Consider the following 128,358-nt stretch of genomic DNA (forward strand, 5'->3'; position numbering starts at 1 on the left):
AGTTTTGCTGGGCAAGGTCTTTCTCCTCCTGGAAAAGCAAACAGCAGTCCTGAGTTGGGGGAAAGGCTGACAGGGCCCAGGTGGCACACAGGGCTCTCTGCACATCTTTCCTCTGGGCCTCTTGCGAGCTGGCAAGACTTGCCCATTGACAATACAGGGGACAGCAGCAGTGGCAGCAACAGTGACAAGGGACATGTTCTCTTAGCACACACAGTCCCTGCCACAGCCCCAAGGAAGGTGCTTATAAGCCTCAGCCAGGAGCCCCATAGCAGAGCTGTGGTATGCCAGCTGCATCCTCCACACCCTGCAAAGGGTGGGAGCAGCTGAGGGAACCCGTCTCCATTCCCAGTCACTCCACAACATAATGTGGCCTGAAGACAGGAGCATCTCCAAGTCTCCTGCCTACTCACCTGAGCAGCACAAACCACAGGATCCCTGCAGACAACAGAACCAGGACCAGCAACACCACCACTACTGTGACTGCTGACCCAGGCCAAGTGCCCGGAGGCTGTCCTGCAAGTAACACACAGCCAGGAGTGGGTGCCACAGTCTGGACCATGCACCATCAATGGCCCCAACCTTGGCACTGGGTGTGTGCATGTGTGCAGACGCATTTGTCCAGGCTCTGCTGGCCCAGCTGCTGCAGGGACAGATAGCAAGGCACAGTACCGCCCTGCCTTTACATCTGCTAGGCAGGGCAAGGCAGGCACTGGAGCACAGGCATTTGCCCCGTCTGTCTTATAGAACCAGGCAGTCTGGAAGACTGCTTAACCAGCCTGTGCACAGCAAGAGGATGCACAGGCCCAGGCTCAGCAGCCCTACTGCTGTCTGACCTTGATCCTCAGGTGCTCCTAACTGCCAGGATGGGTATCACCTTGTTCAGTGGAATTGTAGAGGGGACAGCTCTGTTCTCATATGCACAAGCAGGGGTGGAAGAGATGCATCACCTCTGGGGATCAGATGATGCAGCTCTTCGAAGCAGGACTCACCCAGCCCATGACCCACTGCTGAGTCAGGGATCTCAGGGTGACCATGCTCCATGCCTCTGCCCAGTGAGAGCAGAGCAGATGTATACACCTCTCTGGAAGATGCTCCAGGCTCAGAGCTTTCTCACAGGGAGGCCACCTTGTCCAGACCCAGAGTAGAACAACTATTACCAGTGGCAGAGTTTAGAAATTCCAGCACTGCCTCAGCACCAGCACCAGCCGCTGTGAGGCCCTGCACTGTCACTCTGTATTTCCTTCCATATGTCAGATGAGATGGTGTGTACGAAGTGACAGACTGGTTCACCAACACCTGCTTGAATCCGAGCAAGACGCCATCATCCGCTCTCTGGGCTGTGATGTTCAGCTAGAGGAAGGAGAGTGAGCTAGTGGGGAGCAGCACCAAACTCCTGCTCCTGCAATAGGCAGCTCTGCAGAGAGCTGCTGCTGCTGCTGGCTGGGGACAGAAGGGAACTTGACCCCACCAGAAACACCATCGATGTAGAGCCGGTCTGCTCTGGGCGAGAAGAGCTCACAGCTCTTCTCAGGCTGCCTGCACAGAGCTCCAGGCAGGGGAGTGCCTGGCAAGGTAAGTGGGACCATGGGCAATTTATGGTCCCCTGGTACCTGGTATCCGATGATCTCCCCTTTGCAGGAGGGCAGAGCCTTCCACCTGAGGGACCCTGTTCTGCTATCTAGCCACAGCTTCTCTGGTTTGTCTGGTACTGGAAGCACAGGAGGATGGAGTCACGCATGAGGCCAGCAAGGATTTGTCCACCACAAAGGCTCCATGTGTCACAGCAATGGGAACAACAATGGTGTGGTGAGGAGGGGAAGAGTGAGCAGGGCACATGCCCTGCTCCCAGACCTGGAGCAGGCCCTCTCCCAGAGCCACACTGGCTCTGAGCAGCTCTGATCCCAGGACCATCACTGAAGGGAGCAGATGCTGGGCTGAGCTGCCAGCTGGAGGGGACATTTACGTTTCATGTAGGCAGACACTTACCTGTTTCCTTTGTCCTGCGAAGCTGTGTGTACAAGATTGCACTGGGCGGCAGATAGATGGTTACAGTGTAGACAGTGAAGGGCTGCAGAGGGGGGCAGGTAAATGTTCCCTTTGGGCCACTTAGCCTCTCCTCTCCCCTCACTTCCTTAGCCTCACAGGAAGAGGAGGGTGGTTCTCCCAGACGGCATCTGGCCCAAATGCCCTGGCAGGCATCAGGGAGCTTGCAAGTCCAGTTCAGTTTGATGGTGGTGCTGGAAATCTCCAAGGTATTAGAGACAACATGGAAGAACTCTGTGAAGGAAATATTGCCAATGGGTCAGTCTCTTCCCCTTACAGCCTTGCAGCCAACCTCCATCATATGATTATATGATCCACACTGTTCCCCATCTCGCCTTTTCCCAGCACAGTGTGAATGAGGTTATCTCAACATCTCCCAGACAACACTCAGGCATTGCCTGTACCTGTCCTCTGATCCTGGACCTTTCCCAGGGGTACTCTGGGTGCTGCAATGACTGTGGGGGCTGAAAGTAAGGACTTGTGACCCCTCTGCAAGGGCCAGCCTGGGGCTTGCAACTGATCTGGTGTCTGGTCCCTTTCATAGCAGCAGTAACTCAGCCAACAAACTCAGCAGCCAGAGCAGAGCCCAGCCCTCCTGTTCCTAGGCCACCATGCTCTTCTCCAGGCAGACCCATCTGCCTAGTCTGGGCAAGCTGCCTGCTACCTTATGGACAGTGGTGAGTATTTATTCCTTGTGACACTCTGCAGGGTGCCCCACCTCCAACAGCATGAACACAAACCTGGGATGCAGCAGCAGCAGCAGTTTTCTCCGGAATGAACGCGCATGCTGTGCTCTGACCACCCAAAGCACAGGGCACTAAGGCTGTGGGACACATGCAGCACTGCTCTTCCTGCCTGGGAAGAACAGCCTGAGAGCACTGGGCAAGTGCTCACTTACCCACACAGGTCAAGTTCCTCTCCATAGGGTGCCAGCGACTTGTAGCATTCCTCACAAGCCAGATACTGCTTGGAATTGTGGAGCCTTCTCTTGGGTTCAGCTTCACACATTTGATGTCCATTGGGGGAGGCCAGTAACCCTCAGGGCATTTCATCTCCACCACTTCATTTGGACTGAAGGCCTCTTTTTTCTGGTCAAAGATAAACCTGGGATCCAATTCAGGTTTCTTGCAATTCTCTGCACCAACAAGATGGGAGGTGTTAGCAGAGCAGAGGGTGGCCCCGCAGGGAATCCCAGTGGATGGAGTTGGGGGTTCCCCTTCTCTGGCACAGCAGGGTGAGGGATGGAGCTACAGAACACCATTACAGAGTAGTTCTCCCTCGACTTGTCATTGACAAGGGGGTGAGGTCAAGAAAAGCCCATACCACTTCTCCCAGGCCTCCTAGGAAAGGCCAGAAGAGCTAGAGCTCCAGGAAAGGAACTGAGAGCACTCACAAGGGGTTCACGCCATACCCAAAGCCTGCACAGAGGGTGATGGACCAGAATCTGACCCTGGTGCTCTCTTCATTGCTCACGGAGGAAGGACAACAGCACCCTGCGAAGGAAATAAAGCCTGGGCCCATAAGCTGGCTGCATGCAGCAGAGACTGGGAGGGGAGACCAGCACATGAGGGGGAAGCCAGGCCTTTGCCCTGCCTGCACAGGCTGAGAGGACACAGGGAGCAGAGTCCTGTGATCCCTCCCAGCCCTGACACAATTCTTTTGGCCATCTGTGCCACAGATGCCTGCCAGACCTACAGCACTGTAGCCCCCAGCTTCGCTGCACATACATCTGCCAGTGGCCCTCAGAGAGATCTGTCACCCATACACTTCCACTAGGAACCTCCCAGCCACCCATGAACTACAGTCTACAGCCCTGCATGCTGGGATCCATGCCCTAGCTTGTCCTGAGCAGCTCCAGCTACTGTCTCCCACTTTGATCTTAAAACCCCTTCCTGCTGGGATTCTCACGGACTGAGGCTGCCACCAGTCCCCTCCCCACCACAGCTCTCCTGAAGCCCCAGGGCAAGCACAGGACAGGCTCAGGGACTGCCTCCACACATATGTGTACCTGCAACACATACCATTTTCCAGGGCAGGCAAGGAGCCTGAAACCTCCTGTGCATGCACAGCCTGCCTTCCCCTTCTCAGGAAGGGCAGAACAGGGCAGCCAGGAGAGCTCTTGATGTCTCTCTTACCAAAACACTCCACACTGAAAGTGGGCTGAATGCTGATCCATTTGCCTCTGCTGTCCCTTCCATTCCAAGCTTCTCTGAGCACAGATTTCCCATTGCTAATGGACAAGAGTTTTCCTGTACATTTGACATGGGTGAAGGATGGCTGGAAACCCTCAGGGCAGCTCAGCATCACTTCTTCATTCTTCTTGTAATTCTCCTGGTCTGGTGCAAACTGGAGCCCTCGGCCCCATGGAGGTCTTTGGCATGTTTCTGGCAGAAGCAAAACTGGGGGTTAGCTAGGGTATGTGGCAGGGTATCAGCAATCCCCAGCAATCCCTCCAGCCCCTTAAGAACAAGGGAAGGTGACATGTCTTTCTGACCCACAGGCAAGTCACAAGAGATGGGGCTCCTTGTGAGTGAGTGTCAGCCAAGGCTAGGGCCTGCCCAGACAGGTGATGAATGAGGTTGTGCCAAAATTTAGTGGGGGGATGGTCTCAGGTATCAAAACCAGAGAGATCAGGGTAGCTCTGATCAGGCATCAGAAGTGCAACCCTGGCCACAGCAGTGATGATGGAAGCTCCAGGATGAATGAATGAGACAGGATTTGACTCCATGGTCATCCCCCTGTACTCAGCACTGATGAGGCCATACCTCAAGTATTGTGTTCAGTTCTGGGCCCCTCACTACAAGAAGGACACTGAGGTGCTGTAGCATGTCCAGAGAAGGGCAACGAGGCTGGTGAAGGGCCTGGAGCACATGGCTTGTGAGGAGTGTCTGAGGGAGATGGAGTTGTGCTGTGTTCTGTCTGGAGAAGAGGAGGATGAGTGGAGACCTCATTGCTCTCTACCACTGCCTGAAAGGAGGTTGGAGCTAGGAGCGGGGGAAGCCTCTTCTCCTTGATGACAAGTGACAGGACTAGAGGAAATGGTTCCCAGCTGCTCCAGGAGAGGTTTAGGCCAGGTGCTAGGAAATGCTTCACTGAAAGGGTTCTCAAATGTTGGAATGGTCTGCCCTGAGCAGTGGTAGTTACCATCCCTGGAGGTGTTCAAGCAGCATGTGGACCTGGTGCTTCGGGACATGGTTTAGTACTGACCCTTCAGTGCTGGGTTGAGGGGTGGACTGGATGACCTTTGAGGTCTCTTCCAACTGGATGCTTTCTGTGATTGTGTGTGAAAGGTACCTCCTGATGCCCTTCTTACCAATGCACACTATATTTTCCTCAACACGGATCCAGGCATCACTGCTTTTCCTCCCCAGCCACATATATGTGTTTAGAGATCCAGAATAATTCAGTGGCTGAGGTCCCTCTGCACATCTGACATCAGTGAAGGATGGCTGGAAACCCTTGTTGCAGCTCAGCGTCACTTCTTCATTCTTTTTGTAGTTCTCACGCTCTGGTGTCATCTGAAGTCTTGGGTCCCACCAAACAGGCCTCTGGCATGATCCTGTCAGAGGCAAAATTGGGTGGGGAGAATTTCTGGGAGGTCATGAGGGCTGGGACAGCTCTCTCCTCATGGATTTAACTACTCACCTTGACACACACAAGAGTCTCTCTACTCCCACCATATGTCCAGGCACTCATCATCAGTATCTCTATGTCTAGGACTCTCAAGCCTTCCCTGAGTTCCACCCACCCATGGTGGTGGCTGGACCCCATACTCTTCCCCACCTCATACTCAGGTGAGCACTGCAGCAGTGACAACCTCCTCCACCAGAGCTGCCCAAAGACATTTCTCAGGGGAACTAGCAGTGCAAAGTGCCAAAGCCTCAAGCAGAACCCCTTCAGTTATTGCTCCTCCTTACAGCCTCACAGCTGCAGGTGTCCCTGTGGAGGCAGGAGATACTGGAGGTTTAGGCTGTAGGTTAGGAGGAAGTTTTACACAGAGAGAGTGATTGCCCACTGGAATGGGCTGCCCGAGGAGGTGGTGGGGTCGCCGTCGCTGGGGGTGTGCAGGGCGAGGCTTGACAGGGTGCTTGGTTCCATGGTTTAGTTGATTGGGTGGTGTTGGATGATAGGTTGGACACGATGATCTTGAAGGTCTCTTCCAACCTGGTCTATTCTATTCTATTCTATTCTATTCTATTCTATTCTATTCTATTCTATTCTATTCTATTCTATTCTATTCTATTCTATTCTACTGGCCAGGAGGCTGTCCTGCCTCTGAACCATGTCTCAGGAGCACAGACCCCAGCAGCTGCCTGCAACAAGGTGCTGAGACAAAGGCTACCGGGCCAGGTGGAAAGTCAGGACATCCAGTTCTCCCATGTGTGGACTGTCACTCAGGTGGGGCTGAAGCATGAGTGCGTCATGGAGTGTCCGCGTGGTGGCCGGGGTGAGACTTGGCTGTTCAAGGTGTAGTTGCTCTGGTTTGGGGTAAACTGCAGCTTGGAGTCCCAGTCAGAGGGACATCCTCCTACATGCAAAGGACATGAGGGAGAGTCCTGCAGATCACTGGGCTCCATCGGTATCCTTGGGAGTGAGGAAACCCCATCCAGAGGGGTGCTGCCCTCTGCCCCTCCTCCCCCAGTTCAAGGGGGCTGGCAGACATGAGCATCTCCCAGGACAAGGCTCCAGACCTCAGGTTCATTAACCCTCTTTGCACCCTCAGGTGCAGTGCATGAAGGTTACCTGCAGACCCTCCTGTCCACCCACATGCTGCAGAAGGATCCCAGCCAATGGGATGCAACAGCCCAGTGGATGCTGCTGTCTCCTGGGACCTCTTCCCCAAAGACAGGAACTATGGGAGTACATCAGTCCCCATGAATCTCCCACTTGGTCTCACAAGGCATCTGCCAGCACCAATAGCCTGCCCTCAGACCTCCATCCACACATACATTCACAGATGTGGATACAAAGCTCATATCCTACTCCATGCACCCAGCCTTTTCCATGCATTTCACCCAAAATGAGCCTGCCTTCTCCTAGCCCAGTAAACACCCTCCAGAATTTCTCACCTCGTGCAAAATGAGACCAAGGCAGGCATCACAGTAAGAGAGGGTCTACCCTAATTTAGGAAGAGACACCTCTGTTTAGCTACAAGTGTCTCTACAGCTGCCCACTTCCTGCCAGCTAGCATTCATGGGGCCACACTTCCTTACACTAGAACAGGGCATCATCACACTTCCCTTATCTGGTAGCAGGTTTTCACGCCATCATCTCAAACTTGTACCATGTCCCTTCAACACAAATGACAGTGGCCACCACCCCATCCTCTGAGACCATTTGTGTTGTCCAGGTCTGGAGCCCTCAACACAGGAAGGACATGGACCTGATGGAGCAGGTCCAGAGGAGGGCCACAAAAATGATCAGGGGATTGGAGAACCTCTGCTGTGAGGACAGCCTGAGAGAGCTGGAGGTGTTCAGCCTGGAAAAGAGAAGACTCTGGGGAGACCTATTAGCAGCCTTCCAGTAGCTGAAGGGGGCCTACCAGAAGGATGGAGAGAGACTGTTAACAAAGGCCTGTGGTGATAGGACAAAGGGAAATAGCTTCAAACTAGAGAAGATCAGATTTAGATTGGATGTTAGGAACAAGTTCTTTACCATGAGCCTAGTGGAACACTGGAACATATTGTCCAGGGAGGTTGTTGGGGCCCTGTGTCTGGAGATATTGAAGATGAGGCTTGACAGAGCTCTGCTTACTGCAGAGGCGGGTTGGACTAGATGGCCTTTGGAGATCCTTTCTGACCCACACCATTCTATGATCCTACAATTCTATGATTCTGTGATTCTATTCCCCTGGAGCTGGATCCCTCACAGCACCCTCAGATTACACATTTCACTGTGACAGGAAAAAAAGCCTTGACACACCTGAAACCCTTGACTCAGTTCAAGCTTGAATTAGATATCCCTGTCATGCCCCTTCCCCCCTTCCCATCATTAAACCCCCTCAAAGCAGTAACCATGCCTTCTCACTAATGCACCAAAGTGACATGTAGGATCCTTCCCACCCTAGAAGACTCTGTGCTACCTGACTGCCATCAGCTATGCAACCAGGGGCACCAGGCAGTGGGGAGGAAATCCCTCTGCTGCAGGAAAATGAGCCATGCCTCAAAAAGCAGATTTCCACCTGTGGGGAGGAATGTGGTTTTTCCTGTTGATACTTGTCAGGAAACAGGTCCTGAAGGCTGGCTGTCACTGAGATGCTCTAGAGTATGAAAAACTAGGCAGAAACACCCTTACACTTAAGGAGCACAGGGGATGAAGTATGATCACAGGAGGCTGACAATGACCTGCCATGTAAAAGAGCAGAGTGGCAAGCATGTTGTGCTCCTAAGGGAATAAAGTAAGCAGGAAGAGCCAGGGATAAAACAGCTGGCAAACCCAAGGCAGTATAGGGGACATAGCAAGTGAGAGCAATGTGACCACGAGGCTGTCTTGAGCAGACCTCTGTGGGGAGAGGAAGGTGAAGAAAGGGCTCTATGCACTGTCAAAAAGTAACACAGAAACTGATCTAGAAAATCCACATCGATGATTCAGGTGTTCATGGCCCTCCCTGAACAGCAGTAACACAGGACACAAAGTGAAACAGGTACATATCCATGTCTGACATGATTTCTTGGTAACACTTGAAGAGCACCAACTGCAGCAAAAGCTCTTGCAAGGGTATGTCTTGGCACAAAAGTTTTCATTCCAGTGCAGGGAAAAGTAAGATCTGCTTGCACCTCTGCTGGGCTGCCCATAATCCACACTGACAACTTCTTTCAGTGCTGCAGATGCCAAAAGGACAGTAAAGGATAATCATCAGAACCTCAGTTCGGTGTCTCACAGCTTTTCTGCAGACACACAGAGTGAATGCCTCTACTGAGCCCATCTCTGCCTCCTCTAGCTGCAACCCCTCAGGCCAGGGAGGAAACAGTTGTGACTATTGGCAGCACTTGTCAGGGATGGGGAACAGTAGAAAGGGGCAGGAGTTGCTGCTGAGCCAAGGGGAATGGGCTTCATCCTACCCTGGACAATTGAGGGCTGACCACTGCTGGAAAGGCAGCATGCCTCCAGCCACCAGCAATGGGACACATAACTCACGGCCCTTCCAATTATATTGATAAGCCACTTCTGCTTTCATATGCCTGCAGAGAGGATAAGACACACTTCAGGTCCTCTAGACTCTGGTGCAAAGAGCAGCCACTCTTACTGCACCCCATGGGGACCTCAACAGGCACTGGCAAGTCCAGGAGCCCAGCACACAGCCTCTGTAGGAAAGACTACCCTCTCCACAGGAGAAAACAAGCAGACACCCAAGAGATCATTGACTCACATAATCATAGAACGGCTGGGGTCAGAAGGGACCTTAAAGATCATCTAGTTCCAAACCTCCAGCCATGAGGAGGGAAACCTCCCACTAGACCAGGTTGCTCCTGCCTTTGTGACATGTGGAAAGAACAGACCAATGTTAAATAACAATCCCACACAGCTACAGCTTCCTCAACCCCAGGAATAACAGCAGAGAGCAGGCATCCCATCTAACACAGGGACTCATCCCACAGCTCCCCAAATCTTTGCTGAACATCACCACCACCTTTCCCTGCAATAAGGATGCTGCCCAGACTGCCCCAGGAAGGCCACTACTGCTCTGATTGTCCTGGCTTCATCTGCCTGCCATGCAACAAGAAACAGCCACCTCCCCCTCCCAGAGTCATCATCCACTCCTCAAAGAAACACTTCAGCTCCTGTGCTCATGGAGACTGCCAGCACACCAAGGTCTCCTGCCCTCCATCTCCAAACAGAGCTTTGCTCCACCACAACCTGCAGATGCCCAAGTGTCTCAGAACTGATAAAAACACCAGCATCGGCCCTCTCCAGCCCAAACACTCTGGGTTGAATGGGGTAAAACCACTTAAAAAATAAGCAGGTGGAAGAGCAGACAAACCTTTTCTGTAAGAGAGGGGCACAACATGCTCTTACCTACTTTCTCTGCTTCCCTCTGATCCTTGGGATTAGGGTCCCTCTGTCCCCATGCAAGCAGCAGAGAAGTAAAGACCAGGAGAAAGGCCAGAGAGAGCCCTCGCAGGGCCATGCCGGTATGAAGTCCCTGGGCAGGACTCAGCCTGAGGCTCTCAGGAAAACCGTCTGTGTAACTCAGCACAGCAGAGGTGCAGACTCAGAAATGAAGTAGCCACATAGGGAAATGACATATGATAAAAGAAGCTTCCTCTTTGGAAGGAGCATGCCATCCACCACAGGGCTTCTCTTCACCCATCTGCCTGCAGGAAACAGATCCAGGCTTCATGGAGTCTCCTGGGTGCCTTGGTCCAGTCTTTTTGCTGGCTACCTCAGGTCTCTGCTCCCAGAAACAGCCTCAAAGTCTGCTCAGGTCTGCCTCACTCATCTCTCCCTCCAGCTCCAGTGCTAGACATATAGAAAAACATCCCTGGTCCATGTGTCCAATCCCACACCATGGGGCTCTCATCATGCATCACTTCTGTCTTGAAATCTACTTACTACCTTGAACTGACTCAGTTGCAACCACCTTGCTGTTAGACCACACCAACAGATCTTCCAGGGCTGACAAGCTCTTGAACCAGCTAGATATGGCTCATTCCCCTTCTCCTGCTCTGAGCTACACTTTCTCAATGATACAAAGTGCCTTGACATGGACAGTGCACAGAGTGCTGGGGATTTTCCTAGAGGTGGCTGGGAAAGACTTATTCCTACCCTTGGCTAGGTCCAGCAGGGTCTTAGGGTATGAGAGGGAATTCCCTGGATGTTCCTCATTTTGGCTGGATCACTCACACTGCTCCAGTCTCCTGTATCTGGAGGAAACACCACCAAGTTCTTCTCTCAGCCCCTTTCCAGCTCCACATTATTGTATGGCCTCAAGCTTCCACAAGTTTTCACTCCCTGTGCAGCTGAAGCTTCCCTGGGCAGGTCCTTATTCAAGTCTGTGATCCGTGTGGCCTCTCTTTCCATTTTCCTGGACAGAGGAGCATAAGTGCTCCATGGTAAAGGCCAATCGGTGTTTTAGGAACGGGTGCTGTCACCCAGTGTGCTCTTCAGTGTGATCCAGAGCTCCATGGCAGGTCCTTTCCTAGGAATTGCCATCCTCAGCACTGCAGGCCTTGGTGCATCTATCAGCATTACACCAGTAGAGCAGCAACACTGAGGGGCTTCTGAAAGCTACATACATAGAATACATACATAGAATAAACCAGGTTGGAAGAGACCTTCAAGATCATCGCATCCAACCCATCAACCAATCCAACACCACCGAAACAACTAACCCATGGCACCAAGCACCCCATCAAGTCTTCTCCTGAAAACCTCCAGTGATGGCGACTCCACCACCTCCCCAGGCAGCCCATCCCAATGTGCAATCACTCTTTCTGTATAGAACTTTTTCCTAACATCCAACCTGAACCTCCCCTGGCACAGCCTGAGACTGTGTCCTCTTGTTCTGGTAGTGGCTGCCTGGGAGAAGAGACTAACATCCGTCTGTCTACAACCTCCCTTCAGGTAGTTGTAGAGAGTAATAAGGTCACCCCTGAGTCTCCTCCAGGCTACAGGTCTCCTAATAGCCTTTCAGGAACATCAATACATCAAGTCCAGCTGTCTGACATATGCTTGCACTGAGGCTGGTGGTGTAAAGTCTTCTGCTACACCTGCAGCAAGAGGAGCAGCAGCACTGTCATGTCACACAGCTATCTCAATACATCTTAGATGCTTTCTAGTACAAATTTCCTACTACAGCACACAGTGGATGCTTACAGTTTTGTACATAAAGCCAGCCAGCCACATACCTTCTTCTCAGTGAGGCTGAGGCCCCAAGGCAGTTGATCTGACCATTGTAAACTGATTGATAGGCTGTTTCCTGAAGGTCCAGTTCAACAGTCAGTGAATTAATAGGGCTCAGACCTTAGGGCTGAAAAGAGAACAATCCAAACCACCTTCAATTTGCAACCAGTTTTACTTCTGATAAGGAAGAACACTGGAGACTCGAAACCACCCACAAAGCCACAACAACAACAACAAAAAGGAGAAGCAGCTGTGGCTTTTGAGGATCAGGCTTTGGAAAGTGCTGCTAATATATCCACCACATTCCACTACAGTAAAGTCTGTTCCTCTGTCAGACCTCACAAATAACGAAAATTGTGACTTATCCCATGCCTGTCCTTGAGGGATCCCAATGTGAGCTGTGAATCATCAGACGCAGCCATGGTGATGGGGGTGGGCAGACACCTTGCTAGGATGTCATCACACAGGTGGTGTGTTATGATCATAAGGAGGCTATTAATATTCAATAGGTGGAACAATTAATAAAAATATTAATAACTAAAAATTCCACAGGAAAATATTAATAAAACCTATTTACTGGTTCAAAATATTCGGCTGTGGAAGAGATACCTCACCAGCAGGAACATGCAACAGTTTAAACAACATGAGCAAAAATCCAGAAACAACAAACTAATTTAAACTGTAAAGAAAAAAAGAGAAGAGAGGGAAAGGAGAACCCCATCAGTGCCAGTGTGCAGAGGAATCCCTCCAGGATGACAACCTATTCATGATGCGTTTTCAGAGTCTGCCTTGGGCCCAGCAAAACATCCTGGAGGTCTGCAGGGAGCTGTGCTGGCCTGAGACAGGAGTGGCATTGGAGCAGCTTTGCTGTCATCACGTTGGCAGCAGCAGCTGGGGCAGAGTCTCCTTGTGGCACCAGCCATTCAAGTGTGATGCCTCTGCTCCCGGAGTGGCTTATTGAGCTGCCAGGTCTGCCCATGGCCTGGCTTCCCCCAGCAGCAGAGGTGTGGTGAGGAAACAGCCCAGTAGGGTGCAGGGATCCCATGAGAGCACTCCTGGGTGCTGGGCAGAACTATGGCACACCCTGGGCGCTGGCAGCCATCCCTCCTTCCCCTTTGTTCTTCTATAGCCACTTCTTTCCAGGGGAGGGAGCAGGACCTGCTGCCTGCTCTCCACGACGAGCATTTCCCCATCTTTCTGAGTCTATCCTCATCTGCCATGACCCTCTCCCCAGAAGACTGGAATCAAGCCAAGCAAGAATCTGTCCTGTTACCACCATTTTGATGTATGTCCACCTCCAGTGGCAGCCAGTCCATGGCCCCCACCCAGCCTGCCCAGGTCCATTTGGCCTTGTGCTGCAGTCTACACCTATCCTAAATATAGTCTTACTCCCTATCACACTCTGATTGCAGCCCTCTTCCATCTGGCTGCACACTTGCTGACCACCCAAAAAGGTATTTTTAGCACACAAAATTGGACATAAGCAGTTTACAGCTGGGACCAGGGTGGAGTAAGGCTGGAGGAATGTGGGATGCTGCATTTTGCTTTGAAGATATGCTCAGAAATGGAGTTTCCAGCTCTGACCTTCAAACAGTTTCACGTCTGACCCAACCATTCCTGCTCCTATCCCCATGGCTGTTTTGAGCACATCTGACTGTCATTGCTGGACAGGGAACCTAGCTAAGCCCAGGTGGTGGGGACTGTAAGATTTGGAGCATTGTCTCAGAACATACCAGCTTCTAGAACTGTAAGATTTGGAGCTTCATCTTACTAGCTTCTTTCCAAACCCCGCTACCTATAGGTGACACATTCAGGGGAGGCCCTCTGCACTAAGATCAGTACTTCAAAACCTGCTCTTTCTGCCAGAGTCCAGATTAATGGGGCAAGCAGGCTGTAGAGGCAGCAGGGGAATGAGGATGAATGCTGCTTCGCTCCTGACATGGAAAAAGTTATTGGGTGGCTCTGGAAGGAGGATGCCAGCCTTGCTTCAAGTTGTTTGGCGAGACAATGCCTGTGATGGTCCTTCGTTGTGAGAGCCCAGGCTACAGGACATCCACACAGATGTTCCTGAATGTTCCAAAATAAAGGTCTTGCTATGTATCATGATGTGGCTTAACATCCCAGGTGGTGGACTGGTTGTGACACACTTGGCTCACCCACAACCTGCAACACCAGGTCTCTCCTTGCTGTAATTACCCCAGGAGACCAGTTCATCCATTGTTGGTGCAATCAGCCTGTGACAGTTTTAAGCTGTCCCTTTAAGAAAGGTCAGCTACTGGAACACTCTAGCTGAATGTTTTGGTGTAAAAAGGTAAAACAAAGATCATTCTAAACAAATTTCATTGATAGATTGGTAGCAATGTAACTTTGTTTTAGTTTGTGCTGTCAGTCTCTGTCTGTTTGGAGTCTGAGTCTGAACAGCTGTTTTTCTGTGCTTGGCGCTGAACTTCAACTAAGGAGATAGGAGACCAATTCTTTTTCTTCCCTTAGCATACACTTTGAACTAACAGAGTTTCCTCTTAATAATTACTTTTCTCTCCCTAACCCTTTTTTGGGAAAAAAGGGAGGGAGGGGAAAAAGGGTTTTTTGGGGGGAGACCCTCTATCGAGAGGAGGGGCAGCCCCTCTATCAAGAGGAGGGGCGGCTTTTCTGTTACATTCTTCCCTGTATATCTCTGTATATACTGTAAACACTGTATATTGTGTATATATTCATCACATTTCATCCTGCTTGTCAAATATAGCTCTTTTCCATTTTGCTTCTGTGACTTAGTTAGCTGTGGTTTCTGTGTGTTGGGGGGGAGAGCTGAACTTCTCTCACTACCACACAGCCACTGTACAACAAGAACACAGCAGGGTGAGGTGATCAGGCACCCATGACACAGGTAGACAGAAATTAGGCCACAGTAATCAAAGGTGTTGTGGTGGCATGCAATGCTGCCTAAGAACAGGGCTCCAGCATGCAGGGCACACCAGGGTCAAAGCTCTGTACCATTCACCTTTAGCTGGAGCCAGCAGTGATCCTAGTTCAAGGCACCATAGCCACCACGCGTCCTGGCATCAGTATCATTTCTTTCTATTGCTGCTGGGCTGGGACCTTCAGTTTTGAATGTTTGCCACTAACACAGCTGGATTTTTTACCCACCATGGTGCATAAAGTTGATGTGTGTAGACAGCCCTGCTCCCTCACTCTGTTGAGATGTCTCTGCACAGAATACCAGCACACCTTCCTTTCCTTGCCCTTGTCTTTGTGGCAGACCCTGGGATACAATGTGTGGTGCCAGACCCATCCACATATAGCAGGCTGTAGTAAGATTTTTTTTGGCCCAGGCCCTATGGAGTGTGCTCATGCACTTCCTTGGTGGTCAGGGTACCCTGACTTCTGGGAGAGGGCAGGAGATGAGAAAGACTGGCAGCACTGTTTACAGAGCTTGCTAAACCTAATGAGATTTTCCACAAGCAGCAGAAGTAATGAAGAGCTGTGACTGAATAACTGCAAGCAGTGATATGACAGTGAGTTTCAAGATGAGCACTGCACAGCTGCCTTCCCTTTCCACACTGAGCCAGGCTCCAGCCTGTGCTGCCCCATCTAGCCCTGCCTGGACAGGGTCTGGATGGGGCATAAGGACAAAAAGACAAGAGAAAGGATTGGGAAGTGCCCCCAGTCAGGGAACTTCAAGTCTTGCTGGTACATGAAGAATTGACGCTCCACTTCCCAACCTCTCCAGCATCTGGACAGTCCATGTGTGGCTGTGGTATCTGTGACCTCCAGGCAAAAGGTTTGCATGGACATCCAGAGCCCAGCAACATCACTCTGCTCCCCTGGTACACAGAGGGGAATGTAGCAGCCACAGGACAGGCACATGGTTCAGCTCTGATCTCTGGACATGGCCTTGTCCATATTTCCTCCTGGGACTGGCCCTGTCTCACGATCTGCATTGAACCTGTCCTATTTAGCATAGGCCAAAACTGTGTCAGAGGACCAGCCAAGTGGTGTGGGTAGTAACAAGACAATGCTTAGATAGGAGTGGCCTGAGTGACCACTGACTTGAGAGTGGGGAGCCCCTTGCAGCACCTTCCTCTTGTTTAGTCATCTATGAAAGCAGGGCTCCACAGCCTTTGATTGGGAACTGGGGAGATCAGAAAGGACTGGGGCCATCTCTCTCACCCATTCTGCTGTGACCAACATGTTCCACATGTGCCCTTCCAGAACAAAAGCTCAGTGCTCACAGGAGAATCGTTCTTCAGTGTGATGCGTTGCTTTCCTCAGAAGGTTTTCCTTTTGTCAGCTTTGGGACTTGTAAGGCAGACATGTGAAGTCTGAGGATGTTAATTTATTAATGTAGGATCTCTGGGGTGGACTGTGGATGTGGGTTTGTTCTGTAAGGTCTTTGGCAGGCACTGATGAGTTATGCATATCCTCTCCCGGCTTTCCCTCCCCATTGCTGTGCTGTTTCTGAGCTTTGACCTGTGGGAATATCAAGCCATGCAGGTGAGGCCTCTTACCCAAAGCCACAGGCCAAGACCCACTGAGCACTCTCAGCCCTGTGTCTTGCCCTGCTCTCCTGAAGTTGATGCTGTGGGTCACAAGGCTGCTTCCACCAATTCGGCCAACTGAACCTGCTCTGACGTGGTCCTGCTCAGTCCACCATTGCAGCCACATCAGGTTATTGATGTCTCTGCTCCTGGCTCTTACCCAGCACTTAGAAGTGTTAAATCTCATGTCGTGGGACTCTGCCCATCTGTCCAGCCTGTCAAGGTCCCTCTGCAGAGCTCTCCTACCCTCTAACGGATCAAGACCTGCCCCCAGCTTAATAATGGACTCAATGCCCTCGTCCAGATCATCAATAAAGATAATGAACATGCTGCATGTCATATCACCATGGGTCACTGGTGGTGCAGACACAGCCAGAACATCCTTTCCTGCCCTCCCAGAATCTTTTTTTATCAACATTCTCAGTGTTTTCAAATTCACAGCCCCTAGGGTTTTCAGCAGACAACACAGCTGGGTTCAGACACCAGCTGCTCAGTATCCTCGCACCCTTTTGTGCACCTTGGCAAGGACACTAGAGCTTGTTTGAGGAGAAGCAGACCAGGGAGCTGATATCACTGTCCCCAACTAAAATATAGTAATGGGATGTGGATGCTGCCTCCATAGATGTCACAGTGCCAACACCCAAGCACAAGAATACATAGAATACATAGAATACATAGAATACATAGAATAAACCAGGTTGGAAGAGACCTTCAAGATCACCACGTCCAACCCATCAACCAATCCAACACCGCCCAAACAACTAACCCACGGCACCAAGCACCCCATCAAGTCTTCTGAAAACCTCCAGTGATGGCGACTCCACCACCTCCCCAGGCAGCCCATCCCAATGTGCAATCACTCTTTCTGTATAGAACTTTTTCCTAACATCCAGCCTGAACCTCCCCTGGCGCAGCCTGAGACTGTGTCCTCTTGTTCTGGTAGTGGCTGCCTGGGAGAAGAGACCAACATCCGTCTGTCTACAACCTCCCTTCAGGTAGTTGTAGAGAGTAATAAGGTCACCCCTGAGTCTCCTCTTCTCCAGGCTAAGCAACCCCAGCTCCCTCAGCCTCTCCTCGTAGGGCTTGTGTTCCAAACTCCTCACCAACTTTGTTGCTCTTCTCTGGACTCGTTCCAGCAAGTCAACCTCCTTCCTAAACTGAGGGGCCCAGAACTGGACACAGTACTCGAGGTGTGGCCTAACCAGTGCAGTGTACAGAGGCAGAATGACCTCCCTGCTCCTGCTGGCCACACTGTTCCTGATGCAGGCCAGGATGCCATTGGCCCTCTTAGCTGCCTGGGCACACTGCAGGCTCATGTTCAGTCTACCATCAACCAGCACCCCCAGGTCCCTCTCAGCCTGACTGCTCTCTAGCCACTCTGACCCCAGCCTGTAGCTCTGCATGGGGTTGCTGTGGCCAATGTGCAGAACCCGGCACTTGGATGTGTTAAATCTCATGCCGTTGGACTCTGCCCAACTGCCCAGCCTGTCGAGGTCCCTCTGCAGAGCCTCTCTACCCTCCAGCAGATCAACTCCTGCCCCCAGCTTGGTGTCGTCAGCAAATTTACTGATGATGGACTCAATGTCCTCGTCCAGATCATCAATAAAGATGTTAAAGAGCATGGGGCCCAGTACTGATCCCTGGGGCACACCACTAGTGACTGGCTGCCAGCTGGATGTGGCACCATTCACCACCACTCTCTGGGCTCGGCCCTCCAGCCAGTTCCTAACCCATCGCAGTGTGCTCCCATCCAAGCCATGGGCTGACAGCTTGGCCAGGAGTTTGCTATGGGGAACGGTGTCAAAGGCCTTGCTGAGGTCCAGGCAGACTACATCCACAGGCCTCCCCACATCCACCAGGTGGGTCACCTGATCATAGAAGGAGATCAGGTTGGTCAGGCAGGACCTGTCCTTCCTAAACCCATGCTGGCTGGGCCTGATCCCTTGGCCATCCTCTAAGTGTTGTGTGATTGCACTCAGGATGACCTGTTCCATAATCTTTCCTGGCACTGAGGTCAGGCTGACAGGCCTGTAATTCCCTGGCTCATCCAACCGGCCCTTCTTGTGGATGGGTACCACGTTGGCCAGCTTCCAGTCCTCTGGGATCTCTCCAGTGAGCCAGGACTGATGAAAAATCATGGAGAGTGGCTTGGCCAGCTCATCTGCCAGCTCTCTCAGCACCCTAGGATGGATCCCATCTGGTCCCATGGACTTTCGGGGTCTAAGCTGCTGAGGAGAGCTCCTATCACTTGCTCTTAGGACGCAGCGAGCAAATGCTGCCAGGTGCTGTGCTCACTCTGCTCATGGAAAAATAATAGCACAACCAATATGTGCACCCCTTCCACTGCAGACAGCTTTGCGCTGGCCTTGCAGGTGGAGTGTCAGAGAGGGAAGGAGGGCAGGAGCGTGCCTGCACAGCAGGGACCTTGTTGCAGCTGGGAGAGAGCTGCTGCAACTTGCAGCAATGGTGCTGGGCACTGAGGATGCAGAGCCCTGTGCTCACTGAGCTCAGTAATGCACAGTGTGGTGTGAGTTGTTTGCCTTATGCAGTCCTGCAGCGTCACCTGTGTTGTGTGCTGTTGGCCTCATGCCTAGGCTGCACATGAACCACTGGGGCTGGTACCTTCTCCCATGTACTCTGGATTCCTTACATTGACTGGGCCTCCTAGCAGGTTGTGGTGGGTTGAAGTTCTCCCCCAGCATTAACTGAGGTGTTGCGTAAAGCAAAACAGCCTAAAACAGCCTGACCCCCGCATCAGAACTTGTTCCCTTAAAAAAAGAGGAGGGTTACTGTTATTGGTGATTCCTTCCTGAGGGGAACAGAGGGCCCCATATGTTGGCCAGATCCTTCCTATAGGGAAGTATGCTGCCTCCCTGTGGCCCGGGTCAGAGATGTTATCAGAAGGCTGTCGAGCCTGGTACAGTCCTGATTATTATCCCTTGATAGTTATGCAGGTGGGGAGCGATGAGGTTGAAGCCAGAGGTCCAAAGGCAATCAAAAAGGACTTCAAGGCTCTGGGAAACTGTTAGAGGGGTCACAGGCACAGGTCATGTTTTCATCAATACCCTTAGTTGCAGGAAGGAATACTGAAAGGAACAGGACAGCAGGTGTCATTAACAAGTGGCTCAGAGGCTGGTGCCACCAACAGAATTTTGGGGTTTCGACCTTGGGTAACTTTCTGTGGCACCAGGCCCACTGGCAACAGATGGAGTACATCCGTCCCAGAGGAGGGGAAAGACCCCAGCACATGAGAACAGCCTGTCCCCCAGAGGGAAAAGGGTTCTAGGAAGGGAGTTGGCAGGACTCATTGACAGGGCTTTAAACTAGACTTGAAGGGGGAAGGGGCTGAAACCAGTCCCCCCAGACAGGAGTCTGAGGGTGGTAAGCTGGAGTCAGGGGTGAAACCAGCAGCCCAGCTGCAGTGCATGTACACTAATGCACACAGTATGGAAACAAGAGGAGCTGGAAGCCTTGTTACAGCATGAAAATCATCACAGTATCACCAAGGTTGGAAGAGACCTCAAAGATCATTGAGTCCAACCTGTCTCCACAGACCTCATGACTAGACCATGGCACCAAGTGCCATGTCCAATCCCCTCTTGAACATCTCCAGGGATGGTGACTCCACCACCTCCCTGGACAGCCCATTCCAATGACGAACGACTCGCTCAGTGAAGAACTTTCTCCTCACCTCGAGTCTAAACTTCCCCTGGTGCAGCTTGAGACTGTGTCCCCTTGTTCTGGTGCTGGTTGCTAGAGAGAAGAGACCAACCCCTTCCTGGGTACAACCACCTTTCAGGTAGTTGTAGAGAGCAATAAGGTCTCCCCTGAGCCTCCTCCTCTCCAGGCTAAACAATCCCAGCTCCCTCAGCCTCTCCTCACAGGGCTGTGCTCAAGGCCTCTCCACAGCCTTGTTGCCCTTCTCTGGACACGTTCAAGTGTCTTGGTGTCCTTCCTAAACTGAGGGGCCCAGAACTGGACACAGTAGTCAAGGTCTGGCCTAACCAATGCAGAGTATAGGGGCACAATGACTTCCCTGCTCCTGCTGGCCACACTATTCCTAATGCAGGCCAGGATGCCATTGGCCTTCTTGGCCACCTGGGCACACTGCTGGCTCATGTTTAAGCAGCTGTCAATCAGCACCCCCAGGTCCCTCTCTGTTTGGCATCACAGAAACGTGGTGGGATGACTCACATGACTGGAGCACTGTAATTGATGGCTACAGAGGGATATGGACATGCTGGAACGTGTCCAGAGAAAGGCCATAGGATGATCAGAGGGCTGGAGTACCTCTTCTATGAGGACAGACTGAAGGAGTTGGGGCTGTTCAGTCTGGAGAAGAGAAGGCTCCGAGGTGACCTAATTGTGGCCTTCCAGGATCTGAAGGGGGCCTAAAAGAAGGCTGGTGTGAGAAATTGTGTTGCCTTTAATATTTGGCTTTCGCAAGGACCCTGGGGTTCGGTCGTTGGGCTGATTGGTTCGTGATGGTCCGTATTGTGTGGGGCATTGGGAGAGAAAGGTGAGGCGCCAACAGGTCTAAAGACTGGCCAGGTCAAAAGTGCAGGTTTTGTCTCAGTCCTGATGGAGAGGGGTGGGAGCGTGCTGGGGAATGTACGTTTTAACTCGCTGTGTGCCCAGAGCTGTGTTGCCTTTATTTTATAATAAACTGGTTATAAATTTCAGCAGTGAGTTCGTTTCTCACACTGGGGAGTGACTTCTCAGGATCTCAGGTACAGATAGGACTAGGGGGAGTGGAGTGAAGCTGGAGGTGGGGAGATTCAGGCTGGAGGTGAGGAGGAAGTTGTTCAGCATGAGAGTGGTGAAGCCCTGGAATGGGTTGTCCAGGGAGATGGTTGAGGCCCTGTCCTTGGAAGTGTTTAAGCCCAGGCTGGATAAGGCTCTGGCCAGCCTGATCTAGAGTGGGGTGTCCCTGCCCATGGCAGGGGGGTTGGAACTAGATGATCCTTGTGGTCCCTTCCAACCCTGACTGATCGTGTGATTCTGTGTTCTCGTAGAAGGTGTGAGAGCCCATGGCAGGGTGTGTGAAACTAAATGATCCTTAAATTCCCTTCCAACGCATTCTATGATTCCATATGGGGGGATCAGACCTCCACACTCTTGGTCCGTCTGCCCATGGTGGTATGATGAAAAGGGCTCTGCAACTACAAGGCACATCCAGGCAGGGGCCTGGGGCAGGGGAGAACCTGCACAGGTGAGTGCGCTAGCATCTCAGGTCCCCGCAGCCAGGGCAGGCGCGTACAGAGGTGCCGGCTCGGCACCCACGGATCCTGCAAAGGGCATGCGGACACCGGAGATCCCGCCGGGGGGGGGAGGGGGGGGGCAGACGGGGCCTGGGAGGTTGCACCAGTCGGTCCCGCCGGCGGCGGATCCCAAGGAGTTAAGGGCTGGACCCGCCCCGGCCCCGCCCGCCGGTGCCGGAGCTCGGGGAGGCGGAGCGGCAGCGCCGGGGGGCGGGGGCCGCGGGGATAAGAGCCGCTGTGCCGCTACTAGCATCGCCCCGCGGCGAGGGAAAGGCGGCGGTGTTCCCGTTGCGGGAGTTGCGCGGCGGCCGGGGATGTGAATGGCACTGGGGGTGCTCGGCGGAGACCGACATGGAGCAAGAGGGGCTGCCGCGGAGGCCTTCGGAGGGCGAAGGGGAGGCGGCGGCGGCGGCAGGGGAGGCGGCGGAGCCCGGGCCCCAGCCGGGCAGCGGGCGGCGGCGGCCCTCCGCGTACCTGGCGGTCCGCAGCGCTGTCTCCTCCCTGTTCTACATCGATGACTTCTACTGCGAGAAGATCGGCGCCGGCTTCTTCTCCGAGGTCTACAAGGTATGCGGGGCAGGAGGCATTCCGCCGCGTTTGGGCATCCCCCAGGGACCGCGGTTCCTAGGCATGGCCTCGGTGGGGTGCGGGAGCAGCGTGCTGGTGTCTGGCCACCCATCCTCGGCATCTGTGGGGGGCGAAGCGAGGCGGTGCCGTGCGGGATTGCGGGGTGCCGGAGAGCCCCGCGCTTCTTGAGGTGTTGTTTCTCCACCCCTCTTGCGTACGGCGGGGAGGGGAGCGCCATTTCTGTTTACAGCCCGGGAAAGCGGAGCGCCCCGGAGCGCTGCTGCGGGGGGGGGGAGCGTCGGGACGGCGCTGGGGTGGCGAGCAACCCAGCCCCAAGGGCCCGTCAAAAGCCTGAAGACCCGGCGCCTGCCACACCCTAGGTGTGCCTTTTGCGGAGGATTCGGGCAGCGTTTCCAGCCGGTCAGAAGTGATTCCCGGCGCTGCTGTGCCTGCTCCAGCCTGCTCTGGACAGGTAGACTGTGCGGGGTGCCCCTCCAGAGCCTCATGAAGGTGACCGGGTGGGGGAGAGGGCTGTGATGCTGTAGAGCAGCGCTGGGGCTGGTCCGCGGCTGGAACCCTCGAGCTGCTTTTGTCCTTCAGTCTCTTTGGGACTGACAGAATGGGTGTGCCTCAGTGTGGCATGCACCCTGGTGAGGGGTGCATGAGTGCTGGTGGGAGGTTCAGCATCCCGACGACGCGGCGGAGGTGCACGGTGGCAGTACCCTGCCAGTCCGTGCAAATCCTACCAGAGCTGAGGCCACGGCAACCTCTCCCTGTCCAAGGGGAGGTGTTGTGCCCGTGTTGTTTTTCTTCCTCAGCACTGGTATCAAAACAGCATGCACATTCAAGGTGAATCGCAGAATTGCAGCGTGTTAGGGGCCGGCAGCGGTCTTGAAAGGTCTTCTAGTCCAACCGCCCTGCCTGAGCAGGATCACCTCTACCAGATCACACAGGAACACATTCAGACAGGTTTTGAGTATCTCCAGAGAGGGTTAAACTGTTCTTTTACACAAGATACTGGAGCAATGAAGAAAGGGATTTCTAATTGGGATGTCCATGATAGTTGAAACGGCCTGGGATTTTTTTTTTTTTTTTTGGTAACACTGTCACTTAAGGCACCACAAGGTTTTGTGCAAGAACTGCCCTTAAGCCATGTTTCTAGTAGCACTGCTTCCATCAAAGGGCAGCATTTGGCTAGGCAGGACCCCCATCACCTTCTACTGGGGGTCCTGCCTAGCCAAATGCTGCCCTTTGACCCCCACCACCTTCCACTGGGGGTCCTGGGGCAGCATTATGCTCTGTCCTCTGAAAGAGACTATCCTCCCACTTGCAGCCCAGCTAGGCATGCTCATTCCAGCAGGACCTGAGGTTTGTCTCATCCCTGTCACCGTTCCCCACTCAGCAGATACCAAGACCCAGTTTCTATGCAGCTGTAAGAGTAGTGTCCTGCAAGGGGCTGTAGTGGGTGTGCAGAAGGATCCCTCTGTGCTCCTTCCTGCCCTTGCAGTGCCCTGACCTCTCTGCTGGCCAGGTTTCTGCTATTGATTGCTGGCTTAGAGTGTGCAGCAGCACCTCAGAGCAGAGGGAAGCATTTAATAATGTCAGACATACACACAGCTCTTTAATAATGGATGCTCCTGTGTCTTGGCCAGGCCATGGTCTCTTCTTGCCTCACTCTTTTTGTTTTCCCAGTCCCTGCAGGAGCCACAGAATGTGCCTTCTTCCACCCATTGTTCCTATTCTTGTGGAGCCTCTTACATGTAGGATTTGGGGGACTGGCGGAGGCTGGGGGTGGGAGTTGGATCAGACAGCCAAGGCCAATGTGTGTGCATGCCAGAGAGGAGGCAAGGGCAGGAGGGGGCCAGATGGGGCTTTGTGCTCTTGTGGTGGGTTGAGTCCAAGAGCTCAGCAGGATGATGGGGCAAGCCTTGGATCTGAGCTGAGGTTTGGCTGTTTGCGCTTACAAGGAGGATGGAGTTTGGCAGGGCAGCACAGGACTTGTTTTCCTCCCACTTCCCTTGTTTCTGCTGTTGCTTTCCCTGGTTGTGAGCAATTGTAGGTACCTCCTTCCTGTGACTGCTAAGCCTCATTCCAGCCTTGGGGGACAAGGAGGGGACCTGGTTATTTCTGCCTCTATGCAGGTAGCTCAGCCCAAGTGTGCAGCTGAGCCAGGGCCAGGCAGGGTTCTGAGGTACCAGTTTGGGCATCTGACTCTCTTCCTAGCATTAAAGCCAAAGGGCACAGCGTGTCTGAGCCTTCATGTCCCAGGCTAGCAGTTGGGTTCAGCCTTGTCCTGCTCCAGCCAAACACTTCTCTTGGAAAGGCTGTCTGGGGCAAATGGGAGACATCAGTGGTGAGAAGCTGCCCCTTTGCCTGGGAGTTGTTCCTGGCTGATCCTGCTGTGCTACATAGTTGGGCTGTCTCTCTCAGGAATAGCTGGTTCCCATTGCCTTCTTTGTGCTGTTTCAGAGGCACCAGGCCCACCCCTTTTCTCAGGTATAACATTGCAGCAAGCCACTTCATGTCCAGCAGACTGAGCCATGTGTATTTATGCCAGACACTTTCTACCAGCCCTTCAACCACTGTTGCATCTCTTTTCCAGATCCTTCTTTTGCATGCCCATGTGCAGTTTGCAGCAGATGCAGGGGCTGCAGGCTTCATTGCTCCCTGGGGGCTGTATCCAGAGGTCTCCACTCATTCAGCTCCACACTTCATGCTCCTCTGTGACACATCCTTTCAGAAATGCTGCTTCCCAAGTTGCAGCCCATCACCCCATTTCCATGATGCCAGGGAGGGGGATTAACAATTCCCAGCACCGACAGAGCTCAGGAGAGGATTTTGGCACTGGTGCCACCTGCTCATCTCTGCCTTCTTCCCACCAACCTTTGAGACTTTGTATTTACTCCCAATTTACCAGTCCAACTAATGACATAACTCCCTCCCTCTTATCTGCTGCCCTTCATCAGTGGACCTTGCCTTGTTTTACAAAGGTGGGTGGAGTAGTGTGGTACAGATGGGGCATACTAAGGCTGGCAGGGAGGAAGTGAACTTGCCAGGGTCAGCCAGCTGTGGCCAGATGGGGAGTAACCCTGGCCCCAGTGTTGCCATTTGGGAGAGCCATGTGCTGGAAATGCATTGTTCTGATCAGCTGTGAACCTGCTGGCACCTCCTGCACTTTTGGAAGGTCTGGCACTGCCCTGGCTCCTGTTGTGCCCACAGTTCTGCTCCTGGGAGTACAGGAGGTAAGGGTTGCTGATGCTCAAGCATCAGGTCCTGCATGGCCTGCTCCTTTCACTTCCCTGGAGGAAGTCTATCTTTGATTTTGCTTTTTCCATGCTGTGAGCAGGTTTTCCAGTCCCACATAGTAGAAGACCTCTTAAGCTGCTGGGGTTCCCACTTCGTCGGCTTCCTCTCCTTCTTTCCCTGCTGGGCTCTTTGGGGTGAGGAGTGCAGGATGATGTCCCTGTTTGACTGTGCCTTGCCTGTGCTGGGGTAAGACGTGCACTACATGGGGCTATGTGTGAGCCTGTGCAAGGGGGCTGGATGGTCAGACTGCTGGGTGAGGAGGTTAGCAGGGGGAGCTTCACCCTGTGTCTAGACAGGAGCGCTGGCTGTGGGGAGGGAGCATGCTGTCTGCTTGCTCCAATTAGGATGCTCTTTAAATAAGACTCTAATTTCCTCTGCTAAAAGAGCTCAGATCCCTTGTGCCCAGGCTGGGGCCACAGCCAGCCCTTTCCCATCCCCCAGCCCCCTGTGCTGGCAACAGATGGGATGGGGACTGACATGCCACAGGACCCTGGCTCAACCATGGTAACCCCAGGAAGCACCCAGTGAAGGGCTGTGTGGGGTACTGGAGTGCACCAGCAAGAGACAATGGCTCACCTGGCTCCTGGGTGGTGGCCAACAGCTTATCCTCCCCCCACACCCCAGCACAACTGCTGGGTGCAACTGTCTGGCTGAGCTCAGCTCTTTGGAATGCACTGGGATTCCTGGGCACCATGCCAGTGCCCAGAGAGGCAAGGGGGGATGCAGTCCTGCTGCCCACTAGCTTCCCCAGATGGCATCATGGAAGGAAACCCTCTTAGCAAGAGTTTGCACCTCACTGGAGGGCTTGGCTTGTTCCCTTCTGTGCTACACTTGCTTCAAGAGAGCAAGCCAGCTACCCAGGGGCTCCTGCAGTCACAGAATTGTTTAGACTGGAAAATACCTTTAATATCGTAGAGTCTGTCTGTAAATCATCAGGTCCATGAAAGAAATCCCAGGGAAGGAGCTTTCACCAGATCTTCCCTTCTCAAGGCTGCCCCTCCTTCAGGATTAAAGCATTAGACTCCATGCAGCTGCACTCAGGCTTGACCCAGGCTACTGCAATGGCAGGAGGCTTTAGTATCCAGGAATTTAAGCCATGGGCTGCTTCCTGATGCAAGGACATTGTTGTTGATGGGCACCTGGCCAGCCCCACAGTGCATGCCCACTGGGCGCCAGCAATTTGCATGCTGCCCAGCATTCCCATCGTGGGTGCCTGGTGCCAAAGCCTCATTGCCCACAGCCATCCCAGCAGGGCCAAGCCTGCTGGTGCCATTGAGCTGGGTCCTGCCACCTTGCAGCTGTCAGTGCCAGCCAAACCAAGCTAGTCCTGCCAGCCCTGCATGGCACAGAAAGGGAATGCGGCACTGCTTTGCTGGGCAGCACTCAGTACCTGAGGCTTGGGAGTCCTGCTTGACTCATCTAGTCTCTGGCTTCCTTGGCCCTTGCCCTGCAAGGAGCTGGAGGGACTGTGGGAGACCCTGCCCACTCTGCTTTGGTCAGGGAGGTCCCTCCTTAGAGCCTTCACAAGCACCAAACCTGGCTATGCATTCCATCTCTGGTGCTGCTTCCAGCTGCCCCATGCACAGGGATTGGGTGGAAGGAAGGCAGCAAAGGTAGGGATGGGGTTGGGGGATGGCTCTTGCCCTGCTTGCTGGTGCAGGCATGGACAGGGAGCTCTAGGACACCAGGGTAGGGCTGGTAGTGGTGCCAAATGCTGCAGGGCAGTGATGGGACAGGCTGAGTAGGGTGATGGACACAGTGAGGACCTGAGGTGCCATTAGATAGGGTGCCCTGGATATACAGACAGGACAAGCCATGCTCTCCACAGGAGGGACTGTGCCATCACCCTGGGATGGACTTTCCCTGAGTTCAGATCTATCTGCTGCCCAGTGAGGAGGAGGGAGGGGGGAACCTCTCTGTGGCATGGTGAAGGGCCAGGGTGAGACACACTGACAGCTCTCTGAGATGTACCCTTCTTGCTTGTCCAAGGCCCATCCTGATCTCTGTTGCCACATGGCTCCTGCCTGTGGGTCCTGGGTGCTAGCTGGCTGACTGGAGAGGTGCCTGCAGGCAACTCCTGAATTACTTAGAATCTCTCCATGAACTCAGTGAGCTGAGTAGGGTGGTCTGGTGGTGCTAGGTTATTGCCTCTCATTTCCTCTGTGGCTGGTTTGGCTTTGGTGCATCCAGACATGTGGAAGAATATTTATAAAGCACTATTTTCATCCCCAGATCCTGTGATGGGGGGAGTTGCTGTGCATCCCCTGTGTATTGGGTGTTGGATGGGTCCCATCTTAGTGTGCACTCTGGGACAACTGTTCCCTGGAGTGATGCCAGCCATGGGATGGGAAGAGAGCCACAGTGTCCAGTATGCCAGCCATCCTGCATTGTGATGGGGAAAGGGCCAAACTGCAAGCAGGATCGGGGGTACTGGGGAACCTGCCTCCAGCCAGCCCCCCCAAGTTTTTCCTGAGGCAATCCCTGAGGTGGGGTGTGGGGCAGGTCAGGGGATGGCACCAGCACAGCAGCCTCAGCCAACATCGACTAAAAAGGAGAAGAGCAGAGAGCTGACAGCAACGCTGAGGAATGCCTGTGCCTCCATGCACAGCTCAGTGTGTGCAGAGGGGCAGCTTGAATCTACCAAATTGTGCCCCCCACCAGCTGCTGCTCCATGGAGGTCCTGTCACACCCTCAGTGCCTGCTCAGGAAGGGGCCCTCTGCATTGGTTCAGCCCTTCTGCCCAGCACAGGGCTGGGGGCAGGGTATGTCATCTCGTGTGCCTGGGGGCTGCAGGAGAGGGGTGTCTGTGCTTGGCCATGCTCCCAGCTGCTGTTCCTGGTGAGGGGCCAGGCCCTCAGCTTGCATGACAGTGTCAGGCTGGGACTAGCTAAATTTACAGCCTCATCCAAGTATTGTGCCCAGCCAGGCTGGGGTCATGTACTGGGGCAGCATTGGCCATCCCCCAGGGCTGGTTCGAGGCAGCAACCTGCCCCCTCCATCATGCTGGTAGGGTATGGCTAGGTGTTACTGATCAAAAGAAAGCCCTTCTTGGTGCACCTCACTGCTGCACCTGTCTGTATTTTCAGCATGCTGGGGACACAGCTTGCAGGAGCTGCCATTGTATCTCTAGGAGGGCTGGGCATGGGCACAATAAGCAGTGTGCCCTGGGGAGAATGTCATCAGCAGTGAGGCTCCTTTGGGTGATGCTAAGCTGGGAGAGTACCCCCTAGCCCTGGCATCCCTGGGATGTTTCATGCCTTGGGTGCATGGGGCGCTCAACTTCTGTCTCTGGGGCTGGGGTGGGTGCTGGGTGCAAGCTGGGGTCCAGAGGGGTTGCAGAAACATGTGGGGCTCATCTCCTGCAGGTACAGCACCGCCAGTCGGGGCAGATCATGGCACTGAAGATGAACAAGCTGGCCAGCAACCAGGGCAACATGCTGCGGGAAGTGCAGCTGATGAACCGCCTGTCACACCCCAACATCCTCAGGTAGGACCTGCCCCCACACTGTTGCATCAGAGCTGAATGAGCTCCTGGGACTAGCCCCCATTGTGACCACTCTCCTGTCCCCTCTGTCTTGCAGGTTCATAGGTGTGTGTGTTTACCAGGGACAGCTGCATGCACTGACAGAGGTAAGAGCAGGGTGGCAGACATGAGTCCTGAGGTACCTGCAGGCCTGGGGAGGGGTCAGTGATAGCTATGGGGGTGCTTCTTTGGCCTGTGGTGCATGTGCAGGGCGAGGTTTACTGAGGGGCTGTGCCATGGGGTTGTTGGAAGATGCACTGGGATGAGAGATAGAGATCCAGCCTTACGGGAGGGAGGGAGAGGGATGGCAGCAATACAATGGCCTGACTCTTCCCATCAGTACATCAATGGTGGAAACCTGGAGCAGCTGCTGGATAGCCCTGTTTCCCTCCCCTGGTCCCTGCGTGTCAAGTTGGCCTTCAACATAGCCCATGGCCTGTACTACCTGCACTCCAGGGGCATCTTCCACCGCGACCTCACCTCCAAGGTACTGGATGCTCCAAGGCATCCCATTGCCCTTGTTGTCCCTTTCCCATGTGGCTGCCCTGGGCATGTCTGGCTGGGGAACAGGAAGCTGCTCTGTGCTGGGGCACCTCAGGAGCAGTGGCCCATGCGGCAAGGTTGGTGTTCTTGGTGTGACAAGCATCCTCTTGTGCCCTCAGAACTGCTTGGTGCGCTGTGAGACCAATGGCTACACAGCTGTAGTGGGTGATTTTGGCTTGGCAGAGAAGATCCCTACTTACAGGTCTGTGGGCAGTATCCACCAGTCTGTCCTTATCCTTGGAGTGGGAGGTTTCCAGCCCACTTGGAGCAGGACCTGGGGAGGGCTGGACATTTGGAGTACATATATAAAGGGTTGGGGTGGGAGGTAGTGGTAATGGTCCTTTGCTGTGGGTACTCATGGAGCAGAGAGCACTTCTGGGGCTGGCTAAAAGGGGATGGGAAAGGGGATCATGACAGTGGGAGGAGATGAGTTTGTGGAGTGTGTGGAGGAAGGTTAGACTAGGAAGGGAGATTGAGATGGTGAGTTGGATGGGAGGTCAGACAGGGCACTGTGGGCAGCCCCTGATGTCCCACCATGTTCCCCAGCAAGGACAGCAAGAATGAGCCGCTGGCTGTGGTGGGCTCGCCATATTGGATGGCGCCTGAGGTGCTGCGAGGGGACTTCTACAACGAGAAGGTGAGGCTTTGTGACTGAGTGAGGCTTTATCCAGATGTGCACCACCAGCAATTTGCAGGAGTTGCAGCTCTGGGGGCATTTGGGCCCACAGAGGGAAGGAACTGGGTACCTGTCCCTTAGGTAGTGAGGTGGCAGGGCCCTAGTGTGGCTCCACAGGGAGGAGGGGAGCTGTGTGTTCACAGAAGGACGAGCACATCGCCTCGGGGCTGCAGTGCCCCAAATGACTGCCCGTTCTCTGCAGGCCGATGTGTTCGCATATGGCATTGTCCTGTGTGAGACCATTGCTCGCATCCCTGCTGACCCTGACTACCTGCCCCGCACTGAGGTAACTCCTTGGGATGGGGAGGGAGGGTGGCAGGCAGCAGCACTGGGGCTGGGACCACTTCACTAAATGAGGGGCAGAGCCCTTCCGTGCTAGGCAGAGCCTTGTCTTGGAGCTGCCTGACACCTCAGGGCAGGGGTGCTGTGTCCCAGATGCTGCCCAGGGAGGAGTGCTCTCGGTGCCAACAACCTGTCCTCAGAGACCATAGTCATCCTGGGCAAGAGGAGACTACTGGATTCAGGCAGAGAGCAAGAGAGATTTCTCTTTTAGCATCCTGCAGCTTTGTCTCAACATCGCTTAACCACAGAGTGCTCTTCACTGTGTCCCAGCCAGGCTGCTGCCAGGTCCACAGCCTGGGGTGGCACACAGTCTGGGGAGCAGGAACCAGGCCACCCTGGGCTGTGTGGTGCCCAGGGGACCCAACCTCACCATTCTTTCTTTCACTGGCACAGGATTTTGGTCTGGATGTCACCACATTCCGCACCATGGTGGAAATCGATTGCCCAATGACCTTCCTCCACCTTGCTTTCCATTGCTGCAGTGTGAGCCTCCCATCTCAGTCGAGGCAGGACAGGCAGCTGTGCCTGCACAGGGGGGAGAGGCAGGGAGCTGCCTTTGCAGGGCAGGGCTCCCGGGGGTGCTTGGGAGCCTGCAGTCCTGATAGGGAACTCCTTCTGCCCACAGGTAGATCCAACCTCACGCCCCTCGTTCCTGGAAATCACAAAGTGCCTGGAGGACATCCTGCAGCACCAGATGAACACTGAAAGAGCCAGGACTATCCTTTACAGTGGTGGGAGGAGCCCGTCCACGCCTGGGATGACAGACATACTCAGTGGTGTGTAGCTACTTTGGGGACAGGCCCTAGCAGGTTGCCAGGAGAGGGATGTCCACTAGCTGTGGGGAGAGGAGATGGATAGTATCAGGCCTGCAGGAGGGACCCAGTCACCTCTCAGGGTATGCCAGTGGGTTCTTCGGTGCCCAGCCCTCACAGCACCCCACACTGCGTGGTGGCAGCTGGTGACTGATTCCCATGCCTGTGCCCAGGGGCTGCCAGGATGCCAGATGGCCATGCCAGACACTCGCCCTTGCACGAGCTGGGGATGCAGCACCCGCAGCTGGACCAGACCATCTCCTGCAGCCACTGTGACACACCTCCCTTCAACTTACCCTCCCCGCTGCTGGAGCCTGACAGTGGGACCAGGATCAAGGAGGCATCACCCCGTGTCAACCCCTTCTCCCAGCGTGAGGACCTGAAGTGGGGGAAGATCAAGCTCTTTGACACACCAAGCAAGTCAGTCATGTCACTCACTTTCAACCTGCCAGCCCCTATCCTGTTCCAGTTCAACAGCCCCGTGTCACCTGACCCTGCCATGGAGGTGCAAAATGACTTCTCAGGCCCTGCTGCCAACCCCCACGAGAGCCATTCTCTGCCTGCCTCCCCGGAGGTGCTCCACCAGGAGACCCTGGAGCTGGTTATAGGGTCCCCTAATCTGACCAACAACTCCCAAACCCGTGTCCTCTTTCCTTGCCCAGCTGGGGGAGAAGCCTCTACCTTGAGCCCTAGGGCAGAGGAGCAGATGCAGTGTGGCTCTGGCACTTCCACGCTGTCACAGTCCCCTTCCTCAGACCTTGACAGAGTCTTCATCCACACAACATCCTCGGGCACCCAGGATTGGCAGCTAGAATCACACACCTCCAGTGTGTCGTTCAACAACAGCAGTGTGATAGCCAGCACCCCCCTGCACTGGGGCAGTGGCCTGCAGTACAGCTTCTCTGAGCTCTGCAGTATGTGCACATCAACAGCAGAGCAGACAGAGCATGGAGCCATGCTCTGCAGCTCCAGCAGTGCACTGGAGCAGGACAAGCTCCTGCCCTGTCCTTCTTGCTGCTTCAGTCCCTTCACTTTTGCCTCTGCCTGCCACGAGCCAGCACCCAGCCCACCCCACAACCAGAACCTCAACTGTGAGGCCAAGAGCCTTCTTTGCCAAGACCCAAGTGACCACTCAAAAGCCCTAGAGCTCGAGCTGGCAGAGTCTGGCCTGGAGCTACCAGAGCCTAGTCCTGAGGACCCCTAGAGAATGGGTCTTTGTCCAGCCACCTTTTGGCTCCCTCTCTAGCTGCAGCACTGGGTCTTGTCATTCACTCTGCTCTTGGTGGCTGCCTGTGGTCACAGTGCCCCAAGCCTTGGTCACCATGGTGCTGTCCAGGCACCTGGGCACTCTTCCCACGAGGATCATCCTCGGGGCTTTGTGGGGATCTTGCAGGGACTGTATGGGTCCCTGCCAGGGACTGAAATGCAATAACACTCCTTCCTTGAGCACACTCCAGCACTGCCCTGGGTGGTAGGGCTGGTCCCCTTCAGGGCACCCTGGGCTCAAACACTGGATGCAGGACCCCCTTTCTCCAAGGGCTCCCTCTTCTGTAATCTCTTGGAGAGGGGTGTGCAATGAGCCTGCTCACCTGGGATAATCCAGGCCCTCTGGTGGGGATGGGGAAAGAGTGTCAATGTGTGTTCATGTGTTTTGGAGGACCTTAGGGCGTCATGTATGTCTCTGTGCTTCCTCACAAGTGGGGGGAGCACAGCTGGTTCCTGACAATGGGGAGAGGCATGCAGGAGCCTAGGAGAGGGGTGATGTCCTTGGGAAAATACAGAGGGACGATTGGCAGTGCCAGAGTTGCCCCTGTCCACCCAATGTCAAGGGGCCCACCCTACCACCAGGGGGCAAGGAGCCAGTAGGCAGTGCAGCCAGAATACCCAGCCCCTGACAAGGGTGGGAACCAGCTTTCCTCCCTCCTGCACAACACACTGGTGAAGGCAGAACTCTTGTGCTTATTTAAAGTGTCAATAAAGACAATGTCCCACCAACAAAGGCTACCACTTCTGTCCCTTGACTGCGTCTCACACATGGAGGGGAGCCTGGCCCCAAAAGGATCCACAGGTGGGCTGGGGCCTTCTTGGGAGCCCCTGGGGAACTAAATGCCAGCCTGGTTCTCAGTCCAAAAAATGGTTTTGGTCGAATTCTCATTTATTATTTATATTCTTTAGGTTTGTGGCCTTAAGTCTGTGTGGTGGTAGACAAGAAAACAAAAAGCAGACAAGATGTGTCTCTTTATTGCTACGAAGTAGGTTCAACCAGCAAACAACTCACAGGACTGACACATGCCACTTCCAAAAAGCTTTTCCAGATAGCTTTAACACTTCTGCTCTTCAAGCCAACTGATTCACATAGCAATTAATCAACCATGTATGGCACACACAACTCTATAATAAGCTGAGAGTGTTTTCACTTGGCTAAACAGGACTTCCTCCGCTCTTGCCTGGCTGCATTAGGGCTCTTTTGCTGAATCTTCACATACACACACGTGGTAACTTTAGTCCTGATGACTTGTCTCACAAAACACCAGTCTGCTGCAAGTGCCAGAGCTGGTCTTTGCATGCCAGCATCTCAGCTCACTCTCTGGTGGGAATGTTGCATGGCTGCAGTGCTGTACATCAGGGCTTGCTTTGCTCTCTGACTGGGTCCAAGCTTCCCATGGCACTCCAGCCACTGTGGCCAGAAAAAGCCAGGGTACCCCAAGAAGCTAGGGGGAAAAGGTCACTGCCATGACCATCCCCAGCCTGCATGATGCTGAAGTGTAACTTGGTACCACTGGGGAAAACTTGGACAGCCCATGGGCAGGGGCCTGTGAGGGAGAAGGAGGTTGTTCACATGGATAGGACACCATGAGCAGGGGTGTAGCAAGGCTGAAGCAGAGGCGATGTGGGGTGCAGGTGCTGCAAGGGAAGGCAGAGTTTGAGAGTGAGGTTCTGCCCAGCCTCCAGTGCCTGCAGGAGGTCTGGGGTTTCCCCTGTCTTGGCCTTTTGCTGCACCACAGCTTGTGGGTGTTTCTTGAGCTAACGCAGAGTGAGGGCTCCCATGGCAGTAAAGGGATAGAGACAGGCTCCATCTAGAACAGGGAGGTGCCTGCATACCTCTCCCATTCCAAGGCAGGGGGTCAACATGGCCCACGCAGAGCTCCAGGCTCTCTGCAGTGACAGGCATAACCCACAGGCCCTGTCCCCAGTGCCCAGGGTTTGGCAGAGCCTGCCACGGGCACACTCACCACAGCGGTGCCGGAGCCAGTGGCAATCATCACATGAAAGGGGAAGATGGCCCTGCCACCTTCTCACAGATCCAGAGTTGCAGGTCATCAGGACTGGCACACTGGGCAGGTTTGATGTTCCCACGGCTTATTATGGCACAGGACCCATTTGACTTTGACTGCCATGGCCTGCATGGAGAAATGACACATCAGAGGCCTGCCAATACCCTGTCAACCACCCCACCAACCACCCCCTGCCAAGGCAGCCATGGCTGCTGACAGCTCTCTCTGGTACACTCACATGGGAGGAGGAGCTGAATGCTTCAAGCAAAGGGGATCCTCCAGTCTTCCCCTACTGATTTCACAGGCTGAAGTCTCAGCCAACACATCCCTGCCCTTAGAATCAGCAAATCATAGAATGGTTTTGGTTGGAAGGGATATTTAGAGGTCATCTAGTCCAAATCCCCCGTGCAGTCAGTAGGGACATCCATAACTAAACCAGGTTGCTCAGTTCCATCCAAATGGCCTTGAATGTTTCTGGAGATGAGGCTACCTTGGATGGGCTGAGAAACTCCACTGCAAAAGGTTTGCATTAATTGTGATGCTCCTTAGCCACCCCACTGCCTGAATCACAGCCTTGCTGCTCATGGGAACTCCATGCCTGCAATGTCTAGTGCTCCTCCCCAAGGGCACATGGATGGCCAGAGGAGCTGCCATGGGCTGTGGGGCCACATTGGGGTGCAACCCACACCATGGCAGGGCTAACATGGAGGGACAGGCAGCAGGCAGGGGATGGGTACCCAGCACCTGGCCATACAGTTCCTCCCCACTGCTCTCAGACACTGCAAAAGGAAGCAGCAGCAAGCTGGGGACAGGGTGCACATGTAGAGGAGGGGTCCAGGACCCTCTGTTGGTGGGAAGGCTTGATTTCCCTCACAGATAAACCATCAGGAATAGGGGGCATTCAAAGCATCAAATGCTTTGTCTAGATTCCAAATAAACTTGCAAATTCTTTTGTCCCCTCTTCACTGCCTCTTCCTTGTGCATGCCCCACATGCGTGTCCCCAGGTCCTAGCTTTACATTTGCATGGCCTCTCAGCATCTCATTACACCGCTGCACCCACCTCCCTGTGGCCTCAGCTGTTTCAATGCTCTTTGTTCCCAAGTGCTTGGGTCTGGGCCTGGCTGTTGGTAGGATTTCAAACACTTCCTAAAGCAGTGGTAGAAGAGAGATTCTCAGCAAGAAGCTGTGCTGCCAAGTACCTTTCATAAGGGGAACCATCCACCCAGAACCAGACGTCTGATCCTCCATCACTGTCTGGGTCTTCCTCCTCCAGCCAGTCATATTCATACCAGGAGTAGCTGCTCTTGTGCAGCCCGATCCAATATGGGATGTCTGCATTCCTCAGGAAGGTCTGTGGAAGAAGAGAAGGGGCCCTTTAGTGGCTTTTTCATGGTACCTATGTGCTGCAGTGTCTGCAGGGACTGGTCATTTCCCCAAGGAGCCCGTAGGGCTGGAGCTACATGGCTCAGGACAGCTGAGTAGCCCTGGTGCCCTGTTCCAGCTTGGGAAGCATCTAGCAGTGCCAGAGCTTCTCTTCCTCATGCCCACCCCCAGCCATGTGATCCAGAGATCAGCCTTGCACCCTCCAATATTTGGCTAGACCAGAGGCCTCCAGAGAGGTCCTGGCCTATCTGGGTAGCCAGGGGCTAGAAGCAACCGCAGCAACCTACAGGCACAGTCCAGCGACTCCAGGATTTGGTGACCAGGAGCTGAGAATATTTCTTCTCACATTCAACTCTGCTGTCCTCCCATGTCTTCTTTTCCAATGAGATGAAGAGGCACTTGCCCCTGTACAGCAGCCAGCCTGAAGGGCAGCAATCTGGAGGCAGGGGCACAGCTCAGGTGCTTGTTCAGCCACAGATACACTGGAGGGGGACCAGAAAGAGTCCCACATCTTCCCAGCAGACATTGCAGGCTCAGCCTCTGCTCCAGACACAGCTTTGGCCTTTGGACCACCCTGTCCCCACCATGTGGCCAAAACTCCAGCACTCGTGCCTTAGCACTGCACCTGCTGAGGGATGCCAGTCCCCTGAGGGACACAATCACTGGTCCACCATCTCCCTACCTATAGCTGTGCAGGAACGCAGGCTTGCCACAGTGCTCTCACTGTTGTTGAGCTTCTCCTGCACATCCTGCATGTCCTTCTCCATCTTCCCCAGGACCTCCATGACACGCCTCAGCTCAGTGTTCCGGTTCCCCAGCTCCAGCTGGCTACTGTTGCCCTCTCGCCATGCGCGCTGCAGCTCCGCTGTGGCCTGTGCCAGCTCCAGATGCATCCGCTCCAGGCTCTGCTCCCGTGCAATCAGCTCCTGTGAGAGGCGGCCCTGCTCGGCCACGTGCTCACGGGAGGCATCTTGCAGGCTGCGAGTGACCTGCCAGTCTGGGGAGGGAAGGGGTGAGCTGGGGCATGGAGACGGGACAGCTCTGCAAGGGGGACGTGGGACTGACCCTGCTCAGGGGTTAGGATAGGCAAGGCATAGCAGGGAAGTGTATGGTGAGTGTGCCTGGGCAGGATCTGGCAGGAAAGAAGACCAGGCCAAGGCAGGACAGGGTGTAGAAGCAGAGAGCAGGGCAGGGGCAGGAAGGGTGCAGGAGTACGACACTGGGCAACCCCTGGAAATAAAGGGAAAGGAGTAGAAAGGGCAAATGAGTTGGGGAAGATGGGGAGTGGGAAGCAAGGGAGGGAATCATGAAGTGTGAGTGATTCAGGCCACCTTGTAGCAGGCAGGGCAGAGGGATCCAGCCACAAGCAGTTGGTGTGTGAGCAAACCTCTATTCATCCCACCCTGTTCACCCCTGGCACTTCAGCTGCCTCCCTCTTCCCATGCTGCCCAGCCACCATCTACCCCAGAAGTGCCCACCCCTGCTTTGACTCACAGCAAGCTCCAAGGGCCACAGTGGTCACCAGCAGCAGCAGGCAGGTTGCTAGCAGCCCTAAAGGAATGCACCACCGCTGGGACCAGGACCCTGTAAGACACAGCCAACCACAGGCATCATCCTGTGAGCCTGGAAACTCCTGGCAGTCCTGAAATCTCCTGTCTGTATACAGTGGAGAGGTAGCATGATGGCACAGGTGGTACAGTGAGAATAGGAGCACCCTGAAACACCACTCACTACCCACACCAGGGCCTCCCTGGGTCCCCTGGGCTCCAGCTGGGCACTTACCTGGGCTGGGCTGGGGCTGGGCCCCATCCCCATCCTGCCCCGCCAGCTCCGGCTGTGTGTTCTCATAGGGACTCTCTGCATCATCCATGCCAAGGGCTGTTGGAGGAAGGCAGGGGAGAGCAGCTGAGTCCATGGAGCTAGTCATGGCAGGGGCAGTGCGTTGAGTCCCATGGGCTCTTACCTGCCTCCAGTGCCTGGCTGGCCATGCTCCGGCCCCCCATCACCTTGGCAAACCTCAGGTCAGCATAAACCATGTTCTGGGCCATGTGGGCAAGCACTTGGTAAGCCCTAGGTCCTGTTGGCTCCCACTGTGTTTCTGATAAGCGTTTCTGGGATGGTTCTGCTCCCCAGTGATTGTGGTGTCTCTCAGGGGTGCAAAGGAGAAGTGCAGACAAGACAGCATCTGCAGAAACAGACGTTTGCACTGAGCTGTAGCAGATGGGACCAGCAAGGCACAGATGCAGGGACCGGCACCCTCTCATTGGTCACATCACCACTGGCCCATCCCCTCCCATGCCCCAAAACTGCTCATAGTCCCACTGTCGTAGTTTGGGCTGGGTGCCCTCTGCTACAGGGGTGTTTCCTGTGTCCAGAAGTCCATCCCAGTGGGTGGACTCAGGAAATTAGGTATTTCTACCATAATCCCTTGCACCACTATAAATTTTGCGGTGGGGTCTGGCACTTCCTCTTTCCTTCCCTCTCTGAGACTTGGTAACTGGGGGAGAGATCTCCTGGCCATGGGCCTGATTGGGCCCAAGGCCACAGAGGGATGGGCAGTCTCAGATCTGGCCAGCTGAGACTAGCCCAGCAGAGGGAGGGGGAAGAAGGAGCCCTGGGGGTTTTGGATGCACCGTCAGGTGGGGTTTGGAGTCTTTCTGGGTTTACTTTGGTTTCTTTCTTGTCACCATGTTTCCTTTTGTGCACACTCACTGTTCTCTATTTAAACTCTCCACTACTTTTGCAATCCGTTTGCCTGAGTCGTTATTTCTGTCTGTGGTGGGGAGGGGATCTGCCCCAACCCATTACACCCACTCATCACATTACAGGGCCAGGGCAGCATAGCCTGAGGCAAGGGCACAGGGCTACAGGAGAGCAAGGCCAGTCTGGACACAGGAGCACATTGCCCTGGGGACAGCCATGTGGAGCTCTGCAGGTCTTCACATATACAGATTTCCCCTCCTAGCCTCTGGGAATGAGAATTTCCCCACAATATAGCTTGTACCACTGCCTCTTGTACTCTCCCTGGTCCCCTCCTAGATGACCCAAGCTTTGGGTCCTTTCCTAGATAACCCAAGCTCAAACCCAGGCCCCGCCCCAACTGCTGTGTAGAGAAATGACACCCACTTTGCCTTTGCTCCCCCAGACTACAGGCCCAGTACTCCCAGCCTCTGGTCCCAGCCTCCAGCCTCTCAGCATCTCACAGATCTCTACTACCCAGAGAAACGCAGGTTTCAGAAGAGGTGCGGAGTTGTGGACCAGTTGTGCACATCTGGACACAGCTGGTTCCTGGAACAGGACTGGAGATCTGGATTGCAAAGCCACTCTCAAACGTCTCTGCAAGAGTATGGTAAGTCCATCATCAAAATCAGTCACCTTCAAAGGAGACAGGAAGGAGGTTTGGAAAGCTTAGTGCAACCTCTTAGTCCTCCTTAGGGAGCAACCTCTACTCTGTCCCTAAGAAGACAGAGCATGTCCACATGGCCAAACATTGGTCCAGGCCCAGGGAGGACATGGTGGTATCTGTAGTGAGCCCACTGAGATTTACCAAGGGAACTGGTGCCTGTCCAGTCTGCCTGCCTGCTGTTGTGAGAGCACTGGGAAGGGGATGAGGGGAGAGAAATGATGGCTATTTATGATGACACCTCGATATCTGGGACATGATTCCCTGTGGTCTCCTTACTGGCAGAGTGAAGAACAAGAACCTGGGAGCAGAGCATAGAAAGAGAACGTGAATCCTGGCTAGGGCCAGGCCCAGAGCCACCAATTTTCAAGTAGAAGGTGGTCTCTCTCTCCCCTGCTACAGAGATTTAGGATGGCTCTCAGTAAGCTGAGCCCTGCAGCTCTGCCCAGTGAATCAACCCTAAGGCGCACAGCCCTGCTGCCACCCCAAGGGACCCTAAGCAGTTCTGGGGTGGGGAAAGAGACAGGATGGAGGTGCCAGGGCCAATAGCAGAGCACTGACCCTGTGGCTGTACTTTGCTGCTGTACCTCACAGCAAACTTCCTCTTCTGCAGAAACCAGCTGCACTTCTCCTTTGCAGCTGTGAGAGCAGGGCTGACTCCAGTGGAGCTGAAGCCATCAGAGCCATCCAGGCAGACCACGTAATGGAGCAGAAGGTGATCTACGCTGACCTGAAGTTTGCAGCAGGCCCCTTGCCCACCGCAAGCCCCTGCCCCACAGACTCTGATGAGAACGACAGCCCCTATGAGAATGTGCCAGTGGGGCCAGTGCCCGTGGCACCCAGCCCAGGTGAGAGCCAGCCACAGCCACCCGGTACACGGGGATGCCTCAGCTGTGGGTGGGCAATGGGTGGTGGCAGTGAGACTGCACGGTGATGGCCGTGAGCTCTCCTCTCTTGCAGGGCGCTGGCGCTGGTGCTGTCGTGTGCCCAGGGGGCTGCTGGCAGTCAGCCTGCTGCTCTTGCTGGTGGCCACCGTGTCCCTGGGGGCTTGCTGTGAGTTGAGACGGGGCTTGGGGGACAGTTGCGGGGAGTGGGTACTGGGAGTGGGATTGGAGCCGGGCAAGGGCTGGGCTTCTGGGGCATTGCCGTGGCCAGGGTGTGCCTGGAGCTTGTGGTCTGGGGCTGGCTGCTGCTTCCTGCTGCTTCCTCCTGCCTCCCTCCCACTGCCTTCTTCTTGCCTCTCACTGCATACCCACTGCCTCCCGCTGCCTTTCCATGGCATTCCCGTTGCATCCCACTGCCTTCCCACTGGCGTGCCATTTCCTCCCCATGCCCGTAGACGGTCATTCCCTTTCTCTTTGCTTTCCATTCATTCCCGCTGCCTCCCATTGCTTCCCCTGCCCTACCAGCTACTGCGGCTTCCTTTCCTTTCCCATCGGCACCTCCAGGACAGTCTCTGCCCACAGCCAGACGCTCTTGTCCCACTCTCAGTCGCAATGGCCACATCCTGAGCAGAGTCAGTCCCGTGCCCCTTGCCCAAGCCGTCCCATCCTCGTGCTTCAGCTCATCCAGCCTGTCCCCAGACTGGCAGGTCACTCGCAGGCTGCGGCACACCTCCCAGGAGAACGCGGCCGAGCGGGGCCACCTCTCACAGGAGCTGAGCATGCGGGAGCAGAGCCTGGAGCAGGCGCAGCTGGAGCTGGCGTGGACCAGAGCAGAGCTGCAGCGAGCCTGGCAGGAGGGCAACGGCAGCCAGCTGGAGCTGAGCAAACAGGATGCCGAGCTTGAGCGTGCCAGGCGGGAGCTGGCTGTGCTGGAGAGGCAGCTCAGGGCCAGCGAGAGCACCGTGAGCAGCCTGCGTGCCTGCGTGAACACAGGTAGGGCCGTGGCAGCGTGGGAGCTGAGGCAAAGATACTGCCAAGGGAGGCGCAGGGGCTGGCCCCAGCCAGGCTGGGCCCCCTAACCATCCGTGGGAGGGTGAGAGCCTGAGCTGTGCCCCTGCTCCTAGACTGCTGCCCCTCGGGCTGGGTGCTCTACCGGAGCAAGTGCCTCTTTGTCTCGATGGAGAAGAAGTCCTGGTGGGAGAGCTGCGATGACTGCAGAAAGAAATCCGCTCGGCTGCTGATCCAAGACAACTGGCCATCGTGGACGGTGCCGGTACAGAGCAGGGGGGCTCGTGGCACCTCGGGAGGGTGGGAGCGATGGTGGGGCTGTGCTGACCCTTGTGAGGCAAGCAGCAGTGGCTCCTGTGCAGGTGCCTGAGTTGCACCGTGAGCCCTGGGCGCCCTTCCTGGCAGTTTGTGTGGAGAAGCATGGCCAGCTCCAGGGCTCCAGGGCACCACGCAGGTGTTTGGCATAGGCTATATGGTGAACAGTCTCTCTCCCCCTCAGTATCTTCTGCAGGCATTGGGTGCCACATACTGGATTGGAGGAGATCAAAATCATCATGATGTAGCTGACAGGCTGAATATGAAGCCAAATAAAGAGTAAGTTTTTCCATCTTTGCCACTTGCACCTCACCCACCCTCATCAGCCATGTTTAGAGGGTGCTGAGCACTGTCTGGGCCTTGGTACTGATGCTTAGGCATTGGCAGTGCTCTAGTCTTCCTCCCCAGTCTAAGAGGCTCTCAGCCTATAACTCCTTGCGGGACACCATAGGGCTGACAGTGGGCTGGAAGCATGGTAGTGGTACCTCTCATGTGCTTCTGCCCTTCTAGGTGCACTCAGTCCATTTCTTGTCCTCTAATATACTCTGGGAAGAGATACTCCTTTGCCTGTACTTCCACTCTTCCATGGATCTGTGAGAAGTCCCCAAATCTGAGCAACTCAACTGAGACTCTCTTCCCTTTTCCGGCCAAGGGATGACCTCTGTGACTCCTCTCTACCACAGACCTGAGGGACAGGAGCTGGTAGTGCACTGCAAAGACACTCTTCTCCTCCTGCAAAACTCCATCCATGCAGCCCTTTGCCTCAGCCACATTGCAAAGTTCTGGGGATACTGGTTGGGAAAGAAGGTATCTGCACTTCAAAACATGGCTACTGGAAAAGACACTATTTTTGTCTTCCATACTCATGACCACACTTAGATGCCCAGACCCTGGCCTCTAGTGGTAGCTCCCATGACCCAGCGAAGGGTATCAAACCTTGCTCACCTCTGCTGCCTTCTGCTGAGGATGATTTGGGAGGTTCCTCTTGCACCTAGTGAAGCTGGTTATGATTGTGCCCTTTGTCTCACCAAACTGCCTCCTTTGGGGAAGCCTTTTGTTTTATTAGCTGTCCCACACCTCTCTCAGTGGCTGCTGCTGACCCTTATCCTTCCATTTCTCCTCCCTCCACCACCTATCCTGAGCCACAACCTGTCCCAAAGCTGATCTTTGTTATGCCAGTTGAAGAAGAGCCTGCCTTGATCCCAGGAAAATGATTGAGCATGTCTTCCTGGATATATAACAGTCAAGGTCAAGGGAGGAAATGCTGGTGGATGGGAAAAGCCAAGCAGGATTTACCAAGGGCAACTGATGCCTATCCAACCTGCTTGCTGCTTTGTGAACAGTGAACTGTGAATGATGGGAAAGTAATGGGGGCCATTTATCCTGAACCTTTGAGATCTGGAAACATGGTTTCCCATGGACTCCCTGCAGGCAGCGTGGGGGAGGTGTGACCAAGAGAAGAGAAGGTGGGTGTAGAGGTCTGCAGGTGGCTGTCAGCAATGCCCTCGTCCAGCTGGCAACATCCCTGCAGGGTCAATCCTACTTAATGGAATAGGGATGTCCTCAACCGGCTAGGTGGTAATACCAAACTGGGCAGTAGTAGGCATACTGCAGAGGAAAGAGTAGGGCACAAGGTAGGGTCAGTTGAGAGGTGGGGAGCCCAGCTGCAGTGCATGTACACCAATGCACGCAGCCTGGGCAATAAGCAAGAGGAGCTGGAGGTCCTAATCCACCAGGGCAACTATGATATAGTCGCCATCCCAGAAACATGGTGGGACAACAGGCACGATTGGAGTGCTACACTGGGGGGTTACAGGCTCTTTAGGAGGGCTAGGCGAGGGAGAAAAGGAGGAGGGGTGGCTTTGTATGTTAGGGAGACACTTTCTGCCTCAGAACTTGAGGTGGAAGATGAGGGAATTGAGAGCCTGTGGGTTAAAATCAGAGGGCAGCCCAACAAATCTGACATCCTGGTTGGAGTCTGTTACAGACCACCCAACCAGGATGAGGAGGTTGATGAATTATTCTACAAACAACTGAAGGCTGTCTCAAGATCATCAGATCTTGTCCTCGTGGGGGACTTCAAGCTGCCAGATATCTGCTGGGAACTCAATTCAGCAGAGAGAAGGCAGTCCAGAAGATTCCTGGAGCGGATGGACGACTGCTTCCTGACGCAGCTGTTAAGCGAGCCTACCAGGGGACAGGATCTGCTTGACTTGCTGCTCTCCAATAGGGAAGGGCTGGTGGGGGATGTGACCGTGGGAGGCTGCCTAGGGTGCAGTGACCACGAGATAGTGAAGTTTTCAATATGCAGGGAGATAGGGAGGAGCACCAACAGAACCTTCACCTTGGACTTCCAGAGGGCAAACTTCAGCCTCTTTAAGAAACTTATTTGTAAAGTTCCCTGGGTACCAACCCTCATGAACCAAGGGGTCCAGGAGGGTTGGACCTACTTCAAACAGGAGCTCTTGAAGGCACAGGAACTGGCGGTCCCCATGTGCCGAAAGATGAGCCGGCGGGGAAGGCGACCGGCCTGGATGAGCAAGCAGCTCCTGGAGGAGTTAAGGGGAAAAAAGAGGCTGTATCACCTTTGGAAGGAGGGGAAGGCTTCTCGAGGTATGTTCAAGGAAGTGGTCAGATTATGGAGGAATAAAATTAGAGAGGCAAAGGCCCAGTTGGAACTGAAACTGGCCACCTCTGTGAAAGACAATAAAAAGCAATTTTACAAATATATCAACACTAAAAAGAAGGGCAAGAAGAACCTGCACTCCTTACTGGACCTGGAGGGGAACGCGGCGACCAAAGACAAGGAAAAGGCTGAGGTCCTGAACGCCTTCTTTGCCTGGATGTTTAACAGCAAGGTAGGAGTCCAGGATGAGTAGCCTCCTGAGCTGGGTAATAGGGTTGGGGAGCAGTGTGATGCCCCGGAAATCCATGAGGAATTGGTTCGGGACCTGCTGAGCCACTTGGACACTCACAAGTCCGTGGGACCGGATGGGATCCATCCTAGGGTGCTGAGAGAGCTGGCAGATGAGCTGGCCAAGCCGCTCTCCATCATTTTCCTCCAGTCCTGGCTCACTGGAGAGGTCCCAGATGACTGGAAACTGGCCAATGTGGTCCCCATCCACAAGAAGGGACGGATGGAGGAACCTGGAAACTCCAGGCCAGTCAGCCTGACCTCAGTGCCAGGGAAAGTGATGGAGCAGATTATCCTGGCGGCAATAACTGCGCACCTGAAGGATGGCCAAGGGCTCAGGTCCAGCCAACATGGATTTAGGAAGGGCAGGTCCTGCCTCTCCAACCTGATCTCCTTCTATGATCAGGTGACCCGTCTGGTGGACGTGGGGAGGCCTGTGGATGTAGTCTACCTGGACTTCAGCAAGGCCTTTGACACCGTCCCCCACAGCAAACTCCTGGCCAAGCTGTCAGCCCGTGGCTTGGACAGCAGCACTCTGTGCTGGGTTAGGAACTGGCTGGAGGGCCAAGCCCAGAGAGTGGTGGTGAATGGTGCCACATCCGGCTGGCAGCCAGTCACCAGTGGTGTGCCCCAGGGATCAGTGCTGAGCCCCATGCTCTTTAACATCTTCATTGATGATATGGATGAGGGGATTGAGTCAGTCATCAGCAAGTTTGCAGATGACACCAAGTTGGGAACAGATGTTGGTCAGTTAGAGGGTAGAAAGGCTCTGCAGAGGGACCTCCACCAACTGGACAGATGGGCAGAGTCCAATGGGATGGCATTTAACAAGTCCAAGTGCCAGGTGCTGCACTTTGGCCACAGCAACCCCATGCAGAGCTACAGCCTGGGGTCAGAGTGGCTGGAGAACTGCCAAACAGAGAGGGACCTGGGGGAGCTGATTGACAGCTGCCTAAACATGAGCCAGCAGTGTGCCCAGGTGGCCAAGAGGGCCAATGGCATCCTGGCCTGCATTAGGAATAGTGTGGCCAGCAGGAGCAGGGAGGTCATTGTGCCCCTGGACTCTGCATTGGTTAGGCCGCACCTTGAGTCCTGTGTCCAGTTCTGGGCCCCTCAGTTTAAGAAGGACATTGAGACTCTTGAATGTGTCCAGAGAAGGGCAGCAAGGCTGGTGAGAGGCCTTGAGCACAGCCCTGTGAGGAGAGGCTGAGGGAGCTGGGATTGTTTAGCCTGGAGAGGAGGAGGATCAGGGGTGACCTCACTGCCCTCTACAACTACCTGAAAGGTGGTTGTAGCCAGGAAGGGGTTGGTCTCTTCTCCCAGGCAACCAGCACCAGAACAAGGGGACACAGTCTCAAGCTGTGCCAGGGGAGGTTTAGACTCGAGGTGAGGAGAAAGTTCTTCACTGAGCGAGTCGTTCATCACTGGAATGTGCTGTCCAGGGAGTTGGTGGAGTCACCATCCCTGGAGGTGTTCAAGGGGAGATTGGATGTGGCACTTGGTGCCATGGTCTAGCTGTGAGGTCTGTTGGGACAGATTGGACTTGATGATCCTTGGGGTCTCTTCCAACCTTAGTTATACTGTGATACTGTGTGATACTGGAGGGTAGGACCAGTTAGAGGAGGCTGGAGAAATGAGCTACTGGGAGCCTGCTGATGTTGGATAGGGGTAAGGGTGAGCCCTGCAGCTGGGAATGAAGGAGAAACTCCACATGTCAAGATGGGCAAGCAAGCAGCCATGCTGAACATGCCTGACAGTCCAGGTCTGGACAGGAGTCAGCAGCGTGTCCTTGCGGTGGCAGGGCCCAATGACACTGTGGGCAGCAACAGCTCAAGGCTCCAGGAATCCAAAGAGGTGGTTCTGCCACTTTACTCTGCTCTGGTGAGACCTCACCTGGAGTACTGCATCCAGCTCTGGAGCCCTCAACACAAGAAGGACATGGACCTGATGGAGTGGGTCCAGAAGAGGGCCATGAAAATGACCAAGGGTTTGGAGCATCTCTGCTACAAAGAAAGGCTGAGGGAGCTGGGGTTGATCAGCCTAGAAGAGGAGGCTCTGGAAAGACCTAATAGGGGGCCTACAAAAAGGATGGAGAGAGACTGTTTACAAAAGCCTGCAGTGATAGAACAAGAGGTAATGGCTTCAAACTAGAGAAAAGCAGATTTAGATTGGATATTAGGAACAAGTTCTTTACTGTGTGTTGCAGTTTGAGTTGGGTGCCCCCTTGGTGTGTTCACTTCCTGTGTCCAGAAGTCCAGCCCGGAGGGATGGACGCAGGAAATTGTGTGTATTTCCTACCATGATTCTTTGCACCACTATAAGATCCAGTGCGGGGTCTAGCACTTTCTCTTTTCTTCCTCCTCCGCCAGCCGGTAACTGGGGGAGATGTCTGCTGGCTTTGGGCTTGGCTAGGCCCAAGGCCACGGGGGGATGGGCAGTCTCAGGCCTGGCCAGCTGAGACTAGCCCAGCAGAGGGAGGGGGAAGAAGGAGCCTTGGGGGTCTCGGGTGTACCCGCAGGTGGGAATGGGATGCCTCTGGGTTTGCTTTGGGATCTTTCTTTGTCACTGCGCTTTGGGTTTTCTGTAACATTCACTGCTTTCTATTTAAACTTTCATCACTTTTGCAATCCGTTTGTCTGAGTGTTTTATTCCTGCCCGTGGTGGGGAGAGAGGGGGCTGCCTCAACCCAGCACATTCTTGGTAGCAGAGGATGGTTGTTGTGGGGAGGGGGTCTGCCTCAACCCGGCACATTCTTGGCGAGCCAGCCAGGAGAGGAGTTTGCTATTGTGTGCATTCTGCGGATCGGATTGCAAAGGACAAGAAAGTTTAAATTCAGTTCTGGGCGTCGTTCTGGTTTTCTGACAGTTGGGGCTCAAAGTGTTGTTGTTGGGGCGATGGTGTGAGTTCTTGTGGATTGCAGGGGGACACCTGGTGCGTGGCCGGTGGCACGGAGCCCCTCCTGCTATTTCAAGCAGGGGTGGCTCTTAACCATCGGAACTGGGACTTCGCTTAAGAATGCGGGACCTGCCCCTCCTCCACCTTTACTCTCTGCGGAGCGGCAGAAGCGGCGCGGGGTGAAGTGGGGGAAGGGGCAGCGGCGAGCAGATCAAAGTCAGGTCCGTTCTCGCTGCGGGGTAGGGCCAGCCACGGCAGAGCGGGCGAGCCCGGCTCCCGATACCCAAGGAGGGCCAATGGGAACTCGGTTCGAAAGCTGTTCTCAAGGGCCCTGGGGACGCGTTTATGGCTTTCTCTGGAGGAGCCGTTTGAATGCCCGAGGGGTGGAGGCGATTTTGATTCTGTACCGTGGCGGTAGAGGTGGCTGGAGCCCTGCTGTATGCTCGGGCTGCGGCAGCTGAGGGCCGAGCCCTGCGCTCGGAGCAGTGAACAGCAGCCCGGACCGTCCTGTCCGGACTGTGGCGGTGGCGGGTTCGGCCGTGCGCCCGGGGCGGCGACGGCGGCCCGGCCGTGCACTCGGGCTGCGGCGGGGCCAGCCTTGTTCTCTTCCCCGTTTTCAGACGAGTTCCGAAAATGGCGCCTAGCACCGGGCTCCACCTCCCTTCTTCTCAGCAGGTTGTGGAGCAGCCCCTCCCTCTCCCGGGGTGGGGCTGTGTACCTGTGGCATGCATCTGTGGAGCCTCGGGCTGCGGCTGAAAGTGGTCAGCACTGGGCTTGGGATAGGTCCGTGCAGTGGTGAGAGGCTCAGCGTGCTATTTTCCTGGAGGGGTGGAGAAGCAGCAGAGCTTGATTGTTCTGACTGGCTTGCCCCAGGGGTGGAAATATGCTGCTGAGTAAATACAGATGGGAATGAAGGTTTGCTTGAGAGGTTGTGAGGTTCTTTCCAGGTGACCAGGATGTCCAACAGATCCATGAAGACCTTGCACTGCAGAAGAGTGAACTCTGCATCGCGGGAGGTTCCATTAGATGAAAGGAGAAGGACTGGAATGGACTGACACTTGAGCCTGAATGAGAGACTGGTTGAGTGGACGCCCAGATGAAGATGTGGACTTCGCCAGACATGTCATCAGAAGATTTCTGATTTGATGATGTATTTAGGTGCAAAGATTATGGTATGAAATAAGGGGTGGCATGTTGCAGTTTGAGCTGGGTGCCCCCTGATGTGTTCACTTCCTGTGTCCAGAAGTCCAGCCCAGAGGGATGGACACAGGAAATTGTGTGTATTTCCTACCATAATTCCTTGCACCACTATAAGAGCCCAGCAGAGGGAGGGGGAAGAAGGAGCCCTGGGGGTCTCGGGTGTACCCGCAGGTGGGAATGGGATGCCTCTGGGTTTGCTTTGGGATCCCTTTGTCACTGCGCTTTGGGTTTTCTGTAACATTTCACTGCTTTCTATTTAAACTTTCATCACTTTTGCAATCCATTTGTCTGAGTGTTTTATTCCTGCCCGTGGTGGGGAGAGAGGGGGCTGCCTCAACCCAGCACATTCTTGGTAGCAGAGGATGGTTGTTGTGGGGAGGGGGTCTGCCTCTAAACCCACCACACTGTGAGGCTAGTGGAACACTGGAGCAGGTTGTCCAGGGAGGTGGTTTGGGCCCCATCCCTGCAGATATTCAAAGTGAGGCTTGACTCTGGGCAACCTGATCTAGTTGAGGATGTCCCTGCTTACTGCAGAAGGGGTTGACCTAGATGACCTTTGGAGGTCCCTTACAACCCAGACCATTCTACAATTCTATGACCTGTTCCTCTGTGGAGACCACTACATCTGGGCTTTGAGGACAAGCCAGACACAGCAAGTCCTTGTTTCACATGATAGCTGAGACTGCACAGGACCTCCTGCAATTCTGCCCCAGCCTCCCAGCCTCGCCATGGGCTGGCTTTGTATCTCTCCCAGGAGCTGCCCCCATCCAGCTTAGAGAAGTAGTCCACACCTCAGCCCTCTCTCTGAAGAAACATTGAGACACAGAGCGTGAGCACTGTTCCAGGACTCTCTCAGTCATCCTAGATGGGTCAGGGACAGGGCTCCCTCATCAGTCCCCCAGCAGCTAAGGTCTTGCCAGGGTCTTAGGGTTCTTTCCACTGTGGTGGCAGGAGTTTCCCCTTTCTCTTGTGTTCCCAAGACTTCTCAGCACTTCTTCCTATCCCCCACTGTCTTACAACTACTTGCTGAATCCCTGTTTCCACTCACAGTCTCACAGCTATTCATTGATCCACTTTTCCTTCCATAATCTTGGGGATCTTCACTGCACCCCCATTTCCCCCATGGTCTCAGGACTCTCTGATTCACCTTCCATAGTGTCAGGGTTCCCCAGTGCTTCCTCATTTCCTCCACAGTCTCAGAGCTCTTCACTGAGCCACTTTTCCTCCCATGATCTCAGGGTTCTTGCAGTCACCTCCCCCAGTATAGTGTCAGGGTTCTCTCATTCACCTCTCATGGTGTCAGGGTTCCCCAGCACTCCTCCATTTCACACATGGTCTCAGGGCTTCCCAGCAGTTTCTCACAAGCATGGCACTTCTTCTGCCTTTACCCTCCTCAGATAAGGCCACCCCAAACCCATGGGCAAGTGATGGAGGCAGGATAAAGTACAGGATGTGAGCTGTTATGTTGAGGGTAAAAGCAGTAAATCCACTTGACTCCCTGAAGATGACAGTCGGGGGACACCAATGGCACTACCTCCAAAGAGATGCAAATAGCACATCCTGCACCAGACTCTGGTGCCTTTGGCAACCTTCAGGGAGCACAGCAGGCAGGAACTGGCCTCCACAGGCAAATCCTGGGTCACTGCTATCTGCACTGGCTGGGGCACACGGGGACGCACAGTGGGACAGTATAAGGTGGTATAAGTGTATGTTTGAGTGACAAAGAGGGGAATAAGGTCTGTTTTCCATCCTTTCTCGGTGCTTTACAATGCAGTTAGGGCAAACCATGCACATGTGAGGGGATGTCAGGGTGCACCCTGAGTTCCTGCCCCCAGGTCACGGACTGGAGAGGAATGGCAGTTCAGTCAGTCCTTAAGCAGGTGAGGAAGGAGGGTCTCGACTGCACTGCTTAGCTTCGGGAGCTGCTCACAGATCCACTGGTTCTGTATCCAGCATTTTGAACTCTGAATTTTCCCCTTAGTTAATAGCCAACAATGTGTAGGATGATTGCACCTACAAAAGAAGTGCATCTCAGAGGAGCAGTGTCAGCATCTTCATGAAGGATGTGTCTTCTCACCAGTTTCAGTCTCCAGGCAGAGTGCCTGGCACTGGGACCAGCCTGAGGAAGGGCCAAATTCCTCCCCCCAGCCTCCTGCTCTGCCACTTAGATATGTGGCAGTGCACACTGCCGCATCTCCTCTCTCATTGAATAATAACCCTCTTTGCAAGGAGGCCTCACACGAGTGAAACAGCAGCTCCACAGCACGGCTAGACAAGTGCTCATGCCAAGGAGAAGGCCTGCATGCCATCGTGCCATACAATAGTCCTGTTTGTGTAAGAAGAAAACTTACCCTTTATTTGACTTTTTATTCAGCCTGTCAGCTATATCATGATGATTTTGATGTCCTTCTCCAATCCAATATGTGGCACCTACTGCCTGCAGAGAATAGAATAGAATAGAATAGAATAGAATAGAATAGAATAGAATAGAATAGAATAGAATAGAATAGAATAGAATAGAATAGAATAGAATAATTAACCAGGTTGGAAAAGACCTTCAAGCTCATCAACTCCACCCTATCATCCTACACCATCTAATCAACTAAACCATGGCACCAAGCATCCAATCCAGTCTCTTCTTAAACACCTCCAGTGATGGTGACTCCACCACCTCCTGGGCAGCCCATTCCAATGGCCAGTCATTCTCTCTATGAAGAATTTCTTCCTAACATTCAGCCTAAACCTCCCCTGGTGCAGCTTGAGACTGTGTCCTCTTGTTCTGTCACAGGTTGCCTGGGAGAAGAGACCAACCCCCACCTGGCTACAACCTCCCTTCAGGTACTTGTAAACACCAATAAGGTCTCCCCTGAGCCTCCTCCAGGCTAAGCAACCCCAGCTCCCTCAGCCTCTCCTCACAGGGCTGTGCTGCAAACCCCTCCCCAGTTTTGTTGCCCTTCACTGGACATGTTCCAGCAACTCAACATCTTTCCTAAACAGAGGGGCCCAGAACTGGACACAGTAATACTGAGGGGGAGAGAGACTGTTCACCATATAGCCTATGCCAAACACCTGCGTGGTGCCCTGGAGCCCTGGAGCTGGCCATGCTTCTCCACACAAACTGCCAGGAAGGGCGCCCAGGGCTCACGGTGCAACTCAGGCACCTGCACAGGAGCCACTGCTGCTTGCCTCACAAGGGTCAGCACAGCCCCACCATCGCTCCCACCCTCCCGAGGTGCCACGAGCCCCCCTGCTCTGTACCGGCACCGTCCACGATGGCCAGTTGTCTTGGATCAGCAGCCGAGCGGATTTCTTTCTGCAGTCATCGCAGCTCTCCCACCAGGACTTCTTCTCCATCGAGACAAAGAGGCACTTGCTCCGGTAGAGCACCCAGCCCGAGGGGCAGCAGTCTAGGAGCAGGGGCACAGCTCAGGCTCTCACCCTCCCACGGATGGTTAGGGGGCCCAGCCTGGCTGGGGCCAGCCCCTGCGCCTCCCTTGGCAGTATCTTTGCCTCAGCTCCCACGCTGCCACGGCCCTACCTGTGTTCACGCAGGCACGCAGGCTGCTCACGGTGCTCTCGCTGGCCCTGAGCTGCCTCTCCAGCACAGCCAGCTCCCGCCTGGCACGCTCAAGCTCGGCATCCTGTTTGCTCAGCTCCAGCTGGCTGCCGTTGCCCTCCTGCCAGGCTCGCTGCAGCTCTGCTCTGGTCCACGCCAGCTCCAGCTGCGCCTGCTCCAGGCTCTGCTCCCGCATGCTCAGCTCCTGTGAGAGGTGGCCCCGCTCGGCCGCGTTCTCCTGGGAGGTGTGCCGCAGCCTGCGAGTGACCTGCCAGTCTGGGGACAGGCTGGATGAGCTGAAGCACGAGGATGGGACGGCTTGGGCAAGGGGCAGGGGACTGACTCTGCTCAGGATGTGGCCATTGCGACTGAGAGTGGGACAAGAGCGTCTGGCTGTGGGCAGAGACTGTCCTGGAGGTGCCGATGGGAAAGGAAAGGAAGCCGCAGTAGCTGGTAGGGCAGGGGAAGCAATGGGAGGCAGCGGGAATGAATGGAAAGCAAAGAGAAAGGGAATGACCGTCTACGGGCATGGGGAGGAAATGGCACGCCAGTGGGAAGGCAGTGGGATGCAACGGGAATGCCATGGAAAGGCAGCGGGAGGCAGTGGGTATGCAGTGAGAGGCAAGAAGCAGGCAGTGGGAGGGAGGCAGGAGGAAGCAGCAGGAAGCAGCAGCCAGCCCCAGACCACAAGCTCCAGGCACACCCTGGCCACGGCAATGCCCCAGAAGCCCAGCCCTTGCCCGGCTCCAATCCCACTCCCAGTACCCACTCCCCGCAACTGTCCCCCAAGCCCCGTCTCAACTCACAGCAAGCCCCCAGGGACACGGTGGCCACCAGCAAGAGCAGCAGGCTGACTGCCAGCAGCCCCCTGGGCACACGACAGCACCAGCGCCAGCGCCCTGCAAGAGAGGAGAGCTCACGGCCATCACCGTGCAGTCTCACTGCCACCACCCATTGCCCACCCACAGCTGAGGCATCCCCGTGTACCGGGTGGCTGTGGCTGGGCTCTCACCTGGGCTGGGTGCCACGGGCACTGGCCCCACTGGCACATTCTCATAGGGGCTGTCGTTCTCATCAGAGTCTGTGGGGCAGGGGCTTGCGGTGGGCAAGGGGCCTGCTGCAAACTTCAGGTCAGCGTAGACCACATTCTGTGCCATGTGGGCAGGAGCTGCCCTGGGCACCAGCAGCAGCCTGATGACTCAGTCCTGTCTTGTTCTCTGCAGCCTGGTTTCAGGCTGTGTCCAAGACTGGGTGGGGTGCAGGCTTTCGCCTTGTGCAGAAAAGGGGAAGCAGCTGCGTCATTTGCAAATGTGGGTTTATTTCCAATAACCACCAGCTTTAGTGAGTGAGGGCACTTAACCAGGTCCCTGGCGTCAACTTGTTCTGCATCCCACTCCCCAGGCTGTGTAGAATGCAGAGAGCCCGTGGGTTCAGGCCACAGCATGGACATACTGCCCACTGCATACTGCATCACCTACTGCATACCACATACTGCATCACCTTCACCCTTCCAACCCCTGCTCTGAAGACAGAATGCAGTAACTGGGGAGGGCTTGGGTCTTCTGCATGTGCCAGAAGGGACTCCAAGTATGACCACAGCAGAGCTGTGTGAGGTCTGTATCAAAACCATGGCAGTCAAACCCCTCCATGCCAAGCCTCTGCAGAGAGTTAGGCTCTCACTCACCACTCAGCCTCAAAGTAAAATGAGGGCATTTACTGTGACCTTCTCAGAATGTGTAGGCACCAGGAGACAAGCTGCTGCCCAGTCCAAGCCCTCTGTGGGACCTGAGAGGCAAAGGGTCATCTCTCAACTGTCTCTTCTGAAAGCATAAATCCCAAGCACTCACCATGATCAGAAAGCCCAGATCTCCTCCACCCTGTCACCTGGCCATAAGGATGCTTGAGTCCATGCTGACTCCCAGTCACCCCATTCATTGCCACAGCAACTGCCATTTCACATCAGGCAGCAATGCAACTGAGTCAGTTATCTGGAGGATGCACCTCTACCCCACCACATTCATCCCCCAAAGCCAGCCACAACATCCAAATGCAAGTGTTTATTGGCAAAGTGCAGAGGTCTAGGGAGGTAAAGAGGTCTGAGAGAGGAGGCAGTGGCACCCAGAGATGGCCATGTATTGGGGTTGGGCAGGGAACAGGGTGATCGCACTGGCTGGAGGTCCTTGTGTTCATCAGGGCCCCACACAGATGTAGGTGGTGTTTCCCCAAAGGAGGGCAGGTGGTGAGGATGGGAGCCACTGCAGGGAGGTTGCTCTCTGCTGACAGACCCACCCAAGGGCTTCCCTGCACAGACCACCTGACAGTTCCAAGCCTGACATCCCGCCTCAGGCCAAGGAGCTGGTGGAGCGCTGGACTGGAAAAAGCCTGGAATGAGACAGTGGTCTGAAATGGGATGGGCAGAAAGGGCTGAGGTCATCCCATGTGCAGCTCCTCCAGCCATAGACCAAAGGCTGCACAGGGATGCTATGCAAGCAAAGCCTGCCCATGACTCCGTGGAGTCATGGAGCACTGTGCCCTGCTGCCCTCCCTCCAATTAGGACATAGGATCTAATCTGCCCTGCGCCCCACCTCTGCCTGTTTCACAGCAGGCCCCAGTTCCATCATTCATGTAGCATCCCCATATTCCTCCTGGCTGGGCTCAGCACCAGCTCCACCAGGCAACGCTTGGCAACCTGCTTTTGGCTTTTGGTTGCCCAGCCCAATCCCCAGGCAGGGTGCAAGCACCTGGGACAGGCCCCTGAAATCTTCCCTTCCCTAAAATGCATCAATAGAGCCTTAGGTAGACAAAAAGATGGCCAAAATGTGGAGCATATCCCTGCATGCTGGTGGGCTGTCTGTCTCCCTGTCACCACCCCAAACCCTGATGCTGGACCCTCAGCAGCCCTGGCTGAGGAAAAGTTGACAGTCTCACCCCTTTAGTGCAGTGCCATCCAGCCACTTCCAATCAGACCTGGAGCCATCCCACTTCAGCCCTGTGTGGACGACCTCCTTGTCTGCAGTACACACCAGGAAAGCCTAGTGCAGGAGAGAATCTACATAAGCCCCACTGGGGCACACCCAGCTCTAGACATGATGTTAATTACCTGTCTCCCTGCCTGGAGGTTTGGCTAGGCTTTGGGTATGTGGGCCAGAGCCAGGAAACTGAGATGATGCTAGTGATGGCTGGGTGACTGCTGAGGGACCTTGAGATGGTCACCAGTGCAGCCCAATATATGTGGGAAGTTGGATAGGCCAGGCTGGGAGCACTTACCAGGGTGGCATTGGCTCATATGGTGACCAGCTGTGCTTCTCTGGAGCAGCAGTCCTCTCTGCTCTGCTCCCAGCTCTTTTTGGCAGAGGAGAAGTAGTAGCACTGCCCCATATCCCAGAGCCAGATGGATGGGCAGAACTGGCATTGCCCTGCACACCAAAAGCCAGCCTGTGGGAACAGCTGGGACAGGGCAGACAGCAGCCCCTACCTCAAAAGACAGGAGGATGACAAGGGGCAGACAGGGTATGAACCAACCCACTGTCCTCCTACAGCTGCCTTGTGGAGAGGACATTCTACATGTTCTTACTCTGGAGCCCAGGTCACACTTCCCAGCCCCAGGCGTGATATGTTGTTTATACAAAGGTGCTGGCATCAGGCAGGTAGGGCAGCGGGGAGAACTCCAGGTTTGGGGGTGTGATACAAATATCACTTTCAAAGCACTGGCAATGCAGTCAAGAGCTTAGCTTCACCAGAAAGACTAGCTGAAAGAAACAGCCCAGTGCTTCCTGTCACACAACACTTGTGGCATGGTGTGCATGATGAGCTCTGCTGGCATCATCTCTTGCAAAGGAGTACCAGCAGTGTGGCCTGTTCAGCTGCAGTGGGGCAGCTCTTCATGCCATGAGAGTGAAGGAAGACTTGAATGGGGAGCATGTTCTGGAGTAAGGACAATTCCTGCCTTTTAAAAGGAGCAGCTAGGCCCTCTCCAAACCTCACCAGGTTCTCCTACCTTGCAGTGTCTGCTGCCCATAGCTGGGGTTTTCCTCCGTGTTCCAGGAACCATGGGTGCAGCTCACCTGTTGTCCTAAATCTACAGAAGAAGAGCACAGGAGTGTCTCCACCAACCATGCACTCCTGCTTCCAGAAGCACTCAGTGCTGTCTCCCATGGGACAGACCCATAGTCACAGATGAGGGTGTCCCTCCTTTAGGTGACCTGCTAGCCAAGCCCACCAAGGTCCTTGCTGTGCTTGGAAGCTCATTACACAACAGGCTTTTGGGGAAAGTGCTTCTGCTTTTCAGTTTGTGTCACTGCTCTCTCTTCTCTTCATTTTGCCACCACACAATGGAGTGGGGTGCCCCAGGACTGTCCCTGAGCCCATTCTGTCTCTCCACTTTCTTCTCTCAGCTAAGCATGTGAGGTCTTGCCTCATTAATTTTTTGCTTGCCCCAGAACCCACAATACCTTTAGCTTAAAGCAGGAAAGCCCAGCTCTATATGTGTGCCCTGTGATACCAACCCTGACCCAAAAACCACAGCCAAAGAGGTCCAAGACCAAGCAGGTACTCACAGTGGAAGATTAGTCCAAGGAGGAGGATTTGTGCCAGCAGCAGCAGCAGTGAGAGGAGAGTAAGGCCGAGGAGCTGACCTGGAGCTGAGAAAGGGAGTTAACCTGGGCCCTGCAGGCCTGGGGGGAACAGTGGCCCAGGAAAACCTGGGCAGGGTCTCAGGAGGCAGCAGTGGAATCCAGAAAAACTGCGGGCAAGTCTGTTTGCAGCACCTTGACCTTCCTAGAAGTTGTCTCCCTGCAGACAGTGCTTGGCACAGGGCAGGGAGAGCTGAGCAGCAGGTGCCTGTGTGCACTTGTGGCACTGAGTTCCAAAGAGCATCTTCTGCCCTTGAGCCCCTTCCTGCCCCCCACCATGAGAGCAGGCAGCAGGGGTCTGGAGAGGACCTGTTTGGGACAGGATACCCAGGGGAAGGAGGGCCAGAGCAATACCCTGCAGAGGTCGAGGTGCTGCAGGAGGGTAGGGGACCTGCCAGGAGAGCTGGGGGGCTAGGGGCAGAGAGCATCATGCCATTACCTGGTGGGGGGGGCAATACATGATGCCCTCTTCCATCCCTCCCTTGTTGTCTTGCTCTGTGCCCCACAGAGGAAGTGGGCCCCCCTTTGGCAGATGGGTGTGATGCAAAATGGAAAGTGTCAATTCTCAGCAGGGTCCCCAGGGGCACCACCTGGGCCACAACCCTGGGGAGTCACAGTACTGTCTGTGACTGAGGCAAGAAGGAGTCCTGGCAAGGCCAGGACCCAGATGTTCCTGGCATGAGGAATCCCTAAGCCCCAGCTTCAAGACAGCAGGTGGTGGGGATGGATGCCATCTTGGACACAGCTGGACTGAGCAGTAGTGTGGAGGCTGCTTCCCTGCCCTAAACCCTCAGTGCTCAGTAGATCTATGCCAGTGACTGTGCAGGGGATCTGGGCATTTTTGGGGAGCAGGACACAGGGCCCAGCACGTAGACCCTGGCTCTGCATTTTCAAAGCAGTGAGGCCACAGGGTGTTTGGTCAGATGTAGGTTTTGCTGCATTTTTCAATAGAATCACAGAATGCATCAGGTTGGAAAGGACCTTTTAGGTCATCTTGAACAACCCTCCTGCATTAAGGTCATCTTTAGATCAAGTTATTCAGGGCCCCATCAAGTCTAACCTTGAATGTCTCCAACGATGGGGGCTCCACATCTCTGGGCAACCTGTGAAGAACTTTCTCTGAATGTCCAACCTGAATCTACCTTGCTCTTGTTTACATTCTCATCCTACCACTACAAGCTCTTCTAAGCAGTCCCTCCCCAGCCTTCCTGTAGGTCCCCTTCTCCAGGCTGAACAGACAAAATTCTCCTCATAGGCGAGGTGTTCCAGCCCTCTGACCATATTTGTGGCTCTCTTCTGGACCTGCTCCAGCAGATCCATGTTCTTCGTGTGTTGAGAACTTCCAAACTCGACACACGAAGGCATGGGGCCGCACCTGCATCTCAACCCTGAAATGCAGGAGATGCTCTTTCTCTGCCCCAAGCTTCGAGGGCTGCCATGATGGCCATCCCTGCTCTGCCCTCGGGGATGGGGGGCAGAGTGCCCCAGCCTTCTCCTGGTCTTCCTGCCCACCGTCAGCCCTACGAGAGGGCAGGGTGGGCATTCCTGCGGGCAGACAACGACTCCTCTCCGCCGCACGGCGCAGAAAGGACTACGTTTCCCAGCGGCGCCTCCCGGGACTGCACATGCTCGGTGCGACCCTCGGCACCTCCCGGCGCGGCGAGACCGGTGTAGTGCAGGGGTGGTCCTGGTGCCGCCGCCGGTACGGCTCGCGGTGGCTGCCGGCCCTGCTCCCGCTTGAGCCCCCGGGGGCTTCCAGTGCAGCTCCCAGCGCAGTTTGCGGCAGTCCCGGCGCGGCGTGACAGATTCCCAGCGCGCCCTCGGAAGCAGCTGGCCGAGCCCCGGCGCTGATCCCTGCCCATCCCAGCCTCACAGCCGGCCCACGACTGACCTTTCCCCTGGCACCCCCAAGCATCATGCCCCGTGGGCGACCCTGGATGCAGGAGGAGGTTAGCAGCCTCCTGGCTCTGGTGGAGGGCTCGGGGGAGGCCACGCTGCTTATGGCCTCCACGTCGCGCCCCAACGAGGCTCTGTGGCAGGAAATCTCCCGGGGTCTGGCGGCTGCCGGCTACGGGCGCAGCGTGGCTCAGTGCCGCTCCAAGTGGAAGGCGCTCAAGCAGGCTTTCCACTCTGAGCGGGAGACACGCCGAAGGGCAGGACACCATTCGCCCCGCTTGCCCCCACACTACCGGGCCATGAAGAGCATCTGGAAGGCGGCTGGGCGGCCCGTCTTTGGCGAGCGCAGGATGCCAGGTAGGTGCCAGGGACATGCAGGTGGGCTTGGCACAGTGGCAGCATGTAGGATATTGGGGGAGCACTGGTTTTACATGGGCACTCAGAGCCTGTTGATGACCTCATTCTCTGCCTCTAGACCTGGTGAAGCAGCCACCCAGGAAGCGCAGATCAAGCCTTGCCACCTGTTCTCCATCGTCACCAGAGCCTCCAGGTACATGGGCTAGGACAGAGTGAGGCTTGTCCTGGCTGTGGGGTGGCAGGCAGCCCATGTCTCCTGGTTATTAAAGCCCTTTTCTTCACTCTCTTACCCTCCTGCAGAGCATGATGCTGGCGGGGACACCTCAGGCATGCTGCTCTCCCTGCTGCCGCAGGGTGTGAAGGATGAGCCAGAGAGACGTAAGTACTGGTCTGGCCCACTGCACTGGGCTGCACAGCCACGGCTCCAGCCCAGGACCATGCCAGAGTGATGGGAATGGAGGCCTTAGGGGTGCAGAGGGCCATCACAAGTGGCTCAGCAGGAATGTTTGCCTATGGGAGTGTTGGAACTTCTCTGCCCAGAGCCTTTGGCTCCCAACCAGTCCAAGAGAGTGAGAGGATGGGGATGTCTGGGATGGAGCAGGAGGGTCTCTCAGGCTCTGACCCAGCCTGAAGGCTTGGCAAGACCACTGCCCTACGGCCCAGGGGCCTCTCAGAGGCTGTGTGGCACTGCAGAGAGTGTGACTCCTCTCCCTTTGGCACATCCTGTCTGCCCCCTTCCTGAGTAGCACCATAAAGCTTCAGACAACTTAGGACTGGGTGTGAAGGCCAGAGGTGTCTGCAGCTGCCCTGCCCTGCAGCCCACCCAGGAGAGGATCCTGCAGCCTTCTCACTGTGCATGCTCCCTGGAGGTTTGGCACTCAGGTGATGCAGGATACGTCCCTGAGTCTGATTTGTGTGGGTACCCTGGCCAGCATCCCACACTGGGTAATTACCTTCTGTCTCCCTAAATTCCCCCTGCAGTTCCAAGTGGATGTGGGATTCTCCTTGACTTCCAGTCCTAATCTGTTGTGTAGCGTTGCTGTGTGCTGCTATGCCGCTGCTGCCTTCCAGCCCAGAGCTGGCTGCATTGCAGTGGTCGGTGAGTGACTCCTGCTTTTGTATCTAGCTCATTACATGCTTTGAGGCCGGGCAGGGTGCTGTGGAGCTGTGGCTAGGGCATGTCAGACTGCAGGGCTGGCCAGGGCAGGCCAGGCAGATTGCAGGCTGGTGGTGAGCTCCTGTCAAACAATGCATCTCTCCTTTCTGCTTTCTCACAGCACCCAATGGGGACCACATCGCTGGAGTGCCACCTCCTGCTGTTGTGCCATGTAAGGCTTTCCTTGCCCCACTCAGCTCAGTAAACCCCTTCAGCCCCACAAGCAGGGCCTGATACAGTTCCCATTGCAGACACTGCTGCTTCCCTCCCCTTCCTGGCCTGGGTGAGTACCAGGGCACTGTGTTTCTGCACGTCAGAGCAGAAAGTACCTGCAGCTCACAAGCTGTGTCTGCTTTCCTTCCAGGCTGTCACACTGCCTTGAAGCAGGAAAGGGATGAGCAAAAGCCTAGTAAGTACCTGCAACTTTGCGCAAGCCCCCCTGCTCTAGAGAACAGCTCTGTTCTGCCCTGCCCATGGGGGCAGAGGGCAGGGCCTCATACAGACCAGGCTCTCCCTGGGCTCTGCATCAGAGTCAGGCTGAACATGAGGCTTGGGTGGCTCCAGCACTCTGGTTGTTCCTGCCTTGCCAAACCATTGTGGCAGGTTTTCCTGGTGAAACGTCTCCAGGGATGGAAAGAGGAAACTATGTGCACCCAGAGGCCACTACAGCCTTGGGCTCCCCCAGGACAGCTGCCATAAATGAGTGTCTGGCAGCAGGTGAAGAAGCATCATACACAAGCCTGCATGGTGGGTCCTTTGTGCAGCAGCTTCCTAACATCCTCAGAGCCATGGTGGTGAAGGTTGCTGCCACTGACTCCTTCTCACTACAGGCTCTAGTGTGGCAGGCTTGCTGCAGAGTGTCCAGCAGCTCCTGGTGCAGATCCTGCAGACATCACGGCAGCAGCAGGCACTGCTGGAGAGCCTAGCCAGTGACACCATCTCCCATCTCCACGTCCTCTCCCACAGTCTGGAGCAGGTGGGAGAGACCCTGCACCAGCTCCTGCTCCATCCACAGATCCACCCCAGACCCTTTGGCCACTACAACCCCCACATGCCCATTTTCAAGGGTGGCACAAGGGTGACATGCTCTACTGGCACTCTTCACACCTCCCCTGATCACAAAGAGGATCCTCGGATGTCTCCTACCACCAGCTGCATACCTCTGTGAGTGCCAGCAGCCCCAGGGCCAACAGCTTTACTACACAGATTTGACAAATCCTTACAGCAGAGGCCCCAGGTATTTTGGAATTTTATAGAAGGAAGACATTTTAATAAAATTGCAAATAGCTTTTGTACCAGTGACGACAACTGACCAATTCTTTCCCCCTTTCTGGGAGATGTTCCCCTTCTCACTTTCGAGATGAGCAGAAGGGAAACTCAGCTACAGCCTCTGAGAAACTCCCAGGCCACACGCCACAACACAGGTGTTCTCTGCCCCAGCCCATTCAGCTGTGCCTGGGCCCAGCAAGACCTCAGTCTGGACAATGTGCTGCCAGGCTGTGGAGAGGAGCAGGGCTCTACTGGGGCTGAGGAGTGCAAGGAAGGCATCTTGCATCCTTCTTCAAGGGAAGGAGCCAGGGGAGGTGATGCTGGGCAGCACTGGGACTGGGGATGCAGCATGTGCTGCAGCCGTTGTTCCTTCATCACTTGGTCCTTGGTGGGTCATTTGCAGAAGGTGAGCCCGGTCAGTCGCAACTGGTGGTGAGGATTTGAAGCACACTGAGGTAAGCCTTCTCCTTTCAGAGCTGAGAACACAGATCACCATCAGGCAGCAATTGCTGCAGACGTGCTGTGGCAGATTTTGCTTGGCAAAGTCACTCTTGCATGCACCCCAGTCACCTCCACCAGGATACCCACATCTGCTGTGGGGCTGGGGCAGGCATGCTGACTGCTGCTAGAATCTCTCAGCTTCATCCAAGGCAAGATGTAAGCAGTGCTGCTTGGTGTAGGGCAAGTAGTCATCAGGACAGTTGTCTTGTGATGACACATACAACTTGCTGGGTGACATGCCAAATCTCCCAGGAGAAGAGGAACACCACACGGAGGCCAGTCCATGCCAGGTCAAGCCCAGCCAGGAAGATGGGCAAGCAGTCCAGACTGAAACAGTTACTACTCCTCTTAAGGATGCAGCAAGGCCAGTGCTGCTGAGATGCCAGGCACAACTGTCACGGTGTTTGCAATACACTTTCCTGTAGCTCCCCAGCAAGATGTCCCTGAACTCCTGCCCTTCCTGCTGCATGCAATGACACAGTGCTGCCTGCAATACGTGCCCCAGCAGAAGCACTGTCTACCAGCGTCTTGCCTGGGCACTTTATGTCCTCCAGATGTACCTCACTTGTGGCCGAGCCATGGAAAGAGGCCTGGGGCATGGTAAGCAAGGTGGTTGGGGGATGGCAGCTGTTGTGATGCTAGTGAGCAGCAACATCACAGCCCAGACAGCATCTGACAGAGGAGCGTGGAGGAGCAGTGCAGGAATAGCCCCTTAGGTCTTGACACAGCGAATTGGTCACAGACTCCAGTGTGATAATTGAAGACATTTATTTGGAGCATCTGAGGGCCTTATATACCTGCCTGAAAATATGTAACACACAGAAGTTACAAAGACCAGAGCTGTGTCAATTAGCTTATTCTAACGTTGACATAATATATGGGTAAAGATAACACTCTTTCTCCTACACTAGAGTAGGAAACATGCATTCCTTTCACTAGTCTAAATTGTTTCTACTTTCTAATATGCAAGGTCAAGACACAAACAGGGCAGTTGCCTCTTTCAGACAGACACCAGAAACGTTTCATTCTACATTTTCAGGCCCCAAAATACAACTCTTCTTTGTTTTGTCTTATCTCCTAAAAGGACCTTAGAAACTGCTGTTTGCAATCCCCACAGTCTCCTGTCCCACGCCAGCTGTGCACCCTGGGTCAGAGAGAAGGACTACGCCCGCGGGGACATGCTGGCCCCATGACACAATGGGTGGGGAACTGGAGCCCCTGTGGGGATGACTCACACAGGCACACACAAATCATCTGTGCTCGCAGGCAGTGATCAGAATGTAGCAGGCTGCTGGCCAGCAGCTCCAGCACCAGGAGCCATAGCTTCAAATGACTCTGTCCTGGCTTTTCTCTTCTGAGGCTGATCAAGTGGGTGAATGCAGCATTAAGGGGGTTATCTCTTCTTGAGCACCACTACTTGCAACTGGTGAAGCTGCAATGAGAGGACACATTTGGGCTGTGCTTCCCACTATCCTGCTGTGATCCTCATCATCTTGCCACACTCCCCACCACCTTTCCTTGCTCCGTGCCATCCTGCTGTGCTCCCCAGTGGAAGCTGCAGCCTACTCCCTCCAGTTCTAGAATCCCATAGTTCCTATTCAGCAAGCCCTGGGGTGGTGGAGTAGTGGGGCAGGTTATTTCCCCACACAGACAAGGGACAACTCCCTGGCAGGAGACGAAGTGCAGTGAGGAGTGCCCTGGGATGGGGGGGAGTGGGGAGCTGGCTGCAGAGGAGGGTGCAATTGCAGCAGGGCCTGCAGTAGTGTGCTCTGGGGGCTGCAGATCAGGGGTACATGGGTTAGCATTGGAGGTAAAGTAGGAGACAGCAGCATGTGGTACCAGGAACTGGAAGGGTTAGACCAAATGCACAGCAGTATCACAGTATCACAGTTGGAAGAGACCTCGAAGATCATAGAGTCCAACCTGTCACCACAGACCTCATGACTAGACCATGGCACCAAGTGCCACGTCCAAGCCCCTCTTGAACACCTCCCGAGACGGTGACTCCACCACCTCCCTGGGCAGCACATTCCAATGACGAATGATTTGCTCAGTGAAGAACTTAGTCCTCACCTTGAGCCTAAACTTCCCCTGGCAACAGGGGAACCCTGTTTCAGCAACAGGGTGCAGGGTAGGTGCAGAGGCCATGCAGTGAGGATGCAGCAGGGTGCAATGAGGGTGCAATGCAGTTCAGTGAGGTGTGTGGTAGGTTGAGAGAGGGCTTAGCTCTCCCTCCTCCACAGAGTAAGAAACCACAGCTAACTCAGTCGAAGAGCAAAAGCTATATATTTACAAGCATATATGGAAAGCAGGTTATATATAACACAATATATACAGGTATTTACAATATATACACAGAAATACACAGCAAAGAGAAATAACACAACAAAAATCCCTCCCTCGGGGAGGGATCCCCTCCTTGGAGCTCCCTCTCTCCCCCCCTACCTCCCTTTTTCCCCAAAAAGGGGGTTAGAGAGAGAGAAAGGCAAGTTACTAAGGAAAAGAGTTGTTAGTAAGCTTCAAAAGCCCATGCAGGATTAGTGTTTGCTTATCTGAAGGCCAACTCCAGCGGTTCGCAGAAGAAGCAGGCAGGGAGAACAGGCTGAAACCTCCAACTCCCCCAACTCCCAAACCAAACTGAACTGAGGAAAAAAACAAAATTTCTAACTGCTTCATAATCTAAAGCTGCATTTTTGTTTATCAACCAATGAAATTCGTTTAGAATATCAGAATGTTTTGGTTCTAGTACCGAAAACATTAGCCAGTGTGTTCCAGCAGTGTTTGTTCTTAAAGGCACAGCCTCAAACGACCACAGTCCACCCCTTTCTAAACAATTTCCTTGGCTGTTCGTACTGTCCATCCCATCCAGAACAATATTTACACTTTGTAAGTCAAGTTCATAGTCCATTCCGGCTATACTCAGATGTAGATGATTCAGAAGTCCAAGAAAATCCAAAATCAAGAAAATGGAAAACAGTTTGTCTCTCCACAGACGAAGCGAAGAAAAGGGAAACAGGGACTCAGGGACCCTCAGTTGACTCAGGGCTCTCAGGGTTCTCAGGGTTCGTGCACCGTAGATTCCTCAGGGATTCTTCCTTTGGACGCGATGTAGCTGTACAACAGTCTGAAATTAAGCTCTTTCAGCTAAAGTTAAATTTCTTTGTGGAATACACTGAATTTGACCATTCTCCTGCATTACCCAATAAGTGTGACCCGGACCTTCTGCTGAAACCACCCCTCGGACAGGTTTAGCCTCTCCCGAGGGTGAAAATACCCAAACAGTTTTACCTAACAGATTCTTTTCTCTAACAACAGGAACTCTATCACCTTCTACTTTCTGTAGCAGATCTGAATGTGCCGGTCCAGCTCGGTTCACTGAACCTCTACTATTCACCAGCCAGGTTGCTTGTGCTAAATGTTTCTCCCAGTTTTTCAAAGATCCACCTCCCATGGCTTTGAGAGTGGTCTTCAACAAACCGTTGTAGCGTTCAATCTTCCCTGCAGCTGGTGCATAGTAAGGAATATGGAAAATCCACTCAATACCGTGCTCTTTTGCCCAGCTCTTTACAAGGTTGTTCTTGAAGTGAGTTCCGTTGTCTGACTCAATCCTCTCTGGAGTTCCGTGTCTCCACAGGATCTGTCTCTCCAGACCGAGAATGGTGTTGCGTGCAGTTGCATGTGGAACTGCATAAGTTTCCAGCCATCCAGTGTTTGCCTCTAACATAGTAAGCACGTACTGCTTACCAGAACGAGAACGTGGTAGAGTGATGTAGTCAATCTGCCAGGCTTCACCATACCTGTACTTGGACCATCTGTCACCATACCACAAGGGCTTAATTCTCTTTGCCTGCTTAATAGCAGCACAAATGTCACAGTCATGGATGACTTGTGTGATAGCATCCATGGAAATGTCTATGGATCTGTCATGAGCCCACTGGTATGTTGCATCTCTGCCTTGATGTCCTGACGAATCGTGAGCCCACCGAGCTAAGAATATCTCACCTCGGTGTTTCCAGTCGAGATCAAGATCAGAGTCCTTGTCTACTTGAGAAACTCTTGCAGCTAGATCTGCCTGATGGTTGTGCTGCTGTTCCTCAGTAGCTTTGCTCTTAGGAATGTGAGCATCAATGTGTCTCACCTTCACTGGAATTCTCTCGATTCGATCAGCAATGTCTTGCCACAGGTCGGCTGCCCAGATGGGTTTTCCTTTCCTCTGCCAGCCATTCTTCCAGTTCTTTAGCCAACCCCATAGAGCATTGGCTACCATCCATGAGTCGGTGTACAGATAAAGCTTTGGCCATCTCTCACGTTCAGCTACGTCGAGAGCTAGCTGGACAGCTTTTACCTCTGCAAACTGACTGGATTCTCCTTCTCCATCCTTCGCCTCTGCAACTCGGCGTGTTGGACTCCACACGGCAGACTTCCACCTTCGCTTGTTCCCGACGAGACAACAGGAACCGTCTGTGAACAAAGCATACTTCTTCTCATCATCAGAAAGGTCATTGTAAGGAGGAGCTTCCTCAGCACGAGTTACTCTCTCCTCTGGAGGTTTAGCACAGTTGGTATCTTCAGGCCAACTTGAGATCACCTCCACCAGACCAGGTCTTTCAAGATTTCCCATTCGGGCTCTCTGTGCTATCAGAGCCATCCACTTAGACCAGGGGGAATCTGTAGCATGATGTGGTGTGGAACCCTTGCCTTTGAACATCCAATTCAAAACTGGCAATCTGGGAGCTAAGAGAAGTTGTGATTCAGTTCCAATTACTTCAGAAGCTGCTTTCACTCCTTCATAGGCGGCTAGAATCTCTTTCTCTGTTGGAGTGTAATTAGCCTCTGAACCTCTGTAACCTCGACTCCAGAAGCCAAGAGTTCGTCCACGTGTCTCACCTGGAGCTTTTTGCCACAAGCACCAGGTTGGACCATTGTCACCTGCAGCCGTGTACAAAATGTTCTTAATGTCTGGACCATCTCGGACAGGTCCCAGACCCACTGCTTGTACCACTTCCTCAGCAGTTTTACCCCAGACAATGATATCATCGATGAACTGGATGTGTTCTGGAGCACCACCTTCCTCTAGAGCATCATGGATCACTGCATGACAGATGCTGGAGCTGTGGATCCAGCCCATTGGCAGTCTGTTGAAAGTGTACTGGATTCCTCTCCAGGTGAAAGCAAACTGAGGCCTGCATTCCTCTGCTATGGGAATAGAGAAGAAGGCATTAGCAATGTCTATGGTAGCATACCATTTGGCCTCTTTGGATTCCAGCTCATACTGGAGTTCCATCATGTCTGGTACTGCTGCACTCATAGGCGGTGTTACTTCATTCAGGGCTCGGTAGTCCACTGTCAGACGCCAGTCTCCATTCGGCTTTCGCACAGGCCACACTGGACTGTTGAAAGGTGAATGAGTTTTGCTGATGACTTTCTGACTCTCCAACTGACGAATCAGATTCTGAATGGGCAACAAAGAGTCACGGTTGGTCCTGTATTGTCTGTGATGCACAGTCTGAGAAGCAACCGGCAACTTAATGTCCTGAATCTTGTGTTTTCCCACAACTGTAGATTAATCAGAAAGCTCAGGTCTAGCAGACAGTTTCAACTTTTGTCCATCAACTTCTACAGAAGCTACTCCAAAAGCCCATTTGTAACCCTTAGGGTCCTTGAAATGCCCTTCTCTCAGAAAATCAATTCCCAAAATACAAGGTGCATCAGGTCCGGTCACAACTGTATGCTTTTTCCACTGCTTACCAGTTAAGCTTATATTAACCTCTACCTTACTCAACTCTTGAGATCCACCAGTGACTCCCAGAATAGTTATGGACTCTGATCCCTGATAATTTGATGGCAATATGGTGCACTGAGCTCCTGTGTCAACCAAGGCCCTGTACTTCTGAAAGTGTGAAGTGCCAGGCCACTGGATGTACACATCCCAATAGATTCTGTTATCTCTATTACCCCTCTCCTCCCCCTGGCGGGAGGCAGGGCACCCCTAATTATGGGGAACATGTCCACAGGTGCAACGAGCACACTGTGCAGTGTTAGAACTGGAGCCACTGTTGGAGCTACTAGAGTTGTCCTGGGGAACTGTGGAAGTAACAGCTACCCTTCTGGTATTGCTACCCCAGGTTCTGCCACTTTGCAGTTCCCTCAGTCTCCTGAAAAGATTAGAAGTTGGTTGGCCATCCCATCTGTTCATGTTCTCACCAAACTGATCATGCAGTTTAATCCAAATAGTCCTACGTGACTGCCTTGGTGGTCTGCTTTGGTTTGGTCTGTTTTGGAATGACCTCCTTGGAGGACGTCTATTCCTCACAGCTGAAACCTGCACCCACCTGGAGGAAGAATTGGAATTATCTCTTTGTGCCAATTGGGATATGGTGTTTTTAAATTCATCCTTCAGCTCTTTCATGCAATTCTTTATTTCACCAGACAGAGTTTCAATGGCTAAAACCAAAGAAATACGTGTCATGCTATCATCCAGTTGCCTCAATTGATCAGTGAATTGGCTAACCATAGGAGGAGCTCCACCATAATTTCTTGCTACAATTCTGCTTGCCAGAATGTTTGCATAATTAGAAGGAGCAAGCTTGATGAGCTTTTTAGCAAGACCATTTCCTACAGGAACATCATCAGGATTCAGAGATTCATGTTCACCATAGAGTACCTCTCTAACAGCAAATTCTCTCAGACGCTTAATTCCCTCATCTATGGTAGTCCAGGGCTTAGGATTCCATGGAAGATCATCTCGGGAAGGGTATCTCATGAGAACCGCCATTAAAAGGCGTATCCACAGATTAACCTTACCGAGAGCCTTGCCCAGATGTCTATCTATTCCATTATCCTTTGAGAGAGTTCCTAGCTGGGCTGCTGACTTGTCTCCAACCATTAGAGCTGGAGCACCTGTATCATAACATCTACCAAGCCAAGCGAGAACTGTCTCCTTATCTGCTCTGAGATAGTCTTTTCTTACATTTCGCAATTCCTCCCGGGGTGAAGAGCAGTCAGTGATGTCATCTTGTTGCTCTTCTTCGTTTGCCTCCTCTTCCTCAACTTGTTGTCCAAACAAGCTTTCTGTCACTCTCTCAAGGATCCCTTTAAGCTGAGAAGCACCACCACTAGCTGCTGTCCTACCAAGAGATGCATCTCGATCCTCTGATGATCTCAATAACTCAGCTATATTTTTAAGACAGATTTTCTCTTCCTCCCCAGCAGAAGAACCTTGCTGTGCATCCCCATCAGCTCCTGAATCAGCTTTAGCCTTACCCCTCCTTGTTGTTAAAACTGCTACTTGCTTTACTGGAGGTGTGTTTGGGTTTCCAGCTGCCTTACTATCAGAAGCTGATAAGCTTTGAGACAGATTAGCTGCTTTGGAGGACGCTTCCGCTCCTGCCATGGAAGAAGGAGGAAATGACTTTGACTCGTTAATGGTGGCTGCCGAGGACACGGGAGCCGCCATGTTTGGGGCTACTACAGCCCCTGGCTGCTTGCCAGAATCATCACCATTGCTATTCAGAGCTGCCTTGCCGATTGACTTTTTAGCTTTATCTTTAACTGACACAGATTCTCCATTATCATCCTCACTGGATGTTCCTGAAACAGAGCCAGGGTGGTGTTTTCGTCTCTTAACCCTCCGTTTTATAACAAAACATGACTTAGAAACTTTTCTCTCCCGGTACAGTGTTACCAGCAAATACACATTACTTATCACCAGCAGCAGGACTACACACATCGAGAAAATCAGCTTTGGATCCCAGCCATCACTTAAAATTACCCTTTCACCGACCGGAATCTTAAACTCCTTTATCTCAATAGGGAGTGTGCTCGATGTAACATTTCTGTATCTTTTCACCCAAAAGAATTCCAGGCACCGATCATATAGGAGCTGCATCTTGTACTTAAACCACAAATATAATTTTTGCATTATATATTTACCTATCTGATCGATAATCATACCCAGGCAATACTTGTAGATCAATACACTGAAGACTGAGAAAAGCAATTGCTTAAAAATCCAAAACACCTTCATGTTTGCTCGTTAGACTCAAGCAAGCAATAAATCAAACTAATTTGTCACCAAGCCCCACGTTGGGCACCAATAATGTGGTAGGTTGAGAGAGGGCTTAGCTCTCCCTCCTTCACAGAGTAAGAAACCACAACTAGCCCAATCGAAGAGCAAAAGCTATATATTTACAAGCATATATGGAAAGCAGGTTATATATAACACAATATATACAGGTATTTACTATATATATATATATAGAAATACACAGCAAAGAGAAATAACACAACAAAAATCCCTCCCCAAATGAGGGATCCCCTCCTTGGAACCCCCTCTTTCCCCCCCTACCTCCCTTTTTCCCCAAAAAGGGGTTAGAGAGAGAGAAAGGCAAGTTACTAAGGAAAAGAGTTGTTAGTAAGCTTCAAAAGCCCATGCAGGATTAGTGTTTGCTTATCTGAAGGCCAGCTCCAGCAGTTTGCAGAAGAAGCAGGCAGGGAGAACAGGCTGAAACTCCAACTCCCCCAACTCCCAAACCGAACTGAACTGAGGAAAAAAAATTTCCAACTGCTTCACAATCTAAAGCTGCATTTTTGTTTATCCACCAATGAAATTCGTTTAGAATATCAGAATGTTTTGGTTCTAGTACCGAAAACATTAGCCAGTGTGTTCCAGCAGTGTTTGTTCTTAAAGGCACAGCCTCAAACGACCACAAGGTGAAGTTGCAGGGGGCAGCTGTAAGGGTGCAGTGAGATTGCAGTAAGAATGCAGTGGAGTGCAGTGAGGGTGCAGTGAAAGGCAATGAGGGTGCGAGGCGATGCAGTTTGGTGCAGGGGCTTTGTGGTGAGGACACCTTGGGGGTGCGTATGGTGGTAGTGGGAAAACGAAAAGAACACAGGGGATGGCAGTGGGGCGCAAGAGCTAGAGTGACATCATGGCAGCCAATAGAAGATAGGGGATGATCATCAGGGTCGTAGCCGAGGAGCGTTCTACCCAACCGCAGGGGGTTGGCGGAGCAAAGGCCCATCCCAATGGGGAGCGGCGGGAGGAGGGGGGCAAGGCCGGGGTGTCCCCGGGAACTGACGGCGGGCGGTAGCCCGCGGGGCCGCTGGCGCCCGGCTGGGTCTGTGGGGCGGAGGTGTTTGCTCACTACTGGTTCCATCGTGCACCACGGCTGGGGCGTCGCAGTCCCTCCCGCATTGCCCTCCATGATCAGGGAGTCGTCCCCTCAGTGCACCCAACTGTGTCGCAGCCCTCCGATGAGGGAGGTCGTGGAGCGGGCTGCTGGACAGGCATGAGGTTGTCCTGCCAGGGAGAGGTTGTGACACTCATGCTGCGCTATCTGCTCCTCTCCCTGCCTCAGAAGCACCCTAGGCAGCACGGCTTGGGGTCCCCCCTCTTCCATTCCACCAAGCACCTGCCACAAGGCCAGTGCAGTAGGGCTGGGATCGCATAACCCCTATCCAGCGAGGCCTGGATGCACTGGGCAGTTTTAGCAAGAGGAACTGGGCTGGCACCCAAAGGCACAGAAGGGAAGGGCCTGAGACAGGCAAAGCTGTAGCCTGTTCCTGGAGGTGGCCATTTGAAACAACCCTTGCGTCTGGCGAGGCCACTCTTGTTCCAGACACAACAAGCCTAGGCAGAGGAAGGCAGGCTTGTTTTGGGGTGTGTAAGGCTTTTTCTCCAGGCTGGATGGATGGGCTGAGGCCAGTTGTAGGAAACTGATCAAAGTCAGGTGCCAGGTCCTGCATCTAGGTCACAACAACCCCATGCAATGCTGCAAGCTTGGGGCAGCATGGCTGGAAAGCTGCCCAGCAGAAAAGGACCTGGGGGTGTTGCTTGACTGTCATCTGAACACAAGCCAACAATGTGCTCAGGTGGCCAAGAAGGCCAACAGCATCCTGGCCTGTATCAGGAATACTGTGGCCAGAAGGACTAGGGACTTTATTGTCCCCATGTACTTGGTACTGGTAAGGCCGCATATTGGGTCCCTCACTACAAGAAAAACATCAGTGTACTGGAGATGGTCCAGAGAAGAGCAGCAAAGCTGTTTGCAGGGCTCAAAGGTCTTATGAGGAGTAGCTGAGGGAACCCCATCTTAGTCTGAAGAAAAGGAGGCTGAGGGGAGACGTCACTCTCTATAACCACCCAAAAGGAGATTGGAGTAAATGGAATGTTTGTCTTTTCTTGTGGGGTTGCCACAAAATTGAAAGAAGGGTAGTGGTCCCAGTCCAGCTGGCTCCACCACCATGAGCTGAGACACAAACTAACAGACCAAATGAGAGCAGGACCACAGCTGCAAGGTGAGCCAAGTGGCTTCATGTGGGACCAGGAGGCCAAGAACCTGTGGGGCCAGTGGTTGTTTATTGAGACCTATAGAATAGAATAGAATAGAATAGAATAGAATAGAATAGAATAGAATAGAATAGAATAGAATAAAACAGGTTGGAAGAGACCTTCAAGATCATTGTGTCCAACCTGGCATCCAACACCACCGAATCAACTAAACCATGCAACCAAGCATCCTGTCAAGTCTCCTCCTGAACACCTTCAATGATGGTGATTCTACCACCTCCTTGGGCAGCCCATTCCAATGGGCAATCACTCTCTCTGTGTAAAACTTCCTCCTAACCTCCAGCCTAAACCTCCCCTGGCACAGCCTGAGACTGTGTCCTCTTGTTCTGGTACTGATTGCCTGGGAGAAGAGACCAACCTCTGCCTGTCTACAGCCTCCCTTAAGGTAGTTGTAGAAAGCAATAAGGTCACCTCTGAGTCTCCTCTTCTCCAGGCTCAGCAACCCCAGCTCCCTCAGTCTCTCCTCATAGGGCTTGTGTTCCAAACCCCTCACCAACTTTGTTGCCCTTCTCTGGACTCGTTCCAGCAAGTCAACCTCCTTCCTAAACTGAGAGGCCCAGAACTGGACACAGGACTCGAGGTGCAGCCTAACCAGTGCAGTGTACAGGGGCAGAATGACCTCCCTGCTCCTGCTGGCCACACTGTTCCTGATGCAGGCCAGGATGCCATTGGCCCTCCTGGCTGCCTGGGCACACTGCAGGCTCATGTGAATGTTACAGTTCCACTTTCTCACACCCTGCCTCATTAAGCCTCCTGATTTATCTGTATTTTAACAGGTGCTCTTCTCCCCAGTGGCCTTCAAAGATACAGCACTTTGTTATTTTTTACTCCCATCCTTTACTCAGACAGTTCAGGGAGGGTACAGTATCTGTTATCATCTCCAGGGCCTCACAGAATTGAAGGCCACCTAAACATTTCATTATCACTTCCTTTTAGGGTTCCCACATTTTCTGCCAAGTAACAAGTGATAGAATGAGAGAAAATGGCCTCAAGTTGCACTAGGGAAGCATTAGGTTGAATGCTAGAAGAAATTTCTTCACTGAAAGGGTTATCAAACACTGGAACTGGCTACCCAGGGAGGTGGTTGAATGGCCATCCACGGAGGTGTTTAAGCACGCAGAAATGTGGTGCTAAGGAACATGTTTTAACACTAGTCTTGGCAGAGTTAGATAATGTCTGAACTCGATGATCTTCAAAGGTCTTTTCCAGCCGAAATGGTTCTATGACTGTGAAATGGAGGTGGAGGCAGCAGCGGCTCTCAGCAGGATTTCATGCTGCCATCTGCTGGGCCATGTACTCCAAGGGTCCTGCTCTGGACAGCTAGGGCATACTGCTACTTCCCTCTCCAGCCTAGGAAACAGCTTGCGACAGGGCAGTTTCAGCACACCAAGCAGCCATATCACACACCTTCCCCCGACCCCTCCCCAAAAGTGATTACAGCAGACCCCGACAGTGGTGGGGGCCCAGAGGAGGATTTTTCCCTGTGTTTATCCCACTCTGAAAGAAATCAAAGCTGTTCCTCTTGCCTGGTGATCTCCTTCATGCTGCCCCAGCTCAGAGCTATAACCTGTGAAGGAATTGAAATCAGAGAAAGTTTTAACCTGCCAGTGGAGCAAGCAGTGACCCCTTTGTCCCTCTGTCCCACTCCTAGCCATTGCCAGCACACCGTGGCATGGAGACAGTGTGTGCCCACTGCCTCCATGTAGCCTGGCCCCATTCCAGCAAGGACAGACACTGATAGAGTGACTCCATGTAGCTGCCCTGAGAGCAGCTTTGAACTGTGTCCCATAGCTGGCTGCTTCTGCTGCTCAGCCCTGCAGCTTCCCCACTGCACTAGCCTCTCCTCTTCATTTTCCTGGCCTAAAGGGCACTCCAGTCCCTGTGATAATACAGTGAAGTGCACACAGACCCTCTGGCTTTGGCTCATCCCACAGCCCAGCTCCGATGGCCAGCCTGCTACAGGCCCCAGCTGTGGCAGAAGCACTATGTGTTGACATTAGGAACAGTTGCCTGGTCCTCAAGCCTTGCAAAACTTCTCAACTCCACATGAAGAAAGTTTACCATGAGGTAGATTTGGGTGCAGTGTGTCTGCCACTGGCACACTGCACACACTGCTCCTGCCTCCTCATTCCTCTCCTGGTGCAAGTGGTTGGCATTTGCACCTCAGTGCTTTCTCCCAGGCTGCTGAATGCCTGACCTGCTGCCAGTCTGCTGCCTCTGCTGGTGGGGTATCCGGAGGGATGGACAGCTCCAGGCATGGAGACGCCTTGGTCCAGTGCTCTCTATTGCACCTTTTAAAAACATGACATTTTCCAGTGGAAATGGAGTCACTTTCACCAGCAGCTCTTACCTCTTTGTGGATGGGCCAGAAAGCAGTGGTGGAATATTTGAGCTCAGGGTCATGTCCTGAAGGTCTCGTATGCTGCGAAGCAGCATGCAGAATCTTCCCCAGCAAACAACCACACCTCTGGGATACAGTGCAGGACAGATTAGGCAGAAGCATAACTCCAGAACTGAGTGAAGAAGAATAGGGTGTCTAAGGACAAGGAGAGGAAGCTGCTTTGAAATGTATCAGGATGTTTACCTTGGTGACAGAAGCCCTAGTTCACTTTTTTAACAAAGCAGCTTCCCCTGTTTGAAGGGGATCCTCCTTATCCTGCACCTGGCTGTAGCTCAGGGAGGTCTTGCACAGCATCCTTCACTCTCATCAGATGTTAATCTTTTTTCCCTGTGATGTGCATGAAGAAAACCCCTCTGTTTTGCAGCAGACAGGATGAGAAAGAAATAAAGAGCAGCCAATCCTCCTTCAGATGATAGTGTCAAGTGGGTTTTTTTAAGGTGGGCTGAAACCGGAGCACAGCTGGGAGCTGAGACTGAATTTCATTTGAAGGTAGTGTACAGGGAGATAGCCAATGTCTGGGAGCACTTGGCACCTCCCTGCAGAAGGGGCACTGCACCCTGATTCTCAGGGTGCTTAATGGGTCCTTCAGGAGGAGCTGGATGTTGTTCCAGGACCTCCCCCAAAGAGGGTGAAATCTGCATTTCAGATTATCCATCTTTCCCACAGGAGACATGTTCATTAGTTGATTAGAACAACAATCCTCATGGGCTTGTCTGGGATTTGTAGCTGTGCTGGCAGATTTGCTGACTGCAGGCAAGCCTTGGGGCAAAGCTCCTCTGGAGGATGCTAGCCCAGATCCATCAGGACTTCCCTTCCCTCCTTCTGAGCCAGGAGCCTCTGGATTGCACTTGTTCCAAGTCCATTTAATTTTAGCCAAAATACTTCTTCTTGAAATGTGGAGCCCTGGATATGGTGAAGCATCTTTATATGAAGTAAGAATAAAGTGTAATACTGCCCTTGGTGTGGGCACAACTCAGTCACAACAGGAAGATTCAATGTGATTTCTTTAATACAGCATCCACTGAGGGCACTGTTCATACATAACGATGTACTGTGTAGCACTTGCTTCTCTCGAGGGAAATTTTAGTGGTAGTATTTGAGTGAGGGGAAATGGGTTTTATGAGCAAACTTTAATCTGCAAGCCATAATGGGAAGCTTTGCAGCCCATGGAAAATGTTCTCAGCTTCTGCTAACATATTTATATCTTCCTCTGCAGGCTTGCTTCTTGAGACAAATTTATCCAGGATTGCATTTGGTGTAGCAGTTTGATTTATGTTGGTGCAAGACTGCTTTCTCATGAGAGCAACTGCCTTGGTTTCCTACCACTTGACAGCAAACACAGCTACACTTTGTACTTGTAGACTTTGTTTTCACAATCTCAGCCTGCCACAGCTCCTTTCCTTTAGTGCTGGCCATGAAATACAGAGGCTGCTCCTTCAGGAGCATCACTCTGTGTGTGAGTATATGGGCCCTGGATATCTGCCTCAGGGATAGAACTGCTTGAACTTCTTGTCCTAACACAGAAGTTAAAGGCTTGCAAGACATGCAAGTCCTACCTCAAGATTCATCCAAAAGAGGTAGGTTCAGGTCACTCTAGTGCACCCCTGGGTACCTCCAAAGTCTTGTTGCTACAGCAATGCCTCAAATTCATTGCAAAATTACTTTAAATACTATGCTGTTGACAATATCTTCCCCAAAGCCTTTTTTTTTTTTTTTGAGGGGTTTTGCTCTGATTTTCCACATAACTTCATCACCTTTCTTGTGCTCTTCATTTTGACATAGTTCTCCTCCTTGAGGGGTGACCTTTCCCAACCATTTGCCCACTCCATTCCACTCCTCAGCTATGCCAGCCCTGCAAATCTTGTTAGAGGATGCATTAATTTACTGGAAGTCTCCAGCATGCTGCTGTGAGCACTTCTCATGCTGTCTGCAGGTGCTCTGCTGCTCTGCCCTCCTGGATGCCCTATTAATTTCTTTTAGCGAGCTTCCTGATTTCTATGCAGTTGACTTCATGAAGTTAAGCATGACTCAAGTGGCTTTTCCACTCAGTAGAACAGCTCTTCAACAGAGCCCTTCTAAGCTGCCAGGGATCAAGTCCCAGATTTGGCTCTCCAGCAGGTTTTGCTCCCCCAGCCTCTCCAAAAAACTCAGTTACCAGCAGCTGAAAGTCATGGTGCTTTACATTTGCACCACATTTGCCTGGTCCCCCATGTCATGATGTCTCTCCTCCCTGTCTGCTGCTTCCCTCCAGCCATGTGACTGTTAGTCCCTTGATGCTGCAGTCCCTGCAGGTACAGCTAAGCCACATGTCCTTCATCTCTCTGACCCCAGAATCCGTACTCTCATGCAAACCTGGGCATGCCCTGCCACCCTGCTGCTTTCTCTGGCTTTTGTGGCACAGGGGGCTGCCACAGCAGTGCTGCCTCCTGATGCTCTCAGTCCACCTCCAAGCCCATTAGCTCTGCTTTAGAATGGTTTTGTCATGCTCAGCTCTGTCCTCATGGGACAGGTACCCATGGCATTGTGCTGCCCTGGAGAAGGGACCTGAATTGATACCTCATGGCAGGAGCAATGGAGGATGATCAGAGGGCTGGAGCACCTCTCCTATGAGGACAGACTGAAGGAGTTGGGGCTGTTCAGTCTGGAGAAGAGAAGGCTCCGAGGTGACCTAATTGTGGCCTTCCAGTATCTGAAGGGGGCTACAAGAAGGCTGGGGAGGGACTTCTCAGGATCTCAGGTAGTGATAGGACTAGGGGGAGTGGAATGAAGCTGGAGGTGGGGAGATTCAGGCTGGATGTGAGGAGGAAGTTCTTCACCATGAGAGTGGTGAAGCCCTGGAATGGGTTGTCCAGGGAGGTGGTTGAGGCCCCATCCCTGGAGGTGTTTAAGCCCAGGCTGGATGAGGCTCTGGCCAGCCTGATCTAGTGTGGGGTGTCCCTGCCTATGGCAGGGGGGTTGGAACTAGATGATCCTTGTGGTCCCTTCCAACCCTGACTGATGCTATGATACTAGGATCATGCACTGAGGCTGGGCTTGCTCCATCTGTAGCTGTAGCTCCCATCTGCAGGTGCCTGGCTCCCACCTAGCCCTTGCCCAGCATCCTGCAATTGAAGCTCTGAGGGATCTTTAGTGTGGAATGATGTAGGAAAGCAGAAAGTATCTATGGAAGGTTTCAGGACAAGAAAGAACAACAGGCCACTGACACTGGAAGGGTGGCTTGATGATAAAGAAGAGCTGACTGTGGTAAACAACCTGAAGTGCGAGACAGGAGGACACTTGTCTCCATGCTGGAGAAGATCAACCTGCTATGGGATGAAGATAACAATGGACAGCTGCATATCAAAGGAGAAAACTCAATTAGCAGCAGTGGTGCAAGAATGTCAGGGAATTGCTTAGCTTGCTCGATTTTTCCTATATAAGCTGCTTGTTCTGTACCAATAAACAGTTCCTGCTTCACCAACAAGGGAGTCCATGCATGCTTTCCAACAGAATGAGGACTGGGGATGCCAGTGGGAGGGTGAGACACAGGGCTAGGAGATGGGGAGGAAGGAGGGGTGAGCAAGCAGGCACTGTATGTCTTACTACAGGAGAAGCAGGATGCTTTTACATGCTCAGATCTGCTCCCCCGTGGCTGGCCTTGGCAGGGCCACTATCTGTGGGGCTGAGGAGGAGCTGAGGGGAAGCTGGGAAGAGAGCAGAGTAGGCAGCACCAGTGACTGTGACCTCTGCAGCAGTGCCAAGTGTGGGCGATGGATGAGCCTGAATGGGGAGGGCAGTCGAGGCTTGCTACTCTGATGAGAAATTGAGTGGCTGCGGGCTGGGCAGGGCAGACTGCAAAAGAAGAAAGCAGCCAGGCCATGCTCCCAGCTGTCCATCATCCCCAGAGCAGCCATGCCTGGACAGGAAACAAGTTTTGTCTGCACCCACAGTGGGATTTATGTTGAGTGTGGTGACAAGGCTTTGTCTTGATGGTGCCTGGCAGCAGAGTGAGAAGGGGCTCTGAGAACCTCCCAGGGCAACAGTGGGGTATCTGCTGCCTCTGGTCATGGGTTTTCATGAGGATACAGGGAGCAAATGCCAACATGGGAACAGAGCAGGGTTGTGCACCCCTCTCTACATACCTGTTCCTCCACCATGCAGAGGTAAAATCATCCTTGGGGTCTCATTGCACAGGGACCAGCAACCCCCAGGTAACCAAGCTGGCGGCACCAACAGCCACCCTGCCATCCACACTTCACAGTCCCCTAGGCTAGCAAGAGGCATAGCACCCTCCTGCACACAGACAGTCCCCAGAGGCTGAGACCTCTCACTATCCCCCACCTGCCAATGCAAGAGCCGGGAGAGCAGGAGAAATGATGAGTCCTGCCTGCACACACAGAGCCTGATGCACAGCTCAGTAATTCAGGCCTGACATTAAAGTTGCATGGCATGCAGTAGCCATCTGCACAACAGACAGCATCAGGGCTTCTGCCTGATGAATCTGGCCTGGCAGATATGGGTGGGCAGTGGCAGGAAGGCCTGACAGCCCCAGCAAGGAGGGCAGCAGGCAGAGCATCCCTTGCAGTGAGAGTTAGGGGTCAGAGGAGGTTGTGGGGGAAAGCACAGTCCTGGCCTTTAGGATATCCATTTCCAGGGAGCCTGTGCCAGAGAAAGGAATGAGACCCCAATGGCACTGACAGCTCAGACTGCAGGACACAATTGGGACCACAGAGGCTTAGCTAGGGTGTTGCTGTCCCCAGGGCTACCCACTTCTCCATCACCTGTGCCTCCTGCAGGCTCCCTGACAAGACAGAGGCCAGGAAGATTTGTACTGCCAGAGAAACCCAGCCATAATCCTTCCCAGCTGTGTTTGTCCCCACATACCGGAAGTCACCTTCCCTGGTGGGGCTCAAACTCCCTCATCTATCCCCAGCACCAAGGAGGTAAAGCTCTTCAACGACTGTTCTGGGATCTGGTCACCATGGGGATGTCAGATGTACCTGGTTGTTATAGGGACATTGTTGCCATGGTTATGCGGTTGCTGAGGCTGGCACTGGCAGAAATGGAGCCTGAGAAAGGATGTTTATGGGGCTCTGTGTGTGTGTGTGTGATGGATAGAAGTCATAGAAACCCCAGCTCACTGAGCAGGAAAGGAAAGCAGAGTCCAGCCTTTGCCCCAGGCACACCACCACAGGTTCAAGGTTGGAGACCATGAGTGCACCACCAAAGTTCACTTGGCCCCGTAGCAACAGATAGGCCAGTGCTCCTGACCCTGCCATGAAGTGGAGGTGGCTGAGGAGTCACAAGATCTCTCATGCAGCATCCCAGCATACTTCCAGTCAGGCTTGGTAGGAGAGATGGTGCTGCGTACCCTGTGTGTACCACAGGAGAGATTGCCTTCACCATGTTTGATGCCAGGAGCACTGAGCAAAAACCTTTCAGTCATGCAAGACTGCATGTCCTGCACTTGCACAGCACTGGAATGCCATTGAGATGTGCCAGACTCCTGGGTAGAGAGATTTCTGCACTGCTGGGCCTGGAGGGTGAAGTGAGGAGGGGGATTCCCATCTTCCAGCAGGCAGCACACAGGTCCCAGGGGATTAGCTGGGCTATCAGAGAATGCTTGGATCACCTCCAGTTTGGCTGAGCTCCCTCCCCAGCAGTACTATCAGCTGCCTGGCCTGTCCTTGAGATGAAAAATGCAGTCACAGTTTTAATTAAAATGAGAGTGAGTGCTGAGCCATCCCAGCAGACTGGAGAAGCAGAGTCCAGCAGAGCCACTCTGTGGCTCCTCTGGGCTTCCCTGGGGAGCTCTACCAGATAAAACCCCTGCACACCTCTGCCAGAACCCCTCAGGGATCCAGTGATCCAGTCCTGCATGTGCCTGCAAGCTATCTCCCATGGGGAATGCACATCCCACCACAGGCTCACTAGGATATGGTATTTTAGGGTCTACAGAAACTTAGCCCTACAGCAGTGAGCCGGGGAATGAGGGAGAAGTAAGAATGTTTCATGGAGTACAGACATCTCCATGAAACTGGGGTCTGTTTGAGCAGGACCACCCACTGGGCTGGTGTGCACACCAGAGTGGCACAAGCTGCATGGTCAGTGTGCACCACGCTCCAGTATGTTCTGAAAGCTGAGCTCCTTATTCTCCAGGGCCTGCTGCTGCTGTGGGGATGCAATTTGCCTTGGTAAATTGAGTAACATTTTTAATTAAAAAATCAAGCCTTAATCAGCCACCTGGCTGGACCAGACATGGCATTCTGCATGGCAGAGAAAGGGATGGAGGGTGAGCTTCTGGAGGAAGAAAAGCAGCCCAGCCCCCTTGCAAGGCTCCTTCCCTGCCCCCCAGGGCTGCCTGAACACCTCCACACCAGGGTGGCTCCTTGGGCATCATCCCCCACAAAGCCTGAAGACACAGATCACAAAGCCCTGAGCCTACCACCACCGCTATGGCTCTTCTTCTGCTCTGCCCACCCAATTCCTGCTGCCCCCTGCAGCCACCCCTGCAGCCCCTTGAGCCCACCCTGCTCTGGCTAGCTGCAACACAGCTCTCAAGCAGCAGGTTTAATTAGATTGCAATCCTATTATATAGCTGCCTGCCCACCCACAGCTGCTAATCGTGTTAGGCATCCAGTAAATCTCCCTGTGCAGGGCTCTGTACTCACAGTACAGGGAGGAGGGCTGCTGGTGGGTGGGCTCTGCTGAGCCAGGATGTGACCTCTGGGATGCAGAGTATTGCTTAAGGACTCACCCCTGAAGAACTCTGGGGGGTCAGGAAGAGCTCAGGGGGCTGGAGCAGTCGCCAGAGCTGTAAGAAGGGACAGCAGGGTTCCCTTCACTCTAATTCATCTTGCCCACTCTGAGCTGCAGTGGAAACGTGCTGTCCTTGAGCCACACACACAGCCCGGGTGTTTGCCACCATGTAACAGTCACCACTGGCTCCAGTGGGTGCTAAGCCCAAGGGTCTGACAAGGAATGTGCTTAGACAGGGTTGTCCTAGACAGATATGGGGGTACAGTCCATGCAATGCCCCCTCTCATTGATGCTCAGTGCTATGCAGACTTAGGGCAGCTGCTCATGGAGGGTGGCAACAGAAAGGACACAAGATCACTGCTGCACAAAGGGAGGCACAAAGGGAAGCTGCTCTGGACATTGGAGTGGTATCAACAGGCTGTGGGAATGTGTCCTTTGCAGGCAGTGCTCTCTCAGACCCATGCATCTCCTTGACAGGCAGCACCAACACTGCTCCCCAGTGGCAGCTACCCCAGGGCTATGGGCTCCAAGCAGTCCTACTGGCTTGCAAGGGCAACCTGGCTGCCCTGGCACAGCACAGGTGCCTGTGAGTGAGGCATTACAGCCATCCAGTGACAGCATAGTGCTACAGCAAAATTGTCCCAGCTCTGCAGCCTGCCCTGCTGTAAGCCGAAGGACTGCAGCTCTTGGCCCCTCACTACCTAGCCACCTTGCTCCATGCTGGAGCCATGCCAGCCCCTGAGCAGGCCACCACAAAGTAGCAGTTCTTGCTACAAATCCCAGAATGAGAGCCAGATACTCTTGCTCTTCACCTCTGCACCTTGCCATGTCCTCTGGACACTTCAATGGTCCTGCAAAAGGAGAAGCATGGCCCCAGCTCATTACAATAGAATAGAATAGAATAGAATAGAATAGAATAGAATAGAATAGAATAGAATAGAATAGAATAGAATAGAATAGAATAGAATAGAATAGAATTAACCAGGTTGGGAGGGCTTTGAGATCATCGAGTCCAATATTGTCTAATCAACTAAACCATGGCACCAAGTGCCTCATCCAGTCTCTTCCTTAACACGTCCAGTGATGGTGACTCCACCACCTCCCTGGGCAGCCCATTCCAATGGCCAATCACTTTTTCTGTGAAGAACTTCTTCCTAACATCCAGCCTAAACATCCCCTGGCACAGAGACTCCGTACTTGGCGCACCCTCCATACTTGAGCTCTATCAGCTCTGCTGGACTGAGCCACAGTGACTCCAGAAGACAAGATCAATCAGGTTGTAATTGCAAGAACAGGACAGTGTGGGCAGTTGTGTGCCCATCAAGAGAGTCCTCATGCTCTCAGGAACGGGTGACTGGCAAAAAGAGCAGATGCTGCCTCCAGGAGGTGGCTGTCCACGCCAGAGAAGTCCAGGCTGCTGTTGGCATCAGCTTGTACAAATGCTGTTGATGGAGGCCACAGCTGGGTCCACGAGCCCCAGCTCCTCTTGTTCATTAACACAGAGCTGGTACCCACAGCCCTTGTGCTGGGGCAATGGCCCCAGGCGCCCGCTGGGCTTGGCACGGGGTGGCAGCAAGAAGCCCACACTGCCAGCAATGAGCAGGTGCCAGATGCTGTGGATGTAGAAGTAGTTCTCCTCTGTCTCCACAAAGGCGTAGAGCAACACGGCAGCGGCCGCAATCATTGCTCCTGGGCACAGGTAGAAAGCCCAGCGCTTCCACGTCGGGGGATAGCAGTGACGGCGACGGATGGTGCGAGCTGTCTGCAGGGGGGAAAGCGGGTGGCTGGGAGAGGCATTCCCGGCAGGGACGGGCACAGCCCCTGTGTCACAGTGCCCATACCCCAGGAGCTCAGGAGAGGGATTCATGGAGAAAGGTGAAGGCAGCAGAAGAGACATGCTGGCAGGAGGGTAGGGCTAGATTGATTGGGCAGGGTGCTGAGCACAGCCAGGACAGGGACATAGGAGGATGGGGTATAGCAGGACAGGGACATCTCCTTACCCAGGCAATGGCCATGATCCCTAAGGCAAAGAGGCTGGGCCCCAGTAGGTTCCAGAGCCCGTGGCGGTCCATCTGCAGAGCCATAGAAAGCAGCATGGCCCCCAGCAGGTACAGCACCTGTGGGGCAGTGGGGCACCCATCAGGATAGGGCCCCTCTGTGCCCACTCCTCACGCCCCCTCCCCGCACTTGCCTGCTTGACCACAGGCTGGAGCCGGGCCATGGCAATGACAGTGACCCAAACAGACATGAGGGACCCCAGGAAGTCACAGAACTGCAGCACATCGTACTCCATGATGCAGAACACCACAATGCCTGGCTGATCACAAGCGTGGTAAAACTAGGGTAGGGAGGAAAGGGTGTGAGATCTGCCCCACACAGCCCTGGCCCCTTGGCTGCTTGCCCGGCCACCCCAACTCCATGCTCACAGTGGAGAAGAACATGGTGAAGATGTAGACAGCAGCTTCCAGGAGATAGTGGCTGCGGATGGCAATGGCCACAGGAGGCACGAACATGACATTGCTGAGGCACAACAGCAGTGTGGAGAGTAGCTGGAAGCCATAGGAGAAAGCCTCGGCGTTGTCTGTGCAACCCCAGCCGTTCCAGCCTGTGGCCAAGAAGAGCGTCCATCACCCCTGCAGCATTTGCAGGGGCTATGGGGGTAGCAGGGAAGCCCCTTTCCAGTGCCCTGTGGCAAGCTGATGCAAGGGGACGAATGGGGTTCACAAGCCCCAGAGAGGATGGGAGGATTCTAGGCAGACCCCTGGGGTGCAGTGGACACTAGTGGTGCCTGGGATAGCTCTCACCAGCTTTGCACTCGCAGGCAGCATACAGGTAGTTGTTGGTGCGCAGCAGCTTGCACTGGCCGTACATGCCACAGTCATTGATACAGGGAGAGAGGTAGGCACGCAGGTACACCTCAGCTGTCACGTTGGCACAGGGCCCAAACCTGCCATGCAGGAAAAGAGGGTTAGCCCACACCCTGCACCCCTCAAGCAGCTCCTGCCTTCACCAGAGTCACTTATCGTGCGCAGACTCAACAGGTGAGAGGACACCCAGGGCCTGGGCAAGTATGGAAATGAACAGCTTTGGTGCTTTGTATGGCAGCTAAGAGCTGGTCCCCAGGGATCTTGTGTGCTACAATTGTCTGTGCCATGCTGGGCAGGCAGAGGGAACATGGCCACACTTGGACCTGTTTAGCCTTTAACAACACGCTCGGCTGGCTCCTTTGTCATTTGTGTTTTGCTGTGCAAACATGACCGACTACGGCTGGCAACAGCATGAACTAGAAACCCAGCAGAGCAGTCAGAGCAGGCACAGTTGCCCCACACCACCCATGCACAGAAGGCTGGGCACATCAGGACCTCAGCAGCCCCAGCATGAAGGAGCACAGAGAGGCCCATGACCTGACCGCACTCACCAACTGCTGCCTGTGCACATGCAGGCACACCAACATGTGCAAACATGCGTATGGCACCGCGCACACAGGTACAGTGAATGTCTGCTTGTGTGGCTATTGTTGCCGTGCATGCTCAGACAGAAAAATCTGCACATAGACACATGCAGAACACACACAGCCCTGTCTGCTTGCACAAACTGAAACACACCATCCCCACGCAGGCACCGAGCCCCCAGGGCTGCGTGTACGCAAGCAGTGAACTCGCACACAGCGCCACCTGCTCGGCACGGCCGCACATAGGATCTTGCAGGCACATGCACACAAACCCTGTTCTTCCCCAGGCCTCTCAGGCAGATACACAGGCCAGAAGCAGCGCCACAGAAAAAGGACCAATCCCTGAAGATGCTGAGGACAGTAGGGACACATCAGCCTAACCAGAGCTGACCCCCTGACCACAGCTAAGTCCTGTCCTCACAGTGGGAGCCCAGTCCCCTGCTGGACACTGAAAATACAGAGAATACAGAACTAACCAGGTTGAAAAAGACCTTCAAGATCATCGAGTCCAACCTATCATCCAACACCATCTAAGCAACTAAACTATGGCACCAAGTCCCTCATCCAGTCTCTTCCTAAATACCTCCAGTGATGGTGACTCCACCACCTCACTGGACAGCACATTCCAGCGGCCAATCACTCTTTCTGTGAAGAACTTCTTCCTAACATCCAGCCTAAACCTCCCCTGGTGCAGCTTGAGACTGTGTCCTCTTGTTCTGGGGCTGGTTGCCTGGGAGAAGAGACCAACCCCCACCTGCCTACAACCTCCCTTCATGTAGTTGTAGTTGTAAGGTCTCCCCTGAGCCTCCTCTTCTCCAGGCTAAGCAACCCCAGCTCCCTCAACCTCTCCTCATAGGGTTTGTGTTCCAAACCCCTCCCCAACTTTGTTGCCCCTCTCTGGACACGTTCCAGCAACTCAACATCTTTCCTAAACTGAGGGGCCCAGAATTGGGCACCATACTCAAGGTGTGGCCTAACCATTGCTGAGTCCAGGGGCAGAATGACCTCCCTGCTCCTGATGGCCACACTATTCCTGACACAGGCCAAGATGCCATTGGCCTTCTTGGCCACCTGGACACACTTGTGGTTCATGTTCAGCAGTGTACACAGCACTGGTACAGATGGGCACTTCATCAGAGATGGGAAGGCACCAACAGATGCACAGTTTTCACAAGCTGACAGGCATTTCCTAACCATGAGACAGAGGGGAGGGCAACAGGGACCCTGTTTGCAGAGCCATCCCTGCCCACGCATGCAGGCACTCACATGGTGACAGAGCTTGCAAAGCCACATGCACACGTGTGTGGTGACATGAAGTGCAGGTGACAGACCCACAGTGCCCATGGATGTAGGCCATGCTGGCGACATCCCCTCCGTGCCTGCAGAAAGGGGACCTGCTCAGGGGTCTTACCCATGCTGTGTGGCACAGAGTGAGCGCAGGCTCAGGTACCAGCTGCCCGTCTGGGGGTAGGGGATCCGCAGGCGGCTGAGGCTGGCCGTGGTGTTAACCGAGAGCAGGAAGCCTGCCAGGTGCTCTGTGGGCCAGGAGAGCTCCAGGTGAGCAGGTCAGGCAGGGAGCCTGGGACAGGGACAGAGCACCCTGTGCCAGGCTTCAGGGCCAGATGCCCCACAATCTCTGCCATCTCACAGCCAGCTTGCCATACACATCAAAGGGTGTGACCCCCCTCACAGCCACAGCAGGGTGGACATGCACAACCCAGCCTACCTGTCTCGCAGGTGACTGATGCATTGTCACCAGAGGTCAGTGGGACTTCATGGTTCAGACATCCGAAGACTGTCACATTCTCACCACACAGGGAGCTCTGACAGCAGAAGAGGAGATGGCTCAAAACCAGTGCCAGGGATGTCCCTGCTTTGACAGCACACAGATCACAGTACACCACCTACTAGTGCCCTAACCCACTGCCCATCACCCCAAACCACCTCAAATCCAGGCCTTTTTCTTGCCCTTGGAGCACCCTAATCTGTGCTCCATCACCCAAGAGCTCCCAAACCATGGTATCTGACCCAAGGAGCACCCCAAATCCTGTTCCTTGTCCTGCTGCAGACTTGGCATGACTCATCTCCCTGCTCGTCCACCTCAGGATGCCCAGCCCCATCTGGGGCACAGTGTGGCCACCTCACCACGTTGAGCCGCAGCTCCAAGTTGAGCACCCCACCACTGTCCAGCACTGGTAGGAGGTTGATGACGAAGACAGCAGGGCGGTCCGGCGGTACAGACACATTGGGCCCAAAGAAGATGTAGAAGTGGACGGAGAAGGTGTCCAGCTCATTGCGCAGTGTGGGCCGGATCGGCCAGCACCGCTCACCACTGGGGGAGGTGACGGAGACCAGGTGCTTCGTGACGTTAGGGCTGGTGGGCGGGCTGTCTCCCAATGCCAGCCCGCCTGCAGAACCAAAGGAGTGGGGCATGTTCATGGAGGCGCTGGAAGGCAGGAAGGGTGGTCGGGCCAGGCTGGGTTGAGAGCAATCTGAAGGGCAGAAATGTCAGCATGGGCACCACAAAGCTCTTCTTTTCTTAGTTCCCACCTACCCTTCTAGTCCACCACTTACCTCCATCTGCACCCATCCCCGTACAGCTGGGTATAACCCTGTGCCCAGCTGGGGACAGACCCTGTGGATGTCCTTTACATCCCCCACATCAGTCACCCAAACAGAGTCAAGACCATTCCCCCCACCCATACCTCCCCACGCACCCTTACCTGTGAGCTGCACAGTGACCTGGAAGGAGACAGTGCTCAGCACCCCAGGGTGTTTCTCTACTAGCACGTAGTACCAGTGCTGCCAGAAGGGCAGATCCAACACCAGCTGACAGGGAGTGTGCTCCCGGCAGTCCAGTGCTGTGGAGTTGTGCAGGGGCGGAGCCTTGGCCCGCACACGCAGCCAGAGTGGGCAGCCCTCGGCCCCATGGCACCGCAGCACCTCCACCAGCACTTGTGATGTGTAGCTGGGCACAAACACCCTGTGGAACAGTGGTGTCAGGTTCAGCATTGACCAGCAGGGAGGGGGAGGCAAGCCCAAGGGATGGGGCACCCTCAGCTCCCCACCCTTGGGATGCCCCTCCTTATAAGACCCTACCACACTCACTTGTAGAGGCAGGAGCGGTTGTGGGGGGCCATGCTTTGCTCAGTGACATGACCAGGGTAGATTACAGCAATATTCACCAGGCGCTGCACAATGAGCTGCGGCTGGAAGAGATACTGGCACTCCTCGTAGAGCCCCTGCACCAGCAGGATAGTCAGCATGGGGCAGGAGGCACATGGCACTGTTCCCACCTGGGGCACCTGCCACAGGTACAGCCAGGCCAGAACAGTCAGACCCCAGGGTGAGCCCTGCCACCCTATGGTCCCCCCAAGCCCTTCACCTTGACAGAAATCTTGCCCTCATCTTTGGGCAGGTGGGCAGCCAGGAACCAGTCCCCAGGTAATGGGCTGGTGACATTGAACACTCCTGTGGTGCGGTTGGGCAGGGTCCAGGTGAGAGTCAGTGCAAAGGAGCCAGGGACAGCCGTGTCCCTGGGGAAGTGCGTGTGTAGAGGGTTAATAACAGAGGGAGCCCCTGAGCGAAAATACCTGCAGGAGAGAGAGCAGTTAGCAGGGCACAGTCTGGGCGTCATGGCCGGGCTGGCAAGCCCTATGCTTACAGGTATGTTTTTCATTCTATTAGGAAGCTCAGGGATGTCACAGGAGGACATCTATAAGCTGGAGAGTCTGAGTTTCCATGGGTCACCACCAGTGTTGTAGCAGAACTATTCATGTATGAGATGCACAGAAGAGTGGAGCCTGCAATGCTCCTGGGAAGATGAATCATAGGGAGTGAGTGTGTGTGTGTGTACACATGTGTGTACCTGGGCACACATACACTTACATGCATGCGGGAAGCCTGCCACATGGAAGAAGGCTGAGAGAACTGAGTTTGCTCAGACTTGAGAAAAGAAGATTTAAGGGAGACCTTATCACCATGTTCCACTATTTAAAGGGTGGCTACAAAGCATATGGAGATTCTCTCTTTCAAAGGAGTCACATGGAAAAGAGATGAGCTAATGGGTAGAGTCTCATGGGAAGATTCTCTCTGGAAGCAAGAGAATTTTTCACAGTGGGAGCAATCAGCCATTGGTATAATGTCCCCAGGGAAGTGATGGAGTCCCCAGTATTGGACACTTAAGATTCATCTGGACAGGATGCTGGGCCATCTTGCCTCAACTGTGATTTTGCCAAAGAAAGTTGGACCAGATGATCCTTGAGGTCCTTTCCAATCTGGTGTTTTATGATTCCATGCACATGTGTGCATGCAACCAAGAAGTAAACAAGAGCTAGTAGGCTCCGGGGCAAGTCCAGGAAAGGGGCTGTGGGGGCAGGCAGAAACAGGCAGGAAGGAAACAGGGGCATGCTGTTTACTCACACAGTGATGCTACGGTCTGGGCACTGGTCACCAAAGGTGCCACCCTGTTCCTTGAAGGTGATGAGGTTCCAGACAGCGATGACTGTGTCCTCAGGGATGTGGAAGTGGAAGAGCTCGATGCTGGCAAAGGAGCGGAAGGGGCTGAGCTTGCGAGGTGTGCGGGTGAAGTAGTCAGTCACAAAGAGCCCATCTGCAGAGAAGATCCAAGGGGCTTTCAGCGTGATGGAGTGCTGAGAGTGTGGACGCAGGAGGAGCAAGGATGACACCATTTCAGTGAGTCCCAGATGCATCTCCCAGTCCTGACACAGTTTGCATTGTACCTGGTTCAGTATTTCCTTGAGCCCAGTTATTTTAGCTGTGGGCACTCATCATCTGAAGCCTGAGGAGCCCTCAGCCCTAGATGCTCAGGCACTGTTCAGCCCATCTCTTTCAACTCATTGTCCTCTTCAACAAGGAATTGTCATTCCTCGTTGCTTCAGCTCTGCTGAAGCTCCTACAGGCACATAGATCCCCCCTTCTCTGTCTGCTGAGGAGGCTCAGCAAAAGTGCACTGTAAACTGAAGAGTCCCAACCATGAGCCATGAGAAGGGAGAGCAAGCAGTGTACTTACTGCACAGCTTCCCAGCTCTCCCAGGGTTTACAGAGGAGGAATGTTGCACATATGTGTGCATGCATGCACACATGGGTGCTGTCTGCATGCATGTTGGGGTGTGTTCATAGCCATGTGCATGGCTGTGCACAGCCCTGTGTGTGCAAGACACTTTCTGCAAGTCCATAGCATGTATTAGGGCAAATTCCCCCTGTCCAAATATCTGATAGTCTGATATCCAGGGCTTTCCAATAGCCCCAGTAGCAGAGAGGCAGACACTTCCCTGACACAGTAGAGACAACGGAGACCTTGTCTCCAGACAACAACTGTAACTCCACACTACCACTGTCACACTTCCCCAGTGCCAACCGGGGAGACCCATCCATTATTCCCCAAAGATGCACTAAGGATGAAATGCATCTCCACATAAGCTGCTGACAAGTTGGATGCCATCAGAGAATGGGTTGGGAGCATGTCTATGCCTAAGAGCCCTTGTGCAGTGGGGAGTAAGATAGCTGAGAAGAAGGGCTGCTTTGCACAGCATGTGCCCAGCTGAGAGTGCAGGCACATGCTTGTGTGCATGTGTGTTTTTGCTGCATGTGTGCAGCCCCAGTCGGCTGTAACACTGCCATGCTGCTCCCTTGTCTGGAACAAAGGCAGCTCCCCCTCCCCTTCATTTCAAGATGATACAAGTCAGGTATGAATGATGTGCCTCAATGCAAGAAACTGATATCAAGTCCAGTGCTAGTGTTCCCACCCTGAACCACCAGGCCATTCCTCAGCTCCCCTCTCCACATGGGGACAGTGACCTGGCAGGATATTCTAGGGAAGAAAAGTTGTGGGATACAACTCTAGGAGGTGGCACGGGGGGTAGGATTCAGAGCTTCCTGGTCCCAGTGCAGTTCCTTCCACTCCTACTCGTCCAGGGCATATTGTCAGTCTGAAGTGACATGGTGGAATGGCCAGAGCATGGAAGGGTTGCTGGAGATCAGAGCAAGTTTTCCGCCCATGAAAGGTGAGGAGAAGGAGGAGAGCAAGTGTTCCTCTGCCTCAGGCCAGAGGCCGAAGTCGTGGGAAACCTCACCAGGGGGGAACAGTCCCCCAGGTTGAGATCGCCGATCAGCACCGCCAACAGCTCCCGGTATCTGAGGCCAGCACCGCGGACAGCTCCCGCCGCCCCCCTCCCCGCTGCCCCATCACGGCCCCCGCCCCGCGGCACCGGTAGCCACCTGCTAGGATGTGCCCCTCCACAGACAATGCCCCCTCCAAGCCCCTGGGTACCCCTTCGTATCCAGACCCCCAAGCCGACTCCACGTGCCCCACAGCACGCTCATCGTCTCACACGGTCCCGCCTGTACAACCCGATGCTTCACTACGCTCACATCCCCCTCTTTGCAAGCTGCCCACCCCCAGTGCCCCTCCTGGCACATACCACAGCTCCCCACTGCACATTTATCTTCATGCCCTGCTTCATGGCCACCCCATACCGCACAGCGTGCCTGTCACCATCCCCCACTGGGCACACATCCTTGTGCTTCATCACTGATACCCTCTGCAAACGCATCTCTGTCCCGTCGCACCCACCTCGTGCTGTATTGCCCACGCACCTTCTGCCCCATGGCACACACACCCTGCCCTCAACTGGCACGCCTCCATGCCCTGTTGCATACCTGCCTCAAACCCCACTGGATTCACACCCCATTCCTTGTTGCACAGACTTACCATGTGCATTCTGCGTCCCACAGCAAGCAAACGCTGTGCCCCACTGTACACTCCGCTGTTCTCCATTCCCACCTCCCACCCCGTTGCGTGCACACCCCACATCTCATTGCTTTTGCTTTTCACACCCCTCACAAGCTCATTCTCCTGCCTCACCTGTGCCTCACTGCACAGCCCGCCATGCCCCACAGCAGGCAGGCTTCCTACCCACTGCACACACCCACCCCACGGCACACGCTCCTCACGCCCCGTTACCTCATTCCCGTTACCTATGCCCTCCTTAATGTGCCCTCCCGTGCCCCTCGCCGCACGCACCCACTCCCGAACTCAGTTCTGTGCCCCCATCTCGTCTGCGCCCCACACCCGCCCCACTCCCCTGCCCTGCGGCACTCACCGGCGGGCAGCGGCAGGAAGAGGAGCGGCAGGAGCAGGAGGCGGAGGGGGGGGACAAGCCGCCGCCGCTGCCCGCCACCCCCGCCTCCTCGCCGGCCCATGCCGCCGCGACGGCTGCCGTGGGGCGCGCGACCCCAGCAGCCCCGTCGCGCACCGGCGATCATGACGTCACCCGCCCCGCCCCACCCGGGGCCGCCCCCGCGCGACCATTGGCCTCCACGCTCGCCGATGGCAGCGCCCCGCCTCCCCGAGCGACCCGGTCCCGCCGGGACGGCCCTGCAGCTCCTGCGAGCACCGGGTGGCAGGCGCATAGGTGAAGAAGGGGAGAGGGGCCTAGGACTGAGCACAGGATGGGGACAGGAACGCCGTGCTAGGGTCGGGGACACGGAGCTAAGGAGATATGAGGCCGGGGACAGGGACATGAGACTGAGAACGGGAACAATGACGGCAGACATGGATACGGGACTAAAGAACAGGGACATGGGCTCAGGACGGGAGTCTGGAGCTGGGGACAGGAGTCTGGAGCCTTGAGATAGGGACACAGGCGGGCAACAATGGCATGGGGCTGATGACATAGTTCCAACCTAGTAATGGGGACACAGGGCTGAGGACAGGGACACCAGGCTGGGGTCAGGGATGCAGTCTGAGATCAGAGGTATGGGGCTGGAGTTGGAGTGACATGCACTGGGGCTGGGGACAAGAATATAGACTGCAGGAAGGGACCTAGGGCTACATCTGTGGACAAGGATAAAGGCTAGGGGGACAGGGGCACAAGCTGAGGTCAGAGACATAGAGGTGGGGTGCAGGGAACACGGAACTGGGATGCAAGTGATGATGGGAACAAGCTAGAGGGGAAACACAGGTGAAAGGGGACATGAGGCTGGGACACAGATGCCATGGGGATGGTACGTAGAGGGACAAGGGTGCTACAACGCTTGGGGCAAACAGGTTATCCTAGGGAGAGAGGATGGGCGGCAGTAGCAGTACTTATGAGGGCCGGGGAGGGTTACCAATAGGTAATGAGGTACCAATGTGTAATGAGGTTCGAGTGGTTTTCTGACAGTGATTACTATAATAAATTATAATATTTTTCTTTCAAAGGCAGTGTCCAGAAAGGAGAGTCTGGTCATCATCTGTCCTTCTACAAATGTATTAACAGCAAGAGGAGTGGCAAGGACAACCTCCACTCCTTGGTGGATGCAGAGGGGAACATAGTAACAAAAGATGAGGAAAAGGCAGAAGTACTTAACACCTTCTTTGCCTCAAATTTTAATAGCAGGATAGGTTGTCTGCAAGACAACTGGCCTCCTGAGCTGGCAGATGGAGTCAGGGAGCAGTACAGTTCCCCTGTAATCCAGGAGGAAGTAGAGACCTGCTCAGCTACATGGATCCCCACAAGTCCATAGGACCAGATGGGATCCATCCTAGGGTAGTGAGCAGATGAACTGGCAATACTGCTCTCCATCATTTTTCAGCAGTCCTGGCTCACTGGAGAGGTCCCAGATGACTGGAAGCTGGCCAACATGATGCCCATCCACAACAAGGGCCGGTTGGATGAGCCAGGGAATTCCACGCCTCAGTGCCAGGCAAGATCATGGAACAGGTCATCTTGAGTGCAATCACACAGCACTTACAGGATGGCCAAGGGATCAGGCCCAGCCAGCATGGATTCAGGAAGGGCAGGTCCTGCCTCGCCAACCTGATCTCCTTCTATGATCAGGTGACTGCCTGGTGGATGTGGGGCAGGCTGTGGATGTAGTCTGCCTGGACTTCAGCAAGGCCTTTGATACTGTCTCCCACAGCAACACCTAGCCAAGCTGTCAGCCCGTGGCTTGGACAGCAGCACTCTGTGCTGGGTTAGGAACTGGCTGGAGGGCCAAGCCCAGAGAGTGGTGGTGAATGGTGCCACATCCAGCTGGCAGCCAGTCACAAGTGATGTCCCCCAGGGATCAGTGCTGGGCCCCATCCTGTTCAATATCTTTATTGATGATCTGGATGAGGGGATTGAGTTAATCATCAGTAAATTTGCAGATGACAGCAAGCTGGGGGCAGGAGGGTAGGAGAGGGTAGGAGAGCTCTGCAGAGGGACCTTGACAGGCTGGACAGATGGGCAGTGTTCAATGGCATGAGATCTAATACATCTAAGTGCCAGGTTCTGCACATTGGCCACAACAACCCCATGCAGAGCTACAGGCTGGGGTCAGAGTGGCTGGAGAGCAGCCAGGCAGAAAGGGGCCTGGGGGTACTGGCTGATAGTAGGCTGAACATGAGACAGCAATGTGCCCAGGTGGCCAAGAGGGCCAATGGCATCCTGGCCTGTATCAGGAACAGTGTGGACAGCAGGAGCAGGTAACTCATTCTGCTCCTGGTCTCAGCAATGGTTAGGCCACACCTTGAGTCCTGTGTCCAGTTCTGGGCCCCTTAATTTAGGAAAGATGTTGAGTTGCTGGAACGTATCCAGAGAAGGGCAACAAAGCTGGTGAGGGGTTTGGAGCACAGCCCTATGAGGAGAGGCTGAGGGAGCTGGGGTTGCTTAGCCTGGAGAAGAGGAGGCTCGGGGGAGACCTTATTGCTCTCTACAACTACCTGAAGGGAGGTTGTAGCCAGGTTAGGGGTTGGTCTCTTCTCCAGGGCGGCCAGCCCCAGAACAAGAGGACACAGTCTCAAGCTGCACCAGGGGAGGTTTCAGATGGATGTTAGGAAGAAGTTCTTCATAGAAAGAGTGATTGGCCATTGGAATGTGCTGCGCAGGGAGGTGGTGGAGTCACCATCACTGGAGGTGTTTAGGAAGAGACTGGATGAGGCACTTGGTGCCATGGTTTAGTTGATTAGATAGTGTTGGGTGATAGGTTGGACTCGATGATCTCAAAGGTCTTTTCCAACCTGGTTAATTCTATTCTATTCTATTCTGTTCTATTCTATTCTGGGGTTGAGACCATCCCAACTGGAAATGATCTTACCACACTTCCCGAGACTCCCCTCACATCATCCCCAAGCTTGCCTGACAACATCCCAGAGATCTCACATCACTGTCCTTCTTTCCCACATTGGGGTTGAGTTGGTGACTCGTGGGCATAGCCCCGCCCCTAGAGGTACTCTGCTCTATGCCAGCCCTGCTCCCACTTCGTGCTGCTGTCCTGGAACACCCTGGGAGCTGCTGCGGGGAGCAACCCCCCTGGTCGTCCGGGCTGGCTGTCCCCCTCAGAGCACAGCCCCCTCCAGGCATGGCTGCGGGGCCCCTCCCGGGACACGGCTGGTGGACCCTAGCACAGGAATACACGAGGCCCATCGTCCTTCCAGGGGCAACCTGGTCCTGGGGAACAGGAGACACTGTTTCCCCACCCCAGACGGTCCCCAAAGGCTCCAGGGTCCCACCGGTACCCTGTGGGACAGCCCCGTACCCTGACAGAGGCAGCCCCGGCGGTGCGGTCCGGGCGGGATTCTCACAGAAAGCCTACAGCCGCTCCGTGCGAAGGAAGAAGCAGCGCAGCTGGGGTGGGAAGGGAGTACCAGAGGCCAGGCCAACGGGGAGTCACACGACAAGGTGAGGGTGGGCCGGGGGGACTGCGACATCCCCCAGCCCTTCAGGAGTTGTCTTTTCTCCACACGTCCCCGAGGTGTTTGGGGCTGCCCTGCGGCCCCACATCCCACCGGTACAGTCGTGCAGCACCACGGCCAGGCCGGCCACGGCGGACCAGGGGTTCCTGTGGCGGGACCCCTGGGGAGTTACCCCTCTGTATCCTGGGGGCTTAGAGGAAAGAGCACTCCTCAGCGTGGCCCGATCCCATGGCTCCAGCCTGGCTCCAACTGCTCTCCCCGCGCGGTACCCCCCCGATTCCCGCCTCGCCACCGGGTTGTCAGAGAAGGTGCGTTTAACAGCCTCCGGTCAGCAGAGGGCAAGGACGCACACCACGCTACCGCCGGCTCCGCTGTGGTCCCACTCTGGTCTCTGGTGCTAATTGGTGCGCGGCGCTAGCAGCGCGACGCTGTGGTGACGTCACTCCTGCCTGCCGGCGTCGTTCGCACGCGGGAAGCGCCTGGCCGCCGCGACCGCGTCCTGAGACCCCCTTCGGCCTGGTGCAGGGCTCCTCAGGGACATGGAGTTCCCGGACACTCTCTTCCCCTCGTACTTCGGCACCGGCCCGCCCCGGGAGGAGGGGGGCCCCGGTCCGGCTGCCGGCTGGGGCGAGCACGGGCAGGTGCTGGAGGCTGGCCCCGGGCGCCGCCAGGTGAGGCCGCGGCGCACCCCGCCCTGCTTGGGACGAAGGGGTTGGGACGGACCTTGGGAGCGTGTCGCGGGAGCGATCACGAGTCTGCTCTTATCTCCAGTCTTCTCTCTTCGCAGGCCGGGACTGTGTTTATGCCCCACCGTGGCGGGATGGGCGAGAGCTGGAAACCCACTGACGCCGCTGCCATTCCTCTCCTGCCTCCCAACATAAGTGAGGGCCGCGCTGCGCGGGGGCATGGTGCGCTGCTTGGGGTAGGGGGTAACATCCCATTTTACTTCACACCCTCCTGCCAAGCTGCATTGCAGCTCAGGGTGCTTGCTACCTCTGCCACGGGAATCCTTAGCAGCTGTCCCCAAGGGTGCGTGCACAAGAGAGATTGGGGATGTGTGTGCGGTTGCTCGGTGATGCGGTTGCTCGGTGATGCGGTTGCTCGGTGATGCGGTTGCTTGGTGATGCTGTAGCAGTGTCCTCATACTTGTGCAGTACTGGCTAGCCCCTGCCTTCTCCCTATAGCCTACTGGATTCCTTCACTTGAGCCACAAGACATCCTGTACCGTGGTGTCCTGTGCAGGAAGCTCCGGACAGGCAGGTCCGCATCCACCCTGGACTTCACAAAGCAGGTACAGTCTGGGACACCACCTCTCAAAGAGGTTCTGGGGGAGATGGTGCAGGATCCCTGCACATCCCAGCCCTTGTGTTCCCACACAGCTGGGCCACTTCTTTGTGGATCACCCAGAAGATGCATTTGGCTCCATGGGGCAGCTGCTGCACCAGAACTTCTTCCTGGGCAACTCTACGCTGAAGGTCAGTGTCCATCTAGAGGTGGTAATGCCATCCACCACCCCTCATGGCTATCAGCCCCAGCCTCTGCCCCTTCTTCTCCCCACAGAAGCAGGCCCGGAACAGCACCATCCGGATGACAGGCCTGATGGAGGAAATCAGCCGCCTGGAGGCTAGGCGGTAGGCATTCCCTTTACCCCTGCTCTGGAGAGTGCCTGGGGCAGACTTCTATTCTTTTCCCCTACCTGACACCATCTGTACCCCTCCAGGGGCTGCCCTCAGAAGCGCCTTGTCCCCCGCTTGCGGTGGTTCTCCCACCTCTGCCGTGACTGGCTCTTTGAGGTGCCTCTGGGGCTGCTGGCAGACTGTGTGCATGAGGAGCTGTTGCTGCAGTGGGCCAACCTGCTCTTTGATGACAGCTGCACTGGAGGGGCACTGGCCTGGCTGCCCCCCAGGGACCAATGCACAGGCTGCCTGGTGTACCCCGGAGGGCAGTCCATGAACCGTCTCTGTATCCTTCCCCATGGGGTATCCCTCCAGAGGGAATGGGGTATTATGTTACACTGCCCTTAGCCAGCACCACAGATTTCCAGGATGTGGTGCTGAAGGAACTGCCTCGTGCCCAGGCCTCCCCAGCGCAGTTTGAGCTCAACGGGCGTATCCGGCAAGTGGCTGCTGCCAGGGTGGATGGGGAAGGTAAGACAGTCCTGGGATCTTACCAAGAATGCATATTGGGCAGAGCATGAAGTGGAGCAGCAGCAGGATGCCTCCATGATGTTGCCATCTCATGTGTCATCTCTTGTGCTCTTCCAGATTTTGTTGGTGTCCGCTCAGACTATCACTGTGGTGTTTGGAGGGTGCCAGGTAGGATGGGGGCAGCCCCCACACCCTTGCAGGTCATCCGCACTGATGTACCTGCCACCTGTCTCACTGTCAGGTAGGCACTGGGGGAGAACAGGGCTTTGCACGGGTGGGGCTGTGCTGCAACTGCAGCTTCCTCTGCTGTGGTAGACGCTCTTGCCCCACGGTTATGCCATGTCTCCCATCATGCAGCCCTCACCTCCCTGGAGAGCTGGCCGTCTGCACTCAGAGTGGAGCCATCTACCTCTGGAGCACTGAGATGGGGTGAGACAGAGTGCTCAGGGCTTAGAGGGGGCTCATGCAGACCCCAAGGTTTCAGGGAAGTGGGACAGTCCCAAACAAGAGGGGCAGTTTTGCCCTCTGCCATCATTGCCTTCTTCCCACAGGCTGCAGAGGCTCCGCCATGACACCCAGACCATGTTTTTTCGGGACCATTCATCTTGGCGCTGGAGCGACTTCACTGCCCATCCACGAGTGCTGAGCTGTGCCGACCGCACTGGCCTGCAGTGCCTGGATGCCCGGGTGAGCATGGGAGAATGGACACAGGACTAGCAGTGGATCAGGGAGAGGGTTGCACAGCCTGGGATGCTGACAGCACTCTGCTTTTTGGCTGCAGGCCCCTGAGAGATGCCACTTCGACTTGTTCAAGGTGGGTCAGGAAGCTGGCTGCCAGCAGGGTGAGCGTGTGGTGCTGCCCATGTACCTGGGCAGGGCCCACCCCTCCCAGCATCTTGTCACCACGCAGGTAAGTCCCAGCACATGTGCAGAGGGCAGCTGGGGGTAATATACCCTGACACAGCCCCAACTTCCCATGCCTGTGGGGCAGGGAGGCCACTCAACTGAGAGGGGCTGCCACAGCATATTGGGATGAGCCTTGCTGAGCTGTGCATCCCTGTCCCAGTTCTCTGTGTATGTGCTGGATGAGCGGCTGCCAATGGTGCCTGTGTTGAAGTGGGCACACATGATGCAGGACCCCCCTGTCTTTTCCCACCTTACACCGGGGGGTCCTGGGAGGAGCCATAAGGTGCTGCTTGGAGCATCTCGCACCCAGGAGCTGTTACTGCTGCAATACCAGGGTAAGAGACGGGGCTTAAAGGAGTCCTGCAGGTGTCCTCTGCACATGTCCTAGTCTCCTAACTGCTAGGACACCAGCTTCCGCCCCAGCATCCATGCCCACTGGGCAATTTTTGTTATGTCCTTCCACAGGGGGCAGCCAGTCTGCCTGCCAGCTGGCAGGGCCTCCTCAGAAGCTGCACAGCATCGCTGGCTGTTTGCAGTACCTGCCCACACAGCTCCCGCACCACCACCACCTGCTCCAGCAGCGCCTTGTTGCCCCTGCTGCCGGTGAGTGTCCTACAGCCCCCTGGGGTGCAGTTTCTGGGTGGGGGGGTAAATGTGCACTGGAACAGGCAGATGTAGTCCACTGTGTGCCATGGAGTGGGGGGTGGTGGTTGGAAAAAGCAAGCCCTGAACAACGAGATGAACAACATAGAAAATAAGATAGGAGGCAGGAGCTGGATGTCAGTGTACCCATGGTGGGGGTAGAGAAAGCTCCACTGCTGGCCAGGCCCCAGGGCTGGGAGTATAGTGACAGATGTTTCCCTTGTTCCCATAGGGCTGGCCACTGCACTGCAGGAGGATGGACCACAGGAGTCCCTACTGGTTTTCCAGCTCTCTGATGCTGGGGACATCTTCTACCAGAAGCTAACTCATGAGGCTGTGGAGCCTCCTGCTCCCACTGTGATGGATGAGGCCACGGTAGCCCCCGGCTCTTCTCCTCTCTTTGAGACCCCAACAGGCAGCCCACTAGGCTTGGGCAGTGCTGAAGAGGAGGAAGAAGAGCAAACCTTCTACCTCTCCAACCTAGAGGTCATTATCAATGAGGAAGAAGATGAGGAGGAGGTGGGGGATGCAGGTACAGCAGCAGCTCCAGAGGAACCCAAACCACCTCAGGAGCCCTCTGCCAGCTCCCAGCCTTCCCCAGCAGTGCCCAGCCCAGCTGCAGCTCTGCGCTACCGCCGCTGGCTGAAAGAATTTTGCAAGGGTTGCAGGGAATACTCCCAGCACACCTGGCCCCCCACCTTCAGCCAGAAGCGCATCTTCACCCGCAGAGAACTGGAGATGCCAGCAGGCCCAAGCACCCTGCACCAGCAGGCACGTCAGCAGCTGCGTCAAGCCATGCAGGAAGGGGGTCACATCCAGTGCTGGGACACCCCACCCTCCCAGCCCCCTCTGCTGCAGCTCCTGGAGCCATCAGAAGGTCTAGATGACTTGAGTGCTCGTCTGACCAAAGCTTGGTCTGAGGACTGGTGTCAGTGGTGGGAAGAAAGGTCGAGCTCCAATATGGCACAGCGGCAGCAAGCGCTGCGGGAGCGGCGGCAGCGGCAGAAGCGAGCCCGGGGCCGGCGCAGCCTTTCAGCCAGCTTCACCTCCTCCCTCACCTACCAGTCCGAGCTGTCGGAGCTGAGCGATGCGCCCCAGCCGTCGCCGCCACCACCACTGTCCCCTACTGTGTTGCCCCGGGAGATAGCCAGCAGCTCTCCGCCATCACCAGCGCTGGACGAGGCCCTGCTATCCTCCCAGAGCTTGCGCTGCCGCGGAATCCCTAAAGAACGGCGGAAGACGCTACGGGACTACTTGTCGGTGTGTGCGGAGGGTCCCCCCGAGCCGGTGGAGCCGCTCGGCAGCCAGGCCAGTGAGGCGTGCATCCCATCGTCGCAGAGCCTGAGCCAGGCCTCCTGCACTTCACAGCCCCGCCGCAAGCGGCCACGCATGGGCTTCTGAGACTCAATTAAACTGCTCTCCGCCTGTCTCTGCTGGTTTGCGTTAAGGCGTCGCGGGGGTGGGACTAGGGATGGGAGTGACGGGGGCGGGAGCCAATGGCGCGGTGGCAGCACGGCCGTCATGGCGGCGGTGCTGCTGGCGCGGGTGTGGGCAGCGCGGGGCGCGCTCCGCAAGGGGCAGGTGGGTGCTGGGGCCACGCGGTGGAGGGAAGGGGGCGCAGTGGGAGGGGGGCTGGAGTGGGGGCTGAGGGTGCTTAGGCGTAGCCGAGCCTTTGGTCGGAAGACGGCTCGTCCCTGCTCCCGCCCTGGGCAAGGTCCACCGTAGGCCTGAGTCCAGCCGTGCGCACCAGCGGGGCCGTAGAGCACCCCTTTGTGCACTGGTCGCCCCGCTGCGCGCCTCCTGCACTGCCGCCTGCACACGCCCTGCGTGCATCTCTGTCCCCTGTGTGCACCTTCCCCATCACCGCGTGCCGTGTTGTCCGCACCCTTTCGCCACCCCTGGCCACGGGGGCCCGGTCCCCGCGGGGTGCAAGCGCTAAGGCGTCTGGTGCCTGCCCCAGCGATACGCGGCGGCGGCGGCCGGCGGGCGAGACGGGGAGGTCGAAAAGGCGCGGCGGACAGCGGCAGAGGAGGCAAGCGGGCAGCCCACCATCTTCAGCAAGATCATTGACCGCAGCGTGCCTGCCACCATCCTCTATGAAGATGACAAGGTAGCGGGGACGACAGGGCACGTGTCCTCAGCGGTGTGGGACAGCCGCATGGGTGCGGGGCTTACTACTTCACTCCCCCCGATAGTGCCTGGTCTTCCGTGATGTGGCTCCCCAAGCCCCCATCCACTTCCTGGTGATCCCCAAGCGCCCTATCCCCAGGATCAGCCGCGTGGGTGCTCAGGACACCGAGGTGAGTCGGGACGGGGTTCTTTGGGACGCTGAGGGGAAGAGGGGGCAATAGGGGGAAGGTGACCCTCCCACTCTTGCAGCTCCTGGGGCACTTGATGGTGGTGGCAGCACGTACGGCACAGGCGGAGGGGCTGTCTGATGGCTACCGCCTTGGTAAGTTGGCACCCCTTACCATGTCATGGGGAGGACACCCAGCCCCCTGGGGCTGGGTGTGTTGCAGGAGGGTTGCCTGACCCCCTGTTCCTCCACCGGCAGTGATCAATGATGGGAAGCACGGTGCCCAGTCTGTCTACCACCTGCACCTCCACGTGCTGGGGGGGCGGCAGATGGGCTGGCCACCAGGCTGATCCCCCTACACACTATGGACTGCCAGTCAATAAAGCATCTCCTTGGTGTTGGCTTCAGTAGCTTTATGTCAAGGTGCCTCTACTGGGGAAGGGGTGGCTGGCCTGGGACAGCAGTGGGACTTGGTGCCCTGTTTCTTGGAGGTGAGGGGCATGCCAGGGCTCTGAGCATCCCAACCTGCCCACACTTAAGATGCTCTGAAGCCCCCCAGTTGGAGCAGGAGGTTTTTGAGGGCTACCCACATGCCACATCTTTGTGTTGGGCAGAGGGAGAGCAGGCTCAGTGTTCTGAAGGTGCCCTCAAACTGGGGCATATGGCAGCAGTGCCTCATGCCCTGGGCTACCTGTTCAGCCCCACTGCCAAGATGCAGCCCCAGCACCCCTGTGTGCCTCCCACCAAGCCCCTACGTGCCCTCCAGGAGCACTATTGTGTTGCTGTCAGAGCCCTGCACATGGCACTGGAGCTTCTCTGCCCCACAGAAGTGAGCTAATGCACTGCATCAAACTGAAAGTTATAACTGCACATTTACCTCTCCTTGGGAGTTCCCAGAGCATTCACAGCCATGAGCTGAGGGCAGCGCAGGATGGACTGTATGGTGGGTATGGTCCCCATTGTGTGTCTGTGTACTCCTGTGCCACAGCACTTTCCAGAGCCCCTGTATGTGCACTGCTGTGCAAAAGACATCACAGTGTATGCCCCAGACTCCCACTGCGTGCACATCACTGTGCAGAGCAGACACCTGTGCCTGCACAGCACTGCACACCCCAGACTGTAGAACACAGTGAGGCTCACACTGCAGGAACACCAGCCCCCACCACGGTGAATGCAGAACACGGGCAGCCCTGTGCAGGCCCAGCCGCACGCGCTCGCCCATGTCTGCATGCTGACCACAGACACGTGTCTGCATGGGGCCACGTCCGCCCCATGAGGGGGCCCACGCTCACAGTGCCACGTGCTCACTGCCAGCGCTGTGCTGCAGATGCACGCAACAGGCTACTTGCTTGCCACCCACTCACCACCCACACGGTCCCTCTTCGGTGCCTCTCGCTCCCATTGCGCTGCCGGGCCGCTGCCGGGCCACAGCCGGGCACCAGGGCTATATTTAGTATCATGGGGCCGGTGCTGGCGTGGCACATGGCCCACCTGGCACTACCGTCAGGGCTGCCTGGGCCCCTGCCAGCCCCCCCAGGGGACTGCAGCCCCGCCAGGGAGAATGGCAGCTCTGTTCAGCCTCTGGCTCAGTGGCGCTGGTGGTGGGGCCCCCTGGGAGCAGCATGGAGCTGTGGTGGAGCACAGGCACTTTCCCCACACACATACACTTGGTAAAGAATGCAGAATGTTTTTGGGGTACAAATAACAATGTTGGGTGCTGCTGCTTCCCACCTGCAGAACCTACTTGAGTGTCAGCACAAGCTTGGGCTACTTTTGGACACAGCAGCCCTGCCTTGGAGCTAGGGACCTCAAATTGGGGCCAGGTGTTCGTGGGAAGGTGAGGACTCAAACAGGGGCTGGAGGTCCCTGGGGAGGAAGGTACACCAAAGGGGCCAGGGATCCCCAGTGCATCATCTCCCAGAGCTCACCCAAAGCAGTACCCTCACCTGGGGATGCTTTGCCTGGCAGAGGAGGAGTGCTGGCATGCAAGGTCAGGGTACAGATACCTGCAATCACCTTTCCTCCAGCAGTGGGTTTATTTTGTCAGTTCCCTGAGCAGTGCAGGAGCACCACAGCAACTGTAGTTCTGTGGGGTTGGGCCTGGGGGAGGGGCGGGTGGCCACCAGCTGTTTTCATTCTTCATCTGAAGACTATCACAAATGACGCAAGTTCGCAAAAGAGCTGGGCAGGGGGGGTGGCGGGGGATGTGTCAGACAATGAAAGGCAGCCAGATGTGCTACATCAGCTCCAGGGCTGCTGCCCCACAGTGATCCCACCAGGGTGCAGGCTCATGGCAATGCCCTATATGCAGAGTGGTTTGTCCTGCAGGGAGTGCACAGCCCCAGGCTATCATCGTCAGAGTCACTGACCCACGCTGCAGTGTTCCTTCAGTGTCCCCAGGCACTCGTTCGTGCTGCCTGTCTGGGGAGCAAGCCCACGTGTCTGGTGGGGAATTCAGAGCTGCTACTGGGAAGAGCACTCTGATGCGCAGGCTGGGGCCAGGTGCCCAGGCTGCCACCCTCAGCAACAGCTGGGGTATGAGCGTACCTCAGCAGCCAGCCCTGGGCCCACAGCTGAGCATAGGGACACAACCAGGAGCATTCACAACAGCAACCTCAGAGCAGGCACCTGGCCCTCGGGGCACTTAGACACCCTCCTTCAGTGGGTGCAGGGCTGATTTGGCCCTAGCATAGCAGGGCCCCTCTTGCCGACCCTAAGCTCCAGGGCACATCTCTCCCTCCTCCCTGCAGCTGCGCTGCAGATGGGCTCGGAAGAGCCCCAGTTTGGCACAGGGCCAAGCACCCTGAGGGAGCAGCAGTCCCTGCTGGGGGCCCCGGCCGGCTGAAGCCAAAGGGGCTGGACACATCCCCAGCCAGGAAAAGCAGAGGCCCCCGAGTCAAATGCGGTGGCCTCAGCAGCATACACCGCAGAGCTCTGGAATAACAGCCCTCACTCAGGAGCTATCAAAGGGCCCTTCTTCTGCCTGGCTTCCACGAGGATGGAGACTGGGGGGTCCCGGCGAAGGCTGGCGACGAGTGAAACTACTCCACACCTGCGCAGGACCAGGCACCACTGGGGCCTGGCCCCAAACATCACCCTGGGCCAGCCATGGGTCCCTGGGGCAGAGGGGCCCACCCAGGTCCCTGGCCCAAATGGTGGGGAATGGGTCACCTGGTCAGGTCATGGGCAGCAGCATGCCCCCAGGTGCCTAGTGCAGGGCATGTCCCTGCCACACCAGCAGGGACAGTTGTCCCTGCCCAGGCATGGTGCCCACTCATGGCCCCCATCCAAGGGCCTCTGGAGCCACTCCTGCCCCTTGGGCCCGACCCTGTGAGCTGTGACCGGCCCGGAACTCCTGTCCCTCAGTTCCAAGGCAGTTGGGGTAGCCCAGGGCAGCGGGTACGGCCTCTGCCACACTCCAGATGCTCCTGTCCTGCCCCCGGTGCAGCCCTGGCCCCAAACTGCTGCTACCCCAAACGACCGCTGCCCCAAACGACCACTACCCCAAACTCCCGCTGTCCCAAACTTCCGCTGCCCCAAACTTCCGCTGCCCCAAACTTCTGCTGCCCCAAACGACTGCTGCCCCAAGCTTCTGCTGCCCCAAGCTTCTGCTGCCCCAAACGACTGCTGCCCCAAGCTTCTGCTGCCCCAAGCTTCTGCTGCCCCAAGCTTCTGCTGCCCCAAACTTCCGCTGCCCCAAACTTCCGCTGCCCCAAACTTCTGCTGCCCCAAACGACTGCTGCCCCAAGCTTCTGCTGCCCCAAGCTTCTGCTGCCCCAAGCTTCTGCTGCCCCAAACGACCGCTGCCCCAAACGACCACTACCCCAAACTCCCGCTGTCCCAAACTTCCGCTGCCCCAAATGACCACTACCCCAAACTCCCGCTGTCCCAAACTTCCGCTGCCCCAAGCTTCTGCTGCCCCAAACGACTGCTGCCCCAAGCTTCTGCTGCCCCAAACTTCTGCTGCCCCAAACGACCGCTGCCCCAAACTCCCGCTGCCCGAAGCTTCTGCTGCCCCAAACGACTGCTGCCCCAAACGACCGCTGCCCCAAGCTTCTGCTGCCCCAAGCTTCTGCTGCCCCAAACGACTGCTGCCCCAAGCTTCTGCTGCCCCAAGCTTCTGCTGCCCCAAACGACTGCTGCCCCAAACGACCGCTGCCCCAAGCTTCTGCTGCCCCAAATGACCGCTGCCCCAAACGACCACTACCCCAAACTCCCGCTGCCCCAAACTTCCGCTGCCCCAAACTTCCGCTGCCCCAAACTTCCGCTGCCCCAAACTTCCGCTGCCCCAAACTCCCGCTGTCCCAAACTTCCGCTGCCCCAAGCTTCTGCTGCCCCAAGCTTCTGCTGCCCCAAACGACCGCTGCCCCAAGCTTCTGCTGCCCCAAACGACCGCTGCCCCAAACGACCGCTGCCCCAAGCTTCTGCTGCCCCAAGCTTCTGCTGCCCCAAACGACTGCTGCCCCAAGCTTCTGCTGCCCCAAACGACTGCTGCCCCAAACGACTGCTGCCCCAAACTTCTGCTGCCCCAAACGACCGCTGCCCCAAACTCCCGCTGCCCGAAGCTTCTGCTGCCCCAAGCTTCTGCTGCCCCAAACGACTGCTGCCCCAAACGACCGCTGCCCCAAGCTTCTGCTGCCCCAAACGACTGCTGCCCCAAACTTCTGCTGCCCCAAAAGACTGCTGCCCCAAACGACTGCTGCCCCAAACTTCTGCTGCCCCAAACGACTGCTGCCCCAAACGACCACTACCCCAAACTCCCGCTGCCCCAAACTTCTGCTGCCCCAAACGACTGCTGCCCCAAACAACCACTACCCCAAACTCCCGCTGTCCCAAGCTTCCGCTGCCCCAAACGACCACTACCCCAAACTCCCGCTGCCCCAAACTTCTGCTGCCCCAAACGACTGCTGCCCCAAACAACCATTACCCCAAACTCCCGCTGTCCCAAGCTTCCGCTGCCCCAAACGACCACTACCCCAAACTCCCGCTGTCCCAAACTTCCGCTGCCCCAAACTTCTGCTGCCCCAAACGACCGCTGCCCCAAACGACCACTACCCCAAACTCCCGCTGCCCCAAACTTCTGCTGCCCCAAACGACTGCTGCCCCAAACGACTGCTGCCCCAAACTTCTGCTGCCCCAAACGACCACTACCCCAAACTCCTGCTGCCCCAAACTCCTGCTGCCCCAAACTTCTGCTGCCCCAAACTTCTGCTGCCCCAAACGACTGCTGCCCCAAACGACCGCTGCCCCAAACAACTACTGCCCCAAACTTCTGCTGCCCCAAACGACCGCTGCCCCAAGCTTCTGCTGCCCCAAACAACCGCTGCCCCAAACAACCGCTGCCCCAAACAACCGCTGCCCCAAACAACTACTGCCCCAAACAACTACTGCCCCAAACTTCTGCTGCCCCAAACAACTACTGCCCCAAACTTCTGCTGCCCCAAACAACTACTGCCCCAAACTTCTGCTGCCCCAAACAACTGCTGCCCCAAGCTTCTGCTGCCCCAAACTTCTGCTGCCCCAAATGACCACTACCCCAAACTCCCGCTGCCCCAAACAACTACTGCCCCAAACTTCTGCTGCCCCAAACAACTGCTGCCCCAAACTTCTGCTGCCCCAAACTTCTGCTGCCCCAAACGACTGCTGCCCCAAACTTCTGCTGCCCCAAACTTCTGCTGCCCCAAACGACTGCTGCCCCAAACGACTGCTGCCCCAAACTTCTGCTGCCCCAAACGACTGCTGCCCGAAACTTCCGCTGCCCCAAACGACCGCTGCCCCAAACTTCTGCTGCCCCAAACGACTGCTGCCCCAAACTTCTGCTGCCCCAAACTTCTGCTGCCCCAAACTTCTGCTGCCCCAAACTTCCGCTGCCCCAAACGACTGCTGCCCCAAACGACTGCTGCCCCAAACTTCCGCTGCCCCAAACGACTGCTGCCCCAAACGACTGCTGCCCCAAACGACTGCTGCCCCAAACTTCCGCTGCCCCAAATGACTGCTGCCCCAAACGACTGCTGCCCCAAACTTCTGCTGCCCGAAACTTCTGCTGCCCCAAACTTCTGCTGCCCCAAACGACCGCTGCCCCAAACTTCTGCTGCCCCAAACTTCTGCTGCCCCAAACTTCTGCTGCCCCAAACGACTGCTGTCCCAAACTTCTGCTGCCCGAAACTTCCCCTGCCCCAAACTTCTGCTGCCCCAAACTTCTGCTGCCCCAAACTTCTGCTGCCCCAAACTTCCGCTGCCCCAAACGACTGCTGCCCCAAACTTCTGCTGCCCCAAACTTCCCCTGCCCCAAACTTCCGCTGCCCCAAACTTCTGCTGCCCCAAACTTCTGCTGCCCCAAACGACTGCTGCCCCAAACTTCTGCTGCCCCAAACTTCCGCTGCCCCAAATGACCGCTGCCCCAAACTTCTGCTGCCCCAAACAACTGCTGCCCCAAACTTCTGCTGCCCCAAACAACTGCTGCCCCAAACTTCTGCTGCCCCAAACGACCGCTGCCCCAAACTTCTGCTGCCCCAAACTTCTGCTGCCCCAAACGACTGCTGTCCTCTCCGCTGCGCCCTTCTCCCTGTCCCGCCCCCTCAGGTTCTCTGCCAATAGGATGTGCGCACGCAGCCAGCGCCACCAATTAGCTGCCGGCAGTGGACGGTGCACGCCCCGTGTTTACTGTCCCCATGGAGACAAAGCAGCCTCACCCCGCGCAGGGCCGCAGAGACGCAAGTGGGGCGGTGGGGCTGAGCCTACCTAGAGGGTGGGGCCGGGGGCACCGGGGCGCAAGCATTAGGGGTCTAGGCCTCTAGGGTGACCCTCGAGGGAGACGTTTGGGGGTCAAGGTTGGAGGCGGAGACTGGGAAGCATTATGGGGACAGGGAGGCATTAGAAGACGGAGGGAGAGGGCGATGCAGATTGGCGGGGAAGAGGTTGGGGGAGCAGAGTCCAGGCAGCGGCTGCTGGGGCTTGTAGAGACTTGGGAGGGAGCACAGTGGGGTGGAAGGAGCATTATGGGGCCGAGCCTAGGCTGAGGAAATTGTGAGGGATGTTGCTGGGGGCAGAGGAGGCAAGGAGGAAGGGGGTGTTAGGAAGGAGGAGGCTCCTCCAGAATGTAGACCCAGCAGCAAGCACTTCTGTTTCTCCTCAGGAGAGAAATCCCTCACCCCCATCCCCAGTTGGGGGTGACACTGCAGGAAACCTGGGGTAGCCTGTCCAAAGGCTCTGCTTGTATTGAATGTGGTGGGCAGGGAGGGGCTGGAGGATGTATAGACTGCCTTTCCTCAGGGACTGTCCCCACCTGCAGGGTGACTCCGACAGTCCACACGCCTCATATGCTCTCTGGGGAGAGGCCACCGTGCACGGCTGAGACCCAGAATGATGTCCTCCTGCCTGCAGTGCCTATGGAGAAGCCCCACTGCCACAGGGAGATATTGATGGCTACAACCAAGATGCCCCAGGAGATGTCAGCCTTGGATGAGCTGCCTGCCAAGGTTCTGCCACCTGTGCCCAGCACAGTGCCACCAGCTGAAGCTGAGAAGGATTCCTGTGAGACTGAGCTTCCATCCTGTCCTACAAGGTGGAGGACTTGCCTTGGTAATGTGCCCCCTGTTGTGGTGCCCGTGCTGCCTGCCTCCCTGAAGACATCAGTGGAGCAGCCCACCCAGCTACCCCAGGATAGCTGCTTGATCCATAATTGGCAAGAGCAGGTAAGTCCCCACCATCACCTGGGGAGTCACAAGGAGAAATGGCCCTCAAAACCTGCCCTACTATATCCCACATGCTGATCCTGTGAAAACCCCTGCTCCTTGGCAGATCCCTCTCTAAATAACTGCCCTTGGCCATGCCAGAACTCCCTGGGCGACCTTGAGCCCAGGGGGATGGAAAGGGGATGAAATTCAACACCACAAAAGGCATAGACATACGTGTGTGGAGTGATGGTGAAGGGAGAACAGCCGGGAGGCTCACTGCTGGGGCAGCAAAAGCTGGCTGTTGCAGTCCATCGCAGGGATATAGGGATATCTGCTTGGACAAGCCAGGCAGGGGGTGATATGCCACAGCCTGGGGACTCCACACTTTGTTCAAGAGCTCTTAAAGCATTTTGCCCACCAAAGGGACAGCCTAGGGTTGGCATGTCCATATGAGGCTGGCTAACCCAAACAAGCAGTGGAGGTCAGCTCTGCCCCAGCTGCAGATGCCCCGCTCCAGGTTTCCTGAGGAGCCAGCTGGAAGGACTGTCCTCCATTTTTGCAGTTTGTATGTGTGAGGCTTCTCCCAGGACTTGTGGCAGGTGCCTGTCTGTATAGCATGGTCTTGGGTATGGGGCAGTACCCCTAACTTGTTGATGCTCAGTAGGAGAGGTGACACCCCCCCACCTGAACTGTGCCCAAAGTCCCAAGGGACTACTGAAAGCCTAAAAGCTGTGCGTGAGCATGGAGCACTGCACGGTGGGCTCCTGCCCCCTTCTTACAGCCACACCATCCATTGGCAGAGATCCACAAACCATCTGGACACTGTGCCGGGGCAGGAGCTGGGCAACAAGGGCTTCCCCCACTGGCATGGCCACCACCAGCAGCTGGTTCACCACCTCCTCTCCTGGCCCACCAACAGAACCACCATGAAGGACACCTACCACCCACCACACAGGGCTCTACTGCTGAGACGAGGTGAGGCTGATCCCCACCTAAGCCATGTGCACCACAAAATGCAGCAAGATCTTAAGTTGCAGAGCTGATGACCTTATCCCCCACAGGGCAGCGGCAGGCCATGCTGGAGTCCATGCTCTACCAAAAATACAGGCAAGCTTGCACCCCCATGTACCACCCATCCCTGGAGCCATGCCCCCAGCGTAACCCTTCTGCCCAGGGTGCAGGGGAGAACCCAGAGCTGAGGGGTGCAGGTTCTGCTCTGCCAACAGGAATGAGATGCTGGAGGAGGTATGTCCCTGCCAGACGCCCATGGAGTCGGTTTCCACCACGCACCAGGATTACTGTGCCAAGGGCTGCCAGTTCATGCCACTGCCCACCACCAAGGTACAAGCAGGGGACACTACACCTTAGCTTGTGGCAGCACCTAGAAATTTTACAAGGCTTCCATGTTGTATTGTCCCCCCATGTCCACTGCCATGTTGCCTCTATTTGCAGCCCCACAACTACTGCACAGAGCAGCCCTGCAGCTTCTGGCTGGAGCAAGCCCACAGCCTGCCTGTAAGCACCAACAGCACCCCACCCTGCCAGCACCCGAGGAAGCTGGTTGCTGACAGAGACCTCTCTCCTCTAGGGCGTCACCAGCATCTGCAGCAGGGACAGTCCTTTTCGGAGGAATGCAACCTTCTCCACTCCCATCACCGAGTACCTAGAGCAGCCCTTGCCCCATACACCTCTGAGCAGCCGGCTCCAGCCCCACAAGCAATAAAAAATAAAGGGGCACAGGTAGTCCCAGTGTCCTTGCTGCCCTAGGGTTGTCCTCAAGCTGGGCATTTGGATGGGGAGCACCATGTCCCTGGCATCCTGATCCACATGAGGCCACATAGCACAGGTGTCAAGACTCCAACCAGTTCATCTGCAAGCCACTATTTCTCAAAGCCTCTCTCCTTGTCCTCATTCAGCATCTGCAGTGGTTGACATGCACCCTCCAGCTCCCAAAGGCAGGTGGGTTCCAGTAAGAGGCAGCAGCAATGCAGCCAGAGCATGAGCTCAGAGGAACACACTGCAGCCCTTGAGCCAAAGCAAACCTGGCTGCAGCAGCCCTGCCTTCCTTGCACCATGCTGAGCCCCCACCAGCCACTGCTACAGCCACCCTGCACCAGCTCCCTATGGCCAGACTCTAACCCCATGCCACAGCTGGACCCTCAGGATACAACGCTCTGGGATACTCCAAATAGCTGTCCCCAGCACAGGCTGAGCTTGGTATTGGGGTCCCCTCCTGGCCCCTCACTCCTCTTGGCACTCAGCCAGTGATGCAGAGATCGGGACACAGAGGGGTTTGGGGCAGTTTGTATTTCAACAAAATAGTTTGCAGGACTCCTATATTTACACCCGGGGGGAGGCGGTTATTTACATGACCCAGTGGGGCTATATACAGGGGATGGGGAGACTGAGGAGAAGGGGAGTTGCAGCATTGAACCTGCCCTGGCCACAGGGCTAGTCCCAGCAGGAGCACCTGTTGCCCTGCACTCCAAGCAGGGGGCAAAATGGGCACAGCTTCTGCCAGGGGCCAGATATTGAAAAGAGATGGCAAAGTGCCCTATGGGGCTGCCAGGCCCCAGGAGTGGCTCAGAGCCAGCTGAGCCGTGGGGGAGAGGGCAGGGGCAGCAGGACCCCAAAGAGTGGGAGGATACAGGGTCCCACCCCCCAGGCTGGATCAAGGCTGGTTCCCCTGCCTCCAGCTGCGGTGTGGGGTGAGATAGACTTTGCTGGTGCTGATGGAGAGGGGCAGGTGGTGCCATGGCTGCTGGATCCCCTGTGCCCAAGCCCTGCTGAAGCAGAGGGGCTGTGGTGGGGCAGGTTGTGGATGGGGTGGTGCTGATACATCCGGTGGGGCCAAGTGCTGGAAAGCATGGTGGCCCCATCACGGTTGGGTGCTCTGCCACTGCTACTGAGCTCAGATGACTTTGGTGTCTTTCCTCTCACCCAGCAGCCAGTACGTCCGCATCTTCCCCTTGCCCTGCAGGGATAAAGGGGAGCAGTGAGATCCCCCTCACCCCACTGCCACCCCTCCTTGGGTGCCATCCCCAGCACTGAGGGGACAAGGTGTTCCAGCCCTGATCCATTCATCCATCACGGGTCCCTACAGCAGAAAAGCTGGCACCCTACCAGGGTCCTTCCACCCTCACCTTCATCTCCACATCCCCACGCAACTCCAGCTCAAAGCAGCCAAACTCATCCAGGACTTCCTTGGTAGTGGATGAGACATGTATCTTCAGGGCTGGGTGACACATAAGGGCAAAAGGGACATAGGTGGGTCCTGGAGCACACTGTGACCCATGGCCCCAGACCCCAGCTGCAAGCCCCTGGGCTCACCCTGGCCATTGGACTCCATGCGGGAAGCAGTGTTCACCGTGTCCCCGAAGAGGCAGTACCGCGGCATCTTCAGACCCACAACTCCGGCGCACACGGGACCTGTGCGTACAGAGAGGCGCGGGGCCGCTGCAGAGCAGGCGGGCAGGCCCCCGGCAGCCGTGGCGCTGCCCAGCACGGGGACTCACCGGTGTGTATGCCGATGCGCAGGTGGAGCTGGTCATTGGGCCGGTGCCGGATCTTGAAGGTCTTGACGGCCTCAAGCAGGGCCAGGGCCATGCGAACAATCTCGCGGGCGTGCAGCTTCCCATTGCGTACTGGCAGCCCCGACACCACCATGTAGGCATCCCCAATAGTCTCCACCTGCATGGTCAGGGGCAGCAGGTACACGCCAGGCTCCTTGCTGCCCACCTCACTGCAGGGGGCTGTGCTTGCTCACCCCGCTCTCCTCACCTTGTAGACATCAAAATTGTCGATGATGGCATCGAAGCAAGTGTAGAGATCGTTCAGCAGCGTCACAACCTGGATGGAGCAAGGCTGTGTGTGGGGCTGGGAGCACACGTCCCCCCAGCCCCAGGGGTGGCCAAAGGTACAAGCGTTGCTGCACAAGCCCCACAGGGGGCTGCCCTCAAGCCCTGCTCTCACCTGCATTGGAGTGCTCTCTGCTGAGAGGGCAGTGAAGCCAACAATGTCACTGAAGTAGATGGTGACACTGTCAAAGGCTTCAGCCCGCACCGTCTCCCCACGCTTCAGCTGCTCCGCCACAGAGCTGGTGAGAATGGGAAGGTGATGATAGTGGGCTCCCACCCCAGACCCCACCTTCCCCCTGCATCCCTTGCCCTGCACCAGCATGAAGAGCCAGCGAGGGACCCCATGCTTGCACATCAGCAGGTGCATGCTGACCCCATATGAACCCGCAGACCCACACGCTCCCCTCTTCCCTCTCTCACTGGGGCAGAATCTGGTAGAGGAGGTTCTCTGCCTTGCGCTTCTCCTCCAGGTAGGCCTGTGTCCGCTCCTCCACCAGCTTCTCCAGATTGTTGGCATACTGCTCCATGCGTGACAGCAGGTTGTCCAGGATGCTGGTGCTGCCCTCCCTGCCAGGGTTCAGGCAGCTAGCACCGCAGGAAGAGGTGCCCCCAGCCACCTTCCCCATAGCTATCCCCACTCCCGCTCAGAGCCATCTTCCCCCCTCACAAGCCACCCACTTGTTGAATCTACGGATGAAGATCTTGATCTGGCTGAAGTCAGGGCGCTCAGCTGGCTCCTGTGCCCAGCAGCGCTCCATCAGCACTGCCAGCTCCTCACTGTGCACCCCGATGTCGATGGAAGGACGGAAGAAGGGCTTCTGGCTGTTACGCACCTTCTGCACGATCTCTGTCAGGGGGGTGGCCAGCAATGAGCACCACACTTCCATGATGGGGAGGAGATCACCCCACCCCTGCCCCCAGTCAGCACCTTTGGGGCTCAGGTCCATGCCCTCGATGTAGAAGGGGCCATTGCGCAAGGCAACCTCCTGCACGATGATGCCAAAGCTGTAGACATCGGCTTTCTGCATGCCTGGGGTGGGCAGGCGCCCCTTTTGCAGCAGCTCTGGTGCTGTCCACAGCTTTTCTGGTGGGACACAGCCCCAGTGGGGTGGTGAGTCAGGGCCACCTCATCCCCCCTGGCCACCCTGAGCAGGCACTCACTGGCATAGAGTGCATGTGTGTCCTCGCCGTCACAGGGTGAGCGGAAGCTGGCCAGCCCATAGTCGGTGATCTTCAGCACGAAACGGCTGTCGACCACGCAGTTGGATGACTTCAGGCTGCCATGGTGACCAATGATACTGTTGTGCAAGAAGGCCATTCCCTGGGACAGACAGACATGGTGAAGCTGCATCCTTCAGGCACCACCCCTACCCCCTCGCACCCCTCACTTGGATACCTTGACAATGTCGTTGATGAGGGAGTAGCGAAACATCCAGTCCAAGTTGATGCTCTCGTTCTCCAGGACATCCTGAGGCAGCACATTGAGCGGACTCCAACAGGCACCCACAGGATGGTGACAATAGCACCAGCCTCACCAAACACCCAGCTGTGGGGGGGCTCTGCGGCACCCATCCCTCTCCCCTTCCCTGGCCTCCGACACCTGCTTGGGCACCCCTGCTGCAAATCTTGTGAGGTTTTGGGAGCCACCAGAAACTACAGCCCTGTCTTCAAGGCCCAGCCCAGCCAGGTCACTATGAGTGCCTGTCAGCCCTGCAGCCCCCAAATCCCCGTACCTGCAGGCTGCCTCGTGGGCAATACTCGGTGACAATGCAGATGTTGGGGGGGTCAATGCATGCCCCGATGAAACGGGTCAGATGATTGAACTGGATGTCACGCATCTGCAGGTGGAAGCAGAGCCAAGGCAAGCTTGAGGTCAGAGACAACAGTTCCCCCCGCTGCCAGAACCAGACTCTGCACCCCTAAGCAGTGTGACCACCCAAACCCAAACCCCAAACCTACGTGTTTCAGCTCAAAGAGCACCTGCCGCGTCAACTCGATGCGCTTCTTGTTGATGTGCTTGATGGCCACCACGTTGCCCTGGGGTGCCGGGGATGGGGAAGAGGTCAGTGTCCACTGGGTGGATTTAGGGAGGGAAGGAAGGTGCCAGCATCCTACAGGCTCGGCGTGAAGTCAAGGGGGAGCACCCCAGCAGGGATGGAGGGTTTTGAGAGAAGGACTTGGCTCCACATCTGCTGCACTGACCTTGAAGTGGCCGGTGTTGGCAAAGATCTGGTACTTGCCATGGGTGGTCATCAGCGAGCCATAGCTGGAGCCCCGCTGCAAGGAAGGAGATGGGTTACAGATGGGGACTCCAGGGTGGGAGGGGTCAGGCACCAACAGAGCAGGGCAAGGACACCCAGGTGTGTGCAGCAGGAGGGTTCAGGACCTTTGCTCTGAAGGATCAGACAGGTTCTGCATGGTCTGTAGGGAGGGTGAAGACTACAGGATGGAGTATAATGTGCTGCAGGACATGCAGAGGATGGATAAGGTGCGGGTTGGTGGGCCACACAGGGGTTTGATGAGGGATAGTGCACTGCAGGGAATTTAAAGCTGTGTAGGGAAATAAAAGAGACTCTGCAGGGAGTAGAGGATCATGCAGGAGATGGATGAGAGCTATGTAGGGATGCAGAACTGTGTAAGGGATGGAAGCAACGGGGCTATGACTCTATAGAGGATGGAGGGCTGTGTAGGGGATCAACAAGGCAGGAGTGCTATGCAAGAAGGGAAGAGAGTGCAGGGGCAAGAGCAGGGGGACAGTGGTGCCTCAAAGCTGGCAAGTCTCACCAGGGACAGGGTGAGCCGGCTGCCTGCTGCCTTGTGGTACCGCTCAGGACTCCCAAATTGCAGCTCATCCCAGCGGATCCTCCAGAGCATGCTGGCAAGCTCCTTCTCCAGCATCAGCTTCCTGGAGGGCACACAGGGGTCAGAGCCCCATAACCCCCTGCCCTACCTGCCCCACTGCCAGGCTGAGGGGTGCCCAGAGCCCAGGCAGAGTCTCCCCCAGACCCAACTGACCTGAATATAAGGAAGCTGGAGATGCCAAACATGACAAAGGTGAGACCAGTGCCCAAAGCCACAATAGCCAGCATGGAGAGGGGGGCTGCAGGGAGTAGGGGACATCAGGGTGGTCCAGCTGGCCACAGGTGCCAAGCTGCCATGCACCCACAGGGGAGGGTGCTGGAGTACAAGGGGCATAGGGACCCAGTACACCCACTTTTATCACAGGAGGGGTCATCCACATCGAAGACACAGGGCGGGTTGTCCAAGGGAGGGGCCCCCTTCACCCAGGGGATAGGTCGTCCCAGCCAATGGATCTGCTTCTCCACACCTGAGTAGTGTCCCACCACCTATAGGAGAGAGAGCTTAGGCCCTCCCAGCCCCCACCATCCCATTTTCCAACCCTGGCTGCTGGCAGAATCCTGGTGCTGGCTCCCACCTCATACTGCCCACTCTTGGGGTCAGCCATGGCCCATAGATTGAAGTCAGTGTCCCGGTCATTGTTGCTGTCCATGCTCACCAGCCCCGTCACCCCTGTGGGAGAAGCAAAACCCAGGTGGGATGGGGACTGGATCCTACTGCTCCTGTGGCACCTTCATTCTGGCCACACCTACCCTATTCTTACCATGGAACTTGCGGTCCCGCATCTTCTCAATGATGTGGGTAGCATTTTTCTTGGAGCCACCCTCCTGTAGGGTCTCATTCAGCACCATGGCATACAGCAGCATCCCATCATAGAAACACCCTGCCACCAGGTTCATCTGCCAAGAGGAAGCTCATCACACCTGTGGCCACACCCCCCTTCCCCAGGACCCTCACACTCTCACACTGGGGCTATGTACCCATGCACAGGCCTGTAACGTCACACCGGAGCCTCACACATCCTTTGGGGATGGCAGTGCCTGTGGCTGTTCCCACCAGAGATGGCCCCTTTGGCATTGCCCATGACTGTGTCCCACCCTCTGTATCCTGGGGAGGTGCCACAGCCCCATGCAGGGGGGCCCCGCCACCCCATCAAGCAGGAGAACTTACTCACCAAGGAGTAGTTGAGCTGTACCCCAAATTTCTGCTTAGCTCGTAGGATGAGCTGCGTTTGGAAATGCTGGTACTCAGGGTTTTGGGGCTCATGGTAGGTGATCACCAGTACCATCTGCAACCAAACACAGCACTCTGGTTCACAAACCAGGGGCAGGCTGGGAAGGTGCCCATCCCTAGGCAGGTGGGTGCAGCTCACCTGGAAAGCTTCACGCAGACCTGAGTCCTGGCCCAGGTTCTGCTGCCAGGGCTTGAAGGGGTCACGGGCAGAGTCTCCCCGCAGGCTCTCTCCAAAGACATCCAAGTAGAAGAAGACGTAGTCACCATTTGTGAGGTTCTCACGCTGCGCCAGCTGCATGATCTGCTGCAGCATATCTGGTGGTCCACAGAGATACACCACTGTGGGCAAGATGTGGGGAGTCAGAGGGGTGATACCAGCCCACCCTGGGACACCCAAACCAACTGTGAGATGGGACGCCTTCCCTTAGGGTGGTAGGGCACAGCAACTCTCCCTTGGGGCACACTTCATGGCTGCAGGGAAGTTGGGGCAGGTGTTTGAGGCAGTGCTTAGCTCGTCTCCTGCTCATGCTATATGCCCCATGGCCACTGAGTCTGCTCTGCCTCACTGCCCTGATCCACTCTTGCTCCATCAGCCACCTTGGTCTGGAGAGGGAAGGAAGAACAGGGGAACCATTGCTCCAAAATATGAGGCAGACGCCCTACACACAGACCTCACGGACTCTGCTCCAGCACATAAGTTCATCCTGCTCCTGCAAAAGCTACCCAAGGGATATCTCCCTCCACATTCCTCCCAGCCAGCCAGCCCCAGTCAGGGCACCAGGGAGGGCCAGGAGAGGCATCGTGGCTGCACACTGGAGGCCCCTGGGGAGCCAGGGCTGGGGATGGAACAAACCCATGTTTGGGTTTGCGGCCGGCCAGCCGCGCGGCAGGAATGCGCAGGTTCCCAGATTCCAGCACCTTCTGTGGCTGCCTGAGCTAATTGGAAACAGAGTATCTTGCTAGTGTGACCCATGTGACAAGGGGATGCCTGGGCCCCGGTCAGCCACCCCATGTGCCCCCTGCCTGCCGCCGGGGGCTTGGCCAGCCCTGAGGTGATGCCCACTTGGGTGCTGCATGGGTGATGGTGTGGAGCTGGCACAGGGCATTGCAGGCCAAGAGGATGGGTGCCAAAAGGTGTTTGAAACCCCCCTGAGCAGGGGCCCTCCTTGCCCTTGCTGAGGATTCTGCCACTGCCTCCTCCCACCCCTTGGAAAACCAGGGCCCCTGCTCCAGCCAGCCTGGCTGAGAACCCAGGATTGAGCAATGGAGGAGGCGGTGGCGGCAGGGCGGTGCTGGAGGAATGTCACGCTTGGGCGCTGGCCCCAGTGAGCAGCCCTTCTGCATAGGGCCCTACACCCCATCCAGATCCAGAGCACAGAGGGGGCTGGGGACAGCAAAGAAGTCCTGTAGCCCAGAATGGAGTCCACGCTGCTAGAGGGCACTCCCTCATGCAGGAAGCACAGCCAACAGGGTCACCCATAAGGGCAGTGAGGCACCTCGTGGGTGGGAGAAGAAAGTCAGCACAGCTACCCTGGGCACAGGAAATCCACAGCAATGTGGGGAGCTGCTCCTGGGCACAGGGGAGAGGGAAATTGCAGCAGCTCAGGCTGTGCACAAGCAAAAGTACATTTCAGGATCTGAAATGGTTTTCCTCTAAGTGCTGCAACACTTCAAGTAAACAATTTCTGCTTCCTCACTCTGCTAGTCTCGCACCCAGAGATGTGCCATCCTCAGATTTCTGGGCCAGGACGGGCAGCTCAGCATCTCCCCAGCATGCAGAGGCTGAGGGATCCCTCATGAGGTTACAGCACAGGACCCTCCCCATCCCATTGCAGGCGCCAGGAAAAGGCATCACGGTTCAGGCAGTAGAGCCGCAACAGCTGTTGGCACATGGTGAGACACCCCAGGCGGCTGGCCCTGCGGCGGCAGCCAGAGCTTGCCTGGTCAAAGGCCACTGAGCAAGGGGATTGATGGCGCCTGGACGGCTCCCCAGGGGCAGGTTGCAGGAGCTGTGCAGAAGGGTCAGTGTTTGGGGCTCTTCCTGATGCTGGCAGCTGCCTCCAGCTGGCAGCCTCCTTGCCTGGCCAGTAGCACCCCTGCCTGTTCACTCTGCCCCCAGGGTTGTCAAATGGCCAAAGGCAGCCTCAGCACCAATGAGGACAAAGGGAACAGAGTCCTTAGAGGCTGGGGTACATGCAGCCCCCAGGCATTTTTTCAGGAGGTGCACATAATGCAGGAGGCAGTGAACAGCCACATTCCTGAGCATGCAGTCAGGGTGGCAAGACACTACATGACCCCTGCACGATGGAAGAAAACCTAAAGTCAGGGCAAATCCTGGTTTGGGGCAGCAAATCCCTGCAAATCCTAATTTTGAGCAGCTGCACCAGCACAGGACAATGCAGCACAGAGACCCTTGCACCAGCCAAGCAGGCATATCATGCCTGGAGGGACTGTGAGGGTGAGGACCAAATGCAATCCTATCCCAGCAGCAGGACCCAGATATCTCCCCAGGCAGGGGACCTGGGCTTTGTGGGCAGATGCTCTGGTAATTTCCTCAAACACAGCTCTAATTATATCAGTGCTTTTGCAAGTGGCAGGAGAGATGTGGGCCCCTGCACGTCGCCCAGGCACCAGTGAGAGGGGCAATGAGTGTGAAGCAGCCAGACACTGAAAGGGGCAATGGACCGATGTCCCCCTGTGAACATTGGGATCAGCAGCCTCAGGGGCACAGTGGGACAGGGAAGAGGCTTTACTCAGAAAAGATTTACCAAACTTCTGCCCTTCACCTGGAAGAAGGAGGATGATGCCAAGAAGGATGACATGTAGTGTCATTGCAGGGCATGAACGTGGAAGTGGCTGCAATTGAAGCTCCTGCTTCCTTCTCCACACCACACCACACAAGGGTGGGCACCCATGGGTCAGCCTTAGAGTCCCTAGATCCTACCCAGCATTTCCATGCTAGGAAAGCACACAATGTCAGCATCACAGCCCTGAACACCTATCCCTGTGGGTGCAAACACTCCGCCCCCACCTCTGGGCTGTAGCAAGAGGGGCCCAGACCCGCCTGCATCCTAGCTCAGAGACCCTTCATGGTTTCAGCCCATGCCTGGTCTCCTCCCCAAGTAGGAATGACCACCCTTCTGCACCAGGAGGGATCAATTCTCACCAGGGTGATGTGTGGTACTAAGCCAGAAACATTGACAGCAATCACTGATTTCAGCCTTTTCCCCTGCACAGTCCTTAGCCCCAGCTCTGTGCAAAGATTTGCACTCCACAGCTGGTGATGGTGCACGCAGGGAGCTTCCTTCCCAGCCCCTTGGCCAGGCAAACAAGAAGGCCAGCCACAAACTTCTCAGCACACAGAGCCTGCCATGGTGTGCCTACCTAGCCCCATGGACTAGAACCCACTGGCCTCAGTCCTAGGACAACTCAGTCCCACACCCCAAAGTGCCCTAGCCATGCACCCCCAGCCTGGTCCCAAACTTCCTCAGCCACATGTCCTGCTGGCCCATCTGACTCCACTAGTCCCAGTTCAATGTCCTTCTTAATGACACAGCATCTCAGGATCCACTAAGATGCATCGCGGAGTGGCTGGCTCCGGGATCGATGCACCTCACTCATCAATAATGAAAGAGCATCAGGCTGCCCTTGCTCGCCAGCTGCCGCCATAAGCCCCTCCATTTCCTCCTGCTCCTCATGTAGCTGCTCTCTTGGGGCACTCAACAAGGCACCAAATTGATTTATCCCTCCATCATCAGAGTGGGGCCATCCCCAGCCCTGTCCCTGGGGCACAGCAGAGACAGGCCCAACCCAGAGCACCCTCGTTCCAGGCTGGGAGGCTCTGCCTGAGCATGGCACAGCCGACTCCGTGTCAACACCAGGCTGCTCTGGGCGCATAACTACAGCTGATGCTGCCCTTCAAATGGCCACATCCACACCATCACCTAGAGCCTCTGAGGACATGGCTGGGTCCTGAGTGTCTCTGGAGACACACTGATCCTGTTAACACAGGGAGTAGGGTGTCTCCAGGATCCATCACACCACAAACCCCACTGAAGTAAGGATCCATCTGAGCTCTCCCCTGGCAGAGGCCTGGTACCTAGGCTGGTAAACAGGAAAGGGGACTCCGTGGCTTCCCATTTTGCCCTGGACCCACCCACTGGCACCAAGGTGGCACAGACGTCTTGTGTCCTGTCTTGTCCACCCCACACATGCTTCCTTGTGCAGGTCTTGCTGCTACTCCAGCCTCACCGTGACAAGTGCCCACTCCTTGCGGCAACCCCTCCCTGTGTGCCACATGGGCCCCACCATTCCTTTAGCCTATCTTCCTGCTCCAAACACGTCCTTCTGTGTTCCCACCCCCTCCCTGTGCCCCACAGGTCCCACTGTTTCCCTAGGGCCTGCCCACCCTTTGCAGCACCTTATATGGGTCCCACCAAGTCGTTGGCCCCTCATTATGCCCTGCATGAGTCCCATTGTGTCCTTGGCCCTTCTCTGCACTTCACACAGGTCCCACTGTGTCCTCAGGCCGTCACAGTGCCCCACAAAGGTGCTACTGTCTTCTTGGCCTGTTGCTGTGCCCAGCATGAATTCCACTGTGTCCTCATCCCCTTGCTGTGCATCAGACAAAGCTCAGTGGCCCCTAATCCTTTGCTGTGCCCTAGACACGTCCCACTGCACCCTCAGCCCCTTTGCTATGTCCTGTATGTGCTTCACTGCACCCCTGTCTTCTTGCTGCAACCCAGAGAGGTCCTGTGGCACTTGCAGCCCCTTGCTGCACACTGTATGTGCCATGCTGCACTCCCGTCCCCCGCTTGTACCCCAACCAGCTTCTACCATACCTCTGTCCCTACACTGTGCCCCAGATAGATCCTACCACACTCACATTTCCAGACAGGTCCCACTGAGACCACATCCCCCTACTGTGCCCCAGAGAGGTCCCCGCATAGCCCTGCCCCTTGCTATACCGCAAACGGGTCCCGCCCCATGTTTAGCCACTTCGCTGCGCCCTGCAGAGGTTTTTGCCTCCTCCCTGAGCCCTACGCGGTACCCCCGCAGGGACCTCTCTCTCTCTACTTCTCTTCGTCACCTCCTCGGGTGCTTAGCCCTGTTCCTCCGCGGGGTCTCCCCTCACAGCCCCATCCGCCCCGTCACCCCACGCACCGCGCCCGTTGGCCTTGATGAAGTGCACGGCAGTGTCGGGGCCGCCCTCGTCCGGGGAGTAGATATGGTGGCGGACGGTGAGGTTGCTGCCGTCCTGCAGCTCCTGGTAGACACCCTCGACGGTAAAGTAGTAGGGTCGGTCATCGGTCTTGCGGTCCACATAAAGGAGGACGGCGCGGGCACTCCAGTTAAAGTGGGCGTGGAGGTGGGAGACGAAGGCGCCCAATTTCGGGGCCGAAGGCCCAGTACGCACCGTCGTGCTGTAATGCTCCCGTTTTCGGCTGAAGCCGGCTGCCACCGCCCCGCCGGTGATAAGCGGCAGCCGCCAGTGCGAAGCAAAGCGACCCACGGAGGCGGCGGGGTAGACGCAGCCTGGCCCAAAAAGGACGTCGGGGTCGTGGTAGAGCTTCAGGTCCACGGCATTGAGCGGTGCCACGTACTCGGAGCAAGCGCCCTCCAGCTCCGAGCTCATGAACTCGACGCGCACCGAGAACGGCCGCGGCAGGAGCGGAGGCTCACCCCGCTCCAGCGCTTCCAGCGCCAGGCTCAGCGCCGGCCCCACGCGGGGCCAAGCCCACGCGTAGCTCACGTTGCGCTCCGGCAGCACCACTGCCACCGTCAAGTTGGCGACCGTCCCGTCGGGGGTCGCCGCTCGTCGCCCCTCGCCTCCCGCTCCCGCTGCCGCCGCCAGCACTGGCAGCAGCAGCGACAGCAGCAGCAGCCGCGGAGCCATGGGCCGCGCTGGCTCCTCCGCCCCGGCCGCCGCCCGCGGTCCTGCAGCCCCGCCGCGCCCCCGCCCCGCCGCCTGCGCCCTCCCCCGGGCGGCACCGCCCCGGCACCGGCCAGCGCCCTCTGCCGCCGGTCCCCGGCCGACCGGGCGGCACGGGGATGGGCGGGCACCGCCGGGGAGGGGGGCGGGAGGCCAGTGATACAGGAGGACTGGGGAAGGAGAGCACCGCTTCTGGGGGAGGGAGGGTGTGGGAGTGCTCCCTTTCCGACTGTCCTGTCCCGTTGGAGGGTGTTTGGGGTCCCCTGCAGAAATGGGCTCTCCATGTCCGTCAGTCCCCAGGTATTCGGGACTGGGGAAAAGGTGCTTGGATTCTGGGGAGACCCAGGAGCAGGGTTGAAGAGTTGGCATCAGGCTTCGGAGGTGCCCTCATTGGCTAGGGATTGAGGAAGCGGTACATCGGTTCTGGGGGACTCCCGGGGAGAGGACGGAGGAGTGCTCACTTTCTGGGTTTTCCTGGTGGAGGAGTTAGGGAGGGGGCCTGGGATCCCCAGTAAAGAGTTGGGAATGGGGCTTTGCAGGTCCAGCAGCCCCCAGGTGGCAAGGATTGAGAAGGGCCTTCTGAGTTCTAGAGGATCCAGGAGGGGGGCTGGGGAGGGGGCTGTGGTGGGTTGCTACCACAGGGGTGTCTGGGTTTGGGGTGTCCACAGTGGGTGGAGTATTGAGGAGAGGGCAATGAGGCACAGGAGGTGTGCAATGGCTCTTGGCAAAGGGGTGTGTGTCCTGGGGAGAGATGTTCCTCATGAGGGCATGTGAGGAGATCCATGGCTGTGGGGTGCAGCGAACTGATAGGGGAGGAGACATCCTCAGTGCAGGGATCCCCACCAGGGATTTCAGGGAGGTCTTGGGATGGCAGGGTACAGGGAGAGTTGTGCTCTGGAGAGGAGATGCTGGGATCTCAGTGGCCCCTTTGGAGGGACATCCAGTGCCCGGGATGTGGGGTATCCCCACCAAGGGCAGGAAGGGTGGCTGGAGAGACACCCTGAGCATTTGGAATTTAGCAGGGGGGTGACTGAGGAGCTGGACCCTGAGAACTGGGATGCCCTGGGGGTATAAATTGTCCCTGACACTGAAGATGTTCCCCCCAGGTAGTGGAGGGTACAAGCAGGGAGCTGTGCCACAAGGATCCTGCTTCCTGTCCCTGCTCCAGACATGATCTGGATCTCTGAGGACAGGGATTGCTGAAGGAGTGGCTGAAGGCGGCAGACTATGGTTTTACTGCTCAAGCCCCTGTACTGTGGGCCATGGGAGGTGCTGGGGTCGGTGGGGGGGCGGGCTGGGAAGGGAGCAGGACCGCCAGTGGACAGCCGGTGGTGCACAAAGGAACATGCTGGGGACAAGGGCTGGCTATGGAGCAAGGGAACCCTGCACAACTCCCCCAGGATGCCTTGGGTTTGGGATAACCTGAGCAAAGGGGGTGCTGGTTCTTCCCAGGTGCTTGGACAAGGAGCTGAGAGGATGCCAACCCCACAGTGTGCCCCAGCCCTGAGGTGTCCTACGTTTGCAGAGGAGGCCTCGGTGGGGTAGGGGGGGTTCAGTGGGGGCAGCATGCCTGTGGTGCATTCCTCACATTCCCAGCCTGCTGTCTGATTCCATCGGGTGATGGGGTGGGATCTGGAGTGGTGTGGGGGTGTTGACAACCTCTGCCTCACAGCTCAAAGCAATGGTGGATGGCATGAGGGGAGGGGACGGGGGCACAGGGAAAATCCAGAGGCTGTTTGGGGTCTCCTGCAAGGTCCTGTGGGGATTGTCTATGTGAGGGATGGCACGCTGAGTGGTAGGCAGGGGTTTCCTGTCCAATCCTGGGATTTGGGGCAGGCCACCAGAGCAGAGCTGCAGGCATGACACCCAAGAGTGCCCCTGGCACAGATCACAGGGCTGCTGAGAATCACGATTTTCCTGCCATTGACACTGCACGTCCTTCCTATTGTGGGCACTCAGCTTGCCTAGCCGAGCACAACCTGAGTTGAGGGGATTGGGTTGCTGGCTATAAATACCCCACTCCTGTCACGGCACGGAGCTCTGGCAGCGCTGCCTGCAGTCTTTGGGCTGCAGGATGGTGAAATCCAATCACTGATGTGAAAGCAGAAGCAGAAAGAGTATGGGAAATCTTCCTTTGGGGTGTGGGGCTGGACATAGCGGGTCAGTGACAGTCCCACTGGGGACCACAGCCCCAGCCCTCAGGAGCACACAGGGTGTTAATGGTGCCTCGTAATGTGCCCTTTATGTGCACCACGCAGGGCAGCCTAGCCCTGGGGCTCACGTCCTGAGCCATGGTGGCATCGCTAGGCCTTGGGCTGGACTCACTGAGTGGCACAGGACAGAGTGCAAATAGGGGCAGGTGGAACGGGCTGCATGAGATGTCCTGGGCTGGGGAGTCAGGGGTGTCGCAGCACCCCGTGTTTGCGTGTGCGTGCCAGCAGAGGGGGCCTGCTCGCCACTGCTGCCACGCTAACGATGTGAACGGCAGCACCGGCTGCGACTCACCCGGCTGTACCCGCTGCTGCTTGCATACCCGGCAGCTACCCCGGCTCTGCGTCCCTTCTCCAACCAGGGCATCACCCCGCAACTGTGCACAGCAGCCGAGATGGGGATTGGCATCTCGGGGAAGCTGGTGTGCCTGCTTCCTCCTCAGCATGCTTCCTGGGGTATGTGGGCCTGGGGCTCACCATGCTCTAGTTTCTGTAATTCTCTCCCATCTTCCCCGTCCCCCAGTCTCATGCTGAGTTTCACCCTTTTTACACTTGTCATTCCATGTCTCAAAGCTGTAAGCTTTCCTTCCGCAGGGCTGTGCCTGTCACCCCAGTCCTGGTGATCTGTAGTTGTCCTACAGCAGTCTGTGGTGGTCCACAGAAGTCCATGGTGGTCTGAGGTGATCTGTGGAAGTCCATGGCAGTCTACAGAGGTCCATGATGGTGTATAGAGAACTGCAGTAGCCCATGATAATCCGTGGTGGTCTTTGGTGGTCCATAGCAGTCTTTGGCTATCCATGGTAGTCTATTCACAGGCTGTGGTGGTTTGTGATGGTCCATGGTAGTCCACAGAGATCACTGATGGTCTGCAATGGACTGGGGTGGTCTGTGGTGGCCCATGGTACTCCATGGTGTTTATCATGCTGCACCAGAGCATGGAGGGCACCAAAGGCACAGCCATTTCCCTCTGCCCTGGGAAGATTCCATGAGGTTCCTATCTTGTTTTCTGCGCTCTTAGCAAGAAAACCCAAAAGCCATGTCACCAGAGCTGGTGACTGTTTAATTACTAAACAGTGTTTTTCTGCCTTCCAGGGAACAGCACATGAACTAGCAGTCTGCAGAGTCCTGGAAGCGCTTTCACCTCTGCACCCAGAGTGAGGCCAGAGACCTCTCAGCCTCAGGAGGTGGTCATAAAGAGTGTGGCAGGCACTGCAAGTGGATGCCTATGCACAGTCAAGTGAAAGATTCATGCAGGCACTACCATGCCCGGGCACACATGGCAGTGGGCCATGAGAAGGTATAGCATGGAGGATATGGGCTGTAAATGGGGTCCCAAAGGGTAGGCATGAAAAGAGGGAAAGGATGGAGAAGGTACTGATGAAGGTCCCTGTCTCCATCTCCATCCAAGTGGGAGTCAGGGTCCTGCTGGGCTCTTCATTCCTGATACTGGAGGAGCCACCCCATCCCAAACAGGTGAGGAACATCTCCAGAAGGCTGAGGTGGATTTGGCCAGGTAGGCATGAAACACACAGGGGTGAGCACCGGTATGTGGTTTAACACATGCAGATATGGCCTTGCTGTGCTCCTACTATTCAGGAAACTGGAAAGGCAGGTTGTCTGGGCTTGGAATTTGTGTGCCAGTAGTGGAAAATATGGAGCAGAGGCACATATTTTAAAGGGAAAAATGCAGATAATGTTGCAGCTGTGTCATCTCCTGGGTTCAAGACAGGGGTCCTCCCAGTGTGTCAGTAGAGAAAGTCCCTGCATCCACATCCCTCTGTGCTCCAGACCCGTGGAGGAACCTCTTAAGTGTCCTTGCATGGCAGAGACAGGATATGCCACCCATGAACACCTTCATGTGGACCCTGCCTATGCTGAGCTGGGGGAATCTTCTATGTTGCTTTATCCTCCATCTGCTTTGGGACCCCTAGGCCATGAGAGATTTTGACCACATGCCCAGGTGATCTTTTTCACCGTGAAGCCAACAGTCATCCATGTCTTTTCCTGTTGGGTGCCCCTAAAATAGTGTAGCATCCCAGGGTCCTCATATGGGTACCAACCAGCACTGTGTGATGCACTGGGGTGATGCAGCATACAAGGAGGAGCTGTCCTTCTGATCCCCCCAGAGGCCAGAGTGGGTCTGCTGGCTCATCTAGGATCACAGTGATCCAGAAAGCCCCAGTGTCTCTTAGGCTTCTTCCTGTCCTGCATCCCACTGAGAGCTCTGCAGCACATTCCAGAGCAGTTACATGCCTGGTGGCACAGCGCTGCTCTGTCGAAGTCCCCTCCACTGCCGGGTGCCTGGACCCCTGACTTCCCCAGCAGGTCCCCAGGCCCAAGAGGCATATGGCACTTTTTTTGGCTGATGTGGCTCCTGCATGGCCCAGAAATGATCTCCCCATGGTTATTTCTGACTCACAGGACAGGAAACGTTTCGGGGTTTAAGCTGAGCTGAATAATGTGCTCATTTCCTCGTGCCAACTACAAAGCACCTGCTCCAGGGGATTTATGGAGTGCCGGCCTCTCACATTCACTGTGCGGCTGCCCGCCTGGAGGCTTTGTTTTTTTTCCCAGGATGGCCAGCAAGTGCCAAGGCCTGTTTTCCTAAACACACAGCATGTGTCCCTGAGGGGAGCCCAGGCAGATCCATAGGCTGCAGCAGATCTAGGGTGCCAGGGTGCTAGTGTGGGTGCCAGTACCCTGCCAGGACTGAGGCCACTGGTGCCAAAACCTAGCCTAGCACAGAGCAGCCACGGTGGGGATAAATGGCCCAGGACAGTGCCAAAGGATAGTGGAGAGGGATGGAGCATGAGGGCAAGCAAGTAAGGATGAGACCATGTGTGAGAGAGCAAGAGGACAAGGGAGCCTGGAGGAGCCACAGC

General features: G+C 55.5%; 11 protein-coding genes across 11 annotated transcripts; 5 read left to right on the forward strand and 6 right to left on the reverse strand.

The window, feature by feature from the left end:
* Window positions 1-250: 250 nt before the first annotated feature.
* LOC104300724 (uncharacterized) lies at window positions 251-3,062 on the reverse strand. The gene is made up of 6 exons (XM_054177815.1): window positions 2,942-3,062; window positions 1,987-2,277; window positions 1,611-1,708; window positions 1,271-1,350; window positions 411-513; window positions 251-304 (listed from the first exon to the last, which is right to left on the reverse strand). The coding sequence occupies exons 1-6, from the start codon at window positions 3,060-3,062 to the stop codon at window positions 251-253; spliced, it is 747 nt and encodes a 248-aa protein (XP_054033790.1).
* Window positions 3,063-22,002: 18,940 nt separating this feature from the next.
* Window positions 22,003-33,054, forward strand: TESK1 (testis associated actin remodelling kinase 1). The gene is given in 11 exon segments (XM_054178237.1): window positions 22,003-22,026; window positions 22,028-22,249; window positions 28,921-29,042; window positions 29,137-29,185; window positions 29,419-29,565; window positions 29,741-29,823; window positions 30,168-30,258; window positions 30,500-30,583; window positions 31,033-31,122; window positions 31,265-31,415; window positions 31,625-33,054. Coding segments are annotated over 11 exon segments (2,094 nt in total). The 3' UTR covers window positions 32,656-33,054.
* A 1,659-nt stretch (window positions 33,055-34,713) lies between these two features.
* Window positions 34,714-38,158, reverse strand: LOC104300721 (B-cell differentiation antigen CD72). The gene is made up of 7 exons (XM_009901040.2): window positions 38,074-38,158; window positions 37,893-37,988; window positions 37,605-37,694; window positions 36,793-37,107; window positions 36,398-36,546; window positions 35,927-36,078; window positions 34,714-34,852 (listed from the first exon to the last, which is right to left on the reverse strand). Exons 1-7 carry the CDS (start codon window positions 38,156-38,158, stop codon window positions 34,714-34,716), a joined length of 1,026 nt encoding a protein of 341 aa, XP_009899342.2.
* Window positions 38,159-40,216: 2,058 nt separating this feature from the next.
* On the forward strand, window positions 40,217-42,378 carry LOC104300722 (B-cell differentiation antigen CD72). Its single transcript, XM_009901041.2, has 6 exons — window positions 40,217-40,361; window positions 40,474-40,566; window positions 41,097-41,390; window positions 41,522-41,670; window positions 41,905-41,999; window positions 42,231-42,378. The coding sequence occupies exons 1-6, from the start codon at window positions 40,217-40,219 to the stop codon at window positions 42,376-42,378; spliced, it is 924 nt and encodes a 307-aa protein (XP_009899343.2).
* Window positions 42,379-43,283: 905 nt separating this feature from the next.
* On the reverse strand, window positions 43,284-53,442 carry LOC128899349 (B-cell differentiation antigen CD72-like). Its single transcript, XM_054177816.1, has 6 exons — window positions 53,298-53,442; window positions 53,092-53,184; window positions 52,268-52,561; window positions 51,953-52,136; window positions 46,390-46,447; window positions 43,284-43,328 (listed from the first exon to the last, which is right to left on the reverse strand). The coding sequence occupies exons 1-6, from the start codon at window positions 53,440-53,442 to the stop codon at window positions 43,284-43,286; spliced, it is 819 nt and encodes a 272-aa protein (XP_054033791.1).
* Window positions 53,443-54,474: 1,032 nt separating this feature from the next.
* LOC104304837 (natural killer cells antigen CD94-like) lies at window positions 54,475-58,298 on the reverse strand. The gene is given in 6 exon segments (XM_054177817.1): window positions 54,475-54,667; window positions 55,215-55,318; window positions 55,554-55,702; window positions 56,284-56,358; window positions 56,828-56,920; window positions 58,196-58,298. Coding segments are annotated over 6 exon segments (717 nt in total).
* A 535-nt stretch (window positions 58,299-58,833) lies between these two features.
* Window positions 58,834-61,585, forward strand: LOC128899350 (uncharacterized). The gene is made up of 5 exons (XM_054177818.1): window positions 58,834-59,170; window positions 59,289-59,363; window positions 59,471-59,548; window positions 60,205-60,269; window positions 61,144-61,585. Exons 1-5 carry the CDS (start codon window positions 58,834-58,836, stop codon window positions 61,492-61,494), a joined length of 906 nt encoding a protein of 301 aa, XP_054033793.1. The 3' UTR covers window positions 61,495-61,585.
* Window positions 61,586-82,764: 21,179 nt separating this feature from the next.
* On the reverse strand, window positions 82,765-92,321 carry TMEM8B (transmembrane protein 8B). Its single transcript, XM_054178816.1, has 13 exons — window positions 92,162-92,321; window positions 89,460-89,649; window positions 88,423-88,630; window positions 88,146-88,279; window positions 87,761-88,020; window positions 87,183-87,529; window positions 86,764-86,860; window positions 86,449-86,572; window positions 84,391-84,533; window positions 84,013-84,191; window positions 83,778-83,924; window positions 83,587-83,703; window positions 82,765-83,348 (listed from the first exon to the last, which is right to left on the reverse strand). The coding sequence occupies exons 1-13, from the start codon at window positions 92,259-92,261 to the stop codon at window positions 83,013-83,015; spliced, it is 2,382 nt and encodes a 793-aa protein (XP_054034791.1). The 5' UTR covers window positions 92,262-92,321; the 3' UTR covers window positions 82,765-83,012.
* A 3,936-nt stretch (window positions 92,322-96,257) lies between these two features.
* Window positions 96,258-100,853, forward strand: TAF1C (TATA-box binding protein associated factor, RNA polymerase I subunit C). Its single transcript, XM_054178878.1, has 14 exons — window positions 96,258-96,389; window positions 96,506-96,599; window positions 96,903-97,009; window positions 97,098-97,193; window positions 97,279-97,349; window positions 97,439-97,680; window positions 97,755-97,865; window positions 97,983-98,106; window positions 98,223-98,294; window positions 98,417-98,552; window positions 98,647-98,775; window positions 98,932-99,106; window positions 99,237-99,374; window positions 99,646-100,853. The coding sequence occupies exons 1-14, from the start codon at window positions 96,258-96,260 to the stop codon at window positions 100,812-100,814; spliced, it is 2,796 nt and encodes a 931-aa protein (XP_054034853.1). The 3' UTR covers window positions 100,815-100,853.
* Window positions 100,854-100,934: 81 nt separating this feature from the next.
* HINT2 (histidine triad nucleotide binding protein 2) lies at window positions 100,935-102,106 on the forward strand. The gene is made up of 6 exons (XM_054177819.1): window positions 100,935-100,994; window positions 101,078-101,240; window positions 101,354-101,523; window positions 101,609-101,713; window positions 101,793-101,865; window positions 101,968-102,106. Exons 1-6 carry the CDS (start codon window positions 100,935-100,937, stop codon window positions 102,057-102,059), a joined length of 663 nt encoding a protein of 220 aa, XP_054033794.1. The 3' UTR covers window positions 102,060-102,106.
* Window positions 102,107-111,686: 9,580 nt separating this feature from the next.
* Window positions 111,687-123,268, reverse strand: NPR2 (natriuretic peptide receptor 2). The gene is made up of 22 exons (XM_054178618.1): window positions 122,498-123,268; window positions 117,474-117,673; window positions 117,276-117,389; window positions 116,865-117,000; window positions 116,679-116,773; window positions 116,457-116,589; window positions 116,258-116,342; window positions 116,027-116,147; window positions 115,445-115,519; window positions 115,202-115,279; window positions 114,976-115,080; window positions 114,639-114,710; window positions 114,404-114,563; window positions 114,171-114,326; window positions 113,921-114,089; window positions 113,663-113,809; window positions 113,358-113,481; window positions 113,166-113,234; window positions 112,901-113,075; window positions 112,716-112,814; window positions 112,529-112,620; window positions 111,687-112,359 (listed from the first exon to the last, which is right to left on the reverse strand). The coding sequence occupies exons 1-22, from the start codon at window positions 123,228-123,230 to the stop codon at window positions 112,297-112,299; spliced, it is 3,201 nt and encodes a 1,066-aa protein (XP_054034593.1). The 5' UTR covers window positions 123,231-123,268; the 3' UTR covers window positions 111,687-112,296.
* Window positions 123,269-128,358: the final 5,090 nt, after the last annotated feature.

The sequence above is a fragment of the Dryobates pubescens genome, chromosome Z (assembly GCF_014839835.1).
Source record: "Dryobates pubescens isolate bDryPub1 chromosome Z, bDryPub1.pri, whole genome shotgun sequence".
Classification (NCBI taxonomy): Eukaryota; Metazoa; Chordata; class Aves; order Piciformes; family Picidae; genus Dryobates; species Dryobates pubescens.

Bases quoted from the DNA above. Each gene is read 5' to 3' on its own strand.
- LOC104300724 (XM_054177815.1), bottom strand. From the start codon at position 3,062: ATGGACATCAAATGTGTGAAGCTGAACCCAAGAGAAGGCTCCACAATT. The intron at 2,278-2,941 runs GTAAGTGAGCAC...TTTCCTTCACAG, and splicing joins GAGGAACTTGACCTGTGTGG to AGTTCTTCCATGTTGTCTCT. The intron at 305-410 runs GTGAGTAGGCAG...CACCCTTTGCAG, and splicing joins CTGTGGTTTGTGCTGCTCAG to GGTGTGGAGGATGCAGCTGG.
- LOC104300721 (XM_009901040.2), bottom strand. From the start codon at position 38,158: ATGGCCCAGAACATGGTTTATGCTGACCTGAGGTTTGCCAAGGTGATG. The intron at 37,695-37,892 runs GTAAGTGCCCAG...TGTGTCTTACAG, and splicing joins CCAGCCCCAGCCCAGCCCAG to GGTCCTGGTCCCAGCGGTGG. The intron at 34,853-35,926 runs GTACTTGGCAGC...TTCTCCATGCAG, and splicing joins GATGGTTCCCCTTATGAAAG to GCCATGGCAGTCAAAGTCAA.
- LOC104300722 (XM_009901041.2), top strand. From the start codon at position 40,217: ATGGAGCAGAAGGTGATCTACGCTGACCTGAAGTTTGCAGCAGGCCCC. The intron at 41,671-41,904 runs GTACAGAGCAGG...TCTCCCCCTCAG, and splicing joins GGCCATCGTGGACGGTGCCG to TATCTTCTGCAGGCATTGGG. The intron at 42,000-42,230 runs GTAAGTTTTTCC...CTGCCCTTCTAG, and splicing joins AATATGAAGCCAAATAAAGA to GTGCACTCAGTCCATTTCTT.
- LOC128899349 (XM_054177816.1), bottom strand. From the start codon at position 53,442: ATGGCACAGAATGTGGTCTACGCTGACCTGAAGTTTGCAGCAGGCCCC. The intron at 46,448-51,952 runs GTGGGAGCGATG...TGCTGCCCACAG, and splicing joins GCTCGTGGCACCTCGGGAGG to TGTCATTGGGCCCTGCCACC. The intron at 43,329-46,389 runs GTCAGGCATGTT...TTTCCTCTGCAG, and splicing joins CTCCTGTCCAGACCTGGACT to TATGCCTACTACTGCCCAGT.
- LOC128899350 (XM_054177818.1), top strand. From the start codon at position 58,834: ATGCCCCGTGGGCGACCCTGGATGCAGGAGGAGGTTAGCAGCCTCCTG. The intron at 59,171-59,288 runs GTAGGTGCCAGG...CTCTGCCTCTAG, and splicing joins TGGCGAGCGCAGGATGCCAG to ACCTGGTGAAGCAGCCACCC. The intron at 59,364-59,470 runs GTACATGGGCTA...ACCCTCCTGCAG, and splicing joins ATCGTCACCAGAGCCTCCAG to AGCATGATGCTGGCGGGGAC.
- TMEM8B (XM_054178816.1), bottom strand. From the start codon at position 92,261: ATGGGCCGGCGAGGAGGCGGGGGTGGCGGGCAGCGGCGGCGGCTTGTC. The intron at 88,631-89,459 runs GTGAGTAAACAG...TCTCTCCTGCAG, and splicing joins CCAGACCGTAGCATCACTGT to GTATTTTCGCTCAGGGGCTC. The intron at 88,280-88,422 runs GTGAAGGGCTTG...CTGCTGGTGCAG, and splicing joins AGGGCAAGATTTCTGTCAAG to GGGCTCTACGAGGAGTGCCA.
- TAF1C (XM_054178878.1), top strand. From the start codon at position 96,258: ATGGAGTTCCCGGACACTCTCTTCCCCTCGTACTTCGGCACCGGCCCG. The intron at 97,681-97,754 runs GTATCCTTCCCC...CCAGCACCACAG, and splicing joins GCAGTCCATGAACCGTCTCT to ATTTCCAGGATGTGGTGCTG. The intron at 97,866-97,982 runs GTAAGACAGTCC...GTGCTCTTCCAG, and splicing joins TGCCAGGGTGGATGGGGAAG to ATTTTGTTGGTGTCCGCTCA.
- HINT2 (XM_054177819.1), top strand. From the start codon at position 100,935: ATGGCGGCGGTGCTGCTGGCGCGGGTGTGGGCAGCGCGGGGCGCGCTC. The intron at 101,524-101,608 runs GTAGCGGGGACG...TCCCCCCGATAG, and splicing joins TCCTCTATGAAGATGACAAG to TGCCTGGTCTTCCGTGATGT. The intron at 101,714-101,792 runs GTGAGTCGGGAC...CCACTCTTGCAG, and splicing joins TGGGTGCTCAGGACACCGAG to CTCCTGGGGCACTTGATGGT.
- NPR2 (XM_054178618.1), bottom strand. From the start codon at position 123,230: ATGGCTCCGCGGCTGCTGCTGCTGTCGCTGCTGCTGCCAGTGCTGGCG. The intron at 116,343-116,456 runs GTGGGTGTACTG...TACTCCCTGCAG, and splicing joins TGACCCCTCCTGTGATAAAA to CCCCCCTCTCCATGCTGGCT. The intron at 113,076-113,165 runs GTGAGGAGAGCG...CTGACCATGCAG, and splicing joins ACAATTTTGATGTCTACAAG to GTGGAGACTATTGGGGATGC.